The sequence below is a fragment of the Phaethon aethereus genome, assembly GCF_964289735.1.
Source record: "Phaethon aethereus genome assembly, chromosome: 14".
NCBI lineage: Eukaryota > Metazoa > Chordata > Aves > Phaethontiformes > Phaethontidae > Phaethon > Phaethon aethereus.
Genome location: NC_138590.1, coordinates 12,708,597 through 12,831,186, shown reverse-complemented (window position 1 = coordinate 12,831,186; position 122,590 = coordinate 12,708,597). Strand labels below are relative to the sequence as shown.

At 44.0% G+C, this 122,590-nt stretch overlaps 4 protein-coding genes across 5 annotated transcripts; 1 reads left to right on the top strand and 3 right to left on the bottom strand.

Annotated features, from left to right (window-relative positions):
- Window positions 1-41,711: 41,711 nt before the first annotated feature.
- Window positions 41,712-53,117, bottom strand: LOC309410125 (uncharacterized protein; the record flags this gene model as incomplete). Its single annotated transcript, XM_082006464.1, has 8 exons — window positions 41,712-41,735; window positions 41,967-42,061; window positions 42,214-42,295; window positions 42,893-42,948; window positions 46,168-46,257; window positions 47,209-47,553; window positions 48,740-49,084; window positions 53,069-53,117. The coding sequence occupies 8 exons, from the start codon at window positions 53,115-53,117 to the stop codon at window positions 41,712-41,714; spliced, it is 1,086 nt and encodes a 361-aa protein (XP_081862590.1).
- A 4,926-nt stretch (window positions 53,118-58,043) lies between these two features.
- On the bottom strand, window positions 58,044-66,956 carry LOC309409791 (hepatitis A virus cellular receptor 2 homolog; the record flags this gene model as incomplete). Its single annotated transcript, XM_082006010.1, is given in 11 exon segments — window positions 58,044-58,208; window positions 58,601-58,640; window positions 59,346-59,460; window positions 60,225-60,281; window positions 60,542-60,621; window positions 63,143-63,478; window positions 66,710-66,713; window positions 66,716-66,748; window positions 66,752-66,790; window positions 66,794-66,853; window positions 66,855-66,956. Coding segments are annotated over 11 exon segments (960 nt in total). The 3' UTR covers window positions 58,044-58,114.
- A 2,065-nt stretch (window positions 66,957-69,021) lies between these two features.
- Window positions 69,022-70,875, bottom strand: MED7 (mediator complex subunit 7; the record flags this gene model as incomplete). Its single annotated transcript, XM_082006401.1, has 1 exon — window positions 69,022-70,875. The coding sequence occupies one exon, from the start codon at window positions 70,873-70,875 to the stop codon at window positions 70,183-70,185; it is 693 nt and encodes a 230-aa protein (XP_081862527.1). The 3' UTR covers window positions 69,022-70,182.
- Window positions 70,876-81,453: 10,578 nt separating this feature from the next.
- ITK (IL2 inducible T cell kinase) lies at window positions 81,454-112,932 on the top strand (the record flags this gene model as incomplete). Of its 2 annotated transcripts, none has more annotated exons than XM_082006427.1 (17): window positions 81,454-82,104; window positions 95,906-96,010; window positions 98,985-99,066; window positions 100,470-100,598; window positions 101,252-101,292; window positions 101,841-101,992; window positions 102,459-102,524; window positions 102,699-102,753; window positions 105,029-105,108; window positions 105,742-105,878; window positions 106,661-106,735; window positions 107,392-107,563; window positions 108,286-108,502; window positions 109,218-109,282; window positions 109,371-109,489; window positions 112,150-112,307; window positions 112,861-112,932. In XM_082006427.1, the coding sequence occupies exons 1-17, from the start codon at window positions 81,934-81,936 to the stop codon at window positions 112,930-112,932; spliced, it is 1,896 nt and encodes a 631-aa protein (XP_081862553.1). In that variant the 5' UTR covers window positions 81,454-81,933. The 2 variants fall into 2 exon arrangements, with proteins under 2 accessions (XP_081862553.1, XP_081862552.1); XM_082006426.1 differs by having other exon boundaries at window positions 112,150-112,316.
- Window positions 112,933-122,590: the final 9,658 nt, after the last annotated feature.

Genomic DNA, 122,590 nt, shown 5'->3' with positions numbered 1-122,590 from the left:
CCGCTGAGAAACCGGGTTCCTCCATCAGATGCAGAGCTGATCTAATGCTGTAATGGCTTTGGTGTCATGTGCACCAGCAGTCACTGCCAGGCGTTTATAAAGTTACATGGACTCCAGAAAATAACTGCATCTGACCTGACCACAATTACTCAATTTATGAGAGCAGTTAGGACTTGGGGATATTGTTATTTTACTGTTGACAGAATGGAAAGAACAAGCTTCATCGCACATGCCTGACTCTTGCCTTAGAGGGAGCTGAAGAGAGACCAGAAATTAAATTCACTTCCTACAACCGCAAAGAAATGGAGAATTGCCAGTCACTGAGTTCGCAACACCCATCAACCACCTGCCAGCCAGCCACATGGTGTTGTGTGGGAGCCCAAGGTACGCGGGCATCTGCACCTGAGCAAGAGAGTTAAAAGCCATAATGACAATGCCAAAGCTGCAAATCCAGAAACACTCTAGCAAATCTAGAAGCAATTGCTCTTTGGTCAAATCTAGAAAGGAATACACTCCTCGGAGGATATCGCGATGGAGTGACACCGGAACTGTCCCGGCGTATTTGGGTTTGCTCTATGCTGAGATTAAGTCATATATGATGTTCTTGTAAAATACTCAGTTGGTTGCCATTGGATAAGTAACCAATTCTAAGGGATCCATGCTGCACTGTAAAATTGATTAGGCAGTGATTTCCCACCTTGGATCTTTGTACGCCCCTCAAGAATTCTCACTCTTGGAATTTGTCACATCCACAAGAAATTAAACATGGTGCATTGCTCTAGTGGAATTTCTCTGGCTTCCCTCAATCCCAGAAGCCGAGTGGAGCCTCCTGGGGTAGTTCACTTGCACTGGAAAAGACTTAAAAGCTGACAGTTTTCACGGCAAAAAACCCCAACAAAACCTTGGATGAAGTTAAACGGGAGATTCAAACTGCCTTGCTTACACCAAACACACAGAAACCCAGAAACACAGCACGGGAAGGGCAGTCGTCCTCCACCAAAACAGCAGCAGGCAAACTTCTTGCTCGGTGCGAGCCAGGGTGTGATGTCGGGCGGGTGCAGCCCCCAGCATCGTCCCGCACCAGGCAGCGGCACCCACCGCTGTGCTGGAGCGCGCGGACGTCCCTGCCGGCTCCTCGCTGTGATTAGCGAGAACTCGGAGACGGAGTGGGGAACTACAAGTCTTTAATACAACAACAGGTCAACTGACAGGCATTAGAAGCTTTTGGGGACAAGAAAAAGGCCTGTCTGCCTTAGAGGGCTAATAACTAGCTTTAACCTGCATTTTCCAGGGAATATTGTTTCAGTTTAAGCCTTTTAGGAAGCTGTCAACCTTAGCAAAAATCCCTTCAAACAGGAAAATGCAGGCAAAAAGATAGCTGAAAGAATTAGTGATGAAATCATATTCCCTGATCCAGGAGTGCCAAGGCTAGGTCTGATTTCAGTGGGAACATTCATGTACCGAGAGAGAGGCATATGCTTCTGAAACGGCCGCTGGCAGGCTGCAAAGTAGCGCCCGCTCAGGGGCGGACGCAGCCATGCCAGCGTGAGCGGGACGGGTTTTCTGTTCATCTGCAGGGGACAGATTCGGGGGGGGATATTTTACATGCTGCATGGCGAGGAATTTCCAGAGGAATTAAAGCTGCTTCTCTTCTGGCTCTGGAGCTGGTGTCCAGGACTTCACCCAGCGTTCAGATAGGAGATTTTTCTGCCTAGCGTGAGAGTTTAAAAGCTTCAGAAGAAAAAGAAGGGCCGTTCAACCATGTCAGTTATTTAAAAGCCCAGAGACCAGAGACAAGGTGTGCTGGAGGAGTGGGGAGGGCACATGAAGGTCAGAGGTGAGACTGGAAAAGCTCTTTCTTCCACTTGGGTTCAAGACCACACTAAGGCACTTCAGTTACTGATTGGGGAAAGGCTGTACAAATCATAGAGGAGGTGCTGGCAGTTCACTCGTTGGAGCACAAGCTCTGCCAATGGCATCATTTGGATGTTTAAAGCCCTTGGCTCTAATTGTAGCATGGCCATGCTTGAATAAACAGTGCTAGGACTACAGTCATTGTGGAAAATGGGATGGTTTATGTCCCAGTCTGCCTGAGAGGGGAAGCTAGTTCTGGCTCAGCTGGGTGGGCGAGATGGCACAGAAAGCCTCTGACATCCTGACACCTCTCTGCAATGATTTCCCTCAAGATGAGAGGGCTGATTAGGTGCAAAGAGAGAGGCTAAAGCAGATTGAAACAGCCCTTATGCAAATGCTCCACTTAAAGCCAACTGTATGCAGCCTTAAAATGCTGGGATTGCAGCCTCTTCAGCGGTCAGTTCTGCAGAGGGTGGGAAGTCAAGGACATCTGCTGTCCCCCCAGAAGGGAGCAAGTTTCCTGGGGATCAGGAATAGTTCCCACACATGCAAAGAAAACCAGCCCTCAGTCAAATCCCAGGCTGGGAGTCTTAACGGTTAGAGCAAGACTCTGCTGCCAGGATGCTCAGTGCTCATACAACTTACCTCTCACCTTGTGGTATTCATCATCTTAAAGAACGTGTTTAGTGAACCCCAGGTAGATGGCTGAATCCTGCAACAGGAAAAGCCACCGGCAGTGCTGGGAGGCCCAGCCCTCCAGGTCTTTTTCTTCATAGATAAGCAACATTTGAGTCTCTGGAAGAAATGCTCTGACTACTATTAATTAGTTATCACTGAAGCTGTCCTTCTATGCCCTGGACATATCCTGCTGCATGGCAGATGTGAAGACAGTGTCAAAATAGGACAACGGGGTTAGAAGACAAGCAAATATCCCCATTGTAATGAGAATTGGTATTTTGCATGGGTAGTCCACCTCCTTTCATGCACAGGAAGATAAATTGTATGGAATGGCACCCTGGAAAGACAGTTCTTTCACTTCCTCATTTAACTGCAAGTTAAAAGTTAGACACAGCAAACAAATCACATATAGGGCTACTGCAGTATTGGAACAGCATCAAACCAAAAATATCTCCATCTCTGGCTGTTATTCCTCTTCCCTTTCTGGCCAGATGGAGCATTCACTGTGCCCATGTATTGGAGAGAATTGAGGAAGCAAGGAGCCTTCAACAACAGTACTATCCCAGAAATAACAACTCCTTCTCAAGAAGCAAGAGAGCTGGAGGCCTCCAGCTTTCAGACTTGTCTCATTCCAAAGGAAGGAAAACAACAGCACAACTTAGCAGTAGTAGGAAAAGCCAGCTATTTTTAGTATGGCTCTTGGGGGGAAATGAACACAAGTTTGAGTTTAGCTCCTGCCTCCAAGAAACTTGAGACTTGCCCCAGAAGACAGATAACCTGGGTCAATGAGTCCAAAATCACGGGTGTGGATGATGCTCTATCCAAGACTGCTTTGTTCTGCCTTTTTTTCCTCTGGTTTCTCCCTGGTGCACCTCCTGAGATGGTCCTCTCAGCCTGATGCTGAGCAACAAATGCAGTTGTGAATTGTACACTAGGTAATGAGATGTCAGGCACATGGAAAACCTGATAGGCAATGTTCTCAAGTTCCCTGTTAATTACCAATGTTTGCTTAGCAAATAGCTATTAAAAATGCCTCGGTGCACCAACTTTTCTGGGACCACTTTGTTTTTCCCAGATGTTCAACTGGCAAAAGACTGACAGATGCATTCCTCTGATTATTTTCCCTATAACTGGCAGAAGTTTGGAAATGTTGATTTGACATTCCCTACAGTAGATTCCACAGACATCAGGTCAGATACCTCTCAGATGCAAAAAGTTGTTTTCCAAAATGATAAAGGCAAGCAAGTAACTTGAATTTAATGCAGAAACAGCATTCTTCCTCCCCCTGGCTAGACATGAAACCAACACGAGGAGTAGCAGAGTGACAACATCTGGTTGTATAGAGACTAACCCTGAGGCTGGCCTGAGTTCACCTAGCCCTAGCCCAAGAATTTAGAGAGATCTGAGCTACCTCCAAGGCAGAATTAGCATTTGACATATAGTTAGGTAGGACAAAAGAGCTGAACTTCTCCATTCAGGGCCCTGAAACTCCTTGTTTATGCCAATACCTCACGCTCTACCAGAGCAGCCATTAGCTGGCACAGACTTGGAAACATCAGTATTCAGCGAAGTACTATTACTTCTGGCTTCCAGCTGCAAGCAAAGTGAAACAGGGGCCAAATTTGTGAATTTTCAGTCTTATGTCAAGATTAGACAGAGCAAAGTATTTGAGGAAGATTGACTTTGAGACTAATGCATGAGGCTAGAGTCCTTGAAACTGTGTGCTTCAACCAATTCCATATAAGCCATTTAGTACCTCTCTGCAGCTCTATTCTGGGATTAATACATTTCTTAGAGATGCTTCTCTAACACATAGTGAAATAATTAGCACAAAGAGGCTTCAGAAAACCTGAATAAAGAACCCTTTCCTAGCTTCACTCCAGTATCTATCATATTAGAAGAAATGCACACTTACAGCCCTTTTAAAGGGTTAACACAGCCCCCTGCTATTTGCAACATACCTGAGCGTTATGTAATGCAGAAGCTGTTTGCCTAAAAGGCTCAGACAAAATCATGGAAAAGTAGAAGTTGAGGAGGAGAAGAAAAGTAGTAGAGCCCACGTGACATCACTAGAAGATACCTATAGTGGTTACCTTTTGCTGAAGTCTTGCATTGAACGAGCTGTTAGACACCTATGAAGAGGCAATCTGTTTCCCATCATGTCTGATCTACAGGCTTTTATATTGGAGTCCATCTGAATCTTATAAAAGAAATGCATATTTACTCGAAACAATTATGAAAGAAATGATTCCTGATGCCATGGAAGTAGACCTTCTACTTTAAGCAAGAAGGCTGTCAGACCATATAATTTTCATTGTCAGCTACAACCCGTCAAGCAGTGACTTTAACTTCCATATACTGCTAAAAAGAAAAGGATAATCCCTCTTATAAAGCTGAACTCTGATTTCCAAAAATTCATGCGTGTTGCTTTTATGTATAGGTCAGCGCCTACATTTTCTGGATGAACATCAGTACTTCTGCACCGAATTAAGTTTTGATATACTATTCAGCTATATGAAGCCAAAGCATTTCATTATTTCATCTGGAGCTTCCTAAACAGAAGTGGTTGAAGATCATCACAATTCAACACACTCTCGTATTTCAGTGCAAGCAGTACATTAATGGCTGAACAGCTCAATTAGCACTTGCAAGCAATTGTAAGCAAATGCTCTCACAAGCATCAGTTTTGTAGGCTCTATAAAGTAACTTGTTAGTGAAAGCTGCAAAACTTTGTCAAGGGAGGTATCAGCCAGTGTCTGTCTTGCTGAGTAAGTACTAGATGGAATATACCAGTTCTGAGGGCAGGGAGGAAGGGAGGAGGTGGAGAAGCTGATGTCCTAGATGGCTGAGCTACCTTTTTTCGGAGGACACCGGTGCAGAAATCTTGAAGTCTGGGGTGCAAATCAGCTCCCTTTAAACTGCCTAGGGTGATTCCCACAGACTGTTCAGGAACAGTGTCTAAGTCCTGCTCTGAGTGGATTACCTAGATTTTGGTAGGTATACAGTGGCTGCCTTTACTGCATATAAATCACTTTGATTTCTTCTCTGGGCATGTCAGCCCAGTTCCCTCCCAGACACAGTAATTTACCTGAGATACAGTTCAGAGAATAAAGTTCATATCAACTTTGGCCTGTCATAGAATAATCACAAGTTTAATATTTTAAACTCCCTAATAGCTGATTCCAGAAATTTTGAGAAAAGAAAAGGAAAAAAAAATCATAGTCAGGAACAGTTTTGTTAATCTTATTTCAGTGTTAGCTGGGAAAAATATAAAGGGGAATTTAAAAAATCAATTTCTGTCCTCTGTAGTTAGTGCCTGGGGAACAGATCTTCAGCAAATATTCACAGAATCACAGAATCACAGAATCATTAAGGTTGGAAAAGACCTTTAAGATCCTCAAGTCCAGCCATCAACCCAACTCCACCATGCTCACTAAACCAGGTCCCGAAGTGCCATGTCTACACATTTTTTGAACACTTCCAGAGATGGTGACTCCACCACCTCCCTGGGCAGCCTGTCCCAATGCTTGACCACTCTCTTGGTGAAGAAATTTTCCCTAATATCCAGTCTAAACCTCCCCTGGTGCAACTTGAGGCCATTCCCTCTCGTCCTATTACTAGTTAGTTGGGAGAAGAGGCCAACACCCACCTCGCCACAACCCCCTTTCAGGTAGTTGTAGAGAGCGATGAGGTCTCCCCTCAGCCTCCTCTTCTCCAGACTGAACAACCCCAGTTCCCTCAGCTGCTCCTCATAAGACATGTGCTCCAGACCCCTCACCAGCTTCGTTGCCCTTCTCTGGACATGCTTGAGCACCTCAATGTCCTTCTTGTAGTGAGGGGCCCAAAACTGAACACAGTATGTTGAGGTGCAACCTCACCAGTGCCGAGTACAGGGGCACGATCACTTCCCTGCTCCTGCTGGCCACACTATTTCTGGTACAGACCAGGATGCTGTTGGCCTTCTTGGCCACCTGGGCACACTGCCGGCTCATGTTCAGCCGGCTGTCAACCAGCACCCCCAGGTCCCTTTCCGCCAGGCAGCTCTCCAGCCGCTCCTCCCCAAGCCTGTAGCGTTGCGTGGGGTTGTTGTGACCCAAGTGCAGGACCCGGCACTTGGCCTTATTAAACCTCATGCAGTTGACCTCGGCCCATTGATCCAGCCTGTCCAAATTAAGCTAAATGCACCTCTAGCCCAGTATAGCCATTCTCACATTCTTTAAGAGCAAGTAGAATGATTAGAACTTTTGGTCTGACGTTCAGCTGAATACAAAACATTTCATCAATATCTGTTTGGCTGGCTCACATCTTCAGAGAATGGATCTGCTCACGTATTTGTACCTCTGTTCACCACTTTGTAGAGCCTTCATGGTTCAGGAAAAAAAAATGCATTATTTCTGAGGTTTTTTGGGGGTTTTTTTTTTGGTTTCTTTTTAAAGGTGCTACTTTCTGCAAGTTTTGCAAAACTATAAGGTGGATTCTTGGCTAGCATAAGTTGATAGGATTGGTTGAATTTATGCATTACACCAAGTGATATTAGCAAAAGTCCTTATTCACTTCCGTTTGACTACTTTTCTCTTAAAAATCAATAAGCTTAGTAAAGTGTACTCAGCACCTTCTATGTGAACGTGGAACTCGTGCTCTGCTCTCCCCATGGGGTTGCTTGCCATGCACTGGTATGTTCCTTCATTGGCTGCAGTCACTTGGTCTATCTTCAATATCTTCCCAAAATTTTCTGTTTCTGGTTCATCCTTGGGCAAATTTCCAGTGACCTTGACCCAGCTTAGATGAGGAGTTGGGCTAATAGCAAAGAAAAAGAAAAAAAAAGCTTTTGAGTTGAATGCTAATGCTATTCATAGCAGTGAAACATTTATAGACATTGTGGTTAGGTTTACCTACAGATTTTCTAGCCATGTTTCAGAACTAGCATCCAGGTGTCATTATCCTACTCTGAAAACTCATGACCTGCACATCTTTAGAATTGTAACATAGAAAATTCTTTCTAATCATATAGCAGATGTGATAGAAATCGATATTGTCTCAATTTCCAGCAATAAAGAAGATTTCATAACCAGGTTCACAATTTATAACTGAAAGATTTCTGTTGACTTCAAAGAAAACAGTATTTGGATCTCTGAAGCATCAGCACAGCGAACTTAAAATTCCTCCAAATTAATACCTCTCTAGGAAGACTTCTAAAGCTATCTATTTTAGTGTCTGGTTCAAAAGAAAGCCACAGGTGACAATCTTTCTGGTTTTTAAAATACATTTAACTGAACCAATCTGTCATCTATACATTCTGCTTTATCTAACCAGTCTCTCTATTAGCGCTCATCACCATGGTATCTGAACTTCTTCTGCTGGAGGTGTTATTCCAATTACTTTAGTGTAGTTGCTGACATGTAACTGAGAGCAAAATGTGAGCTTCTGTTAGGAAAATAATGCTCCAATTAGTTGCTCCCGCTTTGTCTAACAACGCAGAAAGTCACACTGTGAAGGATTATTTCCAGAGCTTGCTCTCTGTGGTAGTCACTCCTTTCTTTTTTATTGTTACCACTGCGATGTTGACACAGAAGTTGGGCAGTCTCCCATCTGAATCATGTATTGGAGCTCAAGCTATTTATAAATAAAATAAAAAGTCAATAAAATCAGATACCTCCTATGTACATTAGCCACTGCTCAGCTGAATTTCTTGCTTCTCCTGGGCTGACCCTCTCTATGTAGGAGACAGAGAAACCATTTTTCTTACAAAAATGCTTATCTGACTCTTAATTGAAATAGGAAAACTCCTGAGGAGAAGAGCTGTAAATATACAGCGAGTCCAAAGAAACTGCTTTTTCGTGATCATGCACAAACTGCTTCTTTCTCAGCAGTTCTCTGGGATTTAGAACAGATTTCATGACTGACAAAGTATTTCACCCAGTCATAGCATAAGAAAGAATTATAAACAAGTTTGGAGACTGTTCCCAAGCTAAATCTCAGTGTTTTGACCTTCTATTTTAAAAATTGAGTCTGTCTTGCTTAAGGGTGGCATAATCAGCACTTCAGGCTTTTCACTGTGGACCCTCCCATCCCACCAGCAGTTGTAGTTATTTGTGAAGCTTGAAGGTAGCAGCTGGAAACCCCCTCATTCCCCTTCAGCTCTTGCCTTCCAGAAATGAGACAACAAGCAGGTAGCAGGACTACAGAGCAACGCCTCACCCAGCTGCAACCCGACTTTCTCCCTGACTTATGTCCCATCCGCTGGTGACACACACTGCTGTCTTCCTCCTGCGCAGACAGCACCCAAATGCTCCACATGAGGAGTGGATCTCATCTGGAGAATGTAATCTGAGGCATCTTAAAAGAACCTGGCTATGAAGACGAGACTTAAAGGTGCTAAAGTGCTGTGTCAAGCAATCACCACCACTTACCAATCATGGCTATAAAAAAAAATAAATTAATTTGATAAATTACTTGAAGGAACATGATACAGCAGAGCTCCTTAAACCATGGACTTCAATCCCAGTTCAGCCCACAGGAACACCTCACCTGGACATTGTTAAGGTGAGACACATGATTCCTGTAGAAGATCCAGTATTTCTCACTTTTTTTTTAAACCTTAGGAGGCTTCCAGTTGCAGGGCCCAGGGGTGGGGAAGCGTGCTGTGCTTAGACCTGGGAGCAGTGCCCTTTTGCTTGCTAAATGAGTTTTCATAAGCTTCTCCAGTAGGCATCAATACATTTTTTATGGTGAAATTAGCTCTTCTCTAAAAATGAATGTTCCCTCTGGGGGTTGGGAAGGCAAAGGGGTGTTGGGGTTTTGGGTAGGCTTTTTTTTTAATAAAGGGTTTTTCCTTCTCTCAGCAGATTAAAATGCCCCGCCATGGCAAACCAGCACTTGGTGCGTGTACGCGCACATACACACAGAGGCATTGCTAACGTACCTCTAGGACCGAGATCCCTCTATGGGAAACCACTTCACAGTTTTCCAGACTCTCAGCAGAACAGCAAATAAAAACTTGTTTATGCACAGGAGGTAGGACTCAGCCTGATGGCTGAGGGTTGTCTGGACAGTGTTAGGGAAGAGGACAATCACGCACCCTGCTGTGCCAGAGCTATGTGCAATCCCTCTCTGACCATCCCGCGCCCCGGCTCCCAGTGCCCTCTTTGGGCCAGCACCTGTCAATAGGCCCATGTCATACACCCCCAGGTATATCAGGGGATGCTAAAGAGGATCTTAGGAAAAGACAAAAGTTAACTCTGCTAACAGCACGAGCCATGCCAGCAAAGCCTCGAGCCTTAACTGCGACCACAGCCACGGGAATGCCTGCACTGAGACCATCGCTCATGAGCGGAGACGGCAACCACCACTGGTGTTCCATGGCTGCTACAGCTACATCCCACTTACTGCGGTTTCTTACTTAAACGTGACTGCTGCTGTTGAGCGGTGAAGTAGCTACAGCGGAACCAGTTTTGTTTAGCGGGCTATCTATCTGAAAAAGAAACTGCTTTGAAGCTTTGTAGATCATCACAACCAGTAGAAAGGATTAGCTGATGATTTTGTGAATGGGATGGATTAGAACATGTGCTGGAATACAGCTTTACTAGCTTACAACAGACTGGCGCTTCAGAATCACCAATTTTTGCTTTCTCTCTCTCTCTTTTTTTTTTTTAAAAAATACCAACAAACTCAGAACATGTAAGGGCTAAATCCTGACTCTGTCACAGGTAGCAGCAGACATCGCTTCACCTTAATTCTCTCCTGGTATGGCAGAACCTGGCCTGATGAGCGCAACACTGTGCTGATACTTACTTTGCTGATGATAACAGTATTAGTAATTAAAACTCATTTAGTGTTAAAGGAAATAGCAACCCCCTTTCTCCAGTGAGATCCAGCCCAGAACCGCACAGCATACAAAGCTCTTGAGATATTCTGAGGCTAACTGAGACATTTTGATTCAGTAATAACACCTCTCGCCAATGGCTGTCAGAAGAGAGGTGCATAAACTGACACGGTTTTTATACCACTGACCTCATGGAGGAATTTCATCTCTATACGCAGCTGTCTCAAACTATTTCCTGGAGTGGAAGCAGAGGTATTGGGTATTGACTTGGAGAACCATGTTAATATTGATGAAAAGTCGTTTACTTCTCAAGCTTGATGAATAAATAGCATCTCTTCCAGGACTGCAGGCTTTTGCTGTCCAGACTGTGATGGTTTTATACATGTCAGTCAAAGTTCAGCTTACTGAAGGAAGGTGCTTGTTCCATTAAAAGAGTTGCTACCTGAACAACTTTTAATGTACAAAGGTCAAATATCTCCCTGAGCATAGGCATGAAACTTCTTAGATAAATAATGAGGAGGAAAAAGTAAAAAAGTCTTCTAAAAAGAATCTATGAAACCGAAGTGAAGGATCAAGGGTTTTGCTGATCAGAATCTTTTTCAAGAGCCTTCTTTTTGGTTAAAAATAAGTGCGACTGACCTTGAAACCCTTCTTAAGGAAGTCCCTCCTTTGAGTAGTCACCTTCAGATTGGCAAGTGCTGAAGCCTCTGTTCTGTAGTAACACCCCCACCACCTCCACTCCCCAAATGTAATTAAATTCAGATTAAAACTTTAAACAGCTGAAAGTAAAATTGTATATTTGGAGTTATTTCTACAATTCCTTTGGCAGCTCTGAACATGTGGGATGATTTAGTGTTTAAACTATTCAGCTTTAACTTTTTCCCCAAATGGGGAGAAATATGAATCCAATGGCATTACCTGCAAAGATTTCAGTGTCGCTATGGATATGTGAATACAGGAGGAACAGGTACACCATCACTTCTGAACACGCTTATCCTTTCAATTAGTTCAGCCTGAGAGTCTGTCAGGGTGAAACATGCTGGTATCTCTCCACAGACTCTTACCTCCCTTATCCTGTGTCGAGTCCTACCAGTGAGACAAGAAGTTCAAACTGGCAAGCAGAAAAGGTTAATCAATGGCCACCGTAATGTTGGATGTGTCTTACCTTACTCTGAGGTCTTAAGAGCAACTTCAGACAGGTGAGTTGTCCTCTGGCACTACAGAAAAGGGTGATAACTACCTGGAAATGGCTAAAAAAACACCCCAATCCCCAAAATTCCTCTTCAGCAAGAGGTATGAAGAAAGGGACCATTAGCTGTGCCTGGCTTCTCCTTATATGATTTATCTGGGTCATACTTTATTTTTCCATTTCCTTGTGGAGGCTTTGTGGTTACTGTCACATTTTATTTCACAGGGAGAAAGGGTGAGCTCCTGTTTGCTCTTCTCATTGAAAAGCAGGACCCGAATTCCCCTAGCCCCGAATTCCATTTTATTTTATGTCTAATGATACACTACAGAAAGCAGACTTAGATGGAACCTGTCACTACAGCTTTTTTTTTTTTTCTGGGAACCAAGGAGATAAGAAACTTTTCTTTCGGTTAAGTTGTGGGTGTTTTTCTGACAGCCTCTGTGTCTTGTACACTTGTACCATACTTAATGTAGATAAAAGTACAAATATTTTGCATAATTACATGGATGTTAACATTCATAGTGCCTGTGGCATCAGTTCTAATTTAGTAAAGTGAATCAGAATCCTTTTCCTAACAATTCATCAGTGCTGTGCCAAACAGAAAGGTTGCATTGTGCTTGGCTGTTACCACACTTGAACATTAGCAATTCTAATTGCAAAACTCCCTTAAAGTGTTACTCTACTGGGAAAAAAACAAAAAATCAACTTTTTAAAAATATAGAAGTTTCTCCTCAAATCTCAGCTTTGACATAATACAGGCAGAAATTGCAATAGCAGAATTAAGATATAATCATGGGTACGGTGGAAGAGTTGCCATATTTTTCTCTCCACACCATTGCCTGGCCTCATTGGTCTCTTCTACCTGGACACAGACACTATGTGCTGTTAATCTGGACACCGTTAGCACAGCAAGGCCACGCTAGCAGAGCAGAAAGTGCCTTACAGAGTTTTTGCCTCAAAAATGAATTGAGAAAGCAGAGCAAATTTCTAGAAAGTAGTGTGAAAAATGCCTAGAAGGCAGTGGAGGAAAACCTTGAACGTAGTAGGTAAAATGCCTGGGAAGCAGCAGGAATATTCCTAGAAAGCATGGGGCAATTTCCGCAAAGCAACACCCAGATTTATGGAGAGCAGCTGATGAAGTCCTTCAACACATCAGAAAATTCCTAGAAAGCAGTGTGGAAATTCTTAGAGGATTTGCTGTGAATTCCTAGAATTCTAAGGCTAAACACCTGGAAAGCACCATGTAAATTCTTAGAAAGTGGTGGGAAAATTTCAAGAAAGCACCAGTAAAATTCCTAGAAAACAACAGACTAGCTTTTCATTAAATTAATTAGTTAATTTAATTTTCTGGAAAACAACCAAGTTGAAAAGCAGCAATAGAATTCCTAGAAAGCAGTATGAAAATTCCTAAAAAGCAACAGGAAAATTTCTAGAAAGCATGGGGAGAAGTCACAAAAGGCAACAGAAATTTTCCTAGAAAGCATATGTTGAAAGGCTGTGATAAAATTACCTACAAAATCACAAAAAAAAAAATCTGAAAAGCATCTGGAAAAATTCATAAGAAGTAGCAAGAAATTGCCTAGAAAGCACCAGGAAACTTCCTAGACAGATTCTAGCCCAAGGAATTGTTGGAAAGCACTACGTGAATTCCTAGGAGGACTCTAGATTGAGGAATTCCTGGAAAACCAGGGAAATTGCCCCAAACCTTCTAACTGTAAAGAACTGTTATATTCTTAGAAGGCCATAGGGATTTCCTAGAAAGTTTTTGGATTCCTGGAAAGCCATGGGAAATTCCTAGAAAAGGTTTAGATAAAGGCATTGCTGGAAACCCATGAGAGGGTCTAGATTGGGACATTCCTCAAAAGCCGTGGGAAATCCCTAGTCCATTTTCCTTGGAGACGTTTTTCTTTAGGCGTAGCACAACCTTCTTCTCCAGGTATGTAACAGCCACCCAACCTCTCTAGCGAGGACGCAGCCACGGCAGAGTGCTGGTTCCCTGCGACACAGCAACTCCGCTGCACGAGGACACTCATCCTGGAGGAGCGAAGAGCAGCTGCAGCAGGCCCTGGTGGTACCTGCTAAATATTTGCAAATTTTGTGCTGAAAAACATAGGGTAGGACAGTGGAATCCTTATAAACAGCCGTTTGGGGAAGGAGAGTGCCGAGCTGTCTGAGAGGCTTTTGTTGCTCCTTATATTAAATTAATTCAAGAAGCCCTTACAGTAGCTCAAGCAGAAGAGAAAAGACCCACTCATCAGAACTTATCCTTTATGGAGAGCCGGTCTCACTCCTAATGAGGTTTCAGTGTGTCGCGCAGCTAAACAAATTCCAAAAAAGCCTGGCAGAGGAGAGACAGCGCGAGCATGAGCTCCCACACCAGGGTGCCGATTAGCCACACGACCTCATTATGCCAATAATTAAAAAGGCAGCACTGGGCACAGCCGGGCATCCTGGGAGTCAGACGGGTTACTGCTGTGGGTGCAGAAATTTTTAATCTCTTCACTCTCTTACTCTGCTCCTCTGTGTTTGTGTCTCTGTTCTTTCCTTTTTCTCTTTTTTTTTTTAACTCCTTTCATTGCTTTTCTTTTTAAAGCCACCATAAAGGGTGGCTTTATGGCACCATGCGTCTGAAGTCACACAGGATCTTATTTCAGCCTGGTTGAATCTAGAACAATCTTGAAGTAGCCTTTACGGGTCACCTGGGAGCTCTGAAGAAACAGCTACGGTCTGGTCGCAGCAGCTTTGCCTTCCAATTGCTTCCGTCACATCTTGGCCATTACAATCAACTCCTTAACCTTGATGATTTCTCTGATTCTAGCAGAACACCCAAGTTGCTGATGAAGAAAGTGTTAGACACTGCACAAAAAGACCAAAGAGTTGTGCCTGACAGGTCCTGAGCAAGTCTGATGCCTGCTCCAAAGACGGGCAGGGAAGGAGGAAGGGGATGATCGCATCAAGCCAACAGACAGTTCCTGCCCTCTGCCACCGCTCCACCACCCGTTCTCTAGCTCAAGTGCCACACACTGCTTTGAGTTTATGCTTCCCATGTTATACCCTGTGGCTAGGTGTTTGGTTTATGCAGGGAGGAACTGTGTCTATATTCACATATAAATTGAAAATGTATTAAACCCGTCAGTTATCCTGTTTTATGTACATATTTTATTTCTTCTTCATATTCAGCTCTTTCACAGCCACAATATTTTGTGTTCTTTATATGAAAATTAATGAAAAAATTGGATCATCATGAAAGGCTTCAATTCCTTAAGCTAGCAGTGGTGAGAAAAAATTCCATCTGCTTTATGTCACCTCAGTTTCAATCAGTTGAAAGCAAATTTCCATCAACTCAATCCATATACTTTTCCTCTCTGTTTACTCTTCCTGTACTGCATGGAATCAAGCGAAACGGCAGGAAGATTTTTATGGGCTTTTTAGATTAGTGCACATGGTGTTGCACACAGGCAAGAAACACATCTCACTTGTTACCTGCCCGGGGTGGCTACTGAATGACATTTCACATGCCTTTTTTCCCATATGGATTTATGTAGCTTCTATTTACAGCCTTTGAAACTTACTTATCCACTTTCCCTTCAATTAAAAAACTATTCTGCCTGCTCTTGTTACTTGCAGGCTGTGACTGGGTCACCTCTTAACCTTCCCTTGGACAAAAACCCTACACATCTTAGCTTCTTCAGCCCCGCACATTTATGTCTTCAAGTTTTGTTGCTGGTTTTTAACCCACTATGATTTGATGGACTGTTTGGGGCAGGTGGAGCTGGCCCAAAGACTATGTTCATTTGCTGAATTATTTGGGATGGTGGGAAGAGGTTCCTCCTACCTGAACACTACCTAATAATTGCATTTGCTCCACTAATTGCTACTGGCTTCCTCCCTCCCACTACCCCAACACAGTTCCCAAGGGAAAACAAAGCTTCACCTGGATTTTAAGAAATGGAAGAAATCTGGCTGCCCAGATGCTGCCAGGAAAATCTGCCCTTGATCATCCTATAGACATCACCTGTGTGACGGGGCCTGGGGACCTTCTGTGTCGCACCCCCAGCACATCAGGCTGGAGGAGAGGAAGCATCGCCATGGTGCTGCGAGGGATAATTCTCGTATGTCATTAAGGGAGTTAGGACAAACCTGCTGGCACATATTCTGGGGGACTGGCACTGTGGAGAACTGCTTCACCAAGCCAGGAGGCAAGGGGTGAGCATTAAATGTGGAAGTGTCCCCAGCTCGGAGCCCTGAGTGCCAGACTGCTGTTGCTCAGTGTCAGCTGCGAGGCCAGTTGTAAAGTCCCAAGCCAGCCAAGCACACACCGTGTTTGTGCAAACACTGTGGAATTCATCTTCTTTTTCTGCCCGAAGCTCACTGTTTTTGCCAAAAAGACTTTTCCGATTCCTCTTCATGGCTCTCCCCCATAACCATTACCTGCAAGTTATTTGCTCTCAGTAATTGAGAAGGGATGGGCAGGGCAAGCAAGTCACTCACATTTTGTTCAAAATCCTTTTTGTGCCCTTCTGGTTTAGTTAAATTTGGTCAGGCTTTTCTGCTGCCCTTTGGACCATAGCAAATAACTAACCACTTCAGATTTAGGATGGTTAAAAGAAAAGGAACGGTAGTGCCACCTGCAGCAGGAAGACTAAAATGTAATTCTCCTCCAGCCTCAGGGATCTGGGTCTGCAAGTTGAGCATCAAGCAGGAATTTTCATTTGGTCCATACATAGATCTGACTTCCAGGGAAACCATCCTATGCAAAGATAGCAAGCTCAGTGCTTTTTAAACGTGGGATCTCTGCATTGCTGTTTCCCTAAAACATTGGCTGAATGAAGGCAGACTATGATGCTCGCAGCAAATTCAAAGCCAGCTCCAGCCAGCCATGTGCATGCAGGCTTTGGGCCGTGCCTGCCCAGACCAGCAGTGGCTTTGCCGGTGCCCGGCTGTGCTGACAGGCACCACGCCGCAGCCAGCTCAGCCCACGAGCGGGCAGAGGCACAGGGGCTGCAGTGCCTGCAGCTGGCTCATCCCTTCTTCCAGCAGCTGTGGGGAAAGGGTGGGCTCTCAGTGACGCTGCAAAGACCATCGCTTCCGAGTAATTTCACAGTGGAGTGAAAATCAGCCTGACGATGAGCAAACCTTCCCACAATACTTCCCATCGGCAGCCTCCTGCTCGCTGGAGATCTCCACTGATCACATCTTTTCACGTTGTCCCCTTAGGTCTTGGGTGGCTTTTTTCCATCAAACTCTTCTCTTTGCCCAACCAGAGAAACACTAAGATTGAGACCCAACACTGCTCCTCCCATACTGGCCTGTAGGACTGTAAATTCTGCCCAGGGCTTTCAGAAGAATAAGCAGTGGTGGCACTTGGAGCTGCTACTGCCTTGAATCTCTGTTTAATAGCAATTTGCTAATGTTAATCTTGCTCATTTAGTGAAAAAAGACTTACACAGTAAGACCTTAGTTATGTTTTCTATCAATCAGCAGGCAATTAATGGACAATCACCATTACACTCGGTAGTCACAAGTGGCACAGAAGAAAAAGCACAACACAGCCATGGTGAGAAAAGATACCAGCCTGGCTGCATTTCACATACACACAAATGTAGCCTTTTTTTTCCTTTTGTCTGTAGTATAACAGTGCAGAGCACTTCTCAGTTGCCCAACATGCCCGAGTCAGCCCATCTCTAAGCCCAGGCTTTGCAACAAGATGTGGTTACAGAGAGAATCTAATCTACATGTGCTGTTACACCAGATTTCCACAAGCAACGAGTATGAAACAGGGTTCATCCCCACTCCAACATCTGATCACAAACCTCCTGCACTGGTCCTCAAGGACAGCTTTCCACTAGAGCTGAGGCTACAGCCAACTGATCTCTAAAGGCACAAGTCACTTTTATTTACTGGCCAGCACAAATCCCATTGTCCCGTTTGGGAAAGACTGGGCAGATCTCACAGAGCATCTCCCCAGAGCAAAAAGCCCTGGGGCTGTGCCCCAGGGATGCAGCATAGAGCAGTATGCAGAGCAACGCTTCTGGGAGGAAGATGCTCTGATCAAATCACGCAGGCAGGATTAAGGTTATATGCACAGAAAGGGTATGCCAATTAACTGCCAAAAAAAGCAACAGTAAGTTTCTGTAAAACATCTTCTATCAGAAAAATCCCATTTCATTAAAGTTCAGACCTTCTGTGGACATTTGCTTGCTAATGATTTTTCATTAAAGGAAGAGACAGGCCAGCTCATAAGCATCTCGGTAACATCTGTCTTCTATTCTGAAAATGTCAAGATGGAGCACTTCAACCTCTTCCGCAGCAGCATGTTATAGTTCTTCATTCCAGTATTTATTTTGCATTATGGAAAAGATCAAATGTTTGAACTGACCAGACAAAAAAACATAATCCAGAAACAGAGCTTTGTGGGACATGAACCTTGCTCTTTAAAGCTCATTTTTCAACAGGAATAAGTATTCCAAAACCATGTAATTTCACAGGTTTGACAACCCCGCGTTAGCCCATGCTGTTAACAACAGGAGCAAAAACATCTTACTGGGAGACAAGATCACTACCTGAGGGAGGACACAAATCTTGTCTAACCACCGGTCTAGTTCAGGTTCACAGAAGAAAAGCCAAACAGACATGTCTTTATAAACTCACTGAGGTCAATAATGCAATGCTTGCTTACCCTTATCTGGGAGATCAGGTCAGATACAGGGAATCCAGGAGGACATCAAGTCCATTTTTTCTTTTATTGCAGGATCTAATACACCAGCATTTGACAGGTGATGGCATAACCTGCTGTCAAAAGCCTCCTTCAGCTTGTCCCAATGAACTTGTAGCGAGAAAGCTTTCCGTAACAGCCAACCAAAAAACTACTTCAAGTTAAGCTATCTTTTTCTTTTCTTTTCTGAAGGATCAGAAGAACCCACCTGGATTATGGCCCTTTTTTACATACTGGAGGACTCAAGGTATACAGCCAGGACCCTAAGATGACCCTCAAGCACACGTATGGCTTTAAACGTGCCTTCCACAGAATGAATTCAAACACAAAATTGCCTTGCCTACTTCACACAGATGCAGAAAGGAAGACAACATAAAAATACCTAGTGTATTGTAAAAAAGTAAACTCAAGTATGCCAATGGAATGAAAAACTAACACCAAAGTCATTGCAGATTAGTGGAGCATATCTGCAAAGCCGATTTTTCTCTGAAAAATTGTAAGCAAGCTTATGAATACCAGCTAAGCTGCAGTGGGCATGTGAATCCTGTTCCATGCTTCCACCCAGGGACAAGGTGCTTGTCAGCAGGAGGATGAAGGCTGGTGGCTACTACAGCAAGTGCAGTCACAGATCTTTTCATATTTCTTGTTCTTGACTCGTAGCATACAGATACTGCCATGGGAGCCTGTGAGAGGCCCAATTCCCTCTGCCACACAACCAGAAATCTGGCATAAAGAAAGCTGGTGTGCTCTTGTGTTTACAAACAGCATCGTGAGTGGGAAGTTCTTAGCAGATAAGCAAGTAGACATATTCCTAATCCTGTAAAGACAGAATATAACCACCTGCATTGGCTCCTCCAAGTCCAGTTGGATCACCCTGACTTCACACTGAGCAGTACTTTACTCTGGCATCAATGACTCAGTTAAACCTGCAAAATGGACAGGATCTGGCCCTAGACAGGGAAAACGAGTCAAAAAGGAACAGAAGCATCAGAGTGCCCTCCCAGCAGAAATTAAATCTCTGTCTGCCACTTCTTATCAAGTTTAATTATCTTGAAGGGTTGAAGAAGAAGAAATACTGGGATGGGTCTGGCAACCTCCTGCTGGAGCCTATTCCCTAGCCTGTCCTCACTGAGTGTAAATTGCTGGAAGACCAGTACTGGTTACGTACACCTTGGAGCCCTGGGCTGGCGTACGGTGCCCCATGCTCTGCACTTCAGCAATCTGAAGCTGATTGCAGCTCTGAGCCCTGGCTGCTTCCCCAACTCATTAAAGAGGGTCCCGGTGCCCAAGAGTGCTTGTGAATTATTCAAGAAGATTGGTGGACTCCAGAGTAAATAAACAGAGGCATAAATAAGTGACCTTGAGCAGAGGCATTCCGTCACCTGGGGAGAGGTCTCTACAGGCTCTGTGTCCCTTATACATGGATATTAAAAAGATTAAAAAGGAATATATAACTCCTTCCCCACCAGTCTCCTTCACTTCTTATGTTGACAGTTTTCCTCCCAGCAAGGTACAGTACAGAAAACAGGAGCTTTCCATTTGCTGACTGCAGCAACAAACAACAAAGCCAGGAGGAAAAACCAAGGAGTTTTGTATCTGCAATCTGTAACTGACTGTTTTTTTAAATCTAAAATATAGTCTTTAATTAGTACTAATCTAGTTACTTTCCTAGAACTAAGATGTAAGTTTGCTATAAATCTTTCAAACACTCCTAAAAAAAAAAAGAGTGCTACCGCTTTTTCCACGTAAGCCATCATTCTCAACTCAGTCATTATGATGTGGGTGTAATCTGAGAAGTCAATGCTGCTCTTTCAAGGGATGGCCAAGCATGCATTTATCTTTTGCTATAGTTGTAGGAGACACTGGAAAAGTAGGTGGAACAAAATGCACTTATACAGACTTTTCTGCCAGAAAACGGCAAACTCACCTCTCTGACTTTGGGGTTATTCTGTGCTGCTTTCAGAGCCTTTATTTTGACCCAAGTCATTAGACAGCTCAGTGGCACAGCCAGAAATTCCAGCAAAATAACTCCCTGATTGTCCCTCTCTTCCCTCTCGTTATTCACATCTCTTTCTTGGACTCCTTTACGTTCCACGGTGCTGAAATGCCACCCTCTGCACAAATCAAACTGTTACACCCTGGAGCTGATGATTGAATTATCTCACAAATACCTACCTAAAGAGATTTAAATTAAGGAAAATATATTGGTGGTTATTATTCTGAACACAAGGGAGCTGGTTCCTGAATTTGCAATCACATTAAAGCGGAGAATCAAATTAATCAGGAATTGGATGAAGTGGAAGGTTCTTGATCAGAAAATTCCTTGTAAAGTTCTCACATGAATTAAACCTGTAGACTGAGGAATCAGTTACACTTGGCTTACCCAAAATAAGAAGAGTTTGTGTCTGCCTAGCGTTGTCCACCTGCAGCGCTGGAAATGTAGCAAAAGAGTGTCACCTAATGGCCAAACGATCCCTACATTTTGAAGGAGCTGCTCTGTCCCTCCTTTTCTACCTTATCATTCGTAGCATTCCCATGTTACCTCCTATCCTGTTCTGCACGATACAAACCAAAAGACACTGACCTTCCTATCACAGATTCTTTTTTTTTCTTCCCTGGCAGCACTTACACATCTAAAATCAAAATAGCTGTTATCTTGTTTTCTCCTCTCTGCTGCGTGTCAAATAGTCTAAATGTATGCATAACGCGCAGCTCAGCTTTCCTCTGACCCAGCCTGATGGCATTGCCAGTGCGGGCTGGTACATGCCACCGCCGGGGGATCTGAGACAAAGACTAAATCCTCCAAGGAGGATGGTCTCCAGCCCTTTTCTAGCTGTTATGGTTTAGTGCTTATGACACGAGCAAGACACCTCTGTGATCACTCAGTGGGTTTTTCTCCCCTCCTTCCTCATAAGCACTCTCTTCTAATGTATTTGTGGCTGTTGTTGCATTAAAGTCTTCTGAACTGTATGAGCTAACACAGCCTGTCAAGCAAGGGTGTGACAACAGCCAGATACGTCAAAGAATGGTACAAAACCTTCTCAGTAGTCGATTGCTGGATAACCCAGTTCCAGGGAGGTTTCCTCCTAACCTCCCATAACTAAAAGTGATTTATGCCCAGAAAGGCAAGACTTCATCCCTTCAAGCACAGAAGAAAAGGAAAGGCTGAGCCAAACCTACCTTCACCATCCCAGCAATGTGTACCAAATTGCAAAGTGAGATCTGAAGGCGTTCCGTTGCCTAATGCTCCTTAACCTGAATCGAAAGAGCAATGAAGGTACGCTGCGACAAACCCCTAATAACATGTTCCCAATTTCTTGGTGCAGTTTTTGCTACAGGTAGTTTTCGCAGCAATCTAAATATTAAATGCTTCAGCAGCCTGTTCCCAGGAGAAGGTCAGTTCCAGAGGGGAATGGAAACACTGAATTCATCTGATCAATGTTTTATAACAAATGAAAAATTTGCAAATATAAGTCCCATACATAGCTTCTAAAAATACGATGCCTTCATTCTTCTATGTCCAGAAACTGTATCTTATTTTTGCAGAAAATGGCTTTAGGCAGATAGATAGACAGATTTTTTTTGTCCTTGCTTGGAGGTCACTAAAACCATGAAATTCACCCAGCTATACTAGCATAATTCAAGAATCTCCCAAATCTCCTATGATTTGAGGGGTAAATGATGCTATCTTTATTCAACAAGACTCTGCTCCTGTGACCAGCTTCTTACTAACCTAACCTCTGTTACTGCTGTTTTGGATGAGCAAATGCACATAGGTTGGAAAAATTGCTGGGCAGAAATTGTCTTTTCATTCATATTCATTTGTAGACCTACAGGGCAACAGCATGATCAGGGCTCATATGGAACACAGTTAGCAACATCAGGAAGAGTGGGAAGAAAGAGGGAAGGGCAAGAAGCCAAAGAGCCAAGAAGGGACTACGAGACACCTCTTTGGGTGCCTAACTGCCTGTCTGCTGGCTGCCAACACAGCCCTTCCTACCAGATCCTCCCAGTAACTCACTTCCTTCCCATTTCCACCCTTGCCAAGTGTTACACCTCAAGAACTTCCTACTTTAATCACTTAGTCCTGTTTTCCAGCACATTTATCATCTCATTAACAGTAAATGCCTTTATTAAGTTAAATATGAAATGCAGCACTAAGCTGTTCAAATGGGATTTTAAGGGCATAGACAGGTTTCCTTCTTCTCTCCTCCAACCTTGTAGTATCTGTATTCAAATCATTCTTGTATATATTCATGTAATTGGCTGGTCTCAATCCTTAATTAACTGTATTTGTATGGAACCTCAGTTTGCTCATAAGAAAGTAATATTTAATGTAGTTTAATGTTCACCTGCCTTTTCATGAAGGAGAAGGATGAAACAGCACTTGATTAATTTTATCCATTAGTTCTCTGTTAATTTGAATCATGAAGAGGGGAGAGAGGAAATGTGTTTAAGTGCCCAATCCCTTCTCACTGTTCATCTATTTTGGGTTTCCAGAAAGTGGGCCAAGAACATAAATATTTTCTTTTTTGTGATCTCCCACCTAGACCCTGCTGGCCTGCCCTGACCCTCGTCAGGAAAGCTTGCCTTGCACTGAGAGACCAAAGAGCTTCCATTTATTTGATTTCACCAAGAGAAGGTTAAGAGGGCACTAAAGTATCTACATGATTTTCTACTAAGAAAGAGCTCTTTAATCTAGCAGACAGGGGCAGAGTAAGACCCAATGGCTGGAAGCTGAAACTGGATCAATCCAAGCTAAGTATGGGGAGTCATTTTCTGATAAGTTTTTTTGCAAACTGAAGAGGTAATTAACAATGGGAACATCTTCCATTAATGCCTGATAGATTTTTCTATCACAGGAAGTATTTGAATTAAAGACTGGGGATGTATCCAGCTCAACCACACAGGAGCAAACAGAAGGAAGAAGGTGAGGTTTACCCCCAACTGTGCCACTGGCGAGACAATCGCAGGATGTTGGTTCAACTCTGATGCTGAGTGATTTTTAAAAGCATATTTAAAAATTTAACTAGCTGAAAAACAGAAACACAAAACAATTTAAGAATTAGAAAAGTAAGAGGCTATGGGATATTTTAAAGGTCAAATTCATTTGGCAAAAAAGTCAAAGCCAGTCAGTATTGTAAATGAGTGTTTTCACAGGGAAGAAATATTGGTGCTGGGTGGAGGAAGCCATGGTAAGAAACTATGGCTGTGATTTGGATGCAAACAAACGAGAAACGAAACGAGGAGAGGTCTCAGGCTAATCCTGGTGGAGTTGCCATGTCCCTGACCGGTATCTCCAAAGCACAACCGACTGCATCGTTAAAAGACAGTTTAGTCAAGAACCCACTCTTCTCACAGAAGACCTGAGTCAAAGTTCATCTCACCACAACAGGGACAGGCATAGACCAGATTCTACCCGCAACCCCCCGCATTTGCTGGAGGTCAGCCCTGGTGCACCACCCACTCCCTGCGTCGCTCTCCAGGGGTGCAGCCCTTCCCAGAGGAATGGGAGCCAAAGTCTGAGCAGGGGCGGCAGAAATTGTCACTCTAGGCAACAGGACCACATTTCCATTCTGCTTAGGGATACCATACAGCTGAGGCCCATGTGCTTGATAAAGTGGAAAATAAAAAAGAGATTAAAAATGTGAAGGCTTTTAGTTCTCCTAAAAATACTTGAGTGGATTATCTGCAAGATCTCTGTGTTCACATTATCAGTCATAGGGAGTCCATAGAGGTGTTTCTCAGCAACACCTATTTCCACCAGCCAAGCCTCTCCTAAACCCTGCTGTGATGTCTCTCCAACAGCAGACTCTTCTCTGTCCCGTGGTGGGATGGGGCAGTTGTTGGCATCTTCAGGTTACTGAAGTCCTGGAGTTCAGGTACTGCCATGTTCTCAAAACTTGTGATACAGGGTGTGCTGGCCAAGCAAGGAAGGAGTTACACAGTCCCACTGTCTTCTGTTATTATTGTGAATCCAGAGGAACTGAGAGGAATAGCTGCAATTTAGGGAACCCACAGGGTTTTCTAACTGATGGAGAGCGATGCTAGAGGTATTGTCGTTGCTGCTCAGGCAGTCCAGCAAAGGAAAACGATGAGAAATCCAAAGAGGAGACCATTACTCTGCATCTGCTATGTATTTCAGGAAGGGCCAGTCAGACGAGACGCCCTGAAGGGATGCCGCCGAGAGCGGGCAAGCGGCCTGCGGAGAGGGGTGGCCATGCTGCGCCGCGCTGAGCACGGGGCGTGCCACAGCCCAGCTGTTACAAGTAGGTTTGAAACCAAACAGAAGTGCTCTGCAGGCCCGTACCACACCACTTTTACAAGGCTGGGAACGTCGAAGAAAGGTTTCATCACCTCTGGGGCTGTGCGGCTGATAGACGTTCTCTGACATTTTAAAATATTGAAAGCCCATCGACAGATGAAAGGCAGCAAGCGGGTCATGCCCAGAGAGACGTGGAGCCGTCTCTTTTCAGAGGGACCGGTCACTGAGAGACAAGGCTGTGCAAGCGGGCAGCGGGGGCCAGGTCACCCCGCTGCAGCCAGCAACGCCAGCCCACAACACGCTTAGCCCAAGCAGGAGCGCAGCGCTCAGCTTGCCCTTTGCTGCAGCCACTTGCTCATCCCTAGAAAGCAAGAACCACTTGCTGGTTTCCTCCCATATTCTTAGAGACAAGTATCGGGGATGCGGTGGGCTTTAGGAAGAGAAAAGGATTTCTGTTTGTATTAAAATAACGCCTAGGAAGCCCAACTGGGAAATCAGGTCCCACCCTCCCTTCCTTAGAGGGAGGGGAATCCCTGACTTAAAATGTTAGTAGCTGCCTTGGAAATGATCCAGCCAAAGCCGAACCATCCAGAAGGATGATCCACCTGCAATCTTCTTAACAGGCAAAAGGGACACGGGATCTATGTAGGTACAAACTGCCTGCTAAGACATTCACCTAAGAGAGGGAAAAGGACTTTGTTCCTGGTCCAAAAGCTTATATACTTGGTGGAATGGGTGTTGAATGGAAAATGCAAAGCAATGATGGGGTAGGGTCCAGAGCCCAGGTCCCCCTCTCACTGCATCCCGCTCCCTTCTGACAGTACTTTCTCTCTCTCTGCCACCAGTGGGACCCAGATCTTTTCCTTTGCGGTATCCTAGCTCCAGACAACGGAGAAACCTGTCCCTGCTCCAGAGCAGCCACTGGCTCAGCCACTCTCTCGAGAGAAGTGGATTTAGACTCACTCAGGAGAAGGATGTAAACGAATTCCTGGTTTCCAATGCATGAGCACACACTGAAACTCACAGGTTACTTCAATAAAGAAGAAATTTTGCCCTCAGCAACTCTCCTTCCTCTGGCCGTGTCTTAACACAAAGCAGCAGCAATTACGTTTTATAGGAAACTCCATACCGAGGCAGAGTATCGCTTTGGGAGCAAGTCGCAGGCTGCGCTCCCTCAGAGGTGACAGCCAGCTGCACACCTCGTTTCTGGATCTCAGAGGGGTTAAAAGATGGTGTGGCAGCAGGAAAGCAGCTGATTCTGTTAAGACTGTGGATTTTATTAACCCACAAGTAGAACTGCCAAGAAGTAAAACTTTCCGATGGTTGGGAGGATTTAATGTAGGAAAACAACACTGGTAGATTTTGGTATCAGGTGGCAGCTTGGGTGAGGGGGAGACACAGAAAACTTTGGATCTCAGTTTCTAGCTTGCTTTGACTTCACTTGTGCCTCAGATAAGGAGTTTTTAGAAAAGCTTTCTGAAGTCAGGAGAATTATACCTTATTTCCAAATGGAACCGACTTTGCTGAGAATGGCATGGATTTTAACAGGTCAATACAATTTATGAGTAAATAGGAGATGTTTAAATCTCGTTCTACATAAATAGCTCCAGCAGGAAAGTAGTGGAGCCTGCTAAAAAAAAGTAATCAATTTTTAATGCATCTCCATCAGAAAATGTAACATCAGCCAAGGAGATCTCAAATCCTTCCTGCGGAGGGTAGAAAAGGGAGCCCACTGCACGCACCAGCACGCGTACGGGCAGACTCACTGGCTATACACTTTCTGAAAGGATTCACACCAGCCTTTCCTACACTGAGGCTCACATTCAGTGCCAATATTATATGCAGTTAAGAGATGACAGTTCGGAAAGTGATCTTCCGAATTATGAAGCAGCTGGGCAGACCTGACAACCGCGGGTGCAGCAACTACCGCCCGCGAGGTAGCGGAAGGCACAGGGGGTCAGGGCACCAACCTGCTCCACTGTGACCATGTCACAGCAAATCCATACTGCTAGAGGAGAGAGACCACATGCAATAACAATTTGGGAAGGTTAGTATACATTCGTTTGTAGAAATAGAGGAAATCAGCTCCTCTAACAAGCATTTGGCCAAAGCCCCACCGGGCTTTCGCAGCAAGCGCCTCGCACTCGCTCTGCTCGGCAGCAGGAGAGGTTCCATCCTTACCACACAACTTTATGGCCACCCAAAATCCTCAGATCTCTATCCCTTGAACTTGCACCTCTTTCAAGAAAGAAACAGGGAAGAAACTTGCTTGAAAGCTGGGCTTTACTACCTCGAGCCAAGATCCAGATGATACTCACCTTTTAACAGCCTTTCCTTCCCTGGTTTTCAATTAACTGCTCTGCACTGAAGATTGCAGTCTGTCAACTAATGCAAAGAGTAAATCCTTTCCTAGACCTTTTAAAACTATTCTCTCAGGCTCCCTAACCACAGAGGGCTTTGAGCAAATTGTTTCCAGAGAGGAAAAGGAAAATCAAGTGAATTGGTTATTGCAGTCAGCAGTATTTCTCCCAGGCTACCGGCGCTGCTGCTCTGCTCCAGGGAGGAGAGGCTGTCACATTACAGCGGACTTCTTCCAGACAGAGTCATCAGTTTTGACTTCATATTTCTTTGTGGGTAGATGGAAATTTCTCAAGACTAAAAGTAGGAGGTAGGAAGGTGCCTTTCTATCATAGACAATCAGAGAGAGGTGAGACTTTACAAGGAGGCAGTACAGAGTTTTTCCAATTTGTTTCAGGGCAAAAAGATTCTGAAAGAGCAAAGGGGAACTCAAACGCTTTTGTAAAATCTGATGCTCCTCGTTTTTCAAGTGATGACCAAATGGACGTGAGATTTGAAAAGGATGCCTCCTTTTCAAGGAAATTTTTTGAAAACTAGGTGTTGCTGTACTCCAGTAATTGAAACCTCCAAACAGTTGGTGAGAAATACAGGGTTTAAAGAGAATCCACAACTCTGGGGACATTAAATGAGCTAAAGCAAGTTAGAAACCTTTTAAAAATTGTAAAATTGGAGAAACTGTTAAAAGCACAACAGGTCACCCAAATTAAGTTAGCAATTTGCAAGAGGGACCTGAAAGATAGTAGTTGGATATTGGGAAAAGTTTTTGTTTGGGGTTTGGGTTTTTTTGGTTTTGTTTTTGGCTTGTGACATTCCAGATTAATTTTTAATTCTCTCAGAAAAGGGCAAATAAGAATAAATAAATAATAGCTGAGGAAGCAAAACAAAGAACACCCAGAATCACTGTTGCCTCTGCAAAAAAACACATATATAGAATAAATTTCTAATCCCAAACCAAAAAAGCCAGGTTCACCATGGATCGTAAGACCTTGTGTCCCACACTCCAGCTTTCCATGCTGAATATCCCTTTAAGAACTCAAACTAATAGCACTCTGCTCTTGAATTTTGCAGTAGCATCATACGCAGAACTCCAGAGGTTAGAAATACCGTCTCGGGGGCAAAATGCCATGAAATAAGATCACTCTGCCAGACACAGCTTATAAACAAGAAGATCCGAATTCTCAGCAAAGCCTGGGATTTTTCAAAGCAGCCGTGGACACAAAGGGAAGCCTACACACATTTGATGCTCTGCTCCTAGAAACTCTTCTGCTAGAAAAGAAAATGCTGCGGCCATAGCACTATTCCCTGCATCCGGGCTTGCAGAGACACAACTCTGAAGACTGCAATGTTAAAATCAGGTATTTTTTCCATTTCTATTATTGTTTGCTTCCAGATAAGAAAAGGTACTGCAAAGTCACTTTGGAAATAGCCTTTAATGTACCTCCAAGACTTCCAGCATTTTAAGTGGTCATTTCCTCCCTAAGAGATGCTGCTCACACCACCGCATTGGGGCAAGGCCGTCTGAGCACCCTTCCCATTGCAGATCGGCAGTTGGTATTCATCTCCCCACTAAAGGAGACTTTAGAAATTTCCCTGAAAAAGAGGGAACAGAATAAGCAAGAGCAACTCATTGTCCCATCAGCACCAGGAGATGCAAAGGAGCAGGGACAGATATAGGTATGTGTATATATACACCTATATACTTTTTTATATATATATATATATGTCCCCTCCTGAGGGGGGGCACAAATTGCAGTAAAACAGGGAGAGAGATATATGGTTTACTGCAGTTGTCCCCTCCTCAGGACATTTCCCTTTCCAACAGAAGGGGCAGGAGCCTCCCATCTCCCTCAGTCCTCTGGCACCGTGGCTCTAACCTGCCAAAAACTGTTCGCTGCGTTTTACGTAACTTCATCGGTCTGACTTTCCAACTGGTTAACAGCCCCTATCAGCAAATAAAAGCCTTGAGCAGCAGTGATTGAGAAAGCCATAAAAACTGAAAGAAGAAAGCTCTCTGTAGTTAAAACAAACCTCAGCTCCTGCTCCCCAGCAAACTCCCCCAGTAAATATAGAGAACTAGCAGGTTTATTACCCTCCCTTTGATTGTATGTCATTATTACAGCATTGTTTTCCCACATCCCAATTCCTTCTCAGCTCCCACTTGCAATAAAAAACAGAGATTTGGGTTCTTTTTAAAGATTAATAGACACAGCTGCCCTCATACTCTAAACTTGTGAAGTGGCTGAATATCACTCCCAAAATTCCAAATTCAAGGCCCTGCCAGTTATCTGCTGGGGCTGCAAGTCAGCTAAAAGTCATGGATTACAGTAGGGGTGCATGGAGGAAGAGGGTTGGCAGTGGACTAGTAGCACTGTGGAGAAATGAAACCTGTTGATGGACAATTATACATAAAGAAACTCCAAAACTAGCAATTAGTTTTTAATGAAAACAAACAACAAAAGTAAAAATAGTTTCCTTAGGAGTTTTCAGAAGAAAGAAAACGAGATTGGCACAGGATGCTTTGAGACTAAACTTGCCTGTGCTCTATTTTGAAGACAAGTAAGAAGCACTACCCAAACCAAAGCACGAAATCATTTCTCAAACACAAGTTCGTTCACATGGGTGCAAACCTCCCCCTGGGGTTTGATTTGGGGGTGCATGGGCGGGAGTGGCTGGGACATGCAGGGTGAGGGTGGGAAGCCATGTGCCCAGTGCTATGCAAAGGTTGCATGGATCAGCACAGGAGGTGCAGGGATGGACCAGTTCCCAGCTATAGGAGGCAAGGAGGAAAAAAAACCAAACACGGGGCCTTTTGGCTGGGAAAAAAAAGGAAACTCGGTTACTTTCTTTTGCCGTTGGAAGACAGTTTGCAAGCAAAACCTTGCAAGCAAGGGTTGACTTTTGTTTGGCTCTCCCAGCCCCGCAGGACTGGCGATTGCCCTTGTCCCTCAGTGAACCCACCACCCCTGCACGACGCCAGCGCGGGGGCTCGCCGCGGGGCTGCGCGTCCCGCGGTGCTGCCTGGCCACCAGCCTAGGCACCGGCTGACAACTTGGGAAGAAAAATGGCTCGCTGGAGCAAGCCTTGCTGCTCACAAGGTTTAAGAGGGACAAGTGGGTAACCCTTTCAGCCCCAGAGTAACACAAAGGGCTGGCAGGAAGGTCTGCCAGGGCAGCATAGGGCACCCTCATGGTGCATGGTGAAGACCCAGTTGGTCTTCAGTTTCAGTGCTGGCCACGTGCCCGGCCAGTTCCCAGGACAGGGCAAGCTGGGACTCCTTGCTGGCACGCTTCTGGAGGGAGGGACAAGTGAAAGTACACCTAACGTGACCTTCACGGCAAGCCAGTGCGGGCTGGCAGGACACAAAAGCAGCAGCACACACTCATGGAGCAGCAGCAGGGCCACAGGCTCTAGGAGCTCTCTTGCCAACGTAGAAATGCTTCATTTCAGCTCTAGTTGTGATGACTGCATTTAGTATTCATTGCCGTGTCACTGATACTCATGAATTCCTCCCATGTGCGTGTGCCTCTCTCATCCATTTCTATCAGCATCCCACTGTAATTTATTATTAGTTAAGAATTAATAGACACTCGGAAGTATAATGTTACATTTTTCTCTTATCTTCTGGTGCTCAGAAGCATTTCATGCAGCAGATCAAGCATTAAATCTGTCATGTAAACACATTATTTTGTCATGTAATGCATTATAATCGCACACTACCAGGAAAATGAAAAGCACTTAATGGTTTGTGTTTGATGTGTACTGTCAACAAAACTCAGGAAGAATTTATAAGGTGGTATAGTTTAATGAGTACCTGTTTAATAGGGTTTACCGTATCATTCAAAAATGTGGCTTTATAGGAGACATGTGATACAGTGAATTTTGATGTGAATTATAAATCCCAATCTAGATCTCCAGGCTTCTACACAGCAAAGATAATAAGATCCAGGGAGCTGCTTATAAGCAATAAATCATGACTTTTTCTCGTTTTCTCTTGGAATATTCCTCTCTCCTTCATCAGGTTTTACGAAGCTGCAGGCATCATGTCTGAAACTGCCATCCACTATCTTTGCGTTATAAAATTAATTTCTTTCATAGAATAACTCAGCTATAGACAGGAAATGAATGAACTAAAGAGGGAAGAACAAGCTGATAAATATGAACCAAACACCCAGCCACTGACAAGCCTGGAAAAGTTTAAAGGAAGAGAAACAAAGAGTTTGTTAATAGCTTGGGAAAGCTTCAGTGAGTGGATACCTATGGGGAATCTCAACCTGACAGACTCCTAAGAAAAGCCCATTACACCTGGCCAGAGGTATCACAACAGCAGCACAAAAAAGGCAAAAATCTAAACACTGCTGGAATTTCTACTCCCTTTCCTCCCCAGGATGCTGCTGGGAGCACTGTGGAGTAATCACTGAGGGGTACTTTGGAAATTTACCCTCTAAGAACAGCCTTGAAACCAGGTGGAACGTAGCACTCATGTACAACGGGTCTGTGCCATGGAGACTCCCTGAACAGCCTTGGATGTTGGCAACATCAGGGGCGCCTGGTGTGCTGACTCTGGGAGAGATTACATGGAGGGTGGAGCGGAGCGGAGACCTCGCGGCCACGCTCTGTGAACAGGGGAGTTTAGGGATGCACAGGATGTACATTGATAAGCTGCGCTTACAATGTCCTGGGCCAAAGACCTGTCAACTTTGATGAAGTGCTGTACTTAGAGTGAACTTTGCTAATTATAATATCATTATAATACTAAAACGCACACCCCTCTCAAAAGCTACCACCCCCCCAAGGTGCGACCCCTCCTCAATGAGTGTGCGCACTGAATTTTTCCTAGTCTGTACCTTTAAACGCAAAGCGAGAGAATTCTGCACCAATCCTGATAAAGGTATGTATGACTAGAGTCACTCAAGCTCCACCTGCAAAGTAAAACACTATAAAATAATGTTTTAAGAGCTGGATGTTAGGGAAGATACCATCGTCATGTACCACTCTAACGTCTGGGATCAGTCGACGGGCTGAGCCTCTCTTCCCCCACATCGGGACACCATTGGGTAAGATTTGAACCCTTGGTCATACCAAGTGCCTTCCCGGGAAACTTAGAAATCTCTATATAGAGTCACTTTACATCTTTTAACGCGTTTATAGCCAAGTAGTGTCCCTCGTAGTTTTAGCATTTGCACGTGCTTTATAGGTAGTGAATTTATCACCGGCAATCCAAAGAACCTGTGTATCTGTTGCTTCAATAAATCGCACTATTGATTGACTCAGCCGTGTGTGGTCCCTGAACACGACCGTACCTCTGAGTGCGGCCGTGTTAGTTCAGGAGGTGTCCGGCTGAGCAGGTAGTGTGATGTTAGTAGTGCATCCGGACCCGTGATAGTCCAACAAAGGTGTTGGGCGCGACCGGACTACTAACGCTGACTTTGGGCATCACTCAGAACCTAAGCTCAGCCGCCCCCAGTCCCTCTGATATCTGAGGATCGACTGGAAAGCAAGGGGGTTTAGTTTCTGCCAAATTGCTCTGCCTCTTAACGCAACAGAGCACCTCTAGCAAACCCAAACAAGATGGGATGTGACATGACACAACCCAGAGATAAGCCTGAAGACAAACCCCAGCCATGTCATTAGCCCACAGAAGAGCCAGCCAAGCAGTGTTTATGCTGTAGAAACGGAGGCCCTGCAGCTTTCCAGCATCTTGCTTCCACTATTAAAATTGGTTTAAACCGTTCCTGTGATACTGCTGTCACAGGACCTCCCTGGGCTTCATAATCCATACATCCATGGTGGGCATCTCTTAATAAACCAGCTCCGTTCCTCTTCAGCACTGGAGGGGTTTTATTCCCTGTGAAGTCTGTCTGAAGGAGGCAACTACAGCAGAGCAGGTTCCCAGGGAAAGCAGAGGTACTTAGTCATCCCCTATATATATATATCCCTAGCTCACTCAGCTGCGGCCTCTGTGTTGCCCATACCCATGTGTAAGATGCAGTTATGGTACTAGCAAACTACTTAGGAAGGATGAATACATTCTCCAGGTTTGTAAACTAAGCGACCTAGAGAGAGAAGAAGGGATCAGGTTGCTCAGAACAGCACTGAAATTCACGGTCAATGGCCACTCATTCCAGTTTTATGACTGATTCATTTAATGGCCTTCTGCAAGCTCCAAGTCCTCTGCAGGCTCCAGCTCTCTGCCAATCTACCTCTGTGCTGTGGTACAGCCACCACAGAGCCTGTAGAGGTCAGTTAAGCTGATGATGGTCACCAATGATGACCATTAACACTGGAGACCCAACATGGAATAAGCTTGTCAGAAGTGCTGGTAGACTGAGAAAACTGGCATAACTCAGCAGATTGATGACATCTTTGCCCACAGCTGATAAGCTGGCTTCCTACAGAGACAGCGTGATGCACTTTACTAGAGCTCTTTACTTGGTAGCCTACTACATACTCTTAATAATTAATGATGCAGCTGGGGAAAAAATACCTTTTAAAAAGCTAGAATGACACAGACATCCTGCCCTAGAGAAGAAGATGGAGACTTGATCTTACCTCAAGGACAATCCACTGTTAAAATTCAGAAACAGCCACACTCCCCAGCACTGGTCCAGCTAGGACAGAGCCTGCCCGTCTGACAAGGCAATGACGTTTATACACGCAAGACTTTTTCTTCAACAGTGCTATTTAACTGTACTGTAAAAGCCACACAGAAGACACAAAGTCTCCTACTGTGAGTACCTATGATATGGGTTCAGGGTCTTGCACATAGTTAGCAATGCTCAGCTGAGTTCTGAAGTTCTGCCACAAAAGAGCATTCCCCACCTTCCCTTGGGTGGGCTGAGTCACCTTCTGGATGAGTCCCATCCTCCCTCACTCAACTGTGGAGGGAACCAAAGGTAACCACATACCAAGTGGATCCAAGTTAGAGCTCCCCTTGACCCCATGGTACACAGTTCACAGGATAGAGTCATAAAAACCTCTCTTCAGAGAGCTTTGGTTAGAATCATCCAGACCTGATGCAATTAAATGCTCTGTTATTAATATTAACAAGATTTACTGCTCCCCATTTACAAATGATTTGCATTTTTATGCATTCTTTTAGCATGGATCATCACGAATTTCTTTGTTATTCATGAGGTTGCAATTTGTGTATTTCCATAATTACCTCATCATATTCTTCATTAGATAATGGACCAGGAGCATAAAATGCCAAGAATTAAAAGCAGCATTGACTCACCGTTCCATTGAAAGACTGATTTCCCTTGTCCTTGAAGCAGAGCTCACAGGAAAGCCCTGGGAAAGAGCTCTGCCCCAGCATGGGCTGAGGCTTGCAGGTTGCAATGAAAAAAAAAAAAAAGAAAAATCAGTGCTTGATCATTGCAGGCTATGGGAGTTTCTCTACTCACCATACTAGGGTCATTGATAAGTTCTCTGCACAGCTCTCCCAGGCTTAAGAAGTTTATACCATGTGCATTACAAGTTAAGAAATCAACCACTTCAGATCCACAGTTCTTAAAGTAGGACACAACTGAGAGCTGAAGGGCTCACACAAACACTTTCTGCACACCAGGTCCGAAAATGTCTTGGACAAACAGTCCCCCACACCAGAATGCTGCCACTGCATCTCCTAAGGGAAAGTTTGCATCCAAAACTAATCCAAGCCAGTCTTCACTGATAATTCACTGGAGGGAAAGGGAGGAAGGAGAGATGGATTTCGTGTACATAAAATCCTTTTTGTGTACTTAGGAATGGACATGAACAGATTTTAAATTATTGAGCTTAGTTCACTGCTGGGCAAGTGATCTAAAACATCCAATAAATAATTCATCCCAACAACATACATCACTGTGCAGCCTGGTCTGTGATGCAGACCATGTCAGGGGGGGTCTCACTTTGTGAAAGAGAGACAACTTAATTCAGTGCAAAATCCCATAAATGATTCATCACTGGATTAAAAGCTATAGATTTCTCCATAGAAATTCTCTGCCCTGCATTGAACATGCAGGTGATTGTATGGTATGTAGTAACTACTGGATGGCTTAGTTAAGCATGACACCAGCTCTGGTGCTTGAGAGCATCTTTGAAGCCATGAATCTCCATTAGATGTACACGTAAGCATGAAAAAGGGTTACCTTCAAGGATTCAAGGTTCACTAACATCGGTAGAATTACAGAGCATACATGAGCGAGGAGAGCTGGCCTTACTATTTTTTGTTTTAGAAAACATAACTATAGACAGAACTTATTCCCTGGTTTGGATTACCTGCCCTAGTCCTCTTGTCCTATGAATTAAAAGAAAAAAACAAAAATGATACCCACAACCCTTTCATTTTTTCTAGATTTTTTTTTTAAATCTTCATTTTTGAAACAGCAGTGGAACACACAACTTCTCTCCTTCTTAGGAAAAAAAAGGCCATTTTGGCAAGTGGAGGATTTACCTTCCCCTTGGAGAAGGTTCAGTGCTTAAAAGACTAAAGAAAGTCAATGAACTTATACCAGAGATCATTTCCAACACCCTCCTCCCTAATCCTTCCAATGCTTTTTTTGCACACTCCAGTTTGCATCCATGTTCCCAGTGTCCTTGTGGCTTCCTATGTCAGCTTCAAACCACTGGGAGCTCTTAAGCTGAGCTTACCACAGAGTAAGGAGATAAGCCTTCCTACCAAAGTGTTCTCCATAGGAAGCCCCACTCTAATCTCAGTGTTTCCCTTAGTTCTGAGCACTCCCCAAAGTGGTCATCTGGAGGGTCCCTTGCCAAGGCCAACATGGTTTCTCATGAGCTTGTTAGCAGGAGGGAGTGGATGCTGAGATGAGCTACAGGATGGTTAGAGGTTGATGTTTCTTTTGCCAGGTCACTGCTGCCATGGTGTGATTGCAGGAGGTGCTGAGTCAGGGGTTTTATGTTTTAAATTAGCAAGAGAAACCAAAGCCACACTGCTCGCAGCTGGGGTTAGACATCAGTGGGAAGAGGAAACCAAGAAGTGCACGGCCACTACGCCCTCAGAAGCACAAGAAAACCAGGGTGTTACTGAGACTTACAGGTAACTGTGTTGCTAGAGGACGCATAAGCTGGAGCCCGGGCCAAGTGTGGTGAAAGCGTGCTTTGGAGCCAGCCATGAGCTGAGCTCCCGGCCGGGACCTCCATCGCAACGGGAGGAGGCTGCCCTTGGCTGCTGCTGGGTGCCAGCAACTCTGCATCGCCTTTACAGCCTCTTCTAACCTCTGCAGCGGGTTCTCTGCTCTGTCTCTTTAGCTCAATTTTGCCATCTGCTGTCACATCCGCGGCAACACGTCCCATTTCCTCTTTCTACCAGGCTAAAATTTTCCACTTTTTCATGAATTCATCTCACACTGTGCGGTTATCTCTGTTCTTTCCCCAAGTCCCATGATGCTATTTATTCTTATTTCTAATTTCCTATGTACTCAGCCACATTCTTCCCTTCTGCTTGCTCTTTCTTAAGCTGCAATTAGATTCCACCTTTGGAATCCAGAGATTTATTTATATTAACCTTAAAAAAATGCCTAGAAAAGCACATTAAGACTGAGAAACAAACCTGGAAACATAATGAGATGTGCTGCTGAGATGGAAAGGGACCATCAGAGCAGTCAGCTCCAATAAAGTCTATTTAGAGAGGTCTCTTCTTAGTCTCAAAATTATATTTAATTCATTCCTCTGGTTTCTCTTTAAAGGATTTGTATTCCTAACTCAGCACTTGCCTTTTTTTTTTCCCCAGTATTTCCTCTTGTTTTCTCATTAGCCAATTTCACATCCCAAAATGTGAAAATTCAGTTCTCCCTTTTTAATTGCTTTTCTGTTCCTCCTCCATATTAATCAGGTAGTTCAGCCATTATCTCTTCATGTCAGACCTCCTTTATTCAATTTAATTGGTCATTTTGGTACAGACAATTGTCCACAAAGATCCCAGGTCCAGTGAAAATTATTACTTGGACCAAAAGCTAAATCCTTCGTTAATGAGCCACCTCGCTCCACAGGGCAGAGCCAGACTCCCCAGAGACAACAGCGTTTAGGCTTGACACAGACTGCGAACAAACGCAAACCCGCTTCGCTCTAGCCCACGGGCTCCCCGTGCAAGCCCGTAAACGCTGCAATAACTTCAGCGGCTCAGGGCTCTTCGGAGAGGCGTTAAACCTGGATCATCTCGGGTCTCAGCGCTCGGCAGCGTGAGAGGCGGCGGGAGGCAAGGTCTGGGAGGACTGGGGCTTTGGGGAAGCGCATGGCATTTTAAAGCGAAGGGCTTTGCCGGCTGGCGGCTCGCTGGGAGGCGCGGGAAGGCAGCGAAGGTGCTCGTGGGCAGAATTTGCAGAGACACCTGCTTTGGCGAGTTCAACGGGCAGCAACAAGTTGTAGCAAAGCAACCCCGGAGGAAAGCAGCACCCACAAGGCGCCGGCGCGAGCCGCGCAGCGTGGCCGGGCACCCGGCTGCCTTTCGTCAGGGCTTCCCCAGCCGCTGGCGGGCTTCGCAGCCAAAACAGTGTCTATAGTCTCCAGCTGCTTACTGGAGGGTTTCCTTGGCTGCGGTGCCTTGTATTTACTCAAGTGCACTTCTTTGCCTTCCAAGGTAAAAGTCTTAAAAAGAAAGACTAACGTCTCCAGATGCCAATGACATATTCTCTGACAGTCTTTTCTTTCTAAAACCATGCTGCTTTCATCCAGCTTTTCTTCACTAGACCCAGAAACTGCACTTTGGGGCTCCTGTTGCTTCTGGAAAACAGCATTTCTTTTTCCTCCAGCTGCATTTTAAAAGGCTCCCTTTAACCTTTCACTGAACATACTGACAGCCAGGGTCAGTTCCTCAGAAATTACTTCAATGTATTCTCATTTAAATATAACCAGATCCATTGCTTCCAATTGCCACTCTCAAGCCAAACCTCAGCCTCAGTAATTGGGGTGGATAAAAAGATAAATAAAAAAAGCTCAGCAACATAAGTTACACTTACAACTTCCCTACAGCATTTCTGGGCTGCATTTCCACATGGCTGATCAGATCAAACTCACTTTGTTGGCTCTTATTTCTTGTGCCCTTGTGCAGCTCCTCAACACAGGACCTTCAACTCCAGCCAGCATGACAGCAAATGTGCTAGAACCTTCCCCAGCAAGAGCTAGCTCTGCTCTGAAGAAGTCATTAGGGCAGGGCTAATTAATAAGAGCAAAAGGATTGGCCCAGCCCTGCCAGTTGGAAGTTGCAATGAAGATATTGCTGGCTTAATTAGCAGGTTTACTTGGGGGGGAGTTTAAAAAAAAAAAAGCTCTTTCATTTTTTTTCTTTTAAAGGAGTACATCAAAATTGTTTGGGGTTTTTTTCCCTTTTATTCCTTCCAGATTTGTGTGCAATTCATGCCTAGAAGCAGTGTCAGGCACCAGGCCCCCAGGCTCAGCACGTGCTGTGTGTTGGGCTGGCGGCAGCCGCACTGACCAGCGTGGGACAGACAGGTCTCAGCTGAGCGAGCCCAAGCTGGGCGCCTGCCGGCCACATCCTCTGTTTGGGGACTCTCTTCTGCCTCCCACAACGCGGCTAAACCAGGGTGTGCAGCGGGGCGCTGAACCCAGGCGAGACTGAGACGGGCCCCAAAGAGGAACCTCCCCGGCCCCCCCCAGCTCATGGCCCGAGAAAAGAAGCTGTAGAGTCAAAAAGTCTCACCGCAGCCCTGAGCATGACTGGTGGGGAACTCCAGAGCTGCCGCACGATGTTTTCTTCTGATCAAACGATACCCCCACAATGTGCTCTTACTTCAAGTTGTCGCTGCCCAGAGTTGCCACAGCAGGGACTGGTGAACCCCAGGCAGTGGAGATAACAGTGTCGTGGATTTGAACCTTCTCCCGTGCCGTTCCCATAGTCATTGCAGCAGAGCTGGTGAGGACCCCAATGACGCACATGAAAGCTCCACAGCATATCCCATAGATGATCCCCCAGCCTCTATGGCCAGTCCCACTTCACTAATGCCCCCAGGCTGGTTAACCAACTCGGTCTGGTTTTTAAAGCCTAAATCTCAACTCAGACGAAACATGAGCAAAAGCCCCCTCGGGAAGGGTGCAGTTAGCGTGGTGAAATGATGGGCTTCGCTCTGCCGTGCATTGCTGATCTGCCCTGCAGCCACTCAAAAGCTCCAGTTTTCCCAGCTAAGTAGAAGACAAGGTTAGTGCTGCAGAGCTATCATCATGGCAGCATTTGCAGGGCTCAAGGGTAACAGGGAGGATTTCAGACTTCCCTGGACTGCTCCGTGCTGCCGGCAGCCCTGCCTCCTGCTCAGGCAGCCCAGGGCCAAGCCAAGGTCCGTAGCATGTGCTAACCACACACATGCCCATGCAGCCACGGTGTCCAAACCATCCCCATCCTCAGCGTCAGCTCTAAGCGCAACACAGGAATATGTCTGAGCAGCTAATATCTGAGACATGTTCTCCCCCACAGCCCTTCTGTCCCACTAGAAGCAGCAGAAGGTGAATGCCACACTTTACCTCTTCTTCACTGTTTTTACTGTCCCCAGAGCCTTTCCATGAAGATCACAAGATTTTTGCCTATGCTGCTCAGAAACACTGAAGTGGCTACATCCACCTCCCATTGGCACCTGAAGGGACAGCCAAGTTTCTAAGATGTGGTTGTGCTCTGTGTTGTGATTCTCACCTGCAACTTCTCTAAAAGATGAATGAACAGCAGTAGGACTGGGCACCCCAGTCTCATCCACACAAAACCCAGCCAGCCAGCACTATGCTACGCTGTGACTGGGTGCTGGGGCCCTAAATGAAGCACCCTAGGGCTGCATGGTGCAGGTCCACATTGCCAAGCAGACTCCACCGTGAGAGCTGCTGGTTTTTGCAGGTCATCGTCATGAGGACCAAAAGGCAACTCCAAATAAACGACTGCGGGTCCCCTGTGCACATTGACTGGGGAGACATGGATTTACCAATGAGTGGTATGGGAGTTTGTGGGGGCAGGATAGAAAAATTTCCTTGCAGGTTGGTCTTCTGGGCATTTTCCCACCTCTGGAAATGCTGCAGTACTTCTTCAGAGAGCTGAGACAGCACACCAGTTATTTCAACACCTGGGGAATAACTAACTTAGGGTGTGGAATAAAAATACAATTGCTAGCAGTAAATGACAAAGTTTATTAACATAGTCTCCAAGGGTCATTCAAACATGCTGAATCACAGGCAGCATTGGTATCCCTAAAGTAATCTGCATTTTTGATTTATACTCGCAGCATTCTTGTGGCTTGATTTTTCTCTTGATTATATAAAAGCAATAAGAACTGTATTTGCTGATTTTTTTTCTCTTTTTTTTGGCACTTTGAAGTTAGGCGGCATTCCATCTTACTACTTGTCTCTTCTGTTCCTCACAGTATAAGTTGTATTCAAGGAAGAGCATTAGTAAAAATGGAGAAAAACAAATTCAGTTCTGTAACATGGTATTAGTAAGAAGGCAGATGCCAGAAACACCTATGAGTATTGCATAAAGCCCCTTCTCAAAGAAGATTCTTTATGCAATAAGTTTTAAAGGTGACATGGCAAAATTTGAAAAATATTTTAAATTTTCACAGTTGAAGCTTTGGCCTTTGGTTTACACCCATTGAGATTTTGAGGGCTTATAAGCATCTCTCAGTGCAGCATGTAGCAGGCCCTTTTTATTTTCCGTGACATCTACAGATGATGTAGGAGCTCTTCACAGGGAAAAAATGTTGTTTTCTCCTTCAGCACCACTGAAAACTTTTTCAAGGTCTTCCGCTTGTCCAAGGCTGTAGTGAGAAGCATAGATCACTATGGATGGGGCAAAAGTACATTGCTGCTTCAGAGCATCCTTTCTTATTTGTAACATCGGCAAATTCCCATTGAAACAGAGACCAGAAGCTACTGAGTCCACTGACTTCAGTGGTGCAATGCCTACATTTCACGCCAGAGTGCTTGCATTCTTCTAACGGATAGGAAAGGGCTGTTGAGATCTTATAATGACAGCTGTAGGGTAACCACCATGGGATTCAGAGAAGAGTCCCTCCTTGACCCCCAATCCTTATCTCCTAGGTAGGTATGCAGTGGGGGACCATCTACCATTGAAAAATTATTGGTCTTTGGCAAAGGGATGATACTTCAATGGACTACTCTGTTGTTTGTCTAGATAAAATCTTTTTTTCAACATAAGCCAGAAGACGTGAACTTATCAGTTACACCTGCGCAGGGTGACTCATCACACCTCCATATTTCATATCTGCCTCAAAACCATCACCTCAGTGATCACCTCAGATAGTTCAGTGTGACCCAACTAGTGTGTGAGAAGGTGCAGTAGTCCCATGACACCTGCAAGATTTTTCTAGTGGTGGAAAGCTTGGTTTGCCACACTGCTGCAATGTACCCTTCATGGGGTCCATTCTTTGTGTATTGGCATGAATTGCCACTCCATGGAGGACTGTCCATAAATCTTTGGTCCCTTTCTGAGTGTTCATTTTGCCAGTTGATCATCATAACCATTTATCTCTTAATTTCTTTAAAATAACCCCACCAGGGTCATGCCCTGGTATTCGATCAAAGAATAAAGCAAATGAGGTACGTACTTAAGCTGGGGTCTCTACATAGCAGTAAGTACCGATTGCTGAAGTTCTTCTGTGCTCTGGATGTCTGTTCATCGCTAGATAGCAGCAGTATCCAGGAACCACTGCTTGATTTTCTGGGGCGAAGTTATGTGAAGCTTGCTCGTAATACAATTTTGGTAGTCAGCACCACAAGCCAATTCTACAACCATTACAATCAGTGGCCAATACCTTTCTGCCTCTAAGAAAAATTACATTGGAACTTTTAATAGGAAATTACAAAATGGATTACCTTTTTATTATAAACTTCTTTGTGTGTTTACCTAGAAGCAAAATAATATTAATGTCACAATGGCAAAAAGAAATCTATAATTCTAATGAAACAGTCATATTAGTTCAAAAGCAAAGATAGCAAGGTGCAAACTTTCTGTGGGCTAAGCAGGAGAGAAAGGATCTCATTCTGATTTAAGTTACACCAATGTCTGCCGGGAGCAATTCCAGGAATCTACAGGACCACTTTACCATAAAGCAAGAGCCAACAAGATGAACCAGACCTGCAATAAGTGAGTGAACAGGTTCTTTGCACAGGCTTCCTCCTGCTGCATCCCCACCAACTCATGCTCCCTGGTCTCCTCGTGGTGACACAGTCCTGGAGTGAGGACAGCAACCCCCATAAAATGAACAGACTGCTGTCACAGGGGCTGTGGCAGATTTAGCAGAGATTAACCAGAGATACAGAAGCATGTCTGCACTAGGCCAGCATTGGAAACATTAATCAATTATGTGCATAGGGATACTTACGTTTCCAAAACAACGAGAGCATCAGTATGGAAAGAATGCACACCAGTATGGGACAGGCAATGAGAATGGCATAGCTGGGAAACTGGAAGGGAGAAGAGAAAAACTGAAAAGGCTTTAGAAGCATGTTTACTTCAGACCTATTCACACAGGAGCAGGTTGCCGCAGTGGCTCAGAGCTCTGATATATCTGCTTTGGGCTAGAGTTTGCAATGCTTTTCTGAGCTTGCCTGTACAAAGTATGGAGAAGACATATCAGGTTGATCACGATAAACAAATGAATTACCTGTTAAGTATTTAATAAATCCTCTTCTGAAGCATTTGACCCTAGATTCATCCCACTTAACATGAACTTCTTAATAAGGTATCTAAAGGAGGAGCTTATTCACCCTCATCCTTCTCTTAATTAGAGACTGAGAAGCACAACAACCCTCCCAAGTTGCCCCGAGGATGCTACCTCTGCCTGTCTTACAGGGTATCGGGGGATGAGGTTTTGCTAAAGTGTCCAAGCCAGATGGGATGGCCACAGGCCACTGGAAAGGTGAATAGATGGTTCCTGAGCTTCTAAACAAATGTTCAAGCTACTGTTTGCAAACAGTATGAGTACATTGAAAAACACTAACATGTCCTGCTGTTCTTCTGGTTTCTAGTTAAACACTCTTGAAACTTAGAGGACGTTCTACCTTATCTCTGTTATCATCATGTTCCTCAGCGTTGCCGTCTGAAATTGCTGAAATCTCTGAAAATAAAAGAAATTACAATTATTATTGGCACAGTCACCTGAAGGAGTGAGGGCTGCTGTGGTTGTCATTGCGTTAATCAAGGAGTCATGAACTCAGGGAATGAGGAGGGCAAAATCTGGCCCTGAATAAGAGAAATAAAGCACCTTGCAACCAAAAGAGAACAATTTGTTTCAGCCACAAATGGTGTATCAGGCAGCCATTGGGAAATGTCAGTCTTCATCAAGGAAAGAGGAGGCTTCCCAGGGACAGGCCGTGAAGCAAGACAGTAGCAACCTGTCTGCTCTGAAGGAGTGTTCACTTCTGTAAGCATGGCAAGATGTCATAGGGAGCAGGGGTAGTAAACAAGGTACAAGTCTAAGTGGAGGAACTGCCTCAGTTTAATTGTGGTCAGACTTACGAGTGATTGCAGTTTTTGAAAGCTGCATTAGTACTGAAAACCACAGGAAACATCTTTCTGTTCAGATAACTTGCCACAGATTTAAGATATCTCTATGAAGATGATGCATTTTTTTTCTATCTAGGATATTAAGAATAATGCAGTTCTAGTTTTCTAAGCTTTGGAAGCAGGGATGTACTAAATGAACGCTCAAGAACTCTTGCAGAAAACTTTTCTGCTCTTATCCTATGATCCTACTCTCTTATTTTTGCTAGTGAATTTAAAGTCACAAAAACTTATTCTAGGCTTTGGCTTTGGCTCATCGCGACCTCATGCTACAAAGTACTGAAGTATTTAAGTATTTGGAGCACTTGATCCGACACAGGGAGCACCCAATGTTTAGCAGCATCTTAAAAACAGAGGAGCCACTCAGCTTAGTGAATCAAAACCTCAGGTTACATGCTATGGCAGAAAAGCTCCTATGCCTTAGGTCATGCCCTAATGTATAGGAAGACTGTGATGAGTAGTGCTTTCAAAGGTTTGACAAGTGAACAACTATGGAGCCTCCATCTGAGCAAAATGTACCAGGGACCAGATGAGTCATTTGTCAGGGCATGTACATGTAACATGCTTGCAGTGCCCAAGATCGCAGCCGAAGGAAACTTTATATGCGTGAGATACCCAGAATGTCAAATGGTAATGGGGGTGATCATATGGCCACCAATAATCTCCTTAGCAAAAAAATGGGTTTTTTTCTTTTTTTTTTAACTTTTCAGAGTATGTTCTTCAGTGAATAACCTGATCTCCCCCAAATTTCTCAGTTCTGATCAGCTCTCTCTGAGAGCTGAGTTGATTTGTCTCCATGTACCAAATAACATGCTTGCGTTTTATCAAAGATATGGACAGGGCACAGGTAGCTCACATGCATGCAGCTGTAGCTAGAAGTTTGCACTGGAATAGGAAAGAGATTATTGCTAATAAGCACTACAGCTAAACACATATAAGTAATAAAACCCTAGCAAGTGCTAAAAATCCCAGGGCTACATGAACATTGCATTTTGTCATACGCCTGTTTTATGTCACCCCTCATTTTGTCGGAGAGGAGAGGAGAGGAGAGGAGAGGAGAGGAGAGGAGAGGAGAGGAGAGGAGAGAACTCTAGCTCAGCAGAACTACCCCCAAATACACAAGTTGCATATCTCTGACATGCATGTCCCACAAGTCAAAATTAAACTTTCTGTTTAATCTGCTGCAGCCTGGCTGATGGAAGCAACTACTACTGCTTACTCTCCATACCTGAAGGAGCGAGGGTTGTCATCAGGATCTGAAGCGTGGTTGAGGCTGGCGGGGTGGTTGCTGGGAGAAAGCAGGCAAAGACAGAAGAGAAACTAAATCAGAACCTGGTCAGCAGGAACCAACTGCCCCAGCTAACTCAACCTATCCGGCAAGAATTTTGTTGGAGACGGAGGGCTTTGTTCACCATGGTTTTCTCTCCTAGCTGCTGTGCTAACATCAACACAGAGTTCAGCAACAGATTAGCCTTCCCTTACATGACAATAAGGCTGAAGTTGGTCTATTTAGTGCATTATTTCACAGAGTAAAAGGAGACTGAGTGAAGACCTTAACTTGGCTTATGACTCTTATTAGTGCTCAATTATGCTGCAGCGTTTTCACACATTATGACAGTTTATCTCTCGGAAATAGCACGACGCAGTTTTTTGTATGGGTGGGAGTGTACATGACTCACATAAGCATGGTATGTTTTCTGCTGTTACTGCTTTTGCAGTGGCTCTTTCTAGCCCACAGTCATAACTTAAGTTGCCCCCAGAATCCCAGAGGTAAGACCCTTTGCAAAACTCCCTATTTACAATGGCAGAATAGAGGCATTATCCAGAACTATATGGAAGACAAGTGAGACAGGGGTGAGAAACCCTCACAAATGCTGAAGAGACCATTTAAGTCTCTTCTATGAGCCCTCTGCAGGGACATTAAGGAACGGTTTCCTAAATGCTATTTCTACTCTAAGTCTCTAGGTCTAGCAAAAGAAGACCTGCAAAAATCTAAATATTGTGTTTTTAAGAATGAAGAGATTCTTGGCACTAGTTGAAACTAAAAGGATTCCCTTGACAGCCAAATATGCCATGTCATCCTTGAGTTTTAGCTTTACTTTTTTTAAGTCCTCATTCAAGGGCATCTGGTGGGCAGGCTATCACACCTGAATAACTTGGGCAGTTCTACTTTTATACTTGACTGAGGGACATGAAGTGAAAACTTCATGGAAGTTTGTTCATTTCTCAGATATGGTATGATTTTGTATACCAGTTCCTTTTCTCTTGAAGGAATAACTGATAGTTGTGGTAATTGCCTGCTGCTTCCCATCACGACCAATGACACATGTTAAGCACTGGAGAACTGAGCCTGCAGTCACATCTGGCTGAATATATTCAGTGAGGTTCAAAGTTCACAACACCCAGGCAGGATTTAAAATGGAAAGCTCAAAGAACTCACAGTGATGACAAATCGGGTATCTGAGAAATTAATCTTGGATGGCAACAAAGACCAGTTCTTAACCTCTCTCAGACCTGAGATACCCAGCAGTAGTGAGTGACTCAAAATCTACTTCCTCTGGAGGCTTAAAAACATGTTTTGCTCAGTTATTGTTACATCCTGATTTCACACAATTTCTGTAGGGACCCCAGATACCTCTTACTTCCAGATGCAATGAATAGCTATCAGTATATGTTTGGTACAATCTTAAGAATAGTCAATACTTTTGTTTATGACAACTTCTTAATTTCTCTGAACATGCAACTTCTGGCCTTGCACCATTATCCTACTCACCTGCAGTTTGCAGGTCTTCCACCATAAAAGAAGTGTCAGCACTTTTAGTTCCCATCGCAGCTGGAAGTGTACTTTGGAATTCAGTAGTTACTGAAACAAAATAAAAAGTAATGCTTATAAAGATCACAGATTAGGGGTGTCTTCATATGTCATTCAAACTTGCTTGCACAGTTCTGCATCTGCAACTAAGAGGTGAAAATCTGCACTTCAGTTTTCCTGTCTGCAGCTCATCCTACCCAGATAACAGATGTACTTCACTAGCACGGCCTGTGGTTAGATGTTTTAACTGTTCAGCTGTGGATGTAATTAATGGTTGCCAAGCTTAACTGGGGCATGGGAGATATGCCTGGGATTATGGCTGGGAGACAAGAGATGATAGAGAAAAGCTGTCCTCAGAGGTTCATGTCAGAAAGAACTTCAAGTGACAGAAGACCCAAGAAAGCTGCAAAAAACAGCCTTGCATGCAGACATCAATCTGTAGAAAAGTCATTGATGTGGATAAAGTGGCAACCTAGGAATGGTTAGGATAATAACAGGTCACTGATCAATTAAATAATAACAACAATGTAAGTATTCAATTTCAAGCATGTTTTGAATTCTCACTGACTTTATTGCTCAAGTAGAATGTGCTCTAAACTAACCTTTTCAGCAGACCATTTCAATTGTGTTTCCCAAATCAAGACAAAAAATAATGCAAAGTTGAGTGAATCTCTCCTACTCCATCCCAGGTGCAGGACTTTGCATTTATTTCTGTTGTAGTTCGTGAGGTTTCTGTCACATTATTTCTCCAGCCTGTTAAAACTCCTCTGAATGCAAGCCTGACCCTCGGCTATCTTTGCCATTCACCCCAGTTTGGCATCATCCACATTTGACCTATGTTTCCTTAAACCTCCTGAGACATACCCATAGGCATCTCGGGGAAAACTCCCCAGCTACAAATATAAGTATCTGGAGGGTCTCTATGATGCCAGAGTCAGGCTAACACAGACCATTTCTGTTACACAGAAAAAAGAAAGGATTGGTGCTGGTTACCCTTTGTACTTCCAGGAAGAGGGACAGTCTCTGCTGGGCAGAACATGTCGTCATCTTCAGTCTTCATGTCAGCTGCTTGGAAACCAGTTGAAAAATCTGGGAGAGCACTGGTTGTCACCATAGTTTCTGGAAAAATATCATTTGCTGTCACAGCAAATGTTGGGGGAGCAATGGTCTCTACTGCGGGAGACTCGGTGGCTGCAGTTGTCTCTAGAGAGATGGTGTTTGTCAGGAGGACAGCAGTCTCTGCTGTTGTTTGGTGATCAGAGGTTGTTTGGGGAGAAAAAGTTGTTTTTCTAAAATGTTTGGGGGAAACGGGAGCCTCTCTCGTGGTGGTTCTCATCACTGGAGGGGCTGCATGGATAAAAAACATAGCCAAGAGAAAAGCTAGATCAGAGTATTCACAACCGACCCTGAGGAAAGCCAACCCACAAATGGATTAAAATTATCTAGCTGCTAAAATATTGACAATGAAGGTGGAAGAGTAGCTCTTTAAAAAGGCTGTTTAATTAGCAGAAAAAATGCCCCAGCCAAAGCAATTGACCCTCTTACAGAAATAGGAGGGACAGAACCTTCCACGGCAGAGCCCAAAAACCTGAAAACTTTGTGATTTTGCTTTTCAATGTCCTCATAAAAATAAAATAAAATAAAATAAAATAAAATAAAATAAAATAAAATAAAATAAAATAAAATAAAATAAAATAAAATAAAATAAAATAAAATAAAATAAAATAAAATAATAATACTCAATTTTCAGCTACAAGCTTCTTGCTCATCTTTTCAACTGGTCCTTTTCTATGAGCTCTGTTGCCCTCAAACACAGCAATAGACATGGGATTGCAGCATTTTTCCCCCACTCTCCTGTTATATTGCTTACAACAGGCACACAAGAGTGCTGTGTACATCAGCACCAATTGCACTCCTGAACACCCTGTAAAAGTCAGAAAAAAATTTGTCTTTCTGTAGTGTGGAGGGTGGGTAACATCTTTTTTTTCTGTGCTTTGCAATACTTTTCAGCCTCTTCTCGACTTTGTAAGACCCTTACTTTATCCTGCAGCTCAGCAAAATAATAGGAAGGGGAAAAAGTCCTTCAAGACTCTAAGACAAAATTACTAAACATGTGGGTCTCCTTATGACATGAACCAAACAAAAGCCTTTTTGGTGTTGAGGTGAACCCCAAATGAAAAACTGAATTTCATTCCAAGGGCTCTTCAAATGATAAACCCCTTTTTTAAATTCCATCTTCTTTTAAAACATCAAATACGGCTACACAATGAGAAATTAAATATTTCATTTGAAAGGTAAAATAAGGGTAAAAGTTACTATTTTCTCATCAAAACCACTCATTGAATGTGATTCAAACGGGCAACTGGTTGCAGACCTCCCTTGAAAACTATGTAATTTAGGAAAAACACTTTTTGCCAAAACAAAGCAGCAAAAAAAAAAAAAAAAAAAAAAGTGCACATAAACTCAGATTTTAAACTCCCATCAGTGAGGGGTTTCTCCCTGCTGGCTGTATCACGAAGGTCCCCAAACTCACCTCGGACCACCTCCAGCCGCATGTTCTGTTTGATGTCGTTGAACCAGCCTGGGATCTCTACGCGGCAGCAGTACGTACCTGCATCTTCTGCCTTCACTTTCCCGATCGTGAGAGACACATCCCCGTAGGAAATATAGCCCTGGAGATTGTATCTCTGAGATTTTCTGAACGTCACCCTATTCCCAGTGGTGTGCAGAATTTTGTTACTGCACTTCGAATTTGGGCAGGGGCCTCGGCCCCAGCACATGTCGGAGATGTCCTTATGACGTGCCACCCGGTAGAAGCAAGGCAACTTAACCGGCTGCCCTATTACTCCTCTAACGACAGCTTCAGGGGCAGCGTGGGCTGTGAAGGAAGAACAAGGAAAGATGAGTGCTGGCAGTCTCCGATGCCTGACTCCATGCCACACAGTGAGGCAGGAAAAGAAACACTCCTGCCTGCAGGCCACAGGCACCGGCCCCCCGAGCCCTCCCCAGGAGCCCATGGCAGCTAATGGCCCAGGGCACAACGGTGACAGCCAGCGGCTCGCACGTGTGGGCTCGCTGCTGCTGCTGGAGGGCTGTGCTCGGGCCCCAGCCAGCTGCCCACGAGCACATTGCTCACATCAAATACGTGGTGAGAGACGCTCAGGTCTGCCGCTGGCAGCCCGAGCGCAGACTAGACCTGTGCAAGTGGAATTTAGGAACTCTGCTCCCATCCCGTCTCCCCTCCTAAGAGGCTGTTTGAAAGTTGTTCAGAAACCTAGTGTGACGTACATTTGTTTTTCTCAGTCCACCATCATCTCCTTCAAAGAAGAAAATGCGGTCATGGTTGCCTTTCACTGACAGTCTCAATAGCAGGGACCAAGACACCTATTCACACGTGAAATTAGAGCCTAATTAAGCTGCAGAACAGTGGGATCTGTCTGTGGGAACCTGTTCTCAGAAAGTGCACTGCTTTTTCTGCTCCTGAGCAAGCCCTGCCAACTATCCCACTTACCTTGCAGAGCGCTGCGTACATAGAAGCTTTAACTGCTAATGTTATACTGATCTTTAAAAGAGCATACGCATGCTTTCCTTGTGCTCTTACTCTTAATGACCAGCTTTATGTGGCGTTTACAGCCAATACACACCTCAGCATCTGATTTGAATCTTTGCTGCGTATTGTTCTTTCTTAACAGTTCTCAGATTGCCCTAAAAGGGATTTCTTCTTCATGAAAGGCACTACAGAAAAAAAGGTTCCCATATAGTAACAAATCTTTTCTGATTTACATTCATCTAGTCTGTGCCGGTCCTCCTACCTTTTTGCCTTTTTCCCCCATGTTATGGTTTACATATGATGGAGCAGGAACAGAGGGACCAGGGAGCATCCAGATCTGGTCCTCTGCTGCAGCAAGAGGATCATCCCACAGATCTGATGTCTCATAGCCAGCTTGCTTACCCCAAAGAGGACTTACAGCAGTTGCTGCTATTATCACCAGCTTTGGCCCTGGTTTGCCAAACATTTCTATTTTGCCAGCTGTTTGAATGCCTTTTCTTTTTGGCATGACTCCCAGATAGCAAACAGATGCTTCCAACTGTGTCCATGTCTCTTTTGTTTTGTCTTTAATGGACTATTCCCCAGGTGAGGTTTTAGTCTGTGGCAAGCTGCCTCATGACTTGTTATTGGGATGACATTTCAGCTTCATTATTGCTTATTCCATTGGCAAGATAAGCCAACTCGTTCAGGTTTCTAGAGCTCCAAATGCTAAAAAGAGTAGAGGCAGACAAAACAACACGCAGTATGGTGTGAAGGACAGAAGCTTCTGCAGTGAAATGAAGGTAGGATGTGCCAAAGAAAACGAATTCCTGAATATAGGATAAGGCTTTGCAAGATGGCTGCTTGTTTTAGTCCTTGGAAAGGGTAGGTTCATTTGCCTTCTTACAGCAAAACAAACAGAGAAAATAGCCTCTTTCTGTGACAACAGAACAAAAAAGTTCATCCAGTTGACCTTGAAAGTATCCCTAGGGGAGCAGGGGGTTAGTCACTGAGTGAGTTAACACGTATTTTCAAGTCAGCCCAACAAACATGTGTGTAAAACCAAGACCAGCTTGAACTACTCCTGGAATTAAGGTCACTGCTGCTTGAGGAGAAATGGGCTTATCTTCTGTACTTATTTCATCCCAGTCCTGCACAGCACAAAAGCAGCTTCATTAAGCGACCCTTTAACAAATGAATATTCGCCTGCTCTTCTCTTTGAAAGAAGAACCCTGAGCTTACTAAACAAATAAATAAATAAAAAGAAGAAGAGGGAAGACAGAAGGCACCAGAGTGTCTCCAGTGCAGTTTCCCACCAGTATTGGTGCTAGAAAGTTACAGGTTTTGCAGTTTCAAATCCTCTTTTAATTTATGTGAAGCTAATGTTGCTAACATCTGCCTGCACTGCAGGTCGGTATGGAAAGCTTCAATACCACAACTGCCTTGATTCAACAGTATGAACCTCTGCAAGGGCTAAATAACTTCCTTCTCAGTCGCAGCCTCTTCCACAGACACATTTTCCAAAAGAAACAGTAAATAGGACTGACTAACATGTCTTTGAAATTAAGAGGTTTCTGAGGCCATTATACTGTGACACCCTGGTCTTACTGTGAGAGGAATCCTACCCTTGTCCATGGCAATGAGCCTCCTAGGCATTCCGATTTGACCCAAGGCACCCCGAGCATCAGCTATGCCTGGGTGGTCCCACTGAAGTCAGTGAGGTGTGCCACTCTAAGCCTTTAATCCAAGTGAGGGAGAAATGGACTGCAAATATATAATATATCTTCCAAAATAGAAAGGAATATTCATAATTGTTCAGATCATACAGATATATACATATTTATATATAGTCTCTCCTGAACCAACCCTCAATGACAGTTAGTATTCAGCAGTAACTCCAGTAGTTGCTGTTGTCGTGGTCTTCTCTCCTGTAGACTGGACATTGGATGAACAAAGACATAAATCCTACATCCTCCAGCCAAGGCGGCTGGTTGAAAAACATATTTTTTTTTCTTGATCTATTTCTGGAATAATTTTCCTTCTTTGTAGAAGATATTTGGTATCTTTTCCCTATCAACCCTTTTTTTTTTTAATTTCTTCTTGAAGCTTCTGTACTGATGAAATTGCAGAGAAAATTACCGATAAACAGAAAAGAAGCATTTAACTGCCCGCTCTGCTGATTTCCTGAGTCTCAAGACTACCAATTTTCAGCACTGATCCAAGCTAAAGAGAAAGTAACAAAAAGCCATTCTCACCCATCAGTAGCTCTGCATAGAGAAAGTTTTTGAAAATAGGACCAAATGGAGGCAAGGATCTCCAATTTATTTTGAGGCTGAAGATACAGCAGGGAAGGGAAGATACAGTTTCTTCTGCTGAGACTGGCAAAAGACAAAAAATACTACGGAATTCCCTGGGCTACAGCAAAGTGCTGGAGAAGCACCACTTGTGCAGCAGACGCCACGGAGGTTGTATTACCTTCCCTCAACGGATCACTTCTTGCCCCTCAGTGTATCGTGCCGCTGACCATCTTTTCCGCTACTTTTCAGATCAATTTAAGAACATTGCAGTTGCTGCAGATGTTATACATAGTATTTCATCCTGGCAGAGGTTAGCCAATTAATATTTAGCCACCTGAGACAGAATTTCCTGAAATGCCTAAGTGATTTAAAAGCTCATGCCCCACTGAAAGTGGGTGAACCCACATTCCTGAGCCACCCCAGGCAATTTGGAAACTGCATTGTTGATACCTAAATGCACATGCAGAAACGTAGCCGATACCAACGGCGCTTGCAAGACCCAGTCTCCCAGGTTACTCTTCTTTGACTTCTATCTCTTTTAGGATTTAGATTCATATGGGAGAACTGACCATTTGGGAGTAAAAGGAGAGGAATCTCCAGCCCTGCTTTCCCATATTCAGTTCATGGCAGCAAACAGCCCTCAGAGTTACAGAAAATCCTTCCTTTATCATGTCTATACACTCATTAGTCTGTCAATATTTCAATTCCCTAGCTTAGGCTGTGTCAGCTCTGTAGTGTGGTGGAGAGACAGATAAAGAATCAAAGCCAGCAGTAGACATTTAATAGTAGTAAAGAAATTAGATCATTTTGGGGGAGCATTAACCGAGACTATATACAGAGGAAACGACATACATTTTTAAAAAGAAAAAAAATTTTCTCAATCAGTATTAAGTCAGTAAGTTAAGACAAGTTTTGAAGTTCTGTATACAATTACGACCCTTTTCACTGTTTTGTTTTCATAAAACAAGCGTCTCTGTTTTTAATTTTACAAAACTTGTTTTCTGAGCAAGCATACAAAAAGCAGGTGAAGACTCACCTATAAAGATCTGTATCATAATCCAGTGAAACAGCACAAAATGGGACATTTTAGTTGATGGAGACTCCAGGGCAGTGAGTGGAAGGAGAGAAAACTAGATCTCACACTTTCCTGAGATGCTGAGTGAGCCCTACTGAAGTCTCATTTCTCCATTTCCAGATTTTATGTACTGCAACTGCTTCTTTCCTACGCTTCCGGCTAGAAGCTGGTTAAGAGAGGTGATCCTCCTCTGTATTTAGCAATGATGTGGCCTCATTTTGCGTACTGTGTGCAGTTCTGGGCCCCACAATTTAAGAAGGATGTTAAGGTCAGCCCAGTGGTCAGGCAGTTGGACTAGATGATCATTGTATGTCCCCTCCAACTGAACTATTCTATCCTATCCCATTCTATCCTACTTTCCTTCCTCTTCCAGGACACTCGGCATGGTACTCCTACCAGAAATTTCAATATACTATTTGTTTTGCCTTTCCATGGATCTCTTAAGATCTATTGCTGTTCTGTAGCGCTGAGCAGGAAGAACAAGCTCCGTGGTCTTATACTCCTAAATATTTGGTTTAGTCTCCACCTCTGACTTTGATTATATTTTCTTAATCCCTTCATTTTCCCTGATTCTGCCTTCTGCTTGAAGACGCCCCTCTTTCTTTCACCAGCTTCATATTTTCTATTTGCAAAGACAGCCTTGGAGATACTCTCACAAATGTTTTCTTGCCAAAAAACATCCTTCCCAAAGATATGCAACACCAACTCCAAGAAGTACTTTTTAATTTTTCTGACTTTTTTTTACGCTTTCTGACCAATTGATAAAGAAGTTCTCTGGAAAAAATGAGTAATAAAGCAAAAGTAATAAAACATTAAGGTCAGGAATTAAGAATTGCAGACAGACAAAATTCTGTGCAAATAAACGTAGCACAGTGCAAATGGGAGAAGCAATTCCAAAGTCAAATGCTGAAATTATAGGCTTTAACCAGACTCTCCTGAGAGAGGAGACTTTGGGCTTATCATGAGTAGTCAAGCCCGTGAAAGTATCACCCCTCTGCTTGGTAGCATTAAAAAAGGCAAATCAAATTTAGCAGTTATTAGTAAAGCAATAGAAAACAAAGCAGAAGACAGCATTATACCACTGCACAAATCTACCTTGGATCCTAAGTATGATTCTAGTCGCCTCAAAGCATATGTTGGATCTGGAAAATGTTCCAGTAAGGGCAAAAAGAATGATGGAAAGTATGGAAGTGTTTCCACAGGAGGACTAGATGGGTAGTCCAGGATGAGTCAGCCTGGAAAAGGGATAACCTAAGAGGCACCACGAACAGGTCTACAAAAACTTGAGTAGCACAGAAAGGTTGAAGAGGGATTAGCTGTTAGTTATCCCCCGCAACACTGCTTCAGAGAAGGACTCTTGTGCTTGCAGACCTGTTGGACTCAGTAGTACATTGGAGTAGGAGGCTACGTCTCATTAGCATCCTCATCCCTCACACCAGCACTACATTACAGTGGCAAGAAGTAGATCCCCAACAGACCAGGCTCCAGCAAGCCAGGATGCCTGGTGTCTTTCAGCAGCGTATAGCCAGCTGATGCTGCCGTAGCCAACTTAGCAGCAGATTCAAGCAGCGTGAAGCTCAGAGAACTATTCTGAATCAAAGTGATGATCCGATGCTGCTCTGCATCCTCACATGCTTCAGTGCAGCATAAACAGCAACCGGGGGGATAGACACAAGAATACAGCAGTGCCTTATTGTTAACGTTATCAGGCAGGTTAACCAGCAATCAGTAAAACATCTAATTTGCTATATTCTACCAGGTACCGTTCATACAATGCCAAGTACACACAGCCCCAGCTGTTCTGTGAACAGAAATAATGAAATGTGATGTGGCCAATATCCTGGAGACTTCTTCCCTGCAGTGACCCCAGTTTTTGTCTCCCATCGCTCACCATTAAGCAGTGGCTGTGAGCCTATGCCCAGCTGATGCCAGTGCAGAGAGTATGTGAATCCCACTGGAGCACAAATTTGGATCTTTATCCAGCCACCAATTTCCATGAAGCTTGTCATAACAGAATTGGTTGGTATGTTGCAGGTGACTAGGGAAGGAAGAGGATGAACACAACATCAACGTCAGCTTTGTTTGTTTAGCAAGACTGGGCTAAATGCAGCAGAAGGAATTGAAAAAGGCCACACAAAATCCAAGTGTGCTGGGTAGAACCAGAAAAATGGGGCTTGCTTGCTGCTTCTGCACTGCTATCTAGTGGCTTCTTGCAGGCAGAAAAGGCAGAGAGCTGTCTTAAAAAAAAAATCAGTTTGCAGCTCGTTAGTTAGCCTTATCACGCTCAATGTGCTGCCAGTTTTTGTGCAGCTGGATAATCTCTTAATGGGTGAACGGGCTCCAAGTGCTACTTGCACATCTCTGGGGCTCATTTTGAAATGCCTCTTCCAAGACCCACTGACATGAGTGGAAGTAATGAAAAAGTACAGGGAGCTTCTGCCTGCATGTATCTGTATGTATTATACTGCATATCCAAGGCAAAATTTTTGCTCTGCACAACGTTTGCAGAATCTGTTCACCAAGTAACTGCACAGAAGAAAGGAAACTGTAGTTGAGATTTTGGTTATCAGATATTCTAGAACTTTATTTTGCATTAAAACTCTCTAATATAAGAATTAGTCTGAATTATTCTGTAATATTGAGAAAAAAATCCTTATGGGCAAACAGTTTTCATGTTTAGCAATCTTCAAGGATGTGCTCAAACTCCTTAACAGCATGAGTGGTTGGAATCAGGTAATTTTGGAAACCTCACACTTGTCTAACTCTGATCCTAGTAGAGTCTGAACTGGTAAAAGTTGCAGAAAGCAGAAATTGCTGAAGATGTTTTCTGAGATCTAGGTCAGAGACCAGCTCAGACTTCCTGCAGTGCCGGTCATGGGCTAGAGCCCACAGCAGCGATGTGCTCAGCCAGGCAGAAGCAAAGCAACGTCTACAATGGGGTCAGTCATTTTAGTTTAGTAATTGTAACTAATAGTCAAATACAAAAGCACAGTCTAACACTAGCGGGTTCTTTCCAGTTTCCGTACCTTCTTACACAAGGCAACACGGGACTTGAGGACAGAAAATGGCAGCGCCAGTTTCCTCCACCGCCTTTCCTGGCCTAGGGATCAGTAATCGCTTAGTATCTGTGCTCTCAGATACTGAGAGCTCTTCAGTCAAACATGAGTTCACCTCCACATTTTCAATCTTTTTAGGCCTGCTCCAACAGACAGCCCCAAGACAACGCACAGCACGAGTGAAAATACAAAGCACACCAGGGTCACCTTTCCCAACTTGCTTTCCATTTCTTCCTTTGTCCACAGGATGAGGAGTCTTTCCCTCCTTCATGAGTCTTTGCAAGCACGCTCACCTGCAGTATCCCGCCTTAGCCAGGCTCTCCAGGACTCCTGGGGGAAAACGCTCCCTCCCCGGCCCGCTCAAGCCCTCCCATCTCTACCAGCTGGGGGAAGGATGGGTAACTGCTCCACTGACCCCAGCTCCCCTTACAGCACAACCAGACCGTGGCCCCAAGTGTCTCAGCTGTGAACATAAATACCTACTGATTTTATTATTGCTCCTTTACGCCTCATTGGATAATACAGCTTCGTTCTTCACAGGCCTCCCTTGGAAATGGTGAAGTCAGAACAGAAAGTTCCCGGTAAATCTGCAAGTCTGCCCTGTGGCAGCGATGTCTGCTTTAGGCATCCCACATTGCTGCTCCGGATGAGCTTCAGGGCAAAATTTGTACTGACCAATATTTGGTAAGAGTTCGTCTCTCTCCTGCCTGTACTACTTTTCTGCCCTTTCAGGACGTCCCAGCCTCTGTTTAAAAATACGTTCTTAAAAACAATTGGGGAAAATTATTCTTCCACTTAAAGCTGATTTGGGTACGTTGTGTCTTTTGCTTAACAATGCATAAAGTGTTGATTCATACTCATGGGGCTGCCTCCATTCACTGAAGTAAATCAAAATTTAGTGTTGCAGAGAACAAAATCCAAGAGCCGTGTCTAACTGAGGAGAAATGGAGGAAAGGCACTAGGCCACAGATACTCCCCCTTTATGAGCTAAGAGCCATCAAACAAATCCAGCATAAGACATTCGAGTTGTTTGGTATCTAGAGGGGTGCAAACTTTCAGCCAATGTTTTCTGCAATGTCCATGACTTCTCCACAAGCTAAGAAGAATAAGAATTTAATTAATTTTACAACGTAGTTATTTTTTGTTCAGTTTTTTAGAGGCTTGGAAGTGAGACTTTCCACCCTGAGGACTCCTCAGGTCATAGGTGGGCCCAAGGAGAAAGCCACAGAAAATGCGATGTATTTTTCAGAGGAAAACACACTTAGTCATAGTTCTCTGCAAACAAGCTGTGAATATTCCACACATTAAAGTACTGATCATGTGGGCTCCAAGGACATTGCATGACGGGGGGAGCATCAATAGCTCCTCCAGATTTAACTGTGGGTGGACAGGAATTAGTACACTGCATTACTGAGCTCTTACCAGGACTGGGTATGCCTGACTTCAATGAAAATTCAACTAAATGGGTATTGAAGTACTAATAGTACCAAGTTTTCACATGTATTGTCTTTGTCGTGGCAGCTATGAGAGTGCTGCTGCCCTCTGATGGCACGGACTCTTTTGTAGCTGGCAGATACAATACACAGTGAAGAGAAACTTTTAAAAAACATGTGTGGTTTTCCTATTGTGGTGGAGCAGCCATTCTGGCACTGCCTCTTTTTCCCAAAAAGGAAGAGAGAATTTGAAGCAGATAATAAATACAATGGTAACTTTCTTTAGGGTTTGATAAGTGGATTCTGGAAATTTCCATTCAAGCCAGTATGGTTTCTGTTTCTGGAACAGGCTGATAAAGTTTTTAATTAGTAGCATAGCTTTTATTTGTTTTATTAGAATGATGTGAATAATGCTTCAGTTATCCAGTCACGTTTAGCTGCTGAGCAGAGGGAGCAGCTAATGTTTTGCAAACTATTTAATGTCCCAATGATGACAAAGGCAAGCACGCATACAGCCCTTAGTGTATTATATAAATGTTTTCCTCTGCATGGGTCTCCTCTTCCAGGGCATTATGGTTCCCCACACGTTCCGGTCTCCAATATGCAATAAAGCTGCGCAAAAGAGTAAAAACCATGCTGTTAAACAAAAAAACAGACAATGGAAACACAGAAGAGCAGATAGCTAAATCAACCATCTCACTGGAAAAATGTAAAATATGCAAAAACACTTATTTAAACACAACTGATAATGAATCATTTTTCCACTTATGAGACAACCCACACTTGAAGTTTGCACACCCTCTAATGCAATGAACTGACAGTTATGCTCATTTTTGCTTACTAACTAATGATAAGTTGCAGGATTTCTTAATGTGTTTTTGCAAAGTTTCCTATTAACGAGATTTTTAAAAAGTCAAAGTATGTGGTGGAGCAGTCAGCATACTGACATTTTCTTTCTGCAACCTATTTTGTGCTATTAGCTAAAACAGAAACAGCATACTTACTTTGCAAAGTCACCTGTCTTCTTCGTATTGTATAAATATTCTAAGGACCACCCAGAATTAAAATAAAGAAAAAAGAAAGAAAAAAAAAATTTCTTTAAACCATCAAGCAAGTAAAAAAGTAAACCATTACCAAGCAAGTAAAAGTAGCCAGTTCAAAAAAATTCAAGTGTAAGAAAAGTAGGGGAGCTTAAAGCACATGTTTTCAGTACAGGAAATCATAGAATAGTTTGGGTTGAAAGGGACCTTTAAAAGTCATCTACTCCAACCGCCCCCCAGCAAATCCCCATTATTTCCATGAGATCCAATTCATATGGCTTGGTCTGACCAAGAGCCTCTACAGAGAAAGTCTGGCACATGGAAAAATATCGGATGTAGTTATATGAAACCAGCGCCCCTCCCATAGGGAAAGACTAGGACAGCATGACATTCCAACTGAGGAATGGGTAGGAGCAAATGAGTGGAGTGCGGGAGGTGGACTTGTATCATGCATCACCTCACCAGACCATGGGTCAACTGGTCACTGAGGAGTCTGAGACATGAAATGATGAGACCACATTGGCCCTGTGCCCCAGAGGCTGAGGGGGAGAGCTGAGCAAGCAACCACAGCACAGGGCACACAGTGAGGCCATCCAGACACAACAGCTCACTTCCCTGAAGCAGAAGACATGCAACATCTGCCACAGCTGTGATTTGATGTACTTGACCCATCCGTGAATAACCACCTGAATAACCACCTAGTACTTACGCCTAGTGAGGAACAGAGCCAAAATAAGGATGGCTAGAAGTACCACACATAAACCAATCCCAATGTATAGCCCATTTTCTGAATACTGATGACTGGGAAGTGATACAGACACGTTCTGTCAAACACAAAACAGATGAGCATTAGTGGCACTGACAGTGAGAAGCCCATGCAGTATCCAAAGGCCATTTGTGTGTTTTGCAACCCTGCAGTAAAAGATACTTGAGAGCAAGAGCCTAATTTGAGTTACATGACAAGTTTCAAGCAGTGTCACTGCAACAGTTGTGTGAACCATGCTGTTAAACACATTATTTCTTGATATAGTCAAAGGATCGGAAGTTATGACAAATCCCATTTGTTCCAGTTTAATACTATTTGGTATTTTATTCATTTTTTTATGATTAAAATATCTCCAGGTGTGTGTGTCACACACACACCCTTTTTGTCAACTTATTCAATAGTTATTCAAGGCTTTACATCGATAAATAAATATGCCTTCACCTTACACTGGTCTTTATTTAGGCAAAACTTCTTTCTGAAGCTAGCCATTAACTATCTACCTTCTCATTAGGAACTCGGGCCTGGGAAGATGCTGAAGCTCAGTATGGTCTCTGACTTACATTCTGCACATGCAGCAGTAGGAACGCCCGTAACACATACTGCCTTGTAGTATGTCACAGCAGGCCTTCCCAAAGGCTAACGTGGCTGTCTTCCTGATAAAATCTGGGTGGTGTTCCTGCCTGTCACTCTAAAATATGTGCTGGAGGATTCAGCAGGACAGACACGGAGCTGCTGGTTTGAACCCCATTGCATGGGGAATGCAGGTGCGTTGCCATGCTGTCAGGTAGTCCAATTTCCATTCTTCCCCAAATCCTGCCATACCTGCAGCTTTGAGGTTACGTCCAAGCAGTCTGAGGTGCTTGAGCAGGGACCAGAGGCCTGAAAGGCAATGGAGATGTTGCTAAAGCTCTTCACGCGTTAGTAGGAAGTACTTTATGCATGCAAAGCAGGGGTTTTTTCCCCCCTTTAATAATGAGCACATAAGCATTCTTTCATAACCACGAAACGTGTAGACTACAAAAAAAAAATTCTTTTGCAATTAAACTAAAACAGTAGAAGTGAACTGTAGGGATGACCCAATAACCTCTTCTGTCTACCCATTCTGTCTAGGTGTACTATAGCACAACAGAGATGCTTACAGTCTGAGGAGCTTCCGAAGTAGAAACCGATGGCCATGTTCTTGTGGTGGTAAAGGATGACTTGCTGGCACTCCCAGGAGCTGAGCCAAGGCAAGACAAACACATCACTTGCACAGAGAACCATTCTGCCTTGACAGAGAGGAATTTGTACTGCTGACTTGGGACCACCGCACTTAAGTATCTCCCTATCAGGAGTCTCAGCTCTGCATATCATGAAGAGGTTGGTGCTTTCAGAGGGCAGCACAAAACTCTGAATATTGGAGCCTCTGCTGCCCTTTTCAGAGCTTTGAATTCCTTCCAGGACACACTTAGCTCTTGCTGCTATCTCAACACAGGGCCTAGAAGGAAGGAGTTACCAAGGTAGGCATCTGTTTCTGGAGACAGGAAGAGGCAGTGGATGCCTAAAGCACACTTAGGTTATCTGATGAAAACTGATTAAGGTTAGCTCAGGACCTTGAAAGAGCAAGTAGTGCAGAGCTAGAGGAAAGCAAGTTATAAGTCCCAGACAGCTATAACAACAGACAGACTGACTGTGTGATATGTTTGCATAAGGACTAGAAGCATATTTTGAGGTAATTCCCCAGAGCAAAGATGTTTGCAATATTTAAAATTCAGAGCTACAAACTTATGTCTTCCATACCAATGAGTCTCACTTTCTCCATATGTTGTCAGATGATATACAACCCTCCTGAAAACAAAATCTCCTTTATCACATTAGGACAACTCCGGCTGGTTCCTGTGATGTTTTAAATTGTTACCCTTATCATAGAAGCTTTATTTTGAAGAGGACAGGATCATGTTCTTCACTGCTCTCTTCCATTGGAGATGCTGGAGCATTCCTACATCGGGGGCACATGGCCACCTGCCTTTTCCAGTCTCCCTCTGTGTGAACATGCACATATTAACTTGTATTCTGAAAATACAAAAAATTGTTCCACCAGCAGCCAAGGAAGATGTCACAGGGTTAAGAAAACCCGTGAGTTCTAAGATTGGAAGCCATGTTGTTTGCAACTAGAACAGAAACAGTGTGAGAAAGTTTTCACTTCTTCTTCCAAAAAGGAAATGCAACTGTTGTAACACTTTAGAGTTGCTTAGCTGGAAATATCCGAGATAGGAGGAGAAATATAAATGGCATCCGTGATTTTTCTTTCAAAATCCAGAGAATAAGCTATTGTTACACTATGAGCTCTCTCTTGTGTACTGGAAGTTAAAGTTGTCTTTTTTAGGCTGAAAAAGGTTCAGCTGGGTGTGTAGATGATAGAATTCTATAAACTTGTGAGTGGAAACAGAGTGAGGAATCGTTGTTCGATTTGAATCGAGGGGCCTCACATTATTAAACATGCACAGGCTACAGAGGACATGGGAAGCCTCTGAGGCACACATTGTAATGGGGAGAAGAACACTTTGGCACTGTACCATGAAATTTCTGCCCTGTTTCTGCGATCCTCCTTAATCATCTCTGCTGTTGACTGCTACTGAGACAGGATCCTGAATTAGATGCACTTTTGAGCTAGCCCAATAACATAGTTCTATGTTATAGAGCAACGAATAAATTGATTAAATAGTGGGCACACCCAACTCCTAAAAAATTTGTTTTACTGTTCATGGGATGCATTTCCAGAAGACAAGGTGAGATTTCATACCACAAACAAAACAACACACCAAAACAACAGCCACAAGAAAAACAATGCTTGGAGCACCAATAAAACATCTACTTAAGCATAACACCTGCAAGTAAACTCCCTCCCATGTATACCTGTTCCTTCTGTTAAGACTCTGTATAATGTCAAGCAGAATTTAAATCCAAGTTCTGATCTCTGGTTCTGTGGTAATGTTTAGCAAATTTTAATCCAGACATTTCTATAATCTATCATTTTGTTTCCTTCCTAAGATCCCCATTTGCAATATAGCTTATATATGCTATTGAGATTAATACTTGGATAAAAGTTACCTGAGGTCTGTTCAGAGGTGTAAGTGTGAGGACTTGCAGTAGAGGTCCTAGCTGATGTTAAAAAAATAAAACAAAACCAACATATGTTATCATTAACCTTAGTGTGTATTTATGGAGTGAAAAAGAGAAAGTGTTTCTCTAACAAATATTTGCTAGCACCAGCTACACAAGTACATCTGTCAGCCACTTATTACATATATCATTATGGCTTTTACAAACAAGAGGAAAAACTAAAAATCAAAGGAAGGGTTGATAAAAAAAAAAGTCTATACTAATTTTGTGTCCCTGGGCTTTACTCTGGAATGAAGCAGAGAAAACAAAGCACTGTTTTTTATGAAAAGGGTGCAAGTATAGCACTTCAGCTTAATTCAGTACCCTATGCTGCCCTTTCTCTTGGATTCTTCAAATAGTGCTTCTAAGAAAGCTCAGTAGTGCTGTGCACCATGAAACAAAGCACAACATCCTTTTTTAACTGCAGTGGCTGCGCTGGGATCACAACAATGCCAAAGACAGCCACCAACAGCGGACCTGCAAAGTCCTAAAGATCAGTCCTATGGATTATTATAGAAGTCATTTCCACCACAAGCTTTGAAATCCAGACTCCACAGCAGATTTACCACAAAAGAATGCGCATGCGCCTCTGCACTCACCTTTCTCTATCACGACCTTGTGATTACTTGTCTGGTCATTGAACCACCCTGAGATCTCCACGCGGCAGCAGTATATCCCGCTGTCCGCTTCCTCGGCGTTCACGATTGTGAGGGACACGTCGCCCATCGACAGGTTCCCTTTCAACATATACCTGCTGTTGTGCTGCTGCGTCACCCTCCATCCATCTGTCCAGATAATGGTCTGATAACATTTTGAAACAGGGCAGCTGCCACGACCCCAGCACATTGATGTGATGTCCCATGTTGTCTTAACACTGTAAAAGCAGGGCACAGTGATGTTCTGACCAACCTTTCCTTTCACTAGCGATCCTGATACTGTGGGGCCTGTGGACAAAAAGGTAAGTGTAGCTGTTGAGCACGGTGCACACAAGTGGAAGCTTCTGGCGCATCTTGCATGACCCAATACCTCCCATCTCGCAGACACCACCGGGCGCTGCTGGATTGGGTTTTCCACGAACAGACGTGAAACCCAGCAGGTCTGGCACAGTGAAGGCGAACGATTGGGCCAGTGATTTGTTCAAAATGTGTGTCTAGCCAGAGAAAGAAGAAACACGCTTTCTGCAGCCTCTGCAGGTAGGCAGAGAGGTGAAGAGAGAACAGAGTTTGGTTCTGCACAACTCGGTGGCTTCTCTTTAGCCATGTCCGGTCTGTTAGCACTTTATTTTTTTCCTTAGTCGAGATTTAATCCGAGCCACACATGGGGGAACAGCAAGTCATTGACTTTCATTAAAACCGTTGTGGGAAACTCTTCCTCTCTTTCAATGAAAAGCCACTAAATGGCAGGTTTCATCAGAACAATCACTGCTGAACACGTTTCCCTTTTTCTTGCCTAATGACAGATTTTTGCCTATTTCTATCAGAAGAGATTTTTTCAGAGCTTTTCTGAGAAATTTTATACCTTCTTTTTTCACTACCTTATTTTCTTACCTCATTCTTACGCAGTTTCTAACTTGTTTTGCTCCCGTTAAAACTAATTTTTCACATTTCCAGAAGGCTACACCACACTGTTCACGTGAAAACAGTGAGACCTAGCAGCCAGTAGCCCATTCATCACAGTGAGATAGTTTCTTCTGCTATATTTAGACCATACCAGTCAATATTCCCTTCAGAAGGGTTTTAACAAAAGCTGCATTTAGTGCCAGCCAAAATCATTTGTGCTCTGGTGATCCAGTCACAGCCACCCTGTAACCACCTTCTTCTAACAGGTTATGCCGTGGGGCTCCCGAGGTGCACATTCTGACTGCTTGTACTTCAAAGAAACCTGTTTGCCATATATTTACCACTACACATTTCTTATCAAATTCAGTAACATGGGATCACATATGTTAAACATTTTTTATCTATCCGTATTAACATTTCAGGGATAGAATTCTCTGCCGCAAGTACAAGCAACAAATTATCCCTATGAGAAGTCTAGCCCAGTCTATAATCAGGAAGGGAGCTCCCCGAGGCAGGTCCGCCAACAAGCGCCAGTAGATCTCAAGCACTGTATGGCTTGATTGCAATTGTCCCTTGTGAAAAAGCTGTTTTCCCCAGCTCAGCTCAGTCATTTTCCTAACCTAACCTATTATAGTTAAAAATAAAGTCTGCATTCAGAGACTTGGCCACAATAGCATACTAGAAACTAATCTCTAAAAATAATGTATTTTATTTCATATAAAAAAGCAAGGTTTAAATGAATCTCATCATAAAAGGTGCTTCTATAAAGAACTAGAGGAAATAATACTTGTAATATCCCTTTTCTTTCTACTGAACATATTCTACCACCAAATTTTTAATGTCTATCTGCCTATACAAGTACCACTATGCAACCTGCTGTTTTCAGTGCTATTGCCTTTAACAGTATTATCCTAGGACTTCTTTCTCAGTATAAAAAGGACAAATTATCAATTTGTCCCAATAAAATTTCACATTGGCTAAAAGAAGCCAGAGTTGACCTTTTCCCTGTCTTCCTAAGCATTCCCCTTCACAAAGCCTGTTGAAGTGAAATGTCCTTGTTTTACATCTTTTCTAAAATGATTTAAAGTTCTCTGATCATCTCAGGTCATCATTATCTAAAAAACCCAAAAAATCATTCACTAATAAGACTAGCAGACAGCCCGAGAAGCAGCGTCTTTAAACATCATATACTCAACATCATTTTGTTTTAAGAAGTAGATAAAGCCATCAGAAGACTATTGAGCCACTGTGCTGAAGTCCTATTCATAACACAAAACTGCAGTTTCTGTGCCATGTGGCCACTCTTCCCATTGTAACATAAAAATCTCTCTTTGCAACCCTCAGAAACATCAATGCGTGTTACCTCCATCCACCTCCTACTCATTTAGGCCCTCTTAAGTTACCTGTAAAGAGAATCAGAAGAATCCAGCTCATGCAGAAATAAGACGACATTGTGACTGAAGACGAACAACACTCCTGTTCACCCTCCCAGCACCTACATTCAAGAAAACTTATCTTCTTCGTAAACTTCTGGTTTTACTTCTTAGTGCACCATCTTCAGAGACAGCTGGGAATGCCCTTTAGTCTAACCCGGACTGCCTTTCCTGTGGTTAGGCTGATAGTCTCCAGCAGCACAGCAAGCACTGCTGCTGGTAGTGTATGCAGCTGAACTCTTGCTGACTGTGGTTTGAGTAAAAGGCTAAAATACTTCACAGTACTTCAGAAACCTACTTCTCATTTTTTCCAGATCTGCTTGGTTACAGTAGATGAAACTGTTGTCAGCACCACTGAGCTGACACAATGGTCAGTAATCCATCGCCCCACACTACTTCCCACACCTGTTTTTGCCACAGTAGACCGAATTTGGGTAAGGGATTACATAGGATATGTAACAGGCTGTGGTAAATGGAAAGGACTTGGCAAAATAACAGATTCCGAGGAAGAACCACTCAAGCATTTAATCACAAGTTTCTGGTTCTAATACTTAGAAGCAACTCAGAGCATCTTTAGGCAAATGCTATTTTCTTTGTAGGCTAGAATTTCCTAGTGTTGGAAAGCTGCCCTGCTGCTACACAGGTGTAGCCTAACAGAGTTGCAGTCTTTTTTCATGAGACTCTTTAAAATTCTGTATGCATCTGGGCTTTTGCAATATAAAGTAAAACATACAGAATACAGAGGTCACTTTGAAAGTAGTGTGGAAACCATGTCATCACAGACTCAAGGCTCACTTTGACAAACAGCTTTTGAGAAATGGTGTTCCCTGGCCACTCTCCCTGTCCCTGGACTACCTAACCCTTCTTGAGGACATTTTCTCTTTTTATATTGTTTGGACTAGCACTGCAGCTGTGATCAAGTCAAATGATCTAGGACCAACAAATGTTCTTTGCTGAAGCCACTGAGCTACCTCACACTGTTTTGTACCGACTAAGTTCTAAAGAAACACCAGAAATGCTTCCAAAAACATACCCAAAAGCATACATTAGGCTAGAATCAGAACCAACAGAGCTGTCTCACACCGACTACCTTACACGAGAGCAGAGTCATCAAAATGCCAGTTTCTTGAAGTGGAGGAAAAACAAGGGATTAAAGTATCCGAGACACAAACACTAGCAACATAGTTGTAGGAGAGAACTGGGAGAAAGAGGGTTAAAGGGGGATTTTTGCATTCAGTGGCTGGAAGCAGGACTCTTAAGAAAGTGCTTCCTCTTTGCTCCTCTTGTTTCTGGGGAAACAGGAAATTGCAGATAGCTGCTATGGGAACAATTCTGATCATTAACGGCAGGATCCTGAAACCGCCCTGCGCAAATGGAAAAGGCAGGGCGGCCGGGCTCTGGCAGAAGGCGAGTGACCTCATTCACCACAGCCATGACATGACAGTGCATGGCACCAGCTGATGAACTCCTCTGGGTGGTTCAGCGTGCAACAAACATCCACCCGCAGAGCGGGACACGTCCTTCTGCCAGCTACCTGCAATTAGGTGCTGTGTGCAGGGGTCCACACAGATTCCTCCTCCGCATGGGCCACGCCTGAGCTCTGCAATAAATATAGACGAGTAAGAAAAATCAGGAAACTGTTATCCCAGAGCTCTGACTGGGCCCATTCTACTCACTTCACCCAGGTTGTTTCATTCATACAATAGCCTACAGCAGTTCGGGTGCTGTCTGTATCCCCCGGAAAGCTGTTCTGGTCACACAGTAAGATAATGTGAGAGCTACAGGGCAACAGTTAATCCATTTGCTTTAGATTTTCTCTCAAACACAGACCATATGGAATGCCTTGATATAATTTCTGAGTTTCTACATGCCTGTTTTCCAAGTTCCTGGGTTTTGTTTGTGCAAGACATGAGCACCATCTCTGTAGAAAAGGTGCCAACATCATCTTTTTCATGCAGCCCTTAAAGTAGCTGCACGTTTTTTCTTGACTCAGAGCATATAGTGAGATCATACTTTGTGAAAATAAAACCAACCCAAAACATTAAATATTGAAATAAGTTTAAAGCATTGTTGGAAACTTCTCTTCATCACACTATTTTAAAGCCACATCATTAAGCAGCTTTTCTTCTTTACCCCACAGATGATCAGAGATACAAACTTTCCCTTTTTGTCCACTGGTGACACACTTGGCTCCTCTGTATCAAGAAACTTTTGGAACTTTTCAAGTAACTGTACTTCTGTTATCCCTGTGCTTATTCAGATAGTGTAATAGAAGGGCTGGGCTTTTTTATTTTCTCTTTAATAAGAAAAATTTCTTTTCTGCACTCAGAAAAGCTTCTAGCAGCTTCTCACAGAAGCCACCCATGTACCCCCCCACTACCAAAACCTTGCCACGCAAACCCAATACACATCCAAAAGTAAAATCAGGATTTGCTGAGGTAAGGGAAGATCTCATTATCAGGAGCATTAACTAGCACACTAGAAAAGACAAGAGTTATAACCAAAGTTGCTAGTCAGTGAATCACACCATCCTACAAAATGCCTGTTTCCCTAGACCAACACGCATATGCCACCCACTGCCTTCACTGCAGTTGCAGTCCGGTGTTTTCCTAAAAGCAAAACTGTAACAGAAACAGGGAAAACTATCATTGCTTTGACCTGACAAAGGAGGAAAGAGTCATTGTTTTGGCTGAAAAAAGCCCACAAAACCTTCCACAGCTTTCTAAGGGTCTGCCTTAAACCTATTTAAAAAAAAACAGAATAAACAAATTATTCACAAAATTTTTTGGAAAGTGAACACAGCCTTAAGTATTTTTTAAATTACGTTATATACGTTTACCTCAATGGTTTCACAAAAAAGTTCATTGCAATTATTAGTTGCTGCTAGGACCTACTTGTGCAGTATTTTGAAACTATGGTACCCAGGCCTATGAGTTCATTAAAATCATAAAAATTAGACAAAAATCAACAGAAAACCACTGAGCATCTATGACAGTTCTTTTTGAGTGGTAAAGTTAAAATGTCCATGAAAAACTGTAGTTTCACAGTGCATGACCTCTCTTATCTGGGAGGCACTAAATGTTTCTTCATATCTTCCACATGAAACAAAATTTGCGAAGTAGATACCAAATTAATTCTGCTCACTTGCAACTGTTTTAGTTACCCACAAGCAATATAATTTAGATCTAGTCCCGGGAGAAGGAAGGAAACAGTGGCGGTTGAATAAAGGACAAAAGTGTTAACTTTGTAAAATTATTAATACATCTCTAAAAAAACATTTCTACTTCTTTATTCTTACTTACAATGTCATGTGCATGTAAAATAGCAGATGACGTCCTCCAACGAGTCATAAACTCACTTCAGTTCATGTCATCTTTATCTGCACTAAGCTCAATCGCCACCACCCAACAGCTAAGTACTCTGCCTACTCATTTAAGTAACATTTCTGAAAACAACAGAATTATCAGATGAAACGGAGACATAGCTTGTTAAATCACAGTTAAAAACAGAGTTTGTGCAAGTTCTCTCACCCATAACGTTTACCTGGTTTTTACCTGCTGTACATACTTTGGAAAACATACATACTATGGTGTTACATGGCAAAAAGACCGAAGTAGGATTTCCCTGACAGGGAAGGCAGGCGAAAAAAAGCCACTTCTTCGCTATCAAAGCACTCTTTTCCTCTTGCTAGGGGCGGGGGGGGCTTGCTCCAACTCAATGTTCTTTAAACATGGTTGATACGGCTTCCCCTCGATGGAATACTTGCAGGTTCTTTCAAACTTAGAAGTTCTCAATTAGTATAAAGGCTAATCATCCAATCAGACTCTCCTTCCTGGGAAAAACGCTCAGCTAGGCAAAGAGCCCACCTAGAAGGCAAATACAAAGCATCTGCACTGCAAAATTATTTGCATCATGCATCTATATTACTACGCAGGAAATATAAGTTAGTCTAAGTATCTATATGTGTAAAAAAAAAAAAAAAGGAGGCATTTTTGTAAGCTCAAGACATTACATCTAAGAAAATTAAAATCCAATTCATTTAGTTGTTGAGATTCCTGATAGTGTCTCTCTATAAGGCAAATTACACTGCATTACAGCTGTGACAAAGGAATGCTTAGGTTTTCTTTAGTACAGTTATATTATTACAAAGCTAGAAAGGAATGGATTTTGCAGACTTGACACTCATTTTATTTTTAATATTGAATTATGCATACCTGAACGGAGACACTGAAATTGTCAACAACTAGCACTTATTTGAAATGGAGGAATTTTCAACTGCAATTCCACTCAGTCAGAGCCCTTACTTGCTTCCACAGTATAAAGCAACTAAAAAAAAAAAAATGAAGCATACCCAAAAAAGCAGAAAGTGGCAAATGAAAGTACAACACAAAAAGCTTACTTTAATCTGTGGCTACCACCTCACATGATACATTTAAGAAAAAGTACACTTTTTTTGTTTCTACCAGTAAACACACAGCTCACAAAATACTAAACATTTTCATCTGCCTCCTTACTCATAACCACTAACAGGTGCACAATAAATGCTTTGGCTGCTTGTACAACAGCAAAACAAATACAATGTATACCCTCAGAATCCGTTCTGCCTCTCACTACTGTGAGTGAACAAAAAAAAAAAAAGTGTTTCCTTCATGTCATTTCATCAATAATGCTACACATAGCTGCATCTTTGTCCAAAACCTGATCTCTCTTGCCACCGGAACGCGCTCTCTGTTTTTCACTCTGTCCCATACAGGTGCAGCCATCATCAGTATCCATTGTTTCCACTTTCACTCTCAGTCCTCCCTCTGAATGAGGCAGATCATCAGGCAAGGAAGCCAGGCAGTTCTGAATCATCTCTACAACTCGCTCTAAGTGCTTCTGAAATCGCTCTGCTGTTTCCAAACGCTGACGTTTCTGCACCTCCATCATGACTCTCAGTGTCTCCCTAGCTTGGTGAGGGCGATACTCATTTATAAGATGATGGACATGAACAAAAAGCAGTTTCAAGTCTTCCAGTTTCTCCTCTCTCTTTATGCTCCCTGGACTCCTTATCAAGATATCCAAGAGGTCCAAAAAGTTGACGAGGATAGACATATTAAGTTTTCTTAATTCTTTCTTGTGATCAAACTGCATAGGATGTAACCGTTCAATACCCTGGCTCTCCAAGGGTCGAATAATCAGATCATCACATTGAAACTGATTACCAAACATCATGTAACTGTCTTTCACAGGTGGAGGTGGCTTTGGAGCCAGGCCTTTACGGATATTTTCATCAGTATATTCTTTTATATATTGCATTGGAGGCGGAGGAAGGGCACTCACTTGCTGAGGTTCACCCATTTTTGCCAGATGAAAATACCTAGGGAATGTCCCAAGAAATACATGTTAAAGAATCTGTGTGACAACCTCACCATATAAATAGAAACAAAGCCAATATAAGAGAGCTGACTGTGAGAAACCGAGCCGGAAGAAAGCCAGCTCAATGCATAGAATACAGGAAATTCCCGAGTAAATCCGTGTTAGCTTTTCACGAAGATATACTTTTAGCAGGATTAGCTTCACTAGAAGCACATTAAGCATTCATTTCCCGGAACATGAAAGACCAGCCTGTAAACAGAACAGCCGGAACAGAGGGGCGATCCTTCCCCTAACACTACGCCCCGCGAGAGGGGAAACCGCGCAGCCCGGCGGCGAGAAAGCACCGCCCTCGGGGCGGGATGCGGCCTTGCGCCCTGAGTCCACAGCCGCCGCCGCCGACCTGCCCTGCTCCAGGCCAGGCCAAGCCAGGCTCTAGGAAGGCCCAAGCCCCGCCGCGCGGTTCGCCAGGCCACTGCTGAAGAGAGAAGAGCCAGGGATGCGCTACGGCAAAACGCCATCGGCGACTGACCACGTACCCGGCAGAGGAGACAGGCCCGCTCGGAGCCCACGGCGCGAGGAGCCGCCCGCCCTCACCTGCCCGCCGAGCTCCCCTCAGCGCAACCGCCGGCACCCTGCTTCCGGCCAGCGGCCCGCTTTCTTTCCCCTCCATTGGCTCACCGACCTCGGGGCGTCACGCTCTGATTGGGCCTTCCGAACACCGGTCAGAAGCTTGCTCCACTCACCGCAGGGGCTCGCTCGGGAGGCGGTGCCAAGCACCGCGGGGTGGGCCGGGGCGGGGCCGGGTGGCGCGCTGTGGCGGGGCTGCGGGGCGTCGCCGCGCGGCCGGGGCCCTGCGGGGGGCTGCCCTGTCCCCGGGACTGGCAGCACACAGCCCCGGTGGGGCGGGGAGACTGCATCCCCACTTCTGTTGTGGGTGTCTCAGGAGCGTGGGGCTCCCTCACCAGAAGCCACTCCCGAGGCGGCAAGGCCAGCGGCCTGTGGGGGAGGGAGCGACCCCGGCCTGGCGGTTGCAGGCCTGGGGGCCTCCTCGGAGACTTCGCCGCTGCGCCGAAGTCGAGTCTGGGGACAGGCGTTGGGGTCGGTGTGTCCCTGCTGCTGGGAAACACGGACTGCTTTGCAGGAACGTCTTTTCAGCGGAATCTGCCAACACGATTCTTAGACGTAAACCACCGAATTGTGCAGTGATCATGTCGTATGTGATCACGTGGCATGTAGTGGTCATATGGCATGCCGTGATCATACGGTACGTAGCGATCATATGGCATGTAGTGCTTCCACGCCTCAGAAACGCGGGCATTACCCCTGTCATGAAATTAAAGCGTTACCCTGGGAAGTGTTTGCATCATTGCTTCAGCTACATCCAGTCAACCTGACCACGTAACGACTGTAACAAACAGCTGGGCTCCATTGGTTTTGTTTCAGTTTTTTTTAGAAGGAGCTGAAATAAAAATTGTGGATCATGGGGAGCTGGGCTTGCTGGCATCACCTCTGCAGGAATTTCTCCCTGAAATGGCCAACAGGAAAGGATTTGACACTTGGCTGTGTATGTCCCGTTTTCTTTCTTCCTCAGCAGATGGCAGCAATGGCCTTTGTCTGACAGGGACCCGCCACGTGCACATGCAGTGTCATTTACAGATTCACTATTCAAGATGAATCATTTTGCAAAAACGTTTAGATTGAATGATAATGAACTTTGGATCCTGTTAATTATTTCTAAAATGACATAAAGAAGATCCAGAATAGTTAGGTTTATTTGACTAGAAAACCTGAAAAAATTTAAAGCTCACATATTATTGCATATCTGAATATTTAAATATTCCAAAGCAAACAACACTCTGCAACTGGCAATGAGTGCAACCCTGGCTGCAAAATAGGCTGATCTATTTCCATTTGTAAGAGAAGTCTATTTTGGGGAGGAAACGACTCCTTTTGAGACATTTGTTCTCGGGTGATGTAGCGAGTACCTGTCACAGGAAGGAACTTCAGCGAACTTGCTGAAGAAGCCGCTCCCATTCTGAAGTTTGATGCCCTTGTTCTCTGGCAGTGCTGTACAGTATTTACATATCTTACATGATGCTGCTGATGGCTTTAATTGTTACATTGTTTCTTAGTCTCATACCTCTTCATTATTTAGTCTGAGCTAAAGGTTTTTCCTTTTGTCTGTATTCACACAGGTTGATGTCATCAGTGTGATTATAGTTTAGTTTTATCTGCATATAGGTATATATGGATATGGCCTATGTTATGTTTTAAAATACAGGCTCAAGGAATTTTTTTAAAATAACTAGGCCTCAATATATGCATATTGTCCAAAGGAGGGCATTCTTGCCATTTGGTAATGACTTACAACTTCAGGGAAAACTGACAGTAAATTGATCTGGGCACGGTCTGTATTTGTCAATAGTTTCTAGACTGCCAGATCTGATGCTGTCTGGTATCTGAAGTGATATCTTCACATTTCCTGCCCTTGATGCTGTTACTTACTTCTACTTAAAAAGTGAGACAAAGGTCCTTACATGAAAGATTTTGTGATGCCCCAAGATGTGAATTAATCTAGTGTTCTTTTCAGAAACACATCTATATGGATTGAAATGTCACAAGTGTGAATGGATTGCTCAGACCCAGGAGGTTGGGTACAGAAAGCTCTTATTCTTTGTGCATAAATATCCTAACAAGCAGCCACTGTGGGCAACGCAATACAGAAGGAACGTAACAGGATAAGGTGGTTTGCCCATATTGTGTTCAGTTTTCAGCATTTCAGCACTGGACCTGGGCTGACCAGCCCTTCGAAACGTAGTTGTGCTAGTACACAATCTGTTAGCCAGAGCCACCTTTAAGGAAACTGGAAAACACAAAGGGTCATTTGAATCCAAAATAAATATTGCATGCTTTAAATTTCTTGACAGTCAAGACTTAAAAAACCAAAGAGGTTAAAGAATGAAGACGTTTAAAAAGCTGCCACCAGTCACCACTTTCCTACCATGGCTATGGATCTTATGGTCTCCACAGAATGAAGGAGTGCTTTGGGTCTAGGCATTGAACTGTGCCACAGGCTTGCTGTTTGACATGAACCAGTCATTCAAACTCTCCATATTAAGCCACAACATCCTTTGGGATCAGCAGGAAGATTTAAGAGACCTTCAATCTTCATTCGTAAAATCCAGATATTTTACCACATTGCTTCTTTCATCAGCTGGTGATCTTGTCAGTTGAGAATGTAAACAATTTGGAGCAGAAAATCATATACTGTCAGCTGGGGGATCTGAGATGGCTTAGCTTTTTGCTTTTTTTTTTTTAACATGGTGGTTGTTTCTAACTACTACTTCAACACATATAAATAATCATTTTGAAGAAGCCAAAGTACTCCAGGATGGACATACAGATTGTATCAAGGCATGTAAATATGGAACTGAGAGCATGGTTTTCAAATACAGGCAAGGGTGCAGTTCCATACTGCAACCAAAACAGTTTTCTGCTTTGGAAAGGGAGGTCTCGCTCCTTCACCCTCCTCCCCTACTCTTTCCTCCTGGTCCCTTTCTTCACTGCTCTTCCAGCCCCCACTTTCTTCTCACTGCTTTGTGCCATCATCATCAGACATTGGATTGTGCAGTAAACTGATGCAACTCCAAACCCCACAGAACACATGACTGTATTTTTTTCTGAATTACCTTTTCTGCTCTTCTAGGGAGTTGTCAACTCACTGTGCTATCTATCCAGTGATCATCAGGACAAGCTTTTAGGAGAGGAGAGAACATAGGCAGAAGGAAGGGAGGAGGTTGGGGAGATGGTGAGAGGAATGGTTCTCCTTGTTTCTGTGGCAGCAAGCTATTATTTTGTCTCAAATCATCCTGTTACATCATACCCTGAAAGACAGGCAAGGAATAAAAAGCACCACCTCCAGAGATACATGAGAAAACCCATGTGGTAGGAGGTACTAACACACCTTTGGTTTTATTGGACTTTCCAGACTTTGATTTCACATTCTTCTAAGAGGAGTTGAGCTTGATTCTCTACTTCCTTGCACTCAGTGAACTCTGCAGCAAGGATGTAAAATGCTGTGACTTCGAAAAGTAGAAGACAGTGCGGGGCCAAGCACTTGTTTTTTACATGATGTCTGTGATCTTCTTGGGTCATTTTCCTAGTCTGTATGTACTGGCCAAGACAGAGGGGATATAACATCAACTAATGAAAGAAGAGAAAAGGGTTTCAGTCTCGTTCTTGGTAGCATGGCTGATTCTGAGAAGACCCATGGATGACCCTTTCCAGCCTATGGGGAGCTGCTAATATCTCTCTTTACAGTGGTCCCAAATGAGAAATTAAGAACAATAGTGACTGTCATGCATAGCACTCTACAATTTGCTTTCTACTACATTTCAGCTCTTTTCTGAAATGAGGACACTGTCCGGTACAAGCCTAATGCTGATAATACAGCACAATTCCTTCAGCATCTCTAAATTGTGGGAATGAACCCAGACACCGATTCAGCAGATGGTGAATCAGTACAATGATATCCTCTGCCTCAAAGACAAAACATCTTAATTTATTATTTATTTTGTTTTTCTTCATAACTAGTTTTAGGTAAATTGGCATGGTTCATTATCAGGCATTCTAGTTCTTCTGCAGCAGCGTGTACAGTGTGTGCCACTGCAGTATGCTAAGCTATTTTAGCAGAATTTGAAGCCAAGCATTGTACAAGCACAGTAAATACAAACCCCATTTTCATGCATGGTCTTAGAACAGCACTGCTCTCTTCTTGCTAGAACATATTTCTTCCATTGCGATTGCTGTTGCACTCTAAATAGTAAATAAAAGTGTGGTGGTTTTTTTTCCCATGTTGTCTGAAAAATAACCCCAGAATGAAACTCAGTTCCAGTCTCTTGTTGTGTTTAAGTTCAGTACTACATCTTACAGCCTAGTTAAGCAACGAGCTCAGGAATTTCCTTTTTTGGTGACTGTTGTAGGCTTTGTTGCAGTATATACCAGGGAGGAGGGGAAGAGAAAAGGAGCCTGTTGGGGGTGAAGGGGGCTTAAGCAAGCTTTATGTCTCCATCTGCTGTGCTTAATTCCCATCTCCCTGTCTCCTGCTGTGGCTTTGGGAATTAGTGAATTTGCAGTGCAGTGCTGTGCTGCCTTTTCTTTGTGACTCTTCAGACTAAAATATCAGCTGCAGCCTACTGGTGCACCTGTTAATGTAGGAAAGAAGTTTAATGTTGCCATCACGTAAAAATTGGGGCATACCGATCTTCAATGCATGTGACAGTTGAACTGTTTCTTGCTATACAGCCTATTACCCTGTTCAAACAGATTCAAATCTCAGCACAGAGCCTGCATGGTTATTTAGCAATGAAACAGGTATCTCACTACTGGTTAATGAATTGACATGGCTCAAAATCCAGGCACATTTTGATAGAATCAGCCAACACTCTTTCCTATGCTCATACTCTTAATGTTGTTTCTGGAAGCAACCCCCCCACCTTTAAGGCAGACATTAATGCTGGGTCTTTACTTGGTCATACGCCTGTGTGACTCCCAATTCTAACTTGTAAATGAACATATCAAAAAATGTGTCTGCGTGGCATAAAGAAGTAATTCCTATCCAACCATCAGCTATCTGGGTAGCTGCAAACATGTCATACTGCCAGAATCAGCTGCGGGATTTGCAGCACGGCAGTTTTGCCAGCAGTGTAAGTCACGTCTTTGTCTTCAGAAGGAAATAGTAACGGACAGGAGCCATGATAGGCAGGCACTAATAAAAGGAGCTGGAGCAAATTCCCAGTTTGGGTACAACCTGATGAAACTGGATTTTCTTTCTGCATTTTTGCCTTACAGAGAAGAGCTGAGCAAAGGATTATTTGTACCTTCATCACAGAAGAGCCTGTCCTAACCCTGTGCAAGTTCACTAGTATAAAACATGTTCTCTGTTACTGCCAATGTCAGTAAGCCAGGGAGTGATTCGTTTCAGGCATTCAGATCATGGATAATTCACAACATCCTCCTAGCAGATGCTTGGAACAAGGCATCTACTTTCCCAGGGCTCCCAAACAGTTCACAGGAGAATCTTGCTCTGGTTCTGCAAGAGCAACTCCCTTGGTCAGTGGGAGCAGTGTGAGCAGATTCAAAGGTGCAGTTGTAAGACCTAGAGGAAAGCTGGGTGCATCTGGCTCATAAAGACCGGACTAATTCTTCCCTTTTTGTGCAGCTTTTTGTCTTGTTCTTTGGGTCTAACTAGAGACATGTTTATTGGGCTGATAATGAACTGCCAAAGAAACAAGGCAGCTGAGTAACCTCAGTAGTTTCTCACACTCTAAAAAAGCAAAGTAGCAAAATGGGTTGAATTCTGGAAGCTTGGAAGTTGAATGATAATCATCATATTGAACAGCTGGTGAAAAGGAAGAGCTGGCACCCAGGCAGTAAACCTGGCCCAAATATTACACACGACAGAAGTATGCAGGTCGTTTTATGACAGTGAAGATATAGCTGCAGCCTTCCGGTCTGTTTTTTTACAAAAACAAAAACTATCTATATTTAATGTTATAAATTTCTCTGCCGCCTTCAGGACATAAGCATTGGTATCAGAGCAGGATGTGCGGGTGGGGAGATTTCCACAGTCTGCAGTAATAAAAGTGTGAACTGCATAATCTGGGTAAATCCCCTAAGAAAAAATCCAATCCCTAAAATAACATTTTTCAGAGCAGAAATAGAAGAGTTTGCAGGAGGTAGCAAGAGAAGAATAAAGGTGAATAAAAGAAAAAAAAGGAGCTCACTGAGGCCACAGTTGATAACAACAACTTTATCTGTAACCTCAACTTGCCTAGCACAGAGGAGTATTTAGTGCACACAGCAGCTCAAATATTTAAAATATTTCAGATTTTCCTGCATATGGATGGAAAAGTGTCCAAGTATACATGGTAGCAGGCTTCATAAAAGCATGTAGGATACCTAAAAAATTAATCAGGCTTTGTCTCCTCATCTTAAGGGATAGACTTACAGTGGTTTTAAGATACTTCAGACAGTTATATTCAATTCCTTTCTATTAAGGATACAGAATTTTTGTACCATGCAATATACAGTGTTGCCCAAAGCCTTGAAGAAAAGGAGCGTGCCCATACGTTGAGTGTACCACTGAACTGTCATACAAGGTCAGGTTCCAGAAATTATACCTGTGTTAGTGGGATATTTCAGCTCACCCAAGGAGCCCTTTTAAGAAGGCTTTGTAGTTTGTGTGTAGAGCTGTACAGACTTGTCTTCACATCTTCCAGCTCTGCAGCCAACTTGGTCCTAGACAAGTGGTGTATTTCTGCCTATCTATATACACACACGCATACATATCTCCCACTCTACTGTAGAAAGCTCCTAAAGCCCTTAAATTACAGGTTTTGTTTAAAAGGGTTATAATCTGTTAGTCACCCAGGTGGATGACAACATATGATTTATGTCTACAGTTATGTCTTGAAAGCAAGAATTTTATTTTAAAATTGGACAAGAAATAGTGATCTTTGAAATGAAATAAAATTCAAATACACATAAGCAAGTTACTCTCTCATAAATGTATAATTAAATATAAATACAATTCTTAGACCATAGGTTTTTATATATACATGTCAGCCTGACTATATATTCATTAGACTGACAGCATCAATATTCAGGTTTTGGCTTGCTACACTTAAACATTTGGGGTTTGGGATTAAAGTGAAAAAGGAAAATGAAAGGGTAGATCTCTGGCAAGAGTGGATACAAAAATACGTCAGTCCCTACCTTCCTCCCCAGTTCAACAGTGAAGAGTTATCAGTTGATAAAGATACTGCAAAACAGAAATAGTTAGCAGCTCTCACTGTGATCAGCTCCTGTCTTTATATCAGTGTCTCCCAAATCTGTCTGTGTTGGCTTGTTTCCTTCCTTACGGTCATTCTTATTTTTATCCCTGTCTAATATCTGAGCTGGCTCATCATCAGCTTGAACTCACCTTGGAAAACTCAGGTTGGCTGATCTCACCTGCTAAATCCTGCTAGTTCTGATGTAACTACCAGATTCTCTATCCCTCCAGGCCAAAATCGGTGATTATTTTCTTACAACTATGTGTGTCTGTCTTTCTACATGTTGTACCAAATCCACACCTTCTCTTCCACGGCAGCTCAGCCTGTCCAGTTCTCCCACATTGCAGAGCCAAATCTCGTTTGCTCCTTGTTTCTCTCTTGCCTTGACCCTCACAGCATCTTCAAGATGCTGATCACCATCAGACCTCCTACAACGCATCGCATCACACCGTGTTTACACCAAATGAAGTGCAATTGCCAAGCCCCTTATCTGAACATTTGATCAAATCGCTCCCCTCTTCATGTCCCTCCGCTAACTCATCTCTTATCTCATGAAGAAATCAAGCTGCCAGTCACTACATTCAAAGAATTTCTTAGCTCTTCCCCGGCTACTTACCACCCTTGCTGAATCTCTTCTCCCCTCACATCCTCTCTTCTCCAGCAGCATTGCCTCCTCAGAGGTCTACGTGTTGGCATCTCATCTCTTTGCTGTCCTGTATGCCTCACGTTTTCTGTAAAGCTGCCATGTCACACCCTTGCATTTCTATTTATATTCAGTTTTCTGAGAAGACAACATGTACATCTCTGCCAACAGACTGCAAACCCCTTGGCCCAAGCTACAAAGACTTTCAGAAAGTCCTTAACACACTACAGTTAGTGCAAAGAGACTAGAAAGTATAACATAGTCCTAAGTAAGTGTTTATAGCTAAAAATGCAGTGGCATTGCAAACTGTGATTATAAATGCATCTGTATTGACACAAATCATGCTAAATGCTGTTTAGATCAATAGCCTTTTTGGGGGAGTTCACTGCTTCTAGCAGAGCGAAGTCCGCACGGTTTGTCAGGGCACTCTACTGTCCATATTTTGGTTTATTAATTACAAGAAAGGATCTCGGAGCATAATTTAAACCAGCAAATTCTCAAGCATGAGGAGTTACGTGCACGCAGAAGTGGCCCTATATTTCAGAGGTGCAAGCACTTAAACAAGGCCTGGAAGTATCAGAATAGCTGCTGTTTACACAGAGCGCAACTTTAGTCCCAGCAGACTCTGAATTGTTTATATATGTGCATTGCATGAGGCAAACTGTTTTGTAGAAGAATTGGGAAATTTGGCCCTAGTATTGATCCTAGTCTACAAACAGATATGAAATCCCCCTTGGCAGAAGTGATGATTTTTTAGGAGATCACAGGCTTGTGTCATCTTTCTTGTTCAACCACAGGAGTTCCTTGGAACTCTGTCACTCTGTCAAGAAATGAAACACAGCTTCGCTAGACTTGTGCGCAACGGATGTTTCGATATACGCTGCATCTCATCTTCAGCGAGACCACCACATAGAGATATATATAGGGATCAACTGCACAACAGCTTCTGTTTCTGCCTGTTTCTGTTTCATGATACCGCATTGCCTTTAGCAAGTTCTCTTACAGATCTGTATGTCAAGTGCTATCTTTAAATTACATTTTTATGGCAAATGCAGCTTCTCAGTTAGCACTGAACAAAATTGGTAAGGAATGTTTGATGATCTCTGGAACATGCTGCCTAAACAATTTAACATAAACGAGCAAAGAAGAGATATGCCACCTCTTTTTCGGGGAGGGATAACCAATACGTTCTCTTGAGAAATACGGTTCCCAAGTCTGTCTAAGAACCGCCTTATAAAATCCAAGTCTTCATTTAAACAGTTTGCAACTCTGCTATTTGTTCAGATTTTTTTTTCCTCATGAACTGAATTTAAAATAATGAAGCATCTTCTTTGGAGCTTGCAAACAGCTCTAAAAATACATCAGCAGTAGGAAGCTGTATATACTCCTTATACCCTAATGCTGTATTACACTAAAGCCAAAAGTCAGCACAGGTAAATTATTTACACTGGAACAATTTTCAGAAATACCTAATTAATAGAATACTTACCTTGCAGTTTCCTCACATTCCAGATCCCATCTCTCCACTCCTCAATAGTGTCAGCAATGCAAGTATACATCACTAATAAAAAAATACACAAAATGCTAAGAATGGATGAGCAGAGAAAAATGAATTGCGTTTGTTTTAAAATGTAACAGTGCTGTTGTACTGAGTGCATTAGGTACATATTATTTTTTTTTATAATTCTATATTTAGCCTGGTGCAGACTGCCCCGGATGGTGCCTTGAATTCCTGAGGAAGCCACTTGTGCTTGGTTTGATGTTTGTGCTTGCTTCACTGCTTATTGCACTGGTCTTGATTGCATCCGCAGAGGGCATGTTGTACCTGTGCCTCTTGGAACACCCAGCTACAGACTAATTAGACTACACCTGAAGCAGTTAGTAATCAGCAAATAGTAACCAATGATAATATTAGTTATCAGTTATTGTAATAATTTGTTTTCAGTTTATATAGCTAACGACTACAAATATTCATCATTCCCTGTACAAGTATATCCTGGATATAATTTTCTTTGCTTACACAGTAGGAACTTCCATGTTACATAGGAAACTTCCTCAAAATAAGTAGTATGAAATCTCTGGGACACAGTCAACTGTTAAATACTCTAAGTGGCAAGGCACCATTCCTTTGAAAAAGAAATATGGATGCATGACCTACTTCTAAGAGAGCAGGAGAGACACTCATCCTACACATCCATGTTCAGTGGATGCATTTGTAACTGTATTTACTAAGTGGGCGAGTAGGAGACAGATGCTTAATCATGCCACACCCCTTTTTAATTAATCCTTAATCATTGACTCACATCTACTGAATGTCCCTCAAGTGTTATTTTTTCCACAACATTTACCTTAGCGTATATTTCAACATGTACTGTTCATTTTATGACTTCAGAGAGGATGTGGTTATGGTTTGACAGAAAGGAAGCTTTGCTGTAGATGGGAAGATAAAGCTCAAAGCATCTACGCTGCCTTTTGAACACCTTTTTTTTTTTTTTAAATTAACTGTCTTCCTTCTTGTGTCTCTTTCTTGGACGGGCGCTCAGTGCATAGGACGGACATCCCATGTCCTGGGAGAGGACCATTTTTGGCTCAGCCATGAATAACTGTGTGCTCCTGGAGGAACTGCTTATCAAAAAATCCCAGCAGAAGAGAAGGACTTCACCCTCCAACTTTAAAGTGCGCTTCTTTGTCTTAACCAAATCCAAGCTGGCTTACTATGAACATCGCCATGGGGTATGTCAGCCATTTTCTCTCTCATAATTGAGTAGGGGAGGGAAGGATGAATTTTGTTAAAGGAAGGGAAGGATGCTAATGGAGGGAAGGATGATCTTTGTTAAATTTTATTAATTTAACTTTTCTGGTCCTTACTACAGCACCATTCACTGAAAATTGTAAAGTGGTCAAGATGGGTCATTTAGGGCTTCTGAGCAGTGGGCAATAGGTCTGCCTGGAGGGATAAGACTACCTCGCTATTTTGTAGAAAGGATATAGTTTTGTTGTAGGAATTAGCATGGGCTGTCATAACCAGTGTGTAACAGCTGCGTGAGCCTGTGCCTGGCGGCTCACAGGAGTACAGGGGTGACCTGGAGTGGTGTATTGAGAAGATAAGTGTACCCTAACTACACCTGTGGAAAAAAATGATCCACAGATTTTACTCTTTCATTCTGTTCTTCAGGGCAGCAGACTAATGGCTGGTAGGAGATCAGCTTTGCATTTTAAAATGCAATTTTAAAATGCATTTCCCTGATTTGCTAAATATGAAGAAAATTATAAGTCAATCTGTGCACCCCATTGTGCTAAGTGTTCTAGTGAAGAATTATTTCCCTCTTCTATTTAGCTGGATGTTTGCTGAGCTTCATTACAGTTGTAAATAATATTGCTTGTTTTCCAACAGTCACTGAACATGCTGTTAATCCATTAAGTTTAGATACTGTTACTGTATGCAGAGCAGAATTGGGGATCGTGCTGCCTTGCTATGCAGCATTGGCAACTTCAGACCATCTGATCTTGCTCAGTTGCAGAAAATTAAGTTAAAACTGAATCCATCAGGAAAAGTATGATATGCCCTTCTATTGTATCATAACGCAGTTGAGGTTGGTTTACCAGCTCTAAGGGTTAACAGTAATTTTTACTTGCAAATTATTTCTCTCAAATATGCCAAATAAAATGTTTTTCTTGTTTTTATTTTATAGTCTGGGTTTTTCTTACCTCCATATTTAAAAATAAAAATATTTATTTCTGTGTTGTCTGTCTATATTTGGTTTCAGACTAACTTTGGTTATCCAAACTATCTGTCAAATGCCATTGTTTTAAGATTTTAAATTCTATTATATCTATTCCACTTAATTATTCTGGGTAAAATTTTCAAAAGCATCTAAGTGATTCTTGTGTAGGTATTTAGAGAAATCTTCACAACTAGATTTCTTTGGTGCTTTCTGAGACTTGGTGGGCTTGAGATGAATTCAACATATACTTCGCCTAGGTACTTTTGTGGAATCGCAGTAGGTGTCTGTCAGCATCTTTAGACACTGAAATAGTTTGGAAAATCTGACTCGGTGACTTTCAATAGGGCATAGATTTCATACACTATGTGAGTGTCTCTGGAAATTTTCTCCCGTAGTCTTCCTAAAGGTCAATTAGGCAAGATGAGGGTTTGGTGTACTATCTACTTCATGTTACGTATTTCAAACATGTACCTATTAAAATGTGTAGACATGTATACGTAAAGAGCAGCACTTTGTCCCTCAGTCCAACCGTCCATTTTGCCTAGTTTATTCTACACAGAATCCGACTTGTTCATCTTGCCCTGCAAAGACTTGTTTTTTCCCCCAAGACTCTAGTGTAAACATGTATCTTAAGGCCTTTATACACATTTGAGGGACAGTGGGTATATCTGTAATTACAGGGCTGATTTTCCATGAAATGCTTATTTTTGGCTGACAGAGATCAGGTTGTTACATGAATAGAAGAACTTCATACAAAATGGGGAGAAAAGAATTTGTCCTGTGAAATACTCCCAGAACCAATGCTCAGCCTCTTCAGTAATCTTCCCCAAAATTAGACCATCCGGGTCTGGAGTGGACCATGAGAGGAAAAGCTGGGGAGGAAAGCTTAGGGCAGCCCATGCAAGCACCGTCTTGGTTTGTGCTGAGTATGGAGTGAATCCCCAGCAATTGAATTCACAGCCAGTGAAGAGAAAATTACGGTACCTGCCCGACCCGCGGGCTATGCCCATCCCCGTGAGTGACCCAGGACCGGGAAGCATGCACAGGCATTGAAATCCGTGGTCTGTAGCACTCGTTCTGTAGCACAGGCCCTGGCACAGGTTTGGCTCTGCTCCGTGGGGACTCTCTCAGATAGTTTGTGGGGTTGGAAGGGCTTAGCACAGGCTGTCACCATTGCCAGCAGGCAGTTTGCATGTGGTCCCCCTGCTCTGGAGTTTTAGGGCAAAGTGGTGAAGACATTGCTGTTCTCTGCCAGCAGGCTGCGGTGATGGGGAGTGTGCCTAGGCATGTGTACTGCTCCATAAAGATGGGGCCAGCAACTGTCTGGGCTTTTAAAGTATGAATTTTTCAAGGGAAATCTCTGTGGATGTTTGCTGTAAGAGTTTTCGATTAGTTTCTTTAAGAACCCTTTACCAACCTGTCCAGAGGCTCATTGCACTCGGAGTTCAGCGCTGTACAGTACCCACCCCTCTGGTCCCCCGTCAGTAACAACAGCCTGTGCATAAAGTCAGGTAAAACAACCAGCAAACTGCTTAACAGTTTGAGAAGTCCCACTGATTTCAGTTGGGTGGCTTAAAGTAAAGAATACACTTATGCGTTAAACCCAGGCTTATATGTTTTGCCTGTATTTAACAGAGTTTAGCACCCAGTCCCTTTCTCTGCATTTTGATGCAGTGGGTATAAACACACGTGTAAGCATTTATTGTAGCAGTCCAAAGCAAGGAAATACACAGGTCAAAGGGGAACAGGGATAATTCTGTAAATTATATCAAGAGCTGCCCAGACAACCAACATCATAGAGGCAAAGTTTTGCAATCGCTGTAACAGTATTTTCATCGTAACGGCCATAGCTAGACAGAAAGCGCTGTTCTCCTCGAGGGCCAAGCACACAATCACCGTTGATGTTAATGAAAGATATTTACATATCTCAGGAGAATGAGCCCCCAATAACTGACAACAATAAGAAGCTGTGTTTTCTGGAATTCATTACACAGTGCACAATGCAAGGCTGTCTTAACATAAAGCAAAGCCCTGATAACAGAGACATGTATTCAGCCCCCGTCTCTACCAAAATACATCAGAAGTGCCTTTATTATTCCACAGGCAAAAATTTGTTTCTAGGGTCTGCTTTTATAGCTATTGTGCATGTGAGTAAACGGGCACATGGGAGTAATCGTTTTAACTATTTCAATGAGTTTGATCCTCACCAGAATAACCATCAGTGAAGACATGGTGATACTCTCAAGGTGCCAGTACACTTGCAGTACTGCAGAAGTAGCAGACAAATGAATTCCTTTGGAGAGGTGTCTAGGACAGAGTTTCAAATGCCCTTCCTTAGCAAAAACACTTAAACTGGTGAGTAACCTATAGCCTATTCGCCTAATGGCTTATGGTGTTTGGTAAATCCTTCAGGTTAGCAGCCAGGAGAGTGAAGAGAGATAGTTTAGTCTTTCAGATGCTCAGTAGAGGTTCTTGCATACTCTTCAGCATGTCACATTCCTACCTGGATGGGGACAGCCAGAAACGAGCATCTCTCCCAGTATTTCAAGCTGACTGTAGTGTAAAAGTGGCACAGATGTCTGAGGCTGATGCCACAGTTAGTGAATAGGCCACTGTCTTCTGGGCTGGTACCATGCTAATGTGGTACCATTACAAGATCCCTGCATCAGGGCTCCTTGTCTTGGGGTAGCTTAGACCTGTGGAGAGTGCTTGGGTCTCTCTGTATCAGCTATGGAGAAGTGCTCCATATCCCTATGCCACAGTTTTCCCTCCTCAAAAATAGCCATTTTGCCCTATACAGGCATTCTGAGAAGTATTGCAGGGCTGGGAAAATTGCACCTAACATTTGAGAAGTTCAGGAACATAAACATTTTTAAATTTTATATCTTCATGCATCCATGGGCTATTACTAGTCCAGCTTTTAAAGGAGCAGTGAAAGGAGCACAGAGAAAAGGACCAAGTTCCCTTTTCATTTACATCAGAACTATTCTTCCTACACTGGTCAGACGCTCAAGAGGTCACATAGCATGAGTCAGCCTTGTCCTGGGCTCTTTCATTCAGATCTTTGATTTTGGGTATAAAGATGGCACCTTAGTGTGTCTTGAACTTTGCTTTCAGTCTTTTGTTCCAAAAGAATAAAGGAATAAACTTGGCTGAAAAGCCTTTTATCAGCATCCTAAAAATGCTTCAGCTGCTTCTGTTGCATTAGCTGCATGTTGGATTACTTGCAACAGTCCAGCTACCCACGGTAACAAAAGCAGCACTTTGTCCCTCAGTCCAACCGTCCATTTTGCCTAGTTTATTCTACACAGAATCCAACTTGTTCATCTTGCCCTGCAAAGACTTGTTTTTTCCCCCAAGACTCTAGTGTAAACAGACTAAGACTTTGTTTCTGAAGATCTCCATTTTGGTGTTCCTGTTAATTAGAGTGACCGTTCATACCATTTCTCATTGTTTAATATAATATTTGCTTTGTGTATTCTGAATACCTTATCAGTCATGAAGCTATAATCCTCATCTAAAGTGAATTAATTATGGTTTTCTAGACTACCTTCCAAATAAATATGTATCTGAGTAGATATGTCATTCTTCATAACTTGTCAAGTATTTATTAACAAGTCCTGTTTGCTTGCCAGAATTTGCAATACCATCTGTCTTCTGATGCATATCTCTAATTTATTAATAAGACACATCAACCACAAAGATGTAAGGCTTGGCATTAATGTACGTCATACCTCCTTCAAAGAATTTTTATGTAATAAAATCAATACAACATTAAATAAGATGGAGACAAAGTACAAACCTGTGCCTAATGTGAATTGAATCCTTTAGTACACCTCTGTAAATTTAACATGGATTTTTTTTAAAAATCTGAATTGTATTATTGGAGTTGAGGGACAATTAAGTTCATATTGTTTGCTACATATTGTAGCCTCATATCTACTGTGAAATCACAGAATCATGGGAATACTAGCTGGAGGGCACTTCTTAAATTCATTTAGTCAGACTTGGTGCTTGGGGACAGACAGTTGCCAGCATTAGATCAACACTCGGAGCAGTGTTGACGATAGTCAACACTAGAACAAGTTGTCTGTGGCGTTGACAAGCCACTGCTTGAAAACCAAGGACAGAGATTTCAAGTCGTTGGGCAACCTGTTCCAATATGTCTTATCAAATGTTCTTCTCAATATTTACAAAGTTCCCATCTATTGCAGTTCTCATTCATGACTTATGCGCCATGATTCAGGGTGGTGATATTGTCTAGACAAGATTGCTTCAAGCAAAATGCAGGTTGTTGTCTGGTGTTTATGGCCTTTCTAACTCTACAAATGTGTGGCAGAGTCCAATAATGAAAACAGCTCTTTTTGCTGGAATAAGTCATTTTACCTTCCAGAATTTGATTATAATAATTTTCTTTTTGCACTTTCTGTGCATACTCAGTTCTGCTCTTACTAGATCGTCACCTAGGTATTTATTGACCTTTAATATTTCAAGAATTTTTTAAAATTAATTCTGAGCAGTGTCTTCACAGCAAATGTCAGGTACTTGTTTTCTCTAAATTACAAAGTTCAAATCTTTCTTCTGTTGGAGAACATTATGGATGTGGAAAAATCTTCAACCCGTGTTTTCTTTTGTATCTTTAAGGAAGGAATACTTCTTAATATGAATATACTACAGTAAATATGGGATTTCCTAATAGTTACCTTTTATTAGACTTTTCTAATGTGGCCGTTTTTGCTTCCAGTGCCTGCTTCTGCTTTATATTGCAATCAACATTGTAACTGATATTGTTGCAATGCCTGCCTGTTGCTTTATACCCTTTCATCCTTTCTGACAAATTTTTTTTTGTCCTTAAAGGTTATACTTCTTTTTAATGAAAAAGTGATGGCATTTAGTCAATTTAATTTAGCTTCCCTTCTTCCATTGAATCTTTAGTTTACTGCAGTCCACTCCTTCTCCCAGTCTTTGCTAGAGTCAAGAATAGCTTTGAAGAAACAAATATAGTATTCAGTAGTTGTTCCATATGTTTTTCTGTAACATAAAAGACTTATTTCCATCATATTAGAAGGCTCATTTGGAAGCCAAGAATCTTCAGGTTTTTACTCATGTTTCTTGATGGTGATAATGATTTTCTTGTCAAACCACTCGCACTGATAGTAGGGATGCGGACCTTAATAATCACCTCAGACGGGACCTGAGATAATGTGAACATTGGAAGTGGCTTTGTCCAATCTTAAAATAGGAGTTCAGTGAAAATACTGGGCTACTGCAGATGTGTGAGGCCCTGTGATGGGCCAAGAGAAAAATGCTTTTATGGCCAAGTATGCTTTCCCACTGGATCTTGAACATTAAGTACACACAGCCCATGAAAATGTACACTATCCCCATGGCCTGTGCTCCAAGTGAGGGTCCAATCAAGGAGATCTTTGCAGACTGGAAGATCTTTGCCCTGGAAACATGGCAAAAAGAAGCTAGTGGCTGCTCTAGTCAGGACTGCGGTGGAGTGCCCGTGGATGAGTTACAGCAGCAAAGCAGCCACAGCCCTTCAGCTGCCTCCCCAGACTCCTAGGTATGCTTCTCCACCTCTGCGGCTTAGATGACTGGAGGCATCTTAGGTTCTGACTGCAGTTTATTTTGTCATTCCACACAACTCAATGCACTTTGCATCCAGGGTATGCTGGCCTCTAAAACACCTTCATGTTCTTTAAATGTGAAAACAGCTGTAAAACAATTTTTGTTTTTTATTTAAGTAGGAGGACAAAACAGTCATGGTAGACATATGAACTGAGCAGCTAGATTTAGGAATTTAAATATCAAATATAATGGGGTATATTGGAGGTATTAAAGCACAACGCAACAGTCAGAGGTCTACTGAAAATGCCAGTATTATCAATTATCACCTCTCTGATTTTCCTTTGGAGCACTTAGTATTGGCAGGAAATGCAAAATCCCTTACAACTTTCTTTTAAAATTCAAATCGCTCAATTTAGGATTCAAATTGCATTTAAAAATTGTTTGAATTGTTTTATGTCCCATAAAACCTCAAACTATTGGTGTGCCTAATAAGAGAAAGAGCCCTCAAAATACTGAACAGTGCTAGGGTTCAGGCAAAATTTCTATCAAGCCAGCAATCAACAGTTCTTAATATCCTAACGATCCTATCCTAATGATAAAAACAGCACATACCAGAATGTGATAAGGGATATGTAAGGGATAGAAAATAATTGTATCAACACAGTATTCAAGGAGGTTCAAGTTCATGCTCGAGTCTTTTGGTCAGTGGAAAAATACCATAGCAGGAGAATTACCATTAAAAATAAGTCCATCTTGTTTCAGTGAGATCTCGTAAGTTCCTAGTTACTATTTTCTCTGTTCTTCTTAATTGCTATCTCAGCACCAACACATGACTATGAGAGACCCATAGTCTAAGTAGCAAATAAACTGGAGACTCTGCAACAACATAGGCATAAGCCGAATTTGGGCCACACAGCAAATCAAGAAATTCCTTTCCAAATTGCTGCAGAAGCTCAGCAAGACCTGACGAAAGTCATACCTGAAAGGCAGTAACATGTCACTAATTTTAAAAGAAGATATTCACCAAACCACATCCAATTGAGCTCTCTGCCATTGGAAGGTGTTCTATCTTGCACAACGGTTCTGCTTCTCATTGATATTAATCTGTCCTGCAAGAGACTGACAGGTCTGTTGGAATGGTCTGTTCATTGACCCATTTATTTCCTACCCTGGTTAGATCTGTAATTGTGCCTCTTGCCTTGAAGCCATGTACTCATATCCTCCATAAAATGACATTTTAGTAGCTCAAGCAGAGCTTTAATACTGTATGACTACGGTAAAAATTTCCTTACAGAGTTATGAGGAGAAAAATCAGAGCAAGCAGTGGATATATGTTCCTTTATTATTCCTAGAGCTTAATTTAAGCTCACGAGAACATAGAAGTGTGATGTCAGATGTCAGATCACATCAGAGGTCCATGAGTGTCGTGGTTTAACCCCAGCCAGCAACCAAGCACCACGCAGCTGCTTGGGTGGAACGGATTAACTCTATCCCAGCTGAAACCAGAACAGTGAGCCAAGTGGCCTGTCTCCAGGAGTGGTCAGTACCTGCCATTCAGAGTAAAACTACAGAAATAACCTTAGATGTTTTCCGGGAAGCTGATGGGGAATATCTTGAAGGATCTGACCATACAAACTTCAAGCTTATTTTGCCTTTTTAAGCTCAGAGCCAGTTGTATGAGAGAAAAACCCTTCAACTTTAAATATTTTTTTCAATCATTTTGAAGTCAGCATGAATTATTCTGAAGACAGGCATTTTTATGGTGGGATTTGTTGGAGTTTTTTCCATTTCATGTCAGCCTGGGCTCATTGCTCTCAGATGCTACCTGAGAATATGTGCTGAGCCAGGAGCAGCCCACGCTGCTTCCCAGCTGTGACGGTGTCCCTTTCCTGGGGGAATATTTAAAATTGGTTACAGTGTTCTTAATAGCAACATCATAAAATTGTCCTGTGTTCCTTAAGACATCCACCCCTGTGAGCCTTCAGACACAGCTGTGGGCTCTGGGAACACAAGAGTCCTCTCTGGTTTTATTTCTGTTCACTCTCAGCCCTAATCAGCTGTGTGGAGAGGATTTCTGTCCTGTTGCTGCCTGTGTATTAATGGTGTTTCTGTTCTTAGAAGCAGCTGGGTCCCATAGGCACGGCTAATGACACAACTTAGCCTCCTCAGTCTTCATGACAGGTGATAACATACATGAAGGGGAAAAAACTGTGAAGACCCAGGTTGAATTGACAGCACTTGAGTTCAGTAAATTCACTTTTCTATATTAAAGTGCAACTTATTGACAGCCAAAGGAGAGGAACACAGATGGAAGCTGAGCACTGTATTACCAACTTTGGGAAGGGGAGTTGATTTTCATGAAAAAGAAAACTGCTGAAAAGGCACGTGTGAAGTTCTGCCTGCATTAAAGCACTGCCTCAGGGCAGCTGCACTGCCTCTGCCCCCTGAAACTAGCTCAGGCCCTCTCCTGAGCCCGTTCTGACCTCTCCATCACACCACGGTGCACAAATACCACAGCTCAGAATCCAGCAGCATAAAGCTGCAGGTGACAGTAGTATGACGTGGTTAAGTCGTATTATTGTAGTTACTGCATGCAGTTACCGTGTCACTAGTAAGAGCTGTGGACGGGGGCCCAGAGAGGAGTCACGGTGCCAGCAGAAGCCCTCCGCAGAGGTGTGTTACTCCTCTTAAGGCCCGTGCCTGCAGTCGGTGTTGAAGGCACTGCTCTCGCCAGCACAGCAGTCTCTCATTGCCACTCCAAAAATACTTCAGTGTGCATGCAAGCCTCTTTTCACACTTACATACAGTTTATTCTAGTGGCATGCAGAAGTTTTTCTCCCTGCCTGTTCCTGAAGGGCTGTATAAAGCATTGAAAAAAATAACCTGGTTTGGTTTCACCACCTCAAGCCCACAGAGTAAGAAACCCCAGAATCAGGTTCTGCCTCTGTCCAGGCTGCACACTGAGCCCAGCCAGAGCGGAGGGACAGGGGAGCAGGTGACACAGGACAAGCCGGTCATCCCAAGGGCCAAGGCAAAGACCCCTCATCTACTTCATCACCAATTAAGAACGGTTTCTTCTAGTCAGGACAATAAGTGAAAACAGGGAATGAAGTTTGGCTAAGATTCTTACCAAAAAAACCTGATGCTACAGAGGTCATGAAATGCTTTTATTGATGGAAATTTTTTTGTGGTTGAGCTTACGGCAGACTGGAATTTCCTACCTCTCCCCACTACAGCTATAAATTATCTTTCCCCAACCCTCTTACCAAGGGAAAATGTCCAGCTGCAACTGGGGAGTGGTGGGCAAACACGGGCTCATGGACAGACCTTATGGTGGGAGGAAGGACTCCATATCCAGGGCAGGACACAGCAGGGCTACAGAGGGGACTGTACTCCTTTCTGCTGTGAGGTGCCTGGCTGGGCTGGGAGGAGCAGCTGGCTTTGCAAAGGAAGGGATGGGGCAGGTGATGGGACGAAGTACAGGGAGATGGAGAAGTGAACGTGAGCACCCAGTGACGCGGGGCAAGGAGAGCCCAGCTGCCGTGTGGAAATCCCTTGATAGTGACCACTGCCAAGGAGTCTGGGGCCACGTGGATCTTAACTGCTCAGTTTTCCCCTCACCAGCACAAAAGAAACAATATACAAGTTTTTATACAACTTTTGAACCCAGTCGGCTTTATGAAACATGGCACGATGCCTTTCTGCCTGCCAGAAAATGCTGCCTGCTTTCTCCTCCCATGCTTCTTGAGATAAGGCTCTGCCCACTCCTCCCTTACCTCTCCTTAGTATTTTGTCCCTCTCCCTGCCCTCTGCTCCAGCACTGGTAGCTACTTTTTTTGCCAAGGCCCTTTGGTAAATACAGTGGGGTTCAGCAAAAGCTTTACGCATCTGCCAAGATGTGTGGCTACAAGGGACCTTCAGCCTTAAATGCTTGCTGCAGCCCATTTGATGAATGGGCATCACAAATAGCAAAAGCAAAGTGTTTAGCCAGAAAGTAGCAAATTCCTCAGACTGCACAGCCCCGTATCGTACAAGATCTTAGACGTTCATGAAGCCTGAGGGTGCAGAGATGCGGTCAGGAAGTGTGCTTATGGCGCAGATATATGTCACCTGCAGCGGCCTCTGACGGCTCGCTAAACCTCCCACCATGAGCTCCACATCCATGCTCCTGCCCCTGCCCCAGACCCCGAGCTGGTGAAAAGTGATTCATTTTGTTGGGTGGCCAAGCTGCTATGGCATGGGTGAGTAGCAGTGTTGGTGGTTGTGTAGTCTTAGAACATGACAGATGCCAGGTGGCTCATTCCCCAAGCAAGCATGGTGAGATGCCTTTTTGTGTTACAGGGCAGAGCTATGTCACTTGTACATAGTCATTTGTCTTAGTATCTAAGGCAAATAGGGACCATTGTGATCATCTACTTTATGCAGTAGACACAAGCGAAAGGATTAATCAGTGAAAGAGCTGCTGGAGATGTGCGGCAAGAGGAGATGAAATACCTACAGTGAAGACCATAATGTGTTGGGCTTGTGATGCACCTGGCTCCATTCAGAGCTGTGAGCTCTCCTTCCAGGAATTGCCACATTGCGAATAATAGACAAAAGAAATAAAACAGGACGTACTGATCTGCAGCACACTGTACTTGTTGTGGGACAGCAGCATGCCTTGGTTATCTTACCACACACATTACACAGTGAGACCACTGATATTTTTTCTGACCAACCATCTAAAATGTCCACTTAATTATATGCCGGCCAGACTGAAAACAAAAAATGGAGATCTGTCAGCATGTTTTGTCTAGCCCTTTGAGGAACAAGTCTCTGAGGTTTTTGGAGACCATTTTTAAGAGGCTTTTCCTCTCCACTCCCTTCCAAATGGCCTAGTTGCTTTTGTTGGATTAAAGTGCAGTCAGGCATCACAAAAGCAGGGATATGTTTAGCCTCCAGCTCAGTTTCTGGGTAATGCCTGGTTTGTGAGTGGTAATTCCAGTTGTTTGTGCTGCTACGGGACTGTAATTTCTTTCTATCGGCAAGTCCCATCTGATGAGGATCTGCTGGCTGTGACACGTACCCTGACATTGCCCTGCAACGTGAGATTATGAGGAGCTTCCGTTGCTGAAATTATGTGATTAAAAGGAGCACAGTAGGTGATTAGAGCTGCAGGATGACTGCACTAAGCTCCTTGAGAAGGCTGGACCCTGTCTTTCAGCAGAGTCTGGAAAGGTATCACCAAAAACCAGTCTGCAGTGAAAGAGCAGAGCATGCGACTGGCATAGCATCGCTTCCTAAAGCCTCAGGGGAGGAGTGCATGTGGCTAAGCCCTGGGACTTCAAAGGAATAAAACGAAGGAGGGTTCAATGCTAGCAAAATTGAAGGTTTTTATAGGAAATAAATGGTTTTGTGTCTCATGGAAGGGGTAGAAGTCCCAGGGGCAGAGCAAATGATAGAGGAGGTTGTGGAGACAAGTCTGGAAGAGAGAAGTGAATAGACAAGAATGAAAGAAAACGCATGGTGAAAATCGGGTGCAGTAAGGCCTTCTAAGGCTTGGCAATACTCTTGATAGTTAATTGGTATTTACATTTAGGGGTGCCTTATGGCCTTGGGTTTATTGATATAAAAAAATCCCACTCCACCCCATGGAGCTACGTAGGCAGATGCTGCCTACAGGAGGTGGTGCTGGCAGTAAATCCACAGGCGCTGGTTGAACTGCAAGCAAATACAAATACGAAACCCAAATACACCAGCAAAGTTCTGCAAAAACAATGTGAGACCACACTGTAATAATTTCCCTCTCTTTCCTCAAGTCCAAGTATACAAAGGCAAAGTACCCAGCCAGCTGTGCAAGACTAAGTTCTGAGGTGCCTTGGGGCCTCTCGGTTTGACAGTGCGCTGTGGCAAACCTCCTCCCATTCCCAGTGGCATCAGCTGCTTCCCTGTTTTAGGCTAAATTTACTGATGGAAGGCAGCAACAGAGCAGCAGTGAGGGTCATCGCAGGGGTGCTGTGCAGAGGGGCAGGCACCCTGTCCTGGTGATGGCCACTGCCAGCGGGGCAGAGCTGCAGGGTCGTGGTGACGTGGGGAGCAAGGGGCAGGAGGCACCCTGAAGGACACCAAGGGTTGGGTTGGGGGTCTGAGGGACGGTGAGGAAGTTGCCAAAGGCTTGCTGTGTCTCTGAATGATAACCCGTGACAGGTACAACACGGTCACTGACGTTCATGCTCCCTCTCGTTGACAGTCACCTGTGTTTGAAAAACAGAAGTTTTTGCGGTGATGCTGGCGTTCTTAAATCTCACTGATCCCCATCACGCTGTCACAAAGCTGAGCTGGGAGACAGCTGGTGTTTAACCCCTACCAAAACCGAATCAAAACAGGAAACCAGTTTGCCTCCGAAGGGCGAACGGGTTTGTCGTGAATCCTTCGGAAGCCCGCACCGGGTACCGGGCCCTGGCCCCGCTCCCGCCTGCCCCGTGCCGGCGCCCGCCTCGCCCGCCGGCGCCAAGCTGAGTGCCGCCCGCCGAGGATGCAGCCGGAGATGGAGCGTGCCGAGGCAGTGGGGATACGCGCACGTCTGTTCTTTTCGTACCCTTTCCCAACTGCCTGTGCCGCTATCTAGCTATCTGCTATATGATGAATAACAGCGCAGCAGAGGCTGGCAGAAAAATAGTTTTGTCGGCAAGTTTTTGAGGATATTATTTATTTCAAAATTTCCTGTTATTTTTTCTTAGCTAAAGACCCAGACAGAACAAAAACAGAGAAGTGTTTTGTGTCTTGTAAAATAGATGCAGTAAAAATGTTACATTTTAGATAAAATGCATAGTTTTGAAATTCTCGGTACCCAAATATTTTTTTAATAAAATATTTACTGTTTTATAACTTTTCAGTATGAAACAGGAGAGTTAGTAAACTGAACGTTTCATGAAAATAGTTCTTTTTGGTTAAAAGAGCATTTCATTCTGTTGGAAGAAAAAAATAAAGCCTGTATTTCAACCAATGGTTTTGACTGGTTCTCTAAGAACCCATGTGCTGAGCTGAAATATATGTATGTGTGTATACATACACGTGGAATCCATGTAGAGATGCCATATATGAGAATGATTCTTTATACTTTTAACTGTCTTACATAACCATTTAATTTGCTTCTGCTCCATTAAAATTAAATCTCCTGTGGACATGACAGTCTCTGATAATTCACTTAATCCACACTCATTAGCATTAACCAAGTGCTTTTCTCTGTCTTTCAGAAAAAAAGGACTTTGAAGGGTTCTGTGGAGCTTTCCAGGATTAAATGTGTGGAAATTGTGAAAAGTGACATCATCATTCCCTGTCAGTATAAATATCCTTTCCAGGTGAGTCTTTCTGTTGACTATACTTACAGTGATATCACTTCGTATTGTATTTCAGTAAAATTCTCCCTCACAGTGCAGTCGTTAATAAACCCAACACGAGGGTGAACAACAAGGGAAGAAAAAGGAGATCAAGGTTTGAAGTGAACTGGGAAATCAGAGACGGAGAGTCATTACAAGATCCATAAACTCTTACACTCATTGGTTTTAAATTGGAAGGGATCGTTAGATCTTCTAATCCCCTTCCATGTTTAACACAATTTCCAGCTATCCTACTAGCTCGTGTTCGGGGAAAGCCCATCTTTCACACAGGGAATCCACCGATTCAAATCCACCAGTTGGATTTACCTGTGTGGTGCTGAAACGAAATACATTCAGTGGCCCTCGCATCAGAAACTGGTGAATGTGAAGCATTAGGGAGACTATGCCAGACAAGAACCGAGAGGGCTTTTAGTGATGCGATGGCCTAACGACCAAGAGGAGGACAGTGCTAGCTCTCGGATGAGGAATTGTTAGACATTGTCTAGTGTTAATTATTAATACATATGGGATACATTTACATTGCCATGTAAGCATAAATGCCACAGAATATTTGCTCAGCTATTGCAACACAAATTCCCAGTTTGTCATGTTATTCCCTGTGCTGCTATTTATCAGAATTTTATCATACTGGTGACATTATTTTTCTCAATAGTTATTGTGTATGGATTTCAGCGAATACAGGGTCATCTCTGTTCACAGATGGCTTTAAAAGAGTGAATTACCTGGACTCAGATTTGCAGATAAAAGCTGATCATTGTGACCCATGTACACAATAAATGTTTAAAAAGATAGACAACTTTATAAAAAGAAAAAAAGACAACCATAAAGCAAGATTTTCTTGTTATCCCAACACCAGCATCAATTTGGAGGCTTGGCTTGTTACTGTCATTCTGACAAATCATGAAGTAGGTTGTAGAGTTTTCTCTAACCCTTCATTTGGACAGTAAAAGTGCATATCCACCATGCTCTAGTCTGAGACCTGGAAAATGTTACCTTGCAGAGATATGAGAAGGGAGAGGAAATAATTTCCCAAGCTAGGTTGGGTCAGGAAAGCCTCCCTCCAGCTTGGGGTGGTCCCCAGCCAGGATGATAAAAATTGTCCTGCAATATTACAAACTGTTGGTAAGTTGGTGCATAATAAGCACTCAAGAAAGCAGATGATCAGAGTGTCACAGCCTTGCTTATGGGCATTTGGGAGCCACAGAAGATGCTGTCATACGCTGCAAACAGCCCTTGATGGGCAGCCCGATGGGAAAGCTCTTAACTGGGGCTGGGTGGGTAGGAGCTGCCTGGCTGGGGAAAGCTTGATGGGGGAACCTCAACTGCTCTTAACTTGAGTGAACATGGACCAGAGAAGGAACAAAAGCTATAATCGGTTTGGTTTTGGTCTGAACTTCAAATCTATGTCTCCATAGTTCCACTGCTTGTAGGAACAGCAAAATAAAGCAAAGGTAGTGGCCTATACTGGTGGGACGGTAACAGTGGACCAGTCATGATGGACAGTGCTCTGAGGAGGTCGTGGTAATCACTCCTGCTTGTAGCACAACTGAATTTTGACCCACAGTCAGTTTTGTGGTATTTTGTAAAATGATATTGTCTGTGCTTTTTTTTTAAATACCTCTGCTGCACCCAGCTGTAAATCTTCTGTGGAACCACCAGTGGCTTTTTGTTTTTGTGTGGCTCATCTGGCATGTGAGCCCCTTGCAGAGAGGCACGAAACGAGTGATTTTGTGCAGTTATGCATGCTCATGGCTACCTCTTTTGGAGATCTGCTTACTGCAGATTTCAAAATCTGCCTTAGATTGTCAAAACATTGTGCAGACATAACAATAATATCAACAGGAGTGGCTTTAAATGAGTGGGAATTATTCCACCCCTATTTCTATTTTTTCTAAAAGAGGTTATAATTTATCTCTCCGTAGCATGCAAAGCAACTGAGTCACATGGCTGGCTGTGTGTGCATGCAAGAGCTTCAGAGCAAGAGATAGCAAATGTTTCCTGTTCTCTTAACAATAATCAACATTGCCTCATCTACACCACTGGAGAAACGTTAAAAAACAGCTACTGTCTTGTAGAAAACCCTGTTTAAAGAAAGCGGTCAAAGTTTTTCAAAGCATCTGTGCATCAAAGAGACCATGTCCCATTTGGAGTTAAACTGTTGAGATAAATATTGGAAGAGAAATAGAGATTATATGTTACATCAAATTTTAGGCCCAAATGTAGTCATCCAGTTCAGTTTCTGAGTCATTTTGGTTCTTGTGATGATTTTACTCCCTGGTCTGAAACTTCACAAACATTCTGTATTTCTCTTCCTCTGTTTGTTCATCATTAAGGCCAAGTTGATGAAAACAGCATCTCGATTGCTCCTTGTTCATCTGCTTCAGCTTCTTATCTCCCCTCTATAATCCTACTGAAAGCTATTAAAAACTTTGAAGAATAATAGTAATCCAAATAATCTCCAGGTTGTTGCTGAAGATTTATACTGACAAAAGAAAAGCTAAATTTGGCTCTTAGATCTTAAGTGAAGGTATCTTACAAGAAACTGCTAAGAAACAGATGCCATTTCCCCAGAGATGCTTTAGAAGGATAAACTGCAGTCAGCGAGTAATGGGCTGAATCCTCTGCAGGTTGGAATTGCTACATCTCCATTGATTTCACGGGCATTTCTTAACAGCGTAAAATCGATCTAAAGAATTGCTTATCTAGATCTCTTCCTTGATCAGGGCTTCTACTCCATTTTAAATAATCAGAAATCAGTGAAGTTAAGAGATGCTTCTGAACAGGCCTGGTTACTCCACTTGCCCACATCATTATTTTGCACGTACCTTGTTGGTTGGATGGGGGCTGCTGCCTGTTTCCTTCAGTGACTGCATCATGCCCAGCGTATCTGGGATTGCTTCTAACGGCTGGCTCCCTTCTTTACTCCCCTCTCCAGATTGTCCACGATAACTACATACTCTACGTGTTTGCACCCAATCGTGAGAGCCGGCAGAGATGGGTCTTCACACTGAAGGAAGGTAAAACCCTGTGCCCATCTAATTATTGAAGTTACTTATCCCAGACCAGTTTTCTGACAAGCTATAATGCAGAGAAAATGTGCAAAAGGAGTCAATGTCTTACATCTAAGCATGCAAAGTGTTAATGGGGAATGAGGTTATAAAATCAAATTGCTTGTAAATTTGGTGGGTGTGTTTTCAGCAGCAGTGGAAAATTTGGACATGGAATGCTTTTGCCTCTTTCTAGGATAAACTATTAATATGTTACTGTAATGTGAGGTTTCTTATTCAGGAAGAGATGAGGATTTTTCTATGGCTAATTTTTTTTAGAAATTAATCTTTTCTGCGTAGAAGATTTTTCACCTCTTATTAATAGTTTTTTTGTTTAGATGACCACCTTCTTAGAGAAACATGATTATTAAGAAACATCTTTGTGGGTAGCTTTCATTTCCTGTTCACCTCCTGAATTGTGCTGTGGTTCGCTGCAATGATTCTGAAGTGAAGGCACAATAACTACTGCACGCAGAAAAAGAGCAATAATACTTGACAATAAGAAAGTGTTACTCAGTTACATGAAAATTGCACCAGGCTTCCATCATAGCTTTTTCCTGCTTTGTAACACAAGCTGCTGTCTTGTTCACTCTGAAAACATTGTGTCTGATCGAGATATTATTAAGTTCATGCACTTACTCTTGCAACCAGTTATTCCCCTTCTGGAGTGCACCTCGTCCAAGCTTCCACTTTATCACCTCTTCTCGTTCAACATTTTGAGTCTCTCCCCTCGCTTGGACAATTTGAATAGTCTCTTGAAACAGGCCAGCAGAAATCTTTTGTTCTTTTTAGGAAAATTGTTGTTAGAGATAGAGAGCCTGAGCATCAAAAAGAAGGACCTTTAATCACTCATGTAGATATTCAAGACTGGTATTTACATATGCAAAAAATATTTAGTGCTGGTGAATTCCAGCTTGTGCAGCTCCTTCTGAACACCAAGCCAAAGCAGCAAGTGTCCATGTCCTACATATATATATACTGTAGAGCTGTAGTCTTTCATGGGAACCATCAGTATATGGCCTGCCAGGTTTTATTTCTTTTCATGAGACCTTCCTTCTGTGGTTTTGGTGTTTATCAGTTTAAAGAGAGAATCACTTTGGTAGGATTCTGTCCTCCTGCAGTAGAGAGGTGTGGGCTCCTTCACCAGCAGGAAGGCTATTCCTCCACATTGACAGTGGTATTCACCCTCTCAGGAGAAAGGAAAACATTAACAGAGGAGGCTGATAATATTCACTAAAGCTTAGTTTCACAAGAATAAGAGTCTTCTTTAAAGTGCAGATTATTTCCATTCAGTTCTAGATGTCTTTCAGAGCTGATGTGAATGCAAATAAATTCGTTTTCCCCCTCCTTTTTCTTCCCCTAACGTTTTCCAGAAACCAGAAGCAACAACAGTTTGGTTTCAAAGTGTCACCCAGATTTTTGGATAGATGGCAAGTGGAGATGCTGTGCTCAGACAGAGAAGATGGCAGCTGGCTGTGTGGAGTATGACCCCACCAAAAATGGTATGGGATTTAAGACCATCCTGACCTTGAAAATATTTCTTCATAGCAAAAGTAAAGGATCAAATCTGTCCTGTGCAGAACATCCAAGAATATTGTGTTACATTTCCATCAAGAAATATGTTACTGGCTTCTTGGGATGTTCTGCCTTATCTTTTACTGTATATGGCATTCTTTGTTTTGATTCAACATTTTCCTCTGTGTGATGCTTGGTGCTGTCTTTGGAATGAGATGGAGAACTAAGAACTTGATCAGCTGTGGTCAGTCAATAAGCCATAAAAACAACTTTCTTGCGATATATGCATTCAACCCTGTGTGTCCTACTTTGTCCTGACTGTATTTCCTCTGTGGTTTTAATGGCCAAGTATAATTTTTACTTTGTCTCCTGAAAAAGCGTATAGGCAGTCAATCATTCTTCACCCACGACACTTTTGCCTTGTACCTGGGTGATTCCTTAAGTAATCTGTGCCCCAGTTTCAAACCCTCATTGTGTGGCTGAGAGCCACTGCGTCGGTGCAGGCTGTTGGCGTATCTTACTCTAAAAGACCGAGGCTTGCTATTCACTGGTTTTCTGTCACCTTTATCAATTCATTACCTTGATAGTTTCTGGTTTTGTCCAGATCTGCTTAAAATTATCTTTCTTGATTTCATTTCAGCCTCAAAGAAGCCTCTTCCTCCCACTCCTGAAGATAACTGGGTGAGTGCAGTGAGGCACGCTAAGCTGTCCTTAGTGCCCTGTGTGTTTAACTAGCAGTGGTGAATATATCCTCATTAAGGTTCACCATGATGCAGTGACCTAGAATATCACCTGTGATAACACTCCCTGGCCTTTTCTCTCACTTTTTCCATATCTTTTCATAAGCTATAAATCAGCTGCATCCCACTAGAGTTACATTCATTCCTGCAAAGACATTTGGTTTCACTTGGAGATTTTATCACGGGAGGTTTTTAAGAGTTCAGAGTTCATCTGTGAAGAACAGATCAGACAGAGGTAATCCTGCCCTAAGAAGGAATAGATTAGTATTTTCTATGCAGCTGAAATTTTTACATGAAATTCATTGTTTGAAAGTGCTAAAAATTCTCATGTTGCCACCATACCCCACTAGACGCCCTGGGGTGGTTTCCTAGCTTTGAGGCTTTTGAACCCAGAAGACACTAGCGCTGCCAGGGAAATATCACTTTAGAAAGCATGCCTTCGGTTTTTATTGATATGAATATGATGAGCCTTTTGCCTAATTTGTGCAGAAATTGTTGCTAGACCCAAAGGAAGCCGTAGTCATAGCCATATATGACTATGAAGCCCAGAATCCGCAGGAGCTGACGTTACAATATAACGAGGAATATTATGTGATTGACAGCTCTGAGGAACATTGGTGGCTGATTCAAGATAAGAATGGGTAAGTCCCTTTTCAACAGCCAATTTACAAATCCTTTCTAAATCCAATTTGTTCTGACATTAACATATACGCTGACCTTTAGTATAACTTTTATAAAGCATCCTCTGAAATACAGGAAAAAAGTGATGGAAGGTTATTTATGTTAACTTTCTTCACTTTGAGGTTGCTTATATTCAGGCAGCTGAAGAAAAGGAATTGAAAGCTAACTTAAAAAAAAAATAAACAGTCCTTAGCTCAGGCTGATATTCACTGTCTTATATGTGGGGGAAAATAATTGTGAAAATTGTGAAACTCTCCAAGTTTAGATGTACAATCAGTTGTTTTCTTCTCCAGTAACCCTACTAAATACATAAAAACCAGCATTTCTATCGTGCGGAGAGCAGGTAAATATTTCAGGGCTGACTCCCACAGAAGCAGAGAAAATCCTGTCTGTCTAGCACACTCACGCCATGTTGCATTTTGACAGGCATGAGGGCTATGTGCCAAGTAGCTACCTGGCGGAAAAATCACCCGAGAATCTGCAAATATATGAGTAAGTTGTGCCTATGTTTTTCTTGTACCTCTAAGTGTCCTGGATTTGTTTTAGAAGCTACAAGCCTCAAATGTCCCTACCCCACATAACGTGTCGCCGCTAGCGCTGGGGACGCACAATGCAGAAACTTTACCAGCCTAGAAACACTGACTTGGAGTCTTTTGATGTTTTCAGATGGTACAATAAGAACATCAGCAGAAGCAAAGCAGAAACACTCCTCAAGGATGAGGTAAACCAGTGTTATGTGCAGGGTGGATGGGCAATAATAATTAATTAATGACAAATGAGAAGCCTGCGAGGGCTGCTTTGTGTAAGAGTGAGCTGAACCCTGGATTCCCGCTGTGTGGCTGTCCTTGGCTGTTCTTAGTGTGCGGCGCAAGATAAAGGACCACTAGCAACTCCCCTTTACCTCCGCGGTAGCTGAGCGTGGGCAGAGGGCTGTGCCATCCTCCTTTGGTCCTCCACACCCAATAACTGGGGCTGATGGAAAACACTGTTTTAGAACACTGTGTTGGCTGAAAACTGTGATTTTAGGTCACTTTTTCTGTCTCTGCAGGAGTCCTGCGGATGCCAATAGTTCTCTGAAAATCTAACCAATCTCATGCTGAAATATTTTGGGTGAAAGCCAAAAGTATGGGTTTGGGGTTTTTTTCTAGTTTTGTGTGTGTGCATGTGAGCACGCATCTTTACTTTTTCAGTTCAGCCAGAGTTTTCCAGTCAAGACGGTAGTGAAAACAAAAAGAATAAACTTCTTGTTCAAATTTTCCACACAAACACAACCTTAGTTTTTAAATCAGCTCCTACACTAACAGGAGACCTGAATAAAGTGTTGTTTCTTGGAATTACAGTATTTTATGGAAATAAAAGTGGTTTTGTACGGTTTTAAAAATTCTTTTAGTTCCTAGGAACTCCTACGGGATGTGTCCACACATGGTGATCTTATTTTTCCTTTTAGTCCTACCAGCACGACTTTTCTGTGGCAACTACCCCCGTGTGGCTGCAGAGGCTTCTGGTTCAAAACCTTGCAACCCCCACAGCTCCCCCCAAAGACGTGGCCAAGCTCACGAGTGGTGTTTGGCCAGGCTTGCTGTCACGTGAGGCAGAAGGGCAAGAACAGAGCTTAAAGTAACTCGGGCAGGATGCTGCCTCCAATACTTGCCTACCTGTGCAAGACCCCACACTGCCCCGGAGACGAGTCCTGAAGCCCTCACTGCGCGTGATGCAGCTGCAGCTGCAGCAGCGTCTGGAGACCCTTTTTAGAGCCTCCCTGTGCTAGATACTGGAGAGTGCAGGTATGGTAGGTGTTGCACACACGTGCATTGAAGAGACAGCCCTGGAAAGGTTATACCTCAGCAGCCTGATCCCACCTGGGCAGAGCTGCCCACAGAAGGGCAGCAGTTCCTACGCAGGGGCTGCAGCAGCAGCCTCAGCCTCTGTGTTCACCTGGAGCTGAGTCGGTCTGCAGGGGCGGTGGGAAGGAGCTGGAGGCAGGGTGCACTTGGTGGGTTAGGTTTGCACCAAGTGTTGTGGGTGGGTAGAGGACATATAAAACGGAGGAAATCTGCCATGTAAAGCAAAGGAGGGAACGAAATAATCAGGCGCTTGGGATGCCAGATGAAAAGCATCTTTATCTGCAAACAGAAGAAAAATGTGGGGTTTATTATTAATACATAGGTCAGCACATTACATTACATTCATACTGTGATGTTAAATCTTCTCCTCTGCCATCTGATCCGTCAGTGCCTGGCCCTGCAGGATCATGGCCTATGATACATTTTAGCATTCAGATGAGTAGAAAACAATTACAGTGAAAAATTAAAAAGGCAAATTGTTCTGTGAGTGCCAGAGTGGAGGAAGCTTTCCTACACATTTATGTTCAGATACTGGATGTCTGGAGTACCTATTAAAGGGCAGGATCTTGTGCAAGCTTTTCCCGTTTGTGGTACATTGGTAAATTCTCTTTCATACACTCCCACATGGATTCTCAGGTGTTGAATAAATTGTACTCTCATTCTGTAGCTGCTCTCTCAATGGAGGGCACTCGAAGGGGTTTGCCGTTCCACTCAGCTGCACACGTCATTGAACTTGTGTGAAAGTAACATCACCAGCGTTCTGTCAGATAGGGTTGAAAGCAATCAATGGGTCCAAAATTTCTAGAGGAGAGGCTTGGAGGGACAGAGAGGCACACGCTCGTGTACCCACACCCACACATACTCGGCACGAGCGCAAAGGCCTCATTTCCTCAGGAAACTGAGCTAAAAATACGTAGCACCCGAGAGAGACCAGCTGGGTATACCTGCGGGCAGCGGGCAGCCGTCAGAGCTGTGCATGGAACAGACCAAGCTCCATCAGTTGGCTGATGGCTCTTTTTTTCCCTACATGTTTAGCACATCCTCGTGACTGAGCAGTTGACAGGGCTGAAATGAGCAGAGCTTTACCCCCAGCCCGCTGCTTCTCCTCCATTATGTCTCTAACCAGTTTTCTCTCCTTTGCTCCTGTTACAGGGTAGGGAAGGTGCCTTCATGGTGAGAGATTCAAGGCAACCTGGCATGTACACAGTCTCTGTTTTCACCAAAGCATTAAGGTACAGCTGAGCTCAGCAGCTTTTCACGTCAGTTACCTCAACGAAATGGCTTCTATGAGAGTGTAATTCTCTGCAGTTGTTTTGGCATTATAAGCAGAGAACAGAAGGCTCATGAAAATGATAGAGGAAAACACTTCCAAAAAAGGGCAGAAGAGTTAGCTGCCGCTTGCAAAGCTTCTCCCTGCAGCTAAATATATGCCTATAAATAGTGCCTTAGACATCACTGGGGTTGTAACTTTGATGAAATTGTTCCCCCTGCTGAAGTGTTGGTAGGATCAGCAGGGACTGTATGCTGGACTCATCAGAGATGGGTAATACAAGACTAGTGAAAGGGTTTCAGTGATGGGACAGAAAGTTTTGTTTCAGAAAGAGGCAGAGGAACTTAGTACTCAACCTGCTCTTATCAGGAAACCTCAGCCTTTCTAGAGATGAGACCATCTATGTGTGAGAGGGAAAACATACAAGTACACAGCTTTCATTAGCAATTGCAGCTCACTCCCTGCTCCTCTCCCATTCATTCTGTGTAGGGAAGGTTCTTCCTTTTGCTCACTTGCTCCTCTTCCATTTATACCCCAAATTCCTCTCTTTTTGCCACAACCGAGTTTTCCTCAAAGAAAACCTCCTCTTTTTCAGCACGGATAACAATCCTGTTATAAAACATTATCACATCAATGAGACAACTGACTTTCCCAAGCGATATTACTTGGCAGAAAAGCATGTGTTTGACTGCATCCCTGAACTCATCAACTATCACCAGCACAATGCGGGAGGTGAGTGAAGGCTGATGCTGATCAGGGAAGTTGCTGTTTTACCATGCAACCAGGTGACTGTTTTGAATGGAGGAAGGCTCTCAAGTCCTCTGTCCTTACAATGAAATGCTAAATGGCATCACCTTCTCTTCCATTTATCCTGACACTTGGATGTCAGGAAAATTACCATCTCGGGCCAGCTTCCAGCATTACATCTTCATTCTGGTCATCCTTCTAAGGTTGACTATGACCAACACAGATGTCGTAATGACACACTATAGAAAGCCCTCTCATTCTTGGGAGCCCATGGGGGTGTGCCACCACTGCCAGACCAAGCTACCTGTTTGAGTTACACTGCAGGGCCTTTTTGCCCAGGAGGTGATATATCCTTGAGCCTTGATTTGTCACAAAGTTAGGGACATGGCCAGGGTCCATAGCTAGACGTGGGAATCACCGAAGACTCCCATCCCTGCAGCTCAGAAGTACCGAGGGAAAACATGGGCTTCAAAAATGCACTACAAATAAAAGGTGTAATTTAGAATTTCATCTGACTTAATAGAGACTCACTGCTCACGTTTGCTGACAGTGAAAATGGGAAATACGTTGAAGCTGCTCAGAACTGGCTTCCTTCTAGCAGGCAGGAAATCGCAGACTGAATAGAGGTTCAGCTGCCCTCAAGTGGAGCTGAGAACTCAGTACAATAAATCTGCTTCCAGTGTCCAGGCTGCCTTCTGGGGTAGTGACAGCCACACTTCCCACTACTGTGACAATAACTGGAACCCATCTTTTCCTCTGTTATTCAGGTCTTGTCACTCGTTTGCGGTATGCAGTCTCTTCTTGGAGAAAAAAGGCCCCAATCACTGCAGGGCTGAGCTACGGTATGGTACCCTCATGACTAGATGGGAATCACATTCCTTGCTGGCTAGCTGGGTCATCTTGAATATCCCCAGGGATATTGATGAATATTCATGTGACTATCGCCACAATAAATAACTTTCTTCAGATCTTCACACTGCACTATTCACTAAATTATCATCTTTGTCATTACCATCGATAACTGAATGAACTGATCAGGCAGTGCCTTGAGGGAGGTGATGAGAACCCCAGGGTCTCAATGAAGTCAACATTAAATACTGAAATGAATGCTGAACAAAGGTGATGGGAGTAAAAGGATAGCATAACTTGGCAAAAGTTGAGTCCCCCCTGAAAGATGCCTCCATTTGCGTACAGTCGTCTACCAAATTTTGCTGGTATCATCTTTATTGTAATTCTTGGAGACATCAAAGAAACTCAAAACCATGTTGTGCTCAGTAGTGCACATATGCATGACAGAAACTAACCTCCTCGAAGAACTGGATAGACAAGACAAATGGGGAAAGAAAGGGGATGTTGTTGTTCCTACTCAAAGGTCAGACAATTTGAAGGAGAGCCAGAAAGTCTCACTCTGAGTCCTGTCTCAATGTTTAATCCACAAAAGCTTTTTGTTTGACATTTTACTGCTAGATCCTTACTCTTTCTCCCATACAATCAACAGGAAAACTGGTCATTAACCCCTCTGAGCTCACCTGTGTACAGGAAATTGGCAGTGGTCAGTTTGGGGTGGTCTACCTTGGCTACTTGCTGGAGAAGACAAAAGTAGCCATAAAGACCATTCGTGAAGGAGCAATGTCTGAAGAGGATTTCATTGAGGAAGCTAAAGTCTTGATGTAAGTAGTAGATTCACCAAGAAAATCAGACCCTGTAGGATTCATAAGACTGAACCAAAGTGTGGAGATAATGTTCAGGAATATGAATGGGGACTTTAATCTTGGATTATCTACTATGTATTTAAATAGTATAGAGAGAGACAGGTCAGCTCTAGTGGTGACAAAGGAAGGCAATTCAAAGTGTAGGTGAATTACTGTGCTTCTAAACCTATCAATATCCAGAATGATCTTCCAGATCTCTGCTGTTCTGGAAGGCAGGGTTAATTGATGGTCTGTTTTGGAGAGCAAAGTATTTTCTGTCAAAAATAATTAGATGGAGAAATCTCTTAAAATTTGAGGGAAATTTTATTGAAAAACCTTACCCGCAAAATCTTTTTGCTTTGCACAACTGAAAATATTTCTCTCTAGTTTTATTGACCTCATATTTTTTACATTTCCTTCCCTTCAAAATGGACAGAAATGGATTTTATTTTTGTTTATTGGATGATTTTCCACGCAGAAAAGTCTTTTGGTGACCATTACGATTAAAATGGGGTGATGCTTAGTGCTACGTGACATTAGATGTGGTCTACACATTTTCTTCTTTCTGCTTTCATAGTTGGCCTTTATAAAGAGACGGTTCCAGCAGAGTGACATAGGCAGCCATGTATAACACACTTGCTTTAAGGATAGAAGGCACTGAGCCTGTTTCAGCCTCTTTTCCACCTTTCCTTATCCCACAGGAAACTGTCTCACCCCAAGCTAGTCCAGCTTTATGGCGTATGCTTTGAGAACACTCCCATATGCCTGGTGTTTGAGTTCATGGAGAACGGCTGCTTATCCGACTACCTCAGGAGCCAGCGGGGCAGTTTTTCAAAGGAGACCCTGCTGGGGATGTGCCAAGACGTGTGCGAAGGAATGGCTTATCTGGAACAAAACTCTGTCATCCACAGAGACCTGGTACGCAGGTCCCAGATAGACTTTTCTTCTGCTCCAGCTGCTCTTTTCCCTGTGCTTTCTCCCTTCCTTAATTTCAGCTTTCATATTCCTCCTGCCTATCTGTTGACAGGGGATCCAGCATCTCCACTTATTGCAGAAGCAGCGTCAATACTTCAGGAGAAAAAAACATCCCCTGGAGTGCTGATTAATCTATTTCCCTTAATTGTGTTTGGGAGAGAAGAAACAAGGACATAAAATTAATCTCTTTTTCTGAGTGGACTCTTTTGCTCCCTGAGAGCCCCAGCTCCCACAGTTCCCAAGGACTGACCACTCTTCATGTCTATCAGTGAAGATGCCAAAAAGGCCTGTTTTAACATATGCATAAGCATGCATTGCTAATAAAATACTTTTAAATATGTAGTGTTCAATCAATCTGCATGAGTCACTGCTGCTGTTTTGTTAGGGGAGCAAGGCCTGTGGGTATCTGTGGGTATTTCAGGGTCTTTCTCTGTCCTTTTTGGGCAACAAGGGCTTGCAAGTCAGACTGACGGTTGAACAGGAACATGCTGCCCATAAAACGTACAGAAAGCATGAGAACCTCAAGTTTTCACCCTCTTTGTATGGTACAATGTCACTTTGATTCTCCTTTTTTTTAAGCATTACCTGCTCGGCAACTGAGTGGCCGTGATAGTCTTTCAGTTCTGACCTTCTGCCTTTGCACCTTCTCTTCTTGCAGGCTGCTAGGAACTGCCTGGTGGGGGAATCCCATGTGGTCAAAGTGTCCGACTTTGGGATGTCAAGGTAATGCCACTGAGGCTGTGCAGGCTCCCTGCGGGGCTGTCACGGGATGGGGGGGTACTCAGCATGCTCCCTTCTTTTCCTTTTCCAGAATTGTCCTTGACGATCAGTATACCAGCTCCACGGGTACCAAGTTTCCAGTCAAGTGGTCTGCTCCAGAGGTTTTCTCCTACAGCAACTACAGCACCAAATCTGACGTTTGGTCGTTTGGTAAGAACCTCTTGTCAGAATGGAAAAGAAAACAACAAATGCCAGCTCAGAAAACCTAGGGGCTCAGTCCTCAAGTAAACTCTCCTAAACACTACATCCTCTGGGCTCCAAGGGTGTTTTGCCTGAATAATAGCTTAGGAAAGCAAGCCTAAATCATTCAAGTGAAAGAAAGGAAAGAGTAGTAAACTACCTAGATACTTCGGAACACTGCAAATACTGCCAATTTAATGTATGCTATATAATACCAAATAATGAGCTCTATTTCATGCTGATATAGCAGCAGTGTCCAAGAAAAGGTCCGAGTCACTGACAAGGTTATATAAGGAAAGGAAAGGAAAGGAAAGACATTTAGGCACTTCATTTCTCTGCATGTCAGTCCCGGGTACTGATGCTTCACTCAGACCCTCTGCCTTTCCAAGTTTGCTCTGCTGACTCCATTTGCTTTATGCCGATCTGAAAATATTATTTCACTGCTCACACTTTCTCACCTCTTTCCTGCTCCCCAGTGCATTGTTTTATGATTTGTTTCTGTTCTTTGGTCTCCCTTCTGGATCCTCATAGATAAGAAAACCATTGTGTATTTTTTTTCCCCAAATCATCAGCACTGGAGATAACAAAGGCTATCTCCTGGCCTGTTGATCTGGCACACTAACGTATCTGGCCCTTCTCCAGCCAGCGTGCAAGCCGCGGTACTGCAGAATGAATCGGTGCAGTGTGCTGTGCACAGCACGCAGTCAATGGGTGCCTCTCAGCTCCGGGCCCAGCAGTAAATAATGCAGGAGTATAACCTTCGCTAGTCTGCGCTTGTGAATTCTGTGCTTCCCTCTCCCTTCACTGTCTTCTGCTGCAGTTGAAGTTGCGCGTTCCTGCGGCAGATTACGAGCAGCGCAGTGGGAGCTGGGTGCTCGGATACATGCAGCACCTTCGAGATCCCAACCCAGAGGTGCTTCAGAAAGCACCATTCCTCTTTCCGTGTCCCTTGGCATGTGGCAGAGGCTGTCAGCACTCACCACGTAATAACAAGGGACAACACTTGGCAGTGGAGCTACCTCTGACACCTCACAGCAAAGTGGCAGTGACATGGGGAGAGATGCTACTTTGGTAAGAATGTTCTTCTGCTTCACAAATCGGAAACTGGCCTGTACGCGGAGAGCCAGGTGCTTCCAAAAAGGGCGCTCAGTTTGATTTACAGTCAAGCCAAGCCTGGTGAAGTTGGCTCACTCCAGTTTCAGGGCCGAATGAAATACCGGTGAGCTTTGTTTGTGTTGGTCAGTCCTTCTTTGTGAAATGTGCAGTCAGCAGTGTTGTACATCTGTCAGACTTCTTATCTCCCCATCCAGTGGGGTTTGCATAAGAGGATTCCTCTGTCATGTCATGGTCTCATGGCTGTGAGAAGCTTTCTGCTCTGCTACTCTGCAGCCCATTCATCTCTTCTGCCAGGCCTGAAATCCTGCTGTGCCCAGGAGAACAAAATGGGTGTGAGAAATTCCCAGTGCAGGAACCTGCACACTGAGGGGGTACAACTGCTTTGCTTATGCTTCGGTAGAGCCACTATCATTGGTGAGGAGCTGCAATCTCTATGCATATTCCTATTTGAAGAATTCAAAGCTGTAAAGCAGGCATTATTTAGCGAAGTTGACTGTGGAGTTACACAACTTTATTTCAGATCAGTCTATCTATCTGTCTGTCACCTTTTTCTAATGCAATGTGAACACAGTTTACCAAGTCAGGCATATTAGGTGACCAAAGAAATTAAACCTAATAATAACACAAGTGCCTGGTATTCACTCCATTTGCAGAACCTCTGATCCGGTAGTCAACTGCAATGTATTCCACAGTCGTCTTGTCTTTGCCTGTCTCTGTTCCACCACGCTAGAGAAGCACGAGTTTCTGTACTGCTCTGAACAGTAGTCATAGGAAAACATTTGACTGTTTTAGGAAAAAAGGAAAAATGTGCTGCAATCCTTTGAAATTACACTGTCATTGCATGTTAATTCATCCCAGTGAATCACACCACCTGGAACATTTCGCAGGCGAGGAGTTCCCAGTACTGAGGCTAAGCTGACTAACAGGAATGGAGCAGTTCATATTGCTTGCTTGCTCTTGCGTTTTACCAAAATACAAGCAGATTCTGGTGTAGGACACAGTGAAGGCAAGAATGTCAGTGACATGTCTCCTGTATGTGATTAACTGGAAGCAAAAATAGATAAACGGAATTTATATATCGATTTATCTAAACAAAAAGCAGGTTCTCTTTCCCAGATTACACATCTGGATGGAGTACATGCACAACCATTCCCTCTTCTTTGCAGTTTGGGAGAAGACATACAACACTGCTCTGCTTAGACTTCATCTGACTCATGGGGAGAGACATGCCTGTTGTGCTAGACTGTCACGAATTAGGATGCAGAGAAGACAAACTTGCAGTGACCAAACTGGTACTTCCACACAACCCAGCACCAGCAGAGATCCTAGCTGGCATCCTCAGACTGTACAGCTGTGTTAGGGCCGGATTTTTCAGACATGTACTGAGAATCTGAGTGAAGATGCTTTTCCAAATAACAGACACCAATGTTGAGCTGCAGGAGGTGGAAGGTGGCTGTAAGCCTGCTGAGGATTTTATTGGCTTCTTTGTGATTTGTCTCATTTGTTTGCTTTAGGAGTGCTGATGTGGGAGGTCTTCAGTGAAGGTAAAATCCCCTATGAGAATCGCACCAATGGAGAAGTGGTAGAAGAAATCAACGCTGGATTTCGGCTCTACAAACCCAAGCTGGCCTCCAAGGCGATTTATGAGGTCATGAGCCACTGCTGGAGGATGGTTAGTACTGTAATGGGAGAGCCCTAGCTCCCAAAGACAACAGCTCTAGCTCTCTTCCCCTTGGCTTTTAGGAGGAGAGAGAGGTATATACTTCACATGCTAACATAAGATAAAATCCTGGAGGTGAAGCACTCTGCAGCTTTCATCTGCACCAGCAAGCAAACTCTAGGCTCTTTGCCTTTTATTTAAGCTGCTGTTTCTATAGAGTGTGTTGACTACACTGAGAAGTCTATGTAGTGCGCCTAACTCAAGTTAATTCAACAGTTTGCATCCTAAGCAAGCTGCGGATCTGTGGGGCTGAGTTTTAATAGTGATGCTAAAAATGACAGCCAACCCATTACAAGGTACTTAGCATCCACTAGGCAAAATTCACGGCTAGTAGAAAAGAAACATTGCACAAAAGGAAGCTTATTCTTCCGTTGGCATTTTCTCTATAACAATAGATTGTATTTTTGTTAATACTCAGTTTCTTCACAAGGTTTTCCTTCCTAACCTTGCTATTCCTCTCAAGCTGACATTAATGTCCTCCCTCTCTCTTCTCTCCCCTGCTCAGAGGAAAGATGACCGGCCATCCTTTTCTGTTCTGCTCTATCAGCTGAGTGAAATCTCCGAGTTTGATCTATAATCATGGCTCCGGCTGCTAAATGAAGCTAAGAGAGTCCTGAGAGGGCAGATGGCTGGATTTTCCCCACACAAAGCATTAACAGGAATCCTCTCACCATAAACACTCGCCATGTGCCTGGGGACAAGGAGAGGGCAGAGGCTGGTACTTCCAGACAGACAAGATATCCCCAGGTCTTCCGGAGCCTAGACAGACACCGGCTTTGGTTTGGCCAAGAATGTGGTTTGCAGCTTACGAGCAGAACCAGCAATTGAGCACAGTCCTGAACAACACAATCCAGCAAGTGTATTTCTCCTGAAGATACAGCCTCAAAACTAAGAGATATGGCATTGCTATTCCAGTTCTGTGAATTCCCAAATTATGGTCTTCCCTGGGGAAAAAAAAAAAAAGCCTGTCTTTGACTGAGAAGGAATGTTTAGACATTTCCATGGCTGGACCTGAAAGCTCTGAACAGGAATAAGCCTGGGACACAGGGGAACAGGCTGGATTTAGTGACTGCATTTCTGATGGTGGTATTTCAAGGTGGTTTTGTTCTCCCTTTGCATGATTTTCTCTGAAACTGTGGCATAGCAGGAACAGGATTCTGGTACCCGGTAAGCTGATGAGGTGTCTGCATGTGAATGTGAGTTTGTAAGGAAGGACGAGGAAAAGCAACGTGTTGAAGAGTCTTCAAATAGTCTGAAATTGCATTTTATAGTGCATGGGAAAATGGGACTCTGATGCAACTGGAGACATCCTTGAAGGGGGGAAGTCAAAGCTGAAAGTTTGTATTAGTTTTTTCTTCAGTCTTTTTATGTCATAAGATACATCCATAAGATCTCCATCCAATTTCTCTGAACTGAGTGCGGAGTACAGTGCAGAGTGTTGTGTGTCTCCAGTGTGGGACAGGACAGGATCCCAGGACCTGATTATCTTATCACAGGAACCTACTCCTGAACTTGTGTGTTTGGAAGGAAGGAGCCGGAGGACTCAGAAGGGTAGCCATGAGGAGAAAACATGCAGAGTATGTACTCAGTGCACCAGTAATAATGAGACTTTTCTCCTACTTCAAAGAGTAACTGAATCATCACAAGTAAAGACTCTTCCATCTCTTCTGTGAACAAACTGGTGAATCCTCTAGGGACTGATCAAAGGAAAAGTCCTATGTGAATGGACTGCCTGGGTAGTTACTCCACGAGGAGTTCCACAGTATGTGGTGACAGCAGAAGAAGGTATAAACAATATCCATCTCCTGGTACTTCAGTGCAAATCTACTTTTTCACTGCAAGACAGAGACACTGTTTTGACATAACTGACTTCAAAAGCAAAAGTGTGGGTGTTATTGTCCTGCAGAATTTGTAAATAAGATCAGGACTTTCTGCTCAGCATTAACAATAACTAGAGAAGTCGAGAAGACTCACAGATGATATGTGCATATATGTAGTATTTTTTTTATGCTTCTCTGTTTGGGCGGGCGAGAACACGGGTACCTTATGTGACATCATTTTACAAAAACTGCGAGGTGCAAACTTCCAGCAGCAATCTCTCCCGCCATTACAGAAGTCAGGTTCAAATATGTTTGCCAACAAAAATGGAACAAGGAAATAATGTAATCCCATGATCTCACATATCCTGTGTCAAATTATCTCTTCATAGAAGGAGGCTTACTTTTGGGTATTTTTCAGACCCATGGTTCTAGGGTAGCTTTTAAGAGCCAAAATATATTTTCAGGTATATGTGGGCAAGGCATTAGTTCCCGCCTTATACATCTTCCCACTTTGCTTTGATTCCACATTATTTTCTTTGGTTTACTCCTACAAATATCATGCAGAACAACTCTCCCAGGCAAGGAGAATCCTAACGTTCAGACCAGAGGTCATCAATCCTAAATGCAGGATCAGAGTGACACCTTCAAATAAGGATTGTTGCCAAAATCTCTTGGTCGGCTGAACTAGGAAGTGAAATATGAGCATCTATAAACAGATTTTGAATTTTTGCCTACAGTGAATTTAAACTAAGTTTCTCTTTGTCCCTCTCATCCTTCAGTCTGAGTTAGCCTGTTGTAACATTCTGGCGATGCTAAATTTGGCATTTAGCTGGTGAAGTTTTCGGTAGCCCTAACCATGTCAAGCTGCACATCTACAGCTAAATTTGAGGACACCTGGCCGTAATCCTCTTTCCTCCCCATCGTGATTGCACTTAGACAATCTGTACAACCCCAGGATACTCTGAAATGAATCTTTCCTGAGCACAGACACGCTGTGGCAGGGGTATCTGCAGGCTCACAAAGTTAAGTTTCTGGCTTGCTGCTCCCTCCAACCTGGGGGTCTGTCGAGCTTGGGGAGGCTGCCATTAAGTAGCAGCAATACTGCTCCGCTAGGGAATGTGTCTGAGATTATATTTATACTTGGATAAGTGGAATATTTATTAGCTGGAGAGTGTTGCACAAAATTATATTGTGATGTTTTATGTTCAGTTTTCTTTTGCAGTATTTCTATGTACATGCTACATATTTTTACAAACAATAAAATTGCTGAGCCCCAATGTCACTATAGTGACTTTCACTGTATGTTAGCAAAAATGCAAAAACCATCCTCATGCAGTTGTAATCATACAGCTTGCTCTTCTTCCAAATCCTCCCCACCAAGAAGCAAACAGGCTTATTCTGGCTTTCTGCAATATCTCTGTTCTCAGAACCATGGCTTTGTTCTGGGATTAGAGTACGTGCTGGGTTTATGGAAGTAGGAAGTATTCAGAATGTCTGCGAATTGGGTAATTCACTATATGGACACATAGATTTTTAAGTGTAAACATCCATTGTGGTGGCTTTAAATTCTCTAAATTTATTTTTAAATTCTCTAAAATGAATTTATTTATAAATATTCTAAATTTTCTGAAATGGGGGTAGTAATATTTGAGTTCTCCCACCGGGTGTTTCCCCATGATTATTTACAGGGGACTTCACGAATCTCAGAAGGCCAGTGCCGTATCGTGATAATGGCAGGGTATAAATACAGCGTATCGCCGTCTTCTGCCACCATAGCAGTTTCGATGGCAAGTTTAGGCCTGTGCCCTTCATGTGGCTTAACTAGATATGTTCCCCAAAAAGTAGAGGTGAGAATATCAGCCGTCTCCTGCCGCGAAGAGAATAACCCTTCTCTGAATACCCGTTCCCTGTCTCCTTGGAAAGTATTTGCAATGTGCTGAATGTTTAAACCATTCCCCCGCTGCCAGTTCGACCCTCTTTGCTTGGCTGTCTTCAGAAAAGGGGGAGCTTGCGCTTGTCCCTGCCTTTGCCCGCTGGTTAGCAGAGGCAGTGGGTGCGCGGCTCTGCCCGCGCTGCACGTCTGGCCAGAGCTGAGGCCCAGAGCGCTGCCCCAGCACGTCCCCGACCCGCTGCCGCGACGGCCGAGCGCTGGCACAGCCAGGCCGGCGTCCCCGCTGGGGAAAGGCAGTCGAGCAGCAACCTCACCTAGAAAGAGCAGCCGACGCTTCTCAGTGGAGACCAGGGGCTGGAGTGCAGTAGCATCAGCCATGAAAAGCTCCTTCCTGGGCACGTGTTGGCCACCCCGGGGAAGTGGGGCTTGTGGGTGCTTGTTCCGGTGGATAACTACCTTGAAATCAGGCTTGCAAAAAATCTAGAATTTCCTGAAACATTGTTTAATGAACATGTTTCTATGTGATACTTGGTTTTGTCCTCTCCGAATGCTGCTCTCTACAGCATGGCAGGATTCAGGTGGATGGCTCTGATAAGTATCTCACTTGTTGGCCACTTCAAATTTGTGTGTATTCTTCTGCTCAGCTCAGCCCACCACCACGTTATCGCTCCCCTCCACACCTAACCAGCTGGTGCACACACTCCTGCGTCTGTAGCTGCACGGGGCCGGCCCCTCGCTGCCACTCTCCCCAGCCTGCAGAGATCTGCAGGACAAACGCAGAGAAGTTCATTCCGTTATTCTACGATCTGAGACAACACAGAGTAGAAAGTTAAAATAATATCATAACGTTCATGGAATTCCCATCCCTCTGAGCCTGGCTGATAATGGGAGCAGATTAAACTGTGCAAAAAAAAGTCCACAGCAGTTTTCACTGCCACAGTTTTCCTGAGCTGACCTTGTTTCACCCACACCCTCAGAGCAATATTAGCTGTTAAATCTTTTGGATCTGCAGTAACAATGCTCACTTACTGATTTTTTTCTGACAAGCAAGAAATAGTAAAAAGAGGAATGATGGCTACAAAATGTTCCAGTTAAAGGTGAAATAGAAGAAGTGCTATGCAAGGGAAGGACAAGAGTCTACTCCCAGAGTTGCTATTAATGGGTTTTTTTCAGGTGTGGTCCTGTCTATTATCACAAAGATTGTTTCTAAGACTGTCTTGCTGCTTTTGTAGTTTGCAGACCCCGGTGCCTTCAGTCCATGGCATCCATTCAACCTATAGTAGCAGAGCCACGGTGTAAACCTGATGTCCAAGCTTCCTTGTGGAGCCAGCATATACTCATGGGGAGCAAGCTCAGCCCTATACTGGCATGGACAGCAGAGCAGCAGTCTCTAAGGGTGGTCACTCTAATCCCCAAAGGGCCAGACAGCAGTGCATTTTTAGCATAGGTTGATGCTCAGGAGAGGGACACTGCCAGGTCCACCAAGGAAATGTATCTAGACCTAGATCTAGACTTCCAACAGTTTTTGGGTATCCACCAATGCCTTTCAACAGACAGCAGCACCAGAAGCTGAGGGCTGCAGAAAAATGAACGAAGGCCCCTTACGGGGTTTGTATCAATCACCATGAGGCGATGTTCCTCTGAAAGCTGTCAGAGGTCCAGTTCGGATTTCACAAGTAGATCTGAAGAGCTGTATTGGAGCTTTAAAAAGAAACATGAGCAGAAGGACTGGAAACTTGTCCCTGAAGAAATGCCAGATGCCAAAAGGAGGATCTTTTGGATACGGTGCTGACTCAGAAAAGGCTTGGAGCTCTGAGCAAAGGCATTGCCTCCTGGTTTTGGTCCCTTACGTGCTCAGTGATCCAAGGCATTCTATGTATTCTGTGAACAGGGCTTCCGTTAAAATGGTAGGTAAAACCTCAGGATGGTCCGGGTCCGCTCAGGAGAAGAGGGGCTGAACACCCGAGACCCAGCAGGCTCGGCAGCAGGGACACGGGGAATCCCAGCCGGGTCCTGCCTTCCCGGGGACCAAACGCCCTCACCCAGCGTCGGGCCTCCGGGGGGCTGCGGCAGCCGCTCCCGGCCCTGTCCCCTCCGTGCACCGGGGTGGGGGGGGGCCGGCGGCCTTCCCCCTCCCCGCCGGGGACCCCGCCAGTGCCCCCGCCGGTGCCGCGCGGCCGCCACCCCACCCCTCCCCGCAGGAGGTGCCCGCCGCGGGGGGATGCGGCCCCCGGCCCCGCCGCGCATCCCCCGCGCTGCCCGGGGGAGGAGCCGCGCCGGCGGCTCCAGCCCCTTCCCGCGGCGGGGGCCGGGGCTCCCCCCCCCGCCGCCGTGCGGAGGGCCCGGCGGAGAGCCGCGGAAGTGCACTTGCTGCAGCCATTTCCTGCTCTTTGTGCGGGCGGCGCCGAGCATCCCGCGGCGCGGAGCACCGCACCCCGCGGAGCGCCAGGTGAGCGGGGCGGGCGCGGGCGCGGGGGTGCGCGGCCTCACCCCCTTCCCTCCCTCCGTCTCTCCCGGGCTGCGCGGGGCTGCGCCCGCCTGCCCCCGCCGCTCCCCGGCCGGGCTCGCTGTTGGGGGGGTCGGGGAGGCAGCGGCGGGGCAGGCGGGAGTGCGGGAGGCCCGGCCGGGCCGGGATGTGCGGGGATGTATCCCACAATGCTCAGAGCTACCTGCAGCCGTCAGCCTCCCCGCAGCCGCTGCAAGGCGCCGGGGGGGGGGAATAGCACAAAATCCCCCTCTCCCCCCACGCATCCCGGCACCGCAACCTCAGGACGGGGGGAAGGGGCCGAGCGCCGGGCCCAGCGGGCGCCGCAGGCCCCGCTGCGGGCGGCAGCGTTCACCCAGCGGGGCCGGGGAGATGCTGGGCGCAGGGAGAAGGGGGGATGGAGGGGATGGAGCAGCGACAGCGCCGGGCCCGGCGCTGAAGCTGTCCCCGGCGGGGGCTCCCCACCAGCGCCCGGATCACCCGTGGCGTGAAAATATGGTGTCCGTGGGGGAGGAGGGGGAAGGAGGAAGCGACGGGGTCTGAGCCAGGGCTGGGAGCGACGGGCTGGAGCTGCGCCCGCAGGTTCGTGCTCTGGCGTCGGTTGGAGTTGGCAAAACCCTTCCCTTCCAGAACCGCCGGCTTTCCGTGCGTGGGGCCATTCAGGAGCGAGGTGCGCCCCGGGGTAGCGTTTCTTTGTATTGAACTTTCCACCCGAGGATGCTGGAAATGTGTGGGGCCAGCCGCATCCCACCCGGGGAGGGATGGATGGGTTCTGCAGGAAATCTCCGTGGGTTGGAAGGACCGGGAAGGAATGAGAAGAAGAAAAAGGGGCATATACTAAAACCTCCCTGCCTGCTCAGGGCTGTTTTGGAGAAGGAGAAGGTTGGGTGTGCTGTCGGAGGACATGGCCAGCAGCAGAGCTTGTCCCCCTTTGCCATCTGCTGCTTTCCACGGGGGGTTCCTTGCTGGGGGGGGTTGGATCACAAAGATCTCGTAAAATGAGGCTGAGTCGCTAAACCCTCTGTGCCCCTCCTGCCCTGCATGGATACCGAAAGAAAAAGCACCCTCATGTTTTGCATGATGGCAGTTGGCTGGGTCTAGTCACTGGGCTGGGTGACTAGCCCAGTATTTTGGTGTCTGTCACAGCTTTATAATTCTAGGGTAATTCCTTGCAAAGGATAATTCTTTTCTCATTTTCTCTGTACAGTTAACTGTTATTAATAAAGCCCAAGGAATATGGAAAAATCTAACATTTTATGACCAGGGTCTCTTGGGCAAAGCAGACTATGCTGATTTCCTTATAATAATTTTATTAACAAACAATTATCATCTTTGCATGAAAAATAGGAAGATTGGTTTTGGAAGAGCAGTAATTGGCCAACTACTGACAATGCTGACCTGTATGAATTCATTTCCCAAGAAACACTTAATCTGTCAGCAATGGGGTTACTTGAAAACTTGCTCTAAATTTCTCAACTATACTGGAAATGTAGCTTCCTATACCTGCCTCCTTCCTTGACCCTCTTTGGCACCAGAAAAAAAATGAAGTTATTGTAAAAGAAATAAATTCCAAAATAATTGTGTTGCCGAGAGACAGAGGCAGTGTAAACGTCTGGAACTCATCCCTAATGGAATGGCAGAAAATGTAGAGTGGAGATACAGAAAAACAGCTTCAAGAGTCGTGCAGTTTGGCTTCCTTTTTTAATGGGAGGGGTCATTTTGTGGTTATTAACATCTCTGTCTGTGTAGGGCAGCAGCCCAGCTCTGCCAGCCTCGCTTATCCTGGCTATGTTTGTTTGCTCCTGCAAAGAACCTCCTGACTGTGGCGGTGGTTGCAATTACAAGTAATTCTTACAGCATGTGAGAAGGGGTTGATGACATGCATGAGAAAAACACAGGGGACTTTAATCGCATGCGTTTTAGGCAAGGGTCAAACTAAGCTTTTGTACCCTGATGTTATCCTTCTTGACTAAAAATACATTGATGGCTAGGAGCATTTATCCTTGTCTTGCTGTGAAGCAGTGGGTACCAGAAATGCTCTGCTTTTATGCACCTGAGACATCAGTCTGCTGCGGCACTTGTTGGGCCAGAATGGTTCCTGACCACAGGTTAGATGCTATTTTGGAGTAAGAGGGAGAAGCATTATCAAAAGGGCAAAAATAAATTAAGTGACTTTCCCAGGTTACCCAGGGACTGGGCATGAGACCTGGAGAAGAATCCTACATCCTCAGGAGATGACCAGAAGAAGTTTGTCCTCCTTCTCCACATTGCCATTTCCCCAGCAAAAGTCATTTTGTCATCTCATCCCAGGCTTGCAGGGCTTGGCCCCTGTCTTACTGCCAATCTCCTCGGCAATTCCCATTTTTTCTTGCCTCCTTTCCTGCTCTTGGTAGCTACTGCAGCTCCAGCGTGAATGTCTGCTGTAGGAGCAGGTGAGCTGAAAAACCGAAACAGCCTGTGCCGCTCCCCCAGAGCTCTCAGCTGTGCAGCTTCGAAGCCAAGCGCACGTGCATGCAAAATATTCATTATGGCCCTGCTATTAAAAGTCTTCCTTTGTTCCCCCAAGCTGCTCTAACAATAAAGATGTCTTTGTTCCTTTCGCTGCAAAGAGGATGATTTTGCACCAATATTTCTGGGCAAGCAGTCTGGTGGGGAAGGTAGGACCTGCTCTGCAGGTCCAGACACCTGGGCTGTCCATCCTTGCTCCTTCTCAAAGCCTTCCTGTTGCTGTCTCTTAAATTTGGCTCCCAGGATGCTGCCACAACAGAGTCACCATGTCGGGAACTCTTAATATCTGCTTTGGAATGGTGGGGCCAAGCCCTGTGCATGGACCCCGCGTGGCTGGCTCCCAGCAGTGTCCAGAAGCCCCAGTGCCTCAGTGTGGTCATTTGGCTGTAGAAGCAGATGGCCAGAGAGATTGCGATTGAGATATGGGATGGGGAGAGGAAGATTCTGCAGCAGATGGGCAGAAAGTGTGGGCAGCGTTGCACTCGTTAACACCAACGCTCATTAGCAGAAGAGATAATCAGCCCAGTGGCTGCATCCCTCTCCAGGGTTTCACTGGGGTGGGGTTGGCTCCTGCCAGGCTCACGTTCAGTTTAGCCAAAACTGCCAAAACACGTAGGACTGGAGAGACTTCAGCCTCTCTGACCAGCAGTGGGATATGAAGAAGAAAGTTTTGCAAGATGGCTCTGGCTGTGTTTGAGTCCACGCAGGCAGGATACGCTTCCTGTGTGCGAGGGAAAGCCTCACCCCGCTGTGCATGTGCTACGGCAGCAGGAAAGCCCCGTTCCTGGGCAGGCGGCTCTGCTGCTCCCCGGGCGCTGCGGCCCCCAGCCCCATGGCCACGTGCTCCGAAGCACCGACAGAAAACCAACACGGGCTGCCTCCTCTTCCCAGCGCGGCCGCCCCTGCCCTGAGGCCCAGGTGGTGGATGGCGGTTAAGGCTTAATGAGGACTTCTTGATCAGTGTCCCCAGGGATCCCCATCTTCCCTGGGCTGGAGCCGCTTGGTCGCTGCCTCATTACCTGGCGACTGCTCCCCTCGTCACTGGACCGAGGGGATGAAGCTGGATTTGCTGGGGCAGCCCCGGCACGTTTGTGTTAGAAACCTTTTTTGCAGGAAGGTGAGGGAGGGCAGTGTGGGTCTGTGGCAGTGGGACTTCCCCTTTCATCTCTCCTGCGCAGCCACCGTGGTGGGGAGACACCACGCAGTGCCCCATGGACCGGGCCAAGCAATCCCTGATGCCTTCAGAGCCTTCCCCAGCCTTTGCACCGGTGCACAACCCCTCTGACTGTTAGATGCTTACAGCTGGCAGTGGACCCCAGCCAAGAGCAGGGCCCCCACCAGCCCTATAGCCACCCCAAGGCGCAGGTAAGGGGCCACACCACAGGCAGATGGGGGATTGCTCAAGGCTGCTCCTCTGTGGATGATCTGGGGTGATGATCCAGGTCTGCTGGCCCTGGACCAGTAGCCCCTCCATCACACGCTCCGGCTGCGAGGTTGCTGCCTGTCGCAGTGTGCTATGGGTATGAGACCC